The sequence below is a fragment of the Bufo bufo genome, chromosome 9, assembly GCF_905171765.1.
Source record: "Bufo bufo chromosome 9, aBufBuf1.1, whole genome shotgun sequence".
In the NCBI taxonomy this organism is placed as follows: domain Eukaryota; kingdom Metazoa; phylum Chordata; class Amphibia; order Anura; family Bufonidae; genus Bufo; species Bufo bufo.
In genome coordinates, this window is record NC_053397.1 from 168,038,290 (window position 1) to 168,158,280 (window position 119,991).

Below are 119,991 nucleotides of genomic sequence, written 5' to 3' on the forward strand. Positions count from 1 at the left end.
CCCTAAGGTATTCACTGATGGGCATAGTGAGTTCATAGAACTTTTTATTTTTTGTCACAAGTTAGCGGAAAATGATGATTTTTTTTTTTTCTTACAAAGTCTCATATTCCACTAAATTGTGACAAAAAATAAAAAGTTCTATGAACTCACTATGCCCATCAGCGAATACCTTGGGGTGTCTTCTTTCCAAAATGGGGTCACTTGTGGGGTAGTTATACTGCCCTGGCATTCTAGGGGCCCAAATGTGTGGTAAGGAGTTTGAAATCAAATTCTGTAATAAATTGTAATAAAAGTGTCACACATGTGGTATCTTCGTATTCAGGAGAAGTTGGGGAATGTGTTTTGGGGTGTCATTTTACATATACCCATGCTGGGTGAGATAAATATCTTGGTCAAATGCCAACTTTGTATAAAAAAAATGGGAAAAGTTGTCTTTTGCCAAGATATTTCTCTCACCCAGCATGGGTATATGTAAAATGACACCCCAAATCACATTCCCCAACTTCTCCTGAATACGGAGATACCACATGTGTGACACTTTTTTGCAGCCTAGGTGGGCAAAGGGGCCCATATTCCAAAGAGCACCTTTCGGATTTCACTGGTCATTTTTTACAGGATTTGATTTCAAACTCCTTACCACACATTTGGGCCCCTAGAATGCCAGGGCAGTATAACTACCCCACAAGTGACCCCATTTTGGAAAGAAGACACCCCAAAGTATTCGCTGATGGGCATAGTGAGTTCATGGAAGTTTTTATTTTTTGTCACAAGTTAGTGGAATATGAGACTTTGTAAGAAAAAAAAAAAAAAATCATCATTTTCCACTAACTTGTGACAAAAAATAAAAAATTCTAGGAACTCGCCATGCCCCTAACGGAATACCTTGGGGTGTCTTCTTTCCAAAATGGGGTCACTTGTGGGGTAGTTATACTGCCCTGGCATTCTAGGGGCCCAAATGTGTGGTAAGTAGGTAAATGACCTGTGAAATCCGAAAGGTGCTCTTTGGAATGTGGGCCCCTTTGCCCACCTAGGCTGCAAAAAAGTGTCTCACATGTGGTATCTCCGTATTCAGGAGAAGTTGGGGAATGTGTTTTGGGGTGTCATTTTACATATACCCATGCTGGGTGAGAGAAATATCTTGGCAAAAGACAACTTTTCCCATTTTTTTATACAAAGTTGGCATTTGACCAAGATATTTATCTCACCCAGCATGGGTATATGTAAAATGACACCCCAAAACACATTCCCCAACTTCTCCTGAATACGGAGATACCACATGTGTGACACTTTTTTGCAGCCTAGGTGGGCAAAGGGGCCCAAATTCCTTTTAGGAGGGCATTTTTAGACATTTGGATACCAGACTTCTTCTCACGCTTTGGGGCCCCTAAAATGCCAGGGCAGTATAAATACCCCACATGTGACCCCATTTTGGAAATAAGACACCCCAAGGTATTCAATGAGGGGCATGGCGAGTTCATAGAAACAAAAAAATTTTGGCACAAGTTAGCGGAAATTGATTTTTTGGATTTTTTTCTCACAAAGTCTCCCTTTCCGCTAACTTGGGACAAAAATTTAAATCTTTCATGGACTCAATAAGCCCCTCAGCAAATACCTTGGGGTGTCTTCTTTCCAAAATGGGGTCATTTGTGGGGTGTTTGTACTGCCCTGGAATTTGAGGGTCTCCGCAATCATTACATGTATGCCCAGCATTAGGAGTTTCTGCTATTCTCCTTATATTGAGCATACGGGTAATGAGATTTTTTTTTTCCGTTCAGCCTCTGGGCTGAAAGAAAAAAATGAACGGCACAGATTTCTTCATTCGCATCGATCAATGTGGATGAAAAAATCTCTGCCAAAAAAAGAAAAAGGAGGGGAAAGGCGTCTGCCAGGACATAGGAGCTCCGCCCAACATCCATACCCACTTAGCTCGTATGCCCTGGCAAACCAGATTTATCCATTCACATCATTCGATGTGAATGAATAAATCCTTGCCGGGATTTTTTTTTTTATATAAACAAAGTGTTTGCCAAAGTATATGAACACCGCCACCTCCTCAGCTCATATGCCTCGGCAAACGTATCTTTTACTGCAGAGGAGAAATCTCGACTTGCAGCGCCGCATACACCGACTTGCGTGTAATCTGACAGCAGCGCAATGCTTCTGTCAGAATGCACATCAGTGGTGCAGCTAGTCGATCGGTTGGTCCACCTGGAAGGTAAAAAAAACAAAAAAGAAAAAACCAGGCCGCAACGCAACAAATTTATTAACTGTTGAACAGAACATAGAAACTTTTTTTTTACTTTTTTAACTGAACGTTAACTTTTTTACTTACCGGTAATTTTTTTTTTGTTTATTTTTTTTTACCTTTATAGAATAAACCTCTCCTTCCCCATGGGACAATGTGCAAAGCGCAAATCGCCCAAAGATGTGGCGAAGTACGTTATGCACTTTATCCCAGGTGAAAGGAGAGGTTTGCAGCAGCTGTGAGTAAAAGGGCCCTAATAGCCCTGTGTGCCTGTTCTGTGAGATGCAATCCCTATGCTAAGTGTACCTGTGTGTGGTACTACCGGAAACACTCACCAAAGCATAGGGCAGGGTGGTCAGGACAGTCAGGACAGAAATAGCGGGTGTCACGCCTTATTCCACTCCTGCTACAGACACGACATTTTTTTCGGGGTGGCGGTTGGGTTGAGGTACCAGCAACGACACTGGGGAAATGTCGCTCGTGTAGACGGCTAACTACACTGGTGGATGGGGCCACGGAACCTCCTGGATACAGGAGGTTCTCGATGATCTCTTCCTGGAATTTGAGGAAGGATCCTGTTCTCCCAGCCTTACTGTAGAGAACAAAACTATTATATGCAGCCAATTGATTTAAATATACAGACACCTTCTTATACCAGCGTCTGGTGCGTCGGGAAACTAAATAGGGAGCCAACATCTGGTCATTGAAGTCCACCCCTCCCATGAGCGCATTATAGTCGTGGACTGAGAGGGGCTTTTCAATGACACGGGTTGCCCTTTCAATTTGGATTGTCGTGTCTGCGTGAATGGAGGAGAGCATGTAAACGTCACGCTTGTCTCTCCATTTCACCGCGAGCAGTTCTTCATTACACAAGGCAGCCCTCTCCCCCCTTGCAAGACGGGTGGTAACGAGCCGTTGGGGGAAGCCCACGCGACTAGTTCGCGCGGTGCCACAGGCGCAAATCCGTTCTAGAAACAAATGCCTAAAGAGGGCCACACTTGTGTAAAAATTGTCCACATAAAGATGGTACCCCTTGCCGAATAAGGGTGACACCAAGTCCCAGACTGTCTTCCCACTGCTCCCCAGGTAGTCAGGGCAACCGACCGGCTCCAGGGTCTGATCTTTTCCCTCATAGATTCGAAATTTGTGGGTATAGCCTGTGGCCCTTTCACAGAGCTTATACAATTTGACCCCATACCGGGCACGCTTGCTTGGGATGTATTGTTTGAAGCCAAGGCGCCCGGTAAAATGTATTAGAGACTCGTCTACGCAGATGTTTTGCTCGGGGGTATACAAATCTGCAAATTTCTGGTTGAAATGGTCTATGAGGGGCCGAATTTTGTGGAGCCGGTCAAAAGCTGGGTGGCCTCTGGGACGGGAGGTGGTGTTGTCGCTAAAGTGCAGGATGGTCTCAAATCGTGTCCTGGACATAGCAGCAGAGAACATGGGCATGTGATGAATTGGGTTCGTGGACCAATATGACCGCAATTCATGCTTTTTAGTTAGACCCATGTTGAGGAGAAGGCCCAGAAAAATTTTAAGTTCGGAAACTTGGATTGGTTTCCACTGGAAAGACTGGGCATAAGAGCTTCCCGGGTTGGCGGATATAAATTGTGTGGCATACCGATTTGTTTCTGCCACGACTAAGTCCAAGAGCTCCGCAGTCAAGAACAGCTCAAAAAATCCCAGGGCCGAACCGATATGAGCCGTCTCAACCCGAACTCCAGACTGGGCGGTGAAAGGGGGAACTAATGGTGCGGCTGAAGTTGGTGACTGCCAATCAGGGTTTGCCAGCACCTCAGGGATTCTAGGGGCTCTACGGGCCTGTCTGCGCGGTGGCTGCGACGGGGTAACTACTGCACGTGCCACCGTTCCAGCTTCAACTGCCCTTCTGGTGCTCGCCACGTCACCATGTTGTACGGCAGTGCTGGTACTAGGTCCAGGAAGGGCTGTGCTGCTGGTGTATGCCTCACCACGTGATCCGGCAGCGACAGCCCCACTCTGCTGCTCTTGAAACGGATCCTACACAACCTGTGGTCTAGCGACACGGGGCCGGGTACGCCTGGTGCTATCAGGGACCTCCACCTCCTCGTCCGAACTTTGGGTCAGAGAGCCACTGCTTTCTACAGGTTCATATTCTGACCCGCTAGATTCGTCAGATGAGGGTTCCCATTCCTCATCCGACTGGGTCAGAATCCTGTAGGCCTCTTCAGAAGAATACCCCCTGTTTGCCATTTGGACTACTAAATTTAGGGGTATTCCCTGAGACTACCCAAGAAAAAAAGCAAACCTGTCTTACAAAGGGGAGGCTAGCGAAGTACCGGAGGCCGCTGCGGTTGATAAAAAATATCAAAACTGATTTTTTTATCGCCGCAGTGCGTGTAAAGTGATTGTGCAGTGATCAAAAAACAATTTTTTTTTTGTCACTGCGGCGGGGCGGGTGTGGGTGAACGCACGTGTGGGCGACCGATCAGGCAAACACTGCGTTTTGGGTGGAGGGCGAACTAAAGTGACACTAATACTATTATAGATCTGACCGTGATCAGTTTTGATCACTTACAGATACTATAAAAGTACAAATGCTGATTAGCGATACGCTAATCAGCGACTGCGGTGGGCTGGGCGCTAACTGACACTAAACTACCTAACCAAGGGGCCTAAACTATCCTAAAACCTAACAGCCAATACTAGTGAAAAAAAAAAGTGACAGTTTACACTGATCACTTTTTGTCTTTCACTAAGTGATTGACAGGGGGCGATCAAGGGGTTAATTTGGATGATGGGGGTGATGGAGGGTGATCTGGGGCTAAGGGTAGTGTTTGGTGGGTACTCACAGTGAAGTCTGCTCCTCTGCTGGATCCAACCGACGAAAAGGACCAGCAGAGGAGCAGAGAAGCCATATAACAGATCATATTTACTAATATGATCTGTTATCTGGCTTCTGATTTGATTTTTTGAAAATCGCCAGCCTGCCAGCCAATGATCGTGGCTGGCAGGCTGGTGACGAAATACTTCTTTAACTTTTGCCGGCCCGCGTCTCGCGAGAGGACGCACCGGCGCGTCCACCCAGAACAACAGGACCGCCGCAAAGACCCAATCCTGCGTACGGCGGTCCTGAGGAGGTTAAAGGTAACCTGTCATGTGGATATTTGATTATAATCTAACTAATTATATACGATCATTAACTACTAAAAAGTGCCTTAGATGTATTCACTTACTGGTGTGACAGATGGTTACCTCAAAATATACACACAAAGATGCCACATGCCGCATGCTAATGAGGTGATTGGAGTCTGGCGTGATGTCATTGAGTCCAGCGTATATTTAATTCAGAGCTATAGCCACTCCCCTGCACACCTGCTGCTGGTTCATATGGAAAATAACTGTCACTCAGCAGCAGGTGGGCGGGGAGAGTCAGGAGCTCATGAATATTCAGGACTCATCATTATCAGCTGGAGCTTTTCAATACAAGATGTTGGCAGATTGACTTGGTCAATTAAAGAAAGTGACCCAGCATTTTGCTAAGAGAATCAGTCACTTATTTATGTTGCCCTTAGTTAGGACACCATAAAACTGGTGACAGGTTCCCTTTAAATGTTTAGGGAAAACCTGAAGATTTTTGTAACTTATGTGATCTATCTCGGCTCACCTTATTGTAGACATACAACACTATGTTTCCCATAATGCTTTTGGTGTTTTGTAATGTTATTTTGCCATTACGTAATATAGGTTTTCATGTAATTTATCTATACAGTACTGTGGACAGTCTGGATGACCCCGAGGATTCTGACTTGGGAGGGGAGGAAACCCCAGCAGTCTTTTCACCAGCCTCATCTCCTGCACCAACACTGGCTGAGGAACAACTCCAACAGCAAAGAGAATCTGCTGCCATTTCCGAAGGGAGCCCACAAGCAACACACCAGCCTCAGGCCAGACAAAGAAGGAGGAATGTCCGTCAGTCTTCCTCTGGGCAAGATACTCCGGAAATGATAGATTCCCGAGAAATTGAGTTCCTTGCCCAGAGGAGGAGTGACGAACAAGAGGAATCTGTTTTGAGGGGTCTGGGGCCATTACTCCGCCGGGTCCCTATGGAGAGGCATGATATGTGTGTAGCCTCATTAGTTGTTGTGATTGATATGCATGCCTCCCACTACCAGGGAGACATACACTCACACTGATCTACGGCATAAATTAATGAGGCAAGCCTATCATCAGCCCACCATGTACCCGCCTCCTCAACAGCCACCCCAAGGGCCACCTTTCCACGGCCAAAAACCCTGTAGGTTCCCAGAACCCAACCCACCCCTTGGCCAGCAGAGTAATCAGGGCAGTTATGGTACATGGGCACCACATCCTGCCCAGGTTCGGCCGGGATACGCCACATGGGCCCCAGATCCTGCCCAGGTGCGCCCTGCATCCTTATATGGGCTAGATCCTGCCCAGGTCCGCCCTGCATCCTCATATGGGCTAGAACTTGCCCGGGTGCGCCCTGCATCCTCATATGGGCCAGATCCTGCCCAGGTGCGCCCCCTGCATCCTCATATGGCCCAGATCCTGCCCAAGTGCGCCCTGCATGATCATCTGGCCCTGATCTTGGCCAGGTCCGCCCAGATTCTTCATATGGCCAAGGCTCCTTTACAAGAGACCTTTTTGACTTATAATTTTTGAAAATGTTATTATTTATTTAATGTTATTTTTATTTATTTTGTCTAGACAGGGACTGTCTTTGTATTTTGTTTGGGGGGCAAGGGTTTCAGTAAATACTTGATTGTAAACATCACTTGGCTTCAGTAATTTATTGTGAGACAAATTACATTAAACAGGTAAACACATTTCAACATAACATAGACACACACAATACTCCTAGTACTATCACTTTAATGATCCACATACTTGCTTAATTATCAATCTTTAAATGAGGAATTAGAAGGTTTTTGGGACCATATATCAACTAGATTATTGATTTGTAAAACAGTCTACTTTAAAAAGCATATTTATTATTTATATTCAACGTCTATATTTTTATGGCCCAAAACCTCAGCCTGCAAGCCCACGTCAAGGGTCCTCATTCTCTTGCGAGTCCCTACACTCAACTACAACATAAATTCCATAATCTACCTGAAAAATAAAAAACAACTAACGAGAACAGAAGAAATCAAACACTGCCACAAATAGCGTCCATCTGCCATGGCAAGGACCCCTCCGGGCTGAAAAAGTATTCTGCATAGAGTTCCCGAACTGCAATGCCTGCAGTCCTAGGTCGTCTATGCAGGGTCCTATCCAAACCCCAAACTGCTGACTTAGGAAATTCTTCCATGTCAACAAAGGAGGAAGCCTTGTGAGTTCTGGTGAAGTTGTCTAGAACAACACAAGCTTGAATCACCAGGGTACCATTCTCCGGATCTATTTGTATGGATCACAAAAACACCCTCCACTTGCTAAAGAGTATTCCGAAAGCGCACTCAACATACCGACGGGCACGAGTCAACCGGTAGTTGAAAATACGCCTCCTGACATCCAAACCACGCTTTTGGAAGGGACGCATAACATGGTGAGTCAATGCAAACCCTTCATCCGCCACAATCACAAATCGAGCCGGGGGACCTGCATATCCGGGCAGTCTTTGGGACTCGGGCAGGGCAAGCTGGTTGGCACGAAGCCGCTCACCCATTCTAGAAGCACTAAAGACGCGAGCATCTGCAGTGCTTCCATAGGCCCCGATATCAACCATTATAAACCGGTAGTTACTGTCAGCAACAGCCATAAGCACTACTGAAAAATATTGCTTATAATTGAAGAATCGGGTCCCTGAGTGAGGAGGCTTCTTCACACGAATGTGCTTGCCATCCATTGCCCCGATGCAGTTTTGAAACTGCGCAGCAAGATTGAAGCCCTCAGCGATTCGAACCCAATCGTCCGCCTTAGGCTGTGGCATCACCGTATCTCAGAGTTGATGCCAGATGACATGGCAAGTGGGACGCACAATCCGAGAAATCGTTGAGGTTCCCAAAAGAAACTCAAAATGCAAATGAGTTCCCAGTTGCCAGAAATCTGTAGACAAAAACAAAAAGGTGACATCATTAATTTGGCAAAAATGAGTCACATCATGAACATGGTTCATATAATGGTTGTTAGTAGACATGTTACACATTCTATGTACATTTTCTATACTATCACTTTAGCCACAAAATTGGTTAACATCAGCAAAAATACTTTCAACAATGGGGGTGTGGGCCCAACTCCTACAAGCTATGTTATGCCTACTGTGGTCATGCGATTTCCATGCTGAATGTATGGGAAACGTAGAATGATGTGACCACTCAGCAGGATGATGACGGTGGCATACACCAAACTTAAAAGCTAGAAATATAGGACTACCGTTCATCTTTGCATGTTATTTGTCTGGGAATAAGAAATAAAGGAAATAGACAATGGCAGAAATAAATAAGGGACAAAGACTGGTAACTTGATCTAACATTAAAGGGCTTCTGTCACCCCACAAAAGTAATTTTTTTTTTTTGGGATAGTTACATTCCTTATAGCGCGATATAGGAGAATATAATCTTATCACTTACTTTCATGCTGCCGTTTCTTTAGAAAACGAAGTTTTATAATATGTAAATCCGGTCTCTACCATCACCGAAAGAGAAGACGTCATCGGCGCAGGCGCACTGAGGGAGTTCTGAGGAGACGAGCCTCCTCATCTCAGAGCGCCTGCGCCGAATGAACAGAGGCGCGCGATTTTTAAAATACTGACAGGGCCGGCCGGAGGAGGAGATCACGGCTGGCCCTGTCAATCAACACGGCGAGGGGGCGGTTTTCTGCTGCGGCTACCAGCAAGTAGACGCCCTACTTGCTGGTAAAGACCGGATTTACATATTATAAAACTTCGTTTTCTAAAGAAACGGCCGCATGAAAGTAAGTGATAAGATTATATTCTCCTATATCGCGCTATAAGGAATGTAACTATCCAAAAAAAAAATATGACTTTTGTGGGGTGACAGAAGCCCTTTAACACATGTCTAATACCAGCCAGTTTAATAACCATGTTACTCACGAGAGAAGCAGTACACATTACTGTTAAACAATAAATCACTACATATTGCTTACTTCAATGTGACAATGAGCCTTTCCTCAGGAGTAATGCTGCGCCTCATATTGGTGTCCATGAAGGTAAGGACAGTACGTAGAGACGACAGCAAGCAATCAAAGGTAGACACTAACATCCCTCAGAACGCAAAGAACTCTGGATGCTGGCGAAGATCTGCGTAGAGGGTATGGAAGTGTCCTTTCCTGTACCATTGGGAAACAATGTGATGGACCCAAAATCTCCTTCTACTCGGTTAATCATCCAAAAGAATAGAACGCTGTCCCCATCGCAGATAAATAAGCCAGTGCAGTACGACCTCATCCTCTGAGTCATCTGCCATGGTGAAACTAAGAAGCACAACGTTAGAATCAAAGATCAGCAAAGCCAAGGAATGAAACGAAACTCTGTACCCTGGAAACACTGCAGAAAATGGCCACCAAACACTCAGATGACCAGCATACAGTACAGACCAAAAGTTTGGACACACCTTCTCATTCAAAGAGTTTTCTTTATTTTCATGACTATGAAAATTGTAGATTCACACTGAAGGCATCAAAACTATGAATTAACACATGTGGAATTATATACATAACAAACAAGTGTGAAACAACTGAAAATATGTCATATTCTAGGTTCTTCAAAGTAGCCACCTTTTGCTTTGATTACTGCTTTGCACACTCTTGGCATTCTCTTGATGAGCTTCAAGAGGTAGTCCCCTGAAATGGTTTTCACTTCACAGGTGTGCCCTGTCAAATTTAATAAGTGGGATTTCTTGCCTTATAAATGGGGTTGGGACCATCAGTTGTGTTGAGGAGAAGTCAGGTGGATATACAGCTGATAGTCCTACTGAATAGACTGTTAGAATTTGTATTATGGCAAGAAAAAGCAGCTAAGTAAAGAAAAATTGGGAAAACTTTGAAAGTAAGGGCTATTTGACCATGAAGGAGAGTGATGGGGTGCTGCGCCAGATGACCTGGCCTCCACAGTCACCGGACCTGAACCCAATCGAGATGGTTTGGGGTGAGCTGGACCGCAGAGTGAAGGCAAAAGGGCCAACAAGTGCTAAGCATCTCTGGGAACTCCTTCAAGACTGTTGGAAGACCATTTCAGGGGACTACCTCTTGAAGCTCATCAAGAGAATGCCAAGAGTGTGCAAAGCAGTAATCAAAGCAAAAGGTGGCTACTTTGAAGAACCTAGAATATGACATATTTTCAGTTGTTTCACACTTGTTTGTTATGTATAAAATTCCACATGTGTTCATTCATAGTTTTGATGCCTTCATAGTCATGAAAATAAAGAAAACTCTTTGAATGAGAAGGTTTGTCCAAACTTTTGGTCTATACTGTATATACCTGTATCCTGGGTGTGGATAGTAAAATCACACAATTTCCTGCTTCTGTTTTTATAGCGGTCCGCGAAAAAAATGGCAGTCACATGGAAACTAAAAAACTGGACAACGGATATGCAATTTGCGAACCGCCAAAAAACAGAAGACACACGGAAACACAACGGAAAATAAAAACGGAACAACGGATCCGCAATTTGCGGACTGCAAAACACATACGGTCGTGTGCATGAGGCCTTATCCTGTAGTTTCCAAAATGGAGTAATTTTTTTGGAGTTTCTATTCTAGGGGTGCACCTCTAGGGGTCTTCAAATGTGACATGGCAGCTTAAAATTATCCCAGTGAAATCTGCCTTCCAAAAACCATATGGCGTTCCTTCCCTTCTCCGCCCCCTGCCATGTGCCCGTACAGCAGTTTACAACTACATATGGGGTGTCTCTGTAAACAACAGAATCAGGGCAATAAATAGAGTTTTGTTTGGCTGTTAACCCTTGCTTTGTTAGTGGGAAAAAATTTATTAAAATGGAAAATCTACCAAAAAAGTGAAATTCTGAAATTTCATCTCTATTTTCCATTAATACTTGTGGAACACCTAAAGGGTGAACAAAGTTTTTGTAAAATCAGTTTTGAATACCTTGAGGGGTGTAGTTTCCAAAATTGGGGTAATTTTTGGGTGGTTTCTATTATGTAAGCCTCACAAAGTGACTTCAGACCTGAACTGGTCCTTAAAAAGTGGGTTTTGGAGATTTTCAGAAAAATTTTAAGATTTGCGTTTAAACTTCTAAGCCTTGTAACTTCCCCAAAAAATAAAATGGCATTCACAAAATGATCCAAACATGAAGTAGACATATGGGGAATTTAAAGTAGTAACTATTTTTGGAGTTATTACTATCCATTATAAAAGTACAGAAATTGAAATTTGGTAAATTTTGTATTTTTTTTTTATAAATAAAAATGAACGTTTTTTGACTCCATTTTACCACTGTCATGAAGTACAATATGTGACGAAAAAACTATCTCAGAATGGCCTGGATAAGTCAAAGCGTTTTAAAGTTATTACCACATAAAGTGACACTGGTCAGATTTGCTAAAAATGGCCTGGGCAGAAAGGTGAAAAATGGCTTGGTCCTGAAAGGGTTAATCTTTGTTGTTTTCATTTTTCAATTGGCAGTTGTGAGTTTAGAAATGATACGGACCTCCTGTTTATTTTCTCCAGTGATGGCTGCTCTTTATGTAAGTAGATCCATGTGTATGAGTGTGTATGGAATAGAAAGTAAAACAAATTGCAGCAACCTATCCACTAGGTGGAGCTTATTCCATATGACGTGTGGCTGTCCTGCATTACCTATAGGGAAGCTAGAAAGGAGCTAGCCCCAGGTAAAAGACATCTATCCTCCCACACCACTTTGTCCCCTTGTAACTAAAAGTTATGAGTGAGCATTCACTGCTTTGAGTTATTCCATCATCCCATATGAAGAATGCTGCTGCTAGGAGAATAAACTAGAAAATATGGAGCCAGAGAGAGTAATCCAGAAGATCTAATGGCAATATGAACAAGTCATTGGAAAGGTCCAAACCGAACACAAGCACCGCGCACTCCGTGGTTGGTTCCGTGCCTCCGTTCTGCACCGCACCTTCTGGATTGCTTACCCCATGATGCGGTGCACAAACGGCCGGGGCCTGTATATTGTGGACCCGCTGCTTACGGGCAGGGCCTGGGAACAGCCGTCTGCATGAGCCCTAAGGCTCCATTCACACGTCCGCAAAATGGGTCCGCATCCTTTCCGCAATTTTGCGGAATGGGTGCGGACCCATTCATTCTCTGTGGGGACGGAATGGATGCTGACAGCACACAGTGTGCTGTCTGCAGCCGCAATTGCGGAGCGCGGCCCCGATTTTGGGTCCGCAGCTCCGCAAAAAGATAGAGCATGTCCTATTCTTGTCCGCAGCTTGCGGACAAGAATAGGCATTTCTATGGGGGTGACGGGCTGGTGTGTTGCGGACCCGCAATTTGCGGGTCCGCAACACACCACGGACGTGTGAATGTAGCCTTAGGCTACATTCACAGTGAAAAAAACTGTCCGTTTTTCATGGCCATTTTGCATCCATGTGTACATCCATTTTCTGGATGCTTTTCCTTTTTTAATGGACAAAAGCCTATGAAATGTATCAGTTTTTAATGGATGCAAAATGCATCCATTAAAAACTGATACATTTCATAGGATTTTTTTTTTACGTTGCAACCCCTGCAGAGCTCTTAGTATACATAATGCCCCCTGGACATCAAATGGCCCCCAGTATATATAAGGACCCTCTTAGTGTCACCCAGTATATATAAGGCCCTTCTTAGTGTACCCCAGTATTTTTTATTTTAGTACTCTTCTTAGAGTACTACCACTCACTGCCCAGTATAGTGCCAAGGAAAAAAAAATCACTTAAAGGGGTTTTCTCATCTCAGACAATGGGGGCATATTGCTAGGATATGCCCCCATTGTCTTATAGGTGCGGGTCCCACCACTGGGACCTGCACCTATATCGAGAAAAGAGCCCCGAAAGCAAAGGAGAGCTCACTGCGCATGCGCAGCCGCCCTCCATTCATTTCTATAGGGCCGCCGAAAAGAGCCGAGCGCTGGCTCGGCTATTGCCGTCTGCCCCATAAAAATGAATGGAAGCATGGGCCGCGCATGCGCGGCACGTTCCCATTAAATTCTATGGGAGAGGCGGGGATTAGCGGTTGGTGGTGGACGAACACCGGGAAATCTGGGGTCCTCCAGCCACAGCGCTCCCCGCTCCGTTCTTGATATTGGTGCTGGTCCCAGAGGTGGGACCCGCACCTATTAGACAATGGGGACATATCCTAGCGATATGCCCCCATTGTCTAAGATGGGAATACCCCTTTAAACCTATGGGGACACTCACTCCTCGCTGGATGCTGAAGAACCTGCATGATCATGTGACGTCATCATGCTGGGAGCGCAGGTCCTGCTGAATCCAGTAAGGAGAAAGTGCCCCAGGCTTTCAAGTTGATGATGGCCATGTCAACATCTAGTTTGATGTTGAGTCATGTGACCACTGCACCCAATGACTAGCCTCTACGGTTATGTGTCAGTGCATCGGGTGACATGATGCATGGGTCAAACGTCACTGCTGCGGCCAGTCATTGGCTGCAGCAGTCAATTGATCGGCATCAAAACGGATGATGACGTGGGAACACCCAGGTCCAGCAGGTCCAGCAGAGCCAGCAGGGAAGCAATGAAGCTAACAACCCATCAGCGGGGATCAGGTAAGTATGATTACCACTGTGGGTCTATAGATAAGGTCCCCAGGGGTGAATAATCACTTTTAAGATGCTGCAACATGCACCAAAATTTGGGAGCCAAACATTAGTTGGTGTAAAGTTACAGTGTCCAGCCATGATCCAGATTTATCGTACAATGTGAGTCACGCCTTTAGACAGGGGCGTAACTACCATAGCGGCAGACCAGGCGACTGCTATGGGGCCCAGGGCAAGAGGGGGCCCAGTCTTAGTTGGGATTAGCTCCTCTTCTACTTGGGGTGGCAACTTGGTCAGGACTCTACCCTCTAAAGGAACAACTTTTAGCAATTGAGGCAGTGAAAAAATGGCCCAGGGGTCATTGAAAAGGGTTTAGATGGAAACGCTTCTGTCCTGTGTGGGGGGCTGGTTTGACCCTTGTTATGGGGCCCTTACTTCTCTATGTACACCACTGCCTTTAGTCTAAGACCGCATTCACATGTCCATGGTGGCACCGCAAACTGGGGTTCACAAAACATATGCATGGGCCCTGTGAACTCCACCTGATTGACATAAATCAGGACGCAGATGCCCATAAATTAGGTGCATCTCTGCCCTGCTGGCGTAGATACCAGCTATAAATCCTGCCACTTTCTGGCAAAAGCTATAGTAAATCTGGTGGCCAGCGGAAGCCCTGCCCCTTATCTCACTACTTCCATCCATGTACCTACCCTGTCTATCCGTCCATGCACCTACCCTGTCTATCCGTCCATGCACCTACCCTGTCTATCCGTCCATGCACCTACCAGTCTATCCGTCCATGCTCCTACCCTGTCTATCCGTTCATGCTCCTACCCTGTCTATCCGTCCATGCACCTACCAGTCTATCCGTTCATGCACCTACCAGTCTATCCGTCCATGCTCCTACCCTGTCTATCCGTTCATGCACCTACCCTGTCTATCCGTTCATGCACCTACCTGTCTATCTTCTTTTTCCATCTCTATCTAATCTCTGACCTAATCCATGTTTGTCTGTTACAGGTTGTATGGACGGACTAGAAGCCGCGCAGGCGCAGATCGCCATCGGCCGGGTGTTGGTGCACATGCGCAGTGGTGACGCAGCTGAATGGAGCTGTAGAGAGCTCAGCTCCGTGACTGAGACCTCAGGTAAGAAGCGGCGACCGATGGACAGCAAGAGACAGCGGCTCTACTAATGACCTAGGATGAGACAGATGGCGCAGCGCCTGCAGCAGGACGACAGGTGATCCGGGCATTATCCTGTGTGCGAGACTGAACCGATACCGTGATCCAGCCCTGACATGGAGGGGGCAGTTGAGGATGATGAGGGTGGTAGTCTATAGAGCAGAGCCTGTTATATCGGTGTAGTTGTCATCAGCTGCCATTTTACTGAGTCGGGAACTTGCAGTGCGGTCAGATATAAGGAGAATGGGAGGAATGTCCTAATGATTGTCTTCTCATCATCTGGGCATCACACTGGTGGCATCTGCCCTGTGCCCATGTATGTAAAGTGTCCTGTACTGATGATAGTGTGTGTGTATATATATATATCTATATGTATGTATCTAAATGTGTATATATATATCTCTATATACATACTGCCCCGCTCTGTATGTGTGTGTGTGTGTATATATATATAATCCCCGGGATCCTGCAGAGTCCTCAGGATTCACATGGGAAGCAGAAGGAACCCTGATTCCATGGAGGAGGAGGCTTGGTGGCAGTGGAAGGGTTAATGGGGACCACGGTGTGACGGAGCATCTGGCTGACGTGCGCCTGTGACTCACAGCTTAATCACATTGTCCCTGGTCTCCTTGCTGTTACAGTGGCCATCTGCTGCAGAGTCCGCGTCACCCGCTGGGTGTCATTGATCTGTATATTGCTGGCTCTGGAGTAGAGGAAACTGTCCGGGTAAGGCCTCATGCACACGACCGTGATGTGTTTTGCGGTCCGCAAAACACGGATGGCGTCCGTGCGCGTTCTGCAATTTGCACGGCACGGACAGCCTTCAATATAAATGCCTATTCTTGTCTGCAAAGCGCGGACAAGAATAGGACATGTTAGCGGGGCCACAGAACGGAGCAACGGGTGCGGACAGCACACGGAGTGCTGTCCGCATCTTTTGCGGCCCCGTTTAAGTAAATGGGTCCGCATCCGAGCTGCCAAAACGGCGGCTCGGATGTGGACCAAAACAACAGCACAACAGCCATATGCATTCGGCCTAACTGAGGAGCTCCGTGAAAACAGGTCACAAGCAAAGCTTGAAAAAGTGTAAACTGCTACTTGCCCAATCGTTCCAATTCCTTAGTTACCAGGTGGGTCAGTGTGTGTCGGCGCCTCCGGTCAGTCCACAGTGTAGTGTCGGTGCCGCCTCCGGTCAGTCCACAGTGTAGTGTCGGTGCCGCCTCCGGTCAGTCCACAGTGTAGTGTCGGTGCCGCCTCCGATCAGTCCACAGTGTAGTGTCGGTGCCGCCTCCGATCAGTCCACAGTGTAGTGTCGGTGCCGCCTCCGGTCAGTCCACAGTGTAGTGTCGGTGCCGCCTCCGGTCAGTCCACAGTGTAGTGTCGGTGCCGCCTCCGGTCAGTCCACAGTGTAGTGTCGGTGCCGCCTCCGGTCAGTCCACAGTGTAGTGTCGGTGCCGCCTCCGGTCAGTCCACAGTGTAGTGTCGGTGCCGCCTCCGGTCAGTCCACAGTGTAGTGTCGGTGCCGCCTCCGGTCAGTCCACAGTGTAGTGTCGGTGCCGCCTCCGGTCAGTCCACAGTGTAGTGTCGGTGCCGCCTCCGGTCAGTCCACAGTGTAGTGTCGGTGCCGCCTCCGGTCAGTCCACAGTGTAGTGTCGGTGCCGCCTCCGGTCAGTCCACAGTGTAGTGTCGGTGCCGCCTCCGGTCAGTCCACAGTGTAGTGTCGGTGCCGCCTCCGGTCAGTCCACAGTGTAGTGTCGGTGCCGCCTCCGGTCAGTCCACAGTGTAGTGTCGGTGCCGCCTCCGGTCAGTCCACAGTGTAGTGTCGGTGCCGCCTCCGGTCAGTCCACAGTGTAGTGTCGGTGCCGCCTCCGGTCAGTCCACAGTGTAGTGTCGGTGCCGCCTCCGGTCAGTCCACAGTGTAGTGTCGGTGCCGCCTCCGGTCAGACTGCAAAACACTGCGCGGTCGCGTGAATGCACCCTAATTCTTTTATTTATAAAAAAAATTTCCACACGTGAAAAACACATCAAAAAATGATGCCGCAGTTTTGGCGGCTCGGATGCAGACCCATTCACTTCAATGAGGCCGACAGCAGACAGCACTCTGCACTCTGCACTCTCAGCACTCTGCACTCTCAGCACTAGAATATTAATGCTAGTGTGAAAGTAGCCTTACAAAACCATCAGTTTTAGGGCTCATGCACACAAACATATTTTTTGTCCGCATTTGATTCGCATTTTTGCGGGTTGGATGGGGACCCATTCACTTCAATCGGGCCACAAAAGATAAGAACAGCACTCCGTGTGTCCATTCCATTGTATCCGCAAAAATATAGAACATGTCCTAGTCTTGTCCGCAGTACAGATAAGGATAGGATTGTTCTATAATGAGTCGGACGTTCTGTTTGGCAAAATGTGGAATGCACACTTACCGGAATACCCCTTTAAGGCCTCATGCACACGACCGTTGTGTGCACCCGTGGCCGTTGTGCCATTTTCCGTTTTTTTTCGCGGACCCATTGACTTTCAATGGGTCCGTGGAAAAATCGGAAAATGCACCGTTTTGCAGCCGCATCCGTGATCCGTGTTTCCTGGCCGTGAAAAAAATATGACCTGTCCTATTTTTTTCACGGCCAACGGTTCACGGACCCATTCAAGTCAATGGGTCCGTGAAAGAACACGGATGCACACAAGATTGGCATCCGTGATCGTAGGTTAGTTTTTATACAGACGGATCCGAAGATCCGTCTGCATAAAAGCTTTTTCAAAGCTGAGTTTTCATTTTGTGAAAACTCAGAACCGACAGTATATTCTAACACAGAAGCGTTCCCATGGTGATGGGGACGCTTCTAGTTAGAATACACTACAAACTGTGTACAAGACTGCCCCCTGAAGGGGTTAATTGTGCTGATCACGGCCCCCTGTAAGAGATCAGGGCTGCCAGGCAGCAGGGGGCAGACCCTCCCCCCCCTCCCCAGTTTGAATATCATTGGTGGCCAGTGCGGCCCCCCCCCCTCTATTGTAATAATAGGTTGGTGGCCAGTGCGGCCCCCCCTCCCTCTATTGTAATAATTCGTTGGTGGCACAGTGTGCGCCCTCCCTCCCTCTATTGTAATAATTCGTTGGTGGCACAGTGTGCGCCCCCACCCCCTCCCTCCCTCTATTGTAATAATTCGTTGGTGGCACAGTGTGCGCCCTCCCCCCCTCTATTGTAATAATTCGTTGGTGGCACAGTGTGCGCCCCCCATCGGGCCCCCCCTCCCTCTATAGCATTAACAACATTGGTGGCCAGTGTGCGGCCTCCCATCCCCCCCCCCCCATCATTGGTGGCAGCGGAGTTTCGATCGGAGTCCCAGTTTAATCGCTGGGGCTCCGATCGGTAACCATGGCAACCAGGACGCTACTACAGTCCTGGTTGCCATGGTTACTTAGCAATAGTACAATAGTAGAAGATTCATACTTACCGGCTGCTGCGATGTTCGTGTCCGGCCGGGAGCTCCACCTACTGTTAAGTGACAGGTCTGTGCGGCGCATTGCTAAATGAACTGTCACTTACCAGTAGGAGGAGCTCCCGGCCGGACACAGACATCGCAGCTCCCAGGTAAGTATGAATCTTTTACTATTGTACTATTGCTAGTAACCCGCTGCCACCAATGATCGGGGGGGGGGGGGGGGTAGATGGGAGGCCGCACACTGGCCACCAATGTTGTTAATGCTATAGAGGGAGGGGGGGGCCAATGGGGGGCGCACACTGTGCCACCAACGAATTATTACAATAGAGGGAGGAAGGGGGGGGGGCACACTGTGCCACCAACGAATTATTACAATAGAGGGAGGAAGGGGGGGGGGGGGGGGCCGCACTGGCCACCAATGATATTCAAACTGGAAAGGGGGGGGGGGGGTCTGCCCCCTGCTGCCTGGCAGCCCTGATCTCTTACAGGGGGATATGATAGTACAATTAACCCCTTCAGGTGCGGCACCTGAGGGGTTAATTGTGCTGATCACGGCCCCCTGTAAGAGATCGGATGCTGCTAGGCAGCAGGGGGCAGTCATGTACACAGTTTGTAGTATATTCTAACTAGAAGCGTCCCCATCACCATGGGAACGCCTCTATGTTAGAATATACTGTCGGAAATGAGGTTTCACGATCTAACTCATATCCGACAGTATATTCTAACATAGAGGCGTTCCCATGGTGATGGGGACGCTTCAAGTTAAAATATACCATCGGATTGGAGAAAACTCCGATCCGATGGTATAAAAGGGACTCCAGACTTTACATTGAAAGTCAATGGGGACGGATCCGTTTGAAATGGCACCATATTGTGTCAACGTCAAACGGATCCGTCCCCATTGACTTGCATTGTAATTCAGGACGGATCCGTTTGGCTCCGCACGGCCAGGCGGACACCAAAACGACTTTTTTTTCATGTCCGTGGATCCTCCAAAAATCAAGGAAGACCCACGGATGAAAAAACGGTCACGGATCACGGGAAAACGGAACCCCGTTTTGCGGACCGCAAAAAAATACGGTCGTGTGCATGAGACCTAAGGCTGTGGCTACACTGCGACTTTTTGTAGCGCGATTGATTTTAACTATTGAACTACAGCTGCAGTCCAAATGAATGCAATCTTGTAGATTGCAGCTGTCATCCAATAGTTAAAATCAAAAAGTCCCAGTTTAGCCCAGACCTAGGGCTCTTGAGCCTGGAGACCTGCAGGGTGAAGGCCAGTATGTCAGTATATCTGTGGGCCGACTGACGTCTCCAGCAGATCTGCCCGGGGCTGGTCTCTGCTCCCGTCTGGCAGGTGTCCTATAAGGGACTCACTATTTAATTTCCTTTCTCTGTTTACCTTTGAAGTCATAAAAAAAATCCCAAAGTATTTTCCAGCACCTGTCACGCTGTCTCCTATGGAGAGGTGTAACCAGCACTAGTATGATTACCGAGTGGGTGACAAGTGGTGGTGCCCTAAATATATCCCAGGGCTCATGTTCCAGTCTGCCTCTGCAGATATGACGCTCGGAGTGCACGCCATATACAGATGGGTTGGGGAGGGGGGTGTCGGGGGCCGTGCCAGCACTGGCAAATTTACTATATTTTCGCCTAGCTGGCATCGTTTTTTAGACAGGCGCACAGACTGCCATGTATACAGTGCAGGGGGGGACAACTAAGACCAGCGTAAAAAGCCATCTTAGTGAATGCCCCCCCAATGTTCCCATAGGTCTTGCTGGGGGCAAGTTATACCTACAGGGGGCGCTTTGGCATACTTTTGTCTGGTTTGTGTTTTGTTTTCATCACCTCAATAATCCATATATCCTTTACTCCTCCTATCCTCTTTTTGCATAACATCCCCCCCAATTTTTTTTTTTTAGAGTAAGAAAATTAATAATGAAATAAAAAAACTAAATTTGAGCAATGGGAGGAGTTTGCTGGGGTTTGTAGATAATGTAAAGGGATGGCGCTGCCCACAGTGGGTTTCGCAGGTACGCACTGAAGATAGTGACGTCACATGAATACTGGGCAGGCATAAGGCTTATACACGTGACCCTTTTTTTTTCTGTGTCCGTTCTGTTTTTTTGTGGCCTGTATGCGGAAGCATGCACTTCAGTGGTGCTGGGAAAAAAAAACCGAAATGACTCGGTGTCTGTAAGTCTTCATGGCCGTTCAGCAAAAAAATAGAACATATCCTGTTATTGTCCACATTACGGACAAGCATAGGACTGTTAGATTAGGGGCCGGACGTTCGGTTACACAAAATGCGGAATGCACACGGCCGGTATCTGTGTTTTGCAGATCGGCAATTTGTGGACCACGAAACATCCAGCGGTCGTGTGCATGAGCCCTAACTGCAATAGAGGGGAGGAGTGTTTGCAGAGTATCCCGGGGGGCCCGGGCTCTTGCAAAGTTCATTTACCTATGGCTTAAACTTCATTTGGGAAACATCGCAGCCACAGAAATGGAGAAATAAGGTACCGTGTATTATCTGTGTGTGTGAACACAATGTGGTAGAGCAGTTTGCCAGGACTGAAGTTGCTAACAGACTCCCTTTAAGGCCTCATGCACACGACCGTTGTGTGCATCCGCGGCCGTTGTTCCGTTTTTTTTTCGTGGACCCATTGACTTTCAATAGGTCCGTGGAAAAATCGGAAAATGCACCGTTTGGCTTCCGCGTCCGTGATCCGTTTTTCCAGTCCGTGAAAAAAATAGGACCTGTCCTATTTTTTTCACGGACAACGGTTCACGGACCCATTCAAGTCAATGGGTCCGTGAAAAATCACGGATGCACACAAGATAGTCATCCGCGTCCGTGATCCGTGTCCGTTTTTCCTATCATTTTCAATGCAAACTTGACTTAGTTATTTTTTTCACTTTTCATGTCCGTGGATACTCCAAAAATCAAGGAAGACCCACGGATGAAAAAACGGACACGGATCATGGAACAACAGAAACCGTTTTTGTGGACCGCAAAAAAAAAACGTCCGTGTGCATGAGGCCTAAAGGGAAGGAGTTTGCTGGAGTGTGTAGATAACTTTAGGGTTCAGCCCCTGTCCATGCGCCTTATCAGGACATGTGGCTGTCATTGTGAGAGCCCTTCTGGAGCTGGACTGGCGACTGATCGCAGCACTGGTTGTCAGAAGAGACAGCGATCTGCAGATTGTTGGGGACCTGATGACTGACAGGAAGCACACCACCCAGCCATTCAATTCTACACCATTACATGACCACTTAAAGGGATTGTCCATGATCTTTTTTTATTTTATTTTTTAAAGCAGGGAATTTTATTTTATTTTTATTTGTTTATTTATTTTGGGGGGGGGGGCAAGAAACAAAAACGAATAAATACTTTGTAAATCCCCCACCGCTTGCTCCATTATTCTGTGACCTGCAGTGATGACATGCTGAACATATGCCAGTGACTGCTGCAGCCAATCGGTGGTCTTGTGCCGTACTTCACTGAGGCCAATGGTTGTCTGCAGTGGTCACATGCGCATTGTACAGCACGTCATCGCTAGAGGGAAGCAGGCACAGACCTCCAGCGAGTATTTATATAGTTTTTTATATGTATACTTTGTTTCCTCGACAACCCCTTTAACCACAGCCCATTCAAAAGAAAATGAAAGGATGTAAGGAACCACCCGCCAGGCTGTCCATCCCCTTTAATTAAAACCTGGATAATGGTGTAATTACAGCGCGGACTGGAGTGAATCCGGTCACACGCAAACAGGCTTGTGCAGAGCGAGGGGGAGGGTGGAGATCAGGAGAGTAAATATCAGGAGCGCTGGAGCAGGATGTGCAGCTCGGGGAATTCTTTCCTGTGTTAATGCACCGAGCTCCAAGAAGGAAGGGGAGGGCAGCAAGAAGCATCTATGGTAGACGAGGAGCCTCCGTGCGCAGTGCCACCCCTGTACTGCGGGTACAACTCCCAGCTGTTCCTTCCCACGCACCTCTGTGTGCATTGTAACCCTAGCTGATAACTATTTGCTGTAGGGACATTAGATGAGGTCTGGCAGTGTACAGCACTGCGCACCAGCCCGCCAGAGCCGCACCTGTATACACGCTGCAGGTGTAGTGACACGTCAGTGAGTGGCCGCTCTGGTGCCACTCGTTTACTGGTTATTGGTATGTTACTGGTTGCCTACAGCTCGTCTCTCCAGCTTTACTGGTCTAGTGAGTCCCTCTCCATACAGGAATTATGTGAAGCAATCCCGATGGCGACAGGTTTATAAGGGTGGAGGTAGGTGTGGGTCCTTCTGCTTGATCCCCAGGGAGACTGTAAGTAATTGTGCGCCTGGTGTTTATATAGGACGCTCCTTTACCGTGTAACCTGCTTCAGTTTCCACTTTTTTCAGGTTCTGTTGAGCTTTACAAGTTTCTTCATCAGGTCACAACTCGCTAACCCTGAATATCTTCTCGCTGTCAGAGTCCCTGCACACAAAAATAACTAACTGCCTGCATTTATTTTATTTAATTATTTTTTTGCATTTTTTGCAAACAGTGGAGGAGATTTATTAACCTCCCTACACTAGAAGACTGGTGTAAAAAGTTGTCTGTGGGCTTGCAACTTTTAAGGCTACTTTCACACGTGCGTTAGGTGCGGATCCATCTGGTATCTGCACAGACGGATCCGCACCTATAATGCAAACGCTTGTATCCGTTCAGAACGGATCCGTTTGCATTATTCTTTAAAAAAAAACTCTAAGTCAAAACGGATCCGTCCTGACTTGCATTGAAAGTCAATGGGGGACGGATCCATTTTCAATTGCACCATATTGTGTCAGTGAAAACGGATCCGTCCTCATTGACCTACATTGTAAGTCAGGACGGATCCGTTTGGCTCCGCATCGCCAAGCGGACACCCGAACGCTGCAAGCAGTGTTTTGGTGTCCGCGTCCAGAGCGGAACAGAGGCTGAATGGAGCCAAACTGATGCATACTGAGCGGATCCTTATCCATTCAGAATGCATTGGGGCTGAACTGATCCGTTTTGAACCGTTTGCGAGATCCCTGAAACGGATCTCACAAACGGAATTCAAAACGCCAGTGTGAAAGTAGCCTTAAACGTCATTTTCACAAATTTTGCACGTTTATGATACAATACCATCTTTTCAACTTTCAGAAAAGGGGCGCGTTTTGGGCGGGGTCACTGGCAGATTATTTTTATTTTTTTATCATTTACGCCTATTGACTGGCATAAATGAGGACTAAAATAAACTGGCGTAGATTTTATCCTAGGCGCACAGAGGGACATGTCTCAAAGCTGGTGTAAAGGAACTGGCTTAGGCTACTTTCACACTGGCGTTTTGTTTTCAGTTTGTGAGATCCGTTTAGGGCTCTCACAAGCGGTCAAAAACGGATCACTTTTGCCTTAATGCATTCTGAATGGAAAAGAATCTGCTCAGAATGCATCAGTTTGCCTCCGTTCCGCTTTGGAGGCGGACACCAAAACGCTGCTGACGAAACAGAGTTTAACGGATCCATTCTGACACACAATGTAAGTCAATGGGGACGGATCCGTTTTCACTGACACAATCTGTGACAATAGAAAACGGATTCGTCCTCCATTGACTTTCAATGGTGTTCAAGATGGATCTTGGCTATGTTAAAGATAATACAAATGGATCCGTTCTGAACGGATGCAGACAGTTGTATTATCTGACCGGATCCGTCTGTGCAGATCCATGGCGGATCCTCACCAAACGCGAGTGTGAAAGTAGCCTTAGTTGCCCATAGCAACCAATCATTCTACCTTTCATTTTCCAAAGGATCTCTGGAAGATGGGATCTGATTGGTTGCTGTGGGTAACTAAGCCAGTTCCCCCCCTCGGACTGAAGGAGGATGCACTTTAGATGCACAACTCATCATAAATTAAAGGGTTTGTCCATTCTTGCCATTTCCAAGTGGCCGTACCCGGTGGCCAGGCTTACAGAAAAAGCCGAGTGAGCAGTCGCCCTGCTGCTTGCGTTACTCCTGTTGTAGTGAATGTAGCATAACCGTCCTGGCTGCACTGTGTGCCTATCCCCCATTCACTACAATGGGAGTTATTGAAGCAGCAGAGCGCCTGCCCGCTCCGCTGTTTCCGTAACCCTGCCCAGCGTACTTGAAATGAAAGCTGAGCTGTGATTGGTTGCTGTGGGCAGCAAGGCTTTTTCTGTTCGTTTTGATAAATGCGCCCCTATGTTTGAACCCATTTTTAAGCCCTATTGACAAATATGCATGTAAGGTCGTCACCCGTCAGTCTGGATTTGTGGTTGTCACGTGTGCGTGTGGCCCAAGTTGGACGGCCATATACCATGCCAGTTTACCGTCTGAATGAGCAGTGTGTGGGGGGGTTACCCTGTAAGCAAATGTAGACAAATCCGGGGACACGCTCCCCAACCACTGGGCTGACAACCTATCAGCTGGTCTCCTTGGCAACCAACCATAGCGTAGCTTTCATTTTTTTTGAACTGCAGTTGAAGTATATAAGCCTCACTGTGATTGGCTGCTGTGGGCTGCAGGGTCAGTTCTCCTGTTAGACAATGGTTATAAATGAGGTGAATTTAATTATTTGAGCAGATTTATGAAAATTGCCTATGTTGTCCATAGCAGCCAATCGCAGCGCAGCTTTCATGTTTCAGGAGCTATAGAAGAATTGAAAGCTGTGCTGTGATTGGATGCTATGGGCAACAAAGGCTGTTTTTCTCTTAGGCCTAGTTCACACGAACGTTTTTTTTGTGTTCCGTATACAGTCCGTATACGGAACCATTCATTTCAATGGTTCCGCAAAAAAAAACGGAATGTGTTCCGTTGGCATTCCGTTTCCGTATTTCCGTTTTTCCGTTCCGTTGAAAGATGGAACATGTCCTATATTTGGCCGCAAATCACGTTCCGTGGCTCCATTAAAGTCAATGGGTCCGCAAAAAAAACGGAACACATACGGAAATGCATCCGTATGTCTTCCGTATCCGTTCCGTTTTTTCTGAACCATCTATTGAAAATGTTATGCCCAGCCCAATTTTTTCTATGTAATTACTGTATACTGTATATGCCATACGGAAAAACGGAACGGAAAAACGGAAAGGAAACGGAAACACAACGGAACTCAAAAACGGAACAACGGATCCGTGAAAAACGGACCGCAAAAAACTATAAAAGCCATACGTTCGTGTGAACTAGGCCTTAGACTGTTTCCTTCATGTCCCCACACACTTACGTGTATAGGAAATTTGCAGTTTGCACTCTTTTTTGCTCTTTTTATGTCTGTGCCTGATCCCTCTCCACTTAAGGGATAATACACCCCCTTTATGGAGATCTTGCAGACGATAGGTACATTTTAAAGGCTCATGCACACAAATGTTTGTGCCCCATGCCCGTGCACTGCATCCGTGAGCACCGTCCGTGTGCACGCCGTTTGGGGATACGGACAGTCCGCACTGCAAAAAAATAGGACATTTTTGCGGTACGGAGGCACGGACCGAAATCCCACGTGGTGCTTCCATGGGCTTCCGATCTGTGCCTCTGCTCCATATCTTGCGGATTGCGGACCCAACGGGATACGTGATTCACATGGCCGGTGCCCGTATATTGTGGACCCGCTGTTTTTTGGGCTGTAGTACAGGCGCAAGGCACACACGGTCGTGTGAATGAGCCCTAAAGGGAATGTTTCAACAGAAAATGACCTATTGTTTAAATCGAGTTTTTATGTTAAACATATTTTTAAAGAATTTTTGGTGATTAGTTTTAATTTTCCACGTCGCTATCTGTATAAAAAAAAACAACTAAATAAAATCCTGCAGTTTTCACACTGACCACTAAGCTTAAAAATTGGCGCTATTTCTTGGACTGTTCAGATCACTTTTCAGCAGTCACTTCATTATCATTACAGATGGGATTCAAATAATAGATAACACCTCTGTATAGAAACACAGGATCGGCTATCACAAATAAGTGATATCACAACTTATCTTCTCCCTCCTGACCTCTGCGCAGGGCAGAGCAGGCTGAGGAAACTCTCCCCTCCTGACCATTCTGTCTGTGGCCCAAGTGGCTGCTGTTAAGCATCTTTCTAAATGCGAACAACAGCTCAGGCAAGATGGCCGCCCTCATCATCATGTTTAGGCTACTTTCACACTGGCATTTTGGTGTCCGTCTGACGAAACTGAGCCAAACACAATAGAAAACTGATCCGTCCTTCAGTTCTGAACGGATGCAGACGTTTGTATTATCTGAACGGATCCGTCTGTGCAGATTCATGACGGATCCGCACCAAACGCGAGTGAAAGTAGCCTTTAGAAAATAGAATTAAAAAATCTACATTCACAAAATAAAATCTTATTAGGAAAAAGGATATGTGTCACTATCTGGTTTTAACTGGCAGAAAAAAAAGTTTAGGTGACATGTTCCCTTTAAGATTAGTATTTCTGAGTTGTCTGGTGGTAATACCGCCTAAGTAAATCGGAAAGCCTTGATATAGTTGAGCTCACAATGGAAGGCCCTGGCTGATCTCCATGAAGATAGCGATGTCAGTAGATGCCAGCCCGTCCTCTACGACGTCCTTAGTACACGGCGGCCGGTGGATTTTTTAGGCATTGGGAGATAAGTGAGGAATGATTATCTCCTGCGTTATATCTCCCACACCTCCCTCTCTGTACATGTACTGATAGGTTTCCAGGGAGATGGCAGGCCGGCAAGAAAAACCAGTCTGACCCCTTCCCAGATGCCATATTGTCTTTTATAGCTGAAGAATTCTTAACTCTTTAACTTTCAGACAACAGGAATGTTCGGTATTGAAGGCCGACGTGCGGCTGTCTGTTCTCTGCTTTCTATTCCTACAGAATCGTGCATATAAGTAACATAGTACATAAGGCCGAAAAAAGACATTTGTCCATCCAGTTCGGCCCGTTATCCTGCAAGTTGATCCAGATGAAGACAAAAAAAAACCTGAGAGGTAGAAACCAATTTTCCCCACTTTAGGCCCCTTTCACACGGGCGAGTATTCCGCGCGGGTGCAATGCGTGATGTGAACGCATTGCACCCGCACTGAATCCGGACCCATTTATTTCTATGGGGCTGTGCACACGAGCGGTGATTTTCACGCATCACTTGTGCATGCTCTATATTGTGCGTTTTCCACGCAACGCAGGCCCCATAGAAGTGAATGGGGCTGCGTGAAAATTGCAAGCAAGTGCAGATGCGGTGTGATTTTCACGCACGGTTGCTAGGAGACGATCGGGATGGAGACCCGATCATTATTATTTTCCCTTATAACATGGTTATAAGGGAAAATAATAGCATTCTGAATACAGAAGGCATAGTACAATAGCGCTGGAGGGGTTAAAAAAAATTTCAATAATAATTTAACTCGCCTTAATCCACTTGATCGCGCAGCCGGCATCTCTTCTGTCTTCTTCTTTGCTGTGTGCAGGAAAAGGACCTGTGGTGACGTCACTCTGGTCATCACATGGTCAGTCACCATAGTAAAAGATCATGTGACTGACCATGTGATGACCGGAGTGACGTCACCACAGGTCCTTTTTCTGCACACAGCAAAGAAGACAGAAGAGATGCCGGCTGCGCGATCAAGTGGATTAAGGTGAGTTAAATTTTTGCATTTTTTTTTTATCCCCTCCAGCGCTATTGTACTATGCCTTCTGTATTCAGAATGCTATTATTTTCCCATATAACCATATTATAAGGGAAAATAATACAATCTACAGAACACCGATCCCAAGCCCGAACTTCTGTGAAGAAGTTCAGGTTTGGGTACCAAACATACGTGATTTTTCTCACGCGAGTGCAAAACGCATTACAATGTTTTGCACTCGCGCGGAAAAATCTTGCATGTTCCCGCAACGCACCCGCACATTTTCCAGCAACGCCCGTGTGAAAGAGGCCTAAGGGGAATAAAAAATTCCTTCCCGACTCCAATCAGGCAATCAGAATAACTCCCTGGATCAACGACCCCTCTCTAGTAGCTATAGCCTGTAATATTATTACACTCCAGAAATACGTCCAGGCCCCTCTTGAATTCCTTTATTGTACTCACCATCACCACCTCCTCAGGCAGAGAGTTCCATAGTCTCACTGCTCTTACCGTAAAGAATCCTTTTCTATGTTTGTGTACAAACCTTTTTTCCTCCAGATGCAGAGGATGTCCCATCGTCACAGTCACAGTCCTGGGGATAAATAGCTGATGGGATAGATCTCTGTACTGAACCCTGATATATTTATACATATTAATTAGATCTCCCCTCAGTCGTCTTTTTTCTAAAGTGAATAACCCTAATTTTGATAATCTTTCAGGGTCTGTAGTCCCCCCATTGCAGTTATTACTTTAGTTGCCCTCCTCTGGACCCTCTCCAGCTCTGCTATGTCTGCCTTGTTTACAGGAGCCCAGAACTGTACACAGTACTCCATGTGTGGTCTGACTAGCGATTTGTAAAGTGCTAGGACTATGTTCTTAACACGGGCATCTATGCCCCTTTTGATGCAACCCATTATCTTATTGGCCTTGGCAGCAGCTGCCTGACACTGGTTTTGCAGCTTAGTTTGCTGTTTATTAAAATTCTAGGTCCTTTTCCATGTCAGTGTTACCGAGTGTTTTACTATTTAGTATGTACGGGTGACTTGCATTATTCCTTCCCATGTGCATAACCTTACATTTGTCAGTGTTAAACCTCATCTGCCACTTATCTGCCCAAGCCTCCAATCTATCCAGATCGCTCTGTAGTAGTATACTGTCCTCTTCAGTGTTAATTACTTTACACAGTTTAGTGTCATCTGCGAAAATTGATATTTTACTATGCAAGCCTTCTACAAGATCATTAATAAATATATTGAAGAGAATAGGGCCCAATACTGACCCCTGAGGTACCCCACTAGTGACAGTGACCCAATCTGAGTGTGTACCGTTAATAACCACCCTCTGTTTTCTATCATTGAGCCAGTTACTTACCCACATACAGACGTTTTCTCCCAGTCCGAGCATTCTCATTTTATATACTAACCTTTTATGTGGTACAGTGTCAAATGCTTTGGAGAAGTCCAGACATACGACATCCATTGATTCGCGGCTGTCAAGTCTAGAACAGGCGTGCTCAACCTGTGGCCCTCCAGCTGTTGCAAAACTACAACTCCCAGCATGCCTGAACAGCCTACAACTATCAGCCTACACCAGGGCATTGTGGGAGTTGTAGTTTTACAACAGCTGGAGGGCTGCAGGTTAAGCATGCCTGTCTAGAACTTCCCTCCTCATAGAAACTGATTAAATTAGTTTGGCATGACCGATCCCTCACGAAGCCATGCTGATATGGCGTTAATTGCTTATTTCCGTTGAGATGCTCTAAGATAGCATCTCTTAGAAAACCTTCAAACAGTTTATTCACAACAGATGTTAAACTTACCGGCCTATAGTTTCCAGGCTGTTTTTAGGCCCTTTTTGAATATTGGCACCACATTTGCCATGCGCCAATCCTGTGGGACATTCCCTGTCAGTATAGAGTCCGCAAATATCAGAAATAAGGGTCTGGCTATGACATTACTCAATTCCCTTAGGATACGGGGGTGTATGCCATCTGGTCCTGGCAATTTGTCTATTTTAATCTTTTTAAGTCGCTGATGTACTTCTTCCTGGGTCAGACAGGACACTTTTAATGGGGAATTTATTTTTACATTCTGCATGTCATCTGACAGTTTATTTTCCTCAGTGAATACACTGGAGAAAAAAATATTTAACAGTTTTGCTTTCTCCTCGTCGTTCTCTGCGACTCCCCCCTCATTACTCTTTAAAGGACTGACACCTTCATTAAAGGGCCAGGGACTTACCATAAATGTGAGGTGGAGCTGAGGTGGGCTCCTCTAGGACGGGGGCTTTGCTGTTGACTCTGCCTTGTGTTCATTAATTTGTAGGTGTTTTTTTTTTTTTGGGGTATATTGACACCTGAGGAGGTTGTGACTTTTAGGCTACGTCTACACGACGACATTTGTAGCGCAACATTTTGTTGGACTAATGTCGCGCGACAATTTTTATAATGGCAGGCTATGGTGTCACTGCAACATGCAACATGCTGCGACTGCGACGCAACAGTCTCAGAAAAATCCATCTCGAATGGATTTTCTGCAACTGTTGCGTCGCAGCATGTTGCAGTGCGACACCATAGACTGCCATTATAAAAATAGTCGCGCGACATTAGTGCAACAAAATGTCGCGCGACAAATGTCGTCGTGTAGACGTAGCCTTACTCTTCTTTTTAGCCTCCCTCCTTTCCCCCTTCACAGATGCCTTGAAAACCACTTTTTGTGTAAAATCTGAGAAAAAAAAAAATAATAATTCAATATAGTAAGTTGATAAAACATTTCTTAAAGGGGTCGTGTCACTTCAGCAAATGGCATTTATCATGTAGACAACGTTAATACAAGGCACTCACTAATGTATAGTGATTGTCCATATTGCTTCCTTCGCTGGCTGGATTCATTTTTCCATCACATTATACACTGCTCATTTCCAGGGGTTACAACCACCCTACAATCCAGCAGCGATGCTCATGCTTGCGCACTATAGGAAAAAGTGCCAGCCTCTCTGGTGTGCATAGACACGCATGCGCAGCAGCTCCTGTCCCAGCCACCTTGTATCTGCACTGCAGCAGTGGTTATAACACCTGGAAATGAGCCGTGTTATAATGTGATGGAAGCATAAATCAAGCCAGCAAAAGAGGCAATATGGATATATATATAATACATTAGTATGTGCCTTATATTAACTTTCTCTACATGATATATGCCATTTGCTGAAGCAAGAGAACCCCTTAAATTTTTGTTTGTTGTGTGAAATGACTCATATTTGACTAGGGGTACAGTGACAATGATTTATCTCTTTTATTTTTTTAAGCATCTGACCCTGCTGCCAACTATTTTGATTTACCGGTAGCTGGAACACCCCTTTAAGTATTACTACAGTCTGTAATATACAAAGCGATTGCCGCCCTAAACCATAGTTGATTCAGACATACTGGTGGTAGTTTTGTAAGGATAGGGGACACCTAACTAGCCGTCCCTTTTAGTATTAGGCGCAGTGAGTGAAGGACGCGCTGCTGCTGCCAGCTTCATTCCTTCGGCACAGGCGTAGTGAGGAAGCCGGCAGCAGGAGCGCGTCCTTCACTCACTGCGCCTGCGCCGAATACTAAAAGGGATGGCGCAGGCGCAGGATTTACAGGGCACTGAGGAGAACTCGAAAGTCAATCAACTGGACCTTGGCGTGCCAAAGGGTGCGTAGACCGAGCCTCTAGGTGCTGAAGCAACGCCCTCATAGCACCTAGAGGCTCATTGGCATATTTTAAAAGTCTTTATTTTAAGAGAACGGCGGCAGGCAGGGAGTTCTAAAGCCCACTGTTATGTACTGCTGACATCAGCTACATAACGTTATTTCTCAGGACAGAAACCCTTTAAGGGAGCAGTGGAAAGGGACAGCGGACATTAATGAAAGCTGTTATTATAAGGTAATTACAGATCCTTTTGGCAATCATTGACAGACTAACTCCGGTTACATGCCTAGCTCTAATAAACTAGCAAATGGGAAAAAAATATGACGGTTATCCTTTAAGGGTACATCCACCCAGGATGTGAAAAGCAGAGTAAAAATCTGCCATGGAGTCTGTGGCTAATCTGCATCAGATTTCGCCCTATGTATTGCATACAATATACAGCCCTGCTGGTCCACTGGTTGTGTCCTCTGGTTCTCAGACCTCGCAGTTTAACTCTTTGTGGGTAGTGTATCCACTATCTTGTGAGGTCCCATCCCCAGACGTCAGCACTGTAATATTCAGGACAGTTGTATGTATTATGTATGAACTGTTTGTACAGTGACTCAGGCTGAATCATCACAAGGCTTGTATGCACTAGGCTAGCCCTTAGGGCGCATGGAAGGAGAACATAACCACAACCCTCCGGCTTGGCAGGAACACGGACCTGTAAAAACCTTCACTTACCATGCTTTTGTTTTCTACAGAGAACATATTCTGCCAGAATCCCACTTCCTATGAACTACCGATGCCACATCCGCACCTTGTGATCACGAGCAGTTCCTTTCCTATGCCCAGCACGGTATTCTGAGGACTACATCTTTTGTACATTTCCTGAGGCAACAGTACACACTGTGCCCGCAGAGTTTACTCTGGAACCATGTCAGGTAAGGGAGACTCGGGTATAAGATCTGTTCTAATGAAGAACACAGATTGTTTTTGTGTGCAGTAGATACCGATTGATACCTACCCCGTAAACATGTAGATAGTGGTTTGAGATAGCTTAAGTAGATGTTGTGGACCATCTGAAGTGTACAGGGCCTACCAACTCTCCCCTGACTGATGATGTCAGGGGAGTTAAGGATCAGACATATTGGGTTTCAACCGCCTGTCCTTCTGTCCCCCCTTTCCTTTCTGAAAACACATGCATGCTCAGCTGAGTAGAGCATGCATGTGTATGGGAGATCAGGAGTGATAGCTATCTGAAAGGGTTCTCTGGGATTTTTGTAATGATGGCCTAACCTCAGAATAGACCATCAGTAGCAGATTGGGATCGGTCCGACACCCTATACCCTGCCGATCAGCTGGTTGGGAGTAGCTCCAGAGCTATAGAGTTCCATCCACCATGTAGTGGCCAGAGCTGGTTAGTGCAGCATTGCTTTCATTCACTACTCAACAGACGGAGCTGTGTAGTTCTGGCATCAGAGCTACTCCCGACCATCTGACTGACAGCGGCACAGGGTGTGTGATCCTGCCAATTATCAGATATTGATGGCCTGTATTAAGTGTAGTCAATCAATGTAAAAATCCAGGAGAACCCCTTTAAGTGTTTGGCCAGCCTTCTCTCTGGAGAACATTAGGATTGGGCAGAAATATTCAATTTGCCTGACCCTTTGAGATGGCATCAGGTAAGAATCATAAGCTCTCCATACACATTAGATTGTCGGTCAGTCCTGACAAAAACGGCAGGTTCGGCTGACAATACACTGATGCGTATGGGGGCCTTTGGCCTGAACAGAGCAAGATGATTGACATAAGGCAGATCCATGTGATTAGTATTATGTTCAACCCCATTCAGGAGGCTGCTGTTGTGGGCATAGAATAAATGTGAGCAGATTGGGAATTGGTGCCTAGCAGGAATTGTACAAATGTCATGGTTGAACCTTACTTCACGATAATGGCGCAATGTAATATCTGACTACAGGACATGAGATGTAGTCTGGAGTTGTAAAACTGGTATTAGTAATAAAATATCTATTTTCTGCTAATGTTCTCCTTACATTCAAACCAATTTGTAGGGAGTTACACCCCGTCTCCAGGAGGTCCTTTCTCAGCCCTCACGCCAAGCATGTGGCCACAAGACATACTTGCCAGATATACTCAAGTAAGTACAAAGTATAAAGTAAAACTCCACTTATTAGAAAGTTCCAAAATCTGCATAAAAAGCGGAGTTACAGGATACATGATGTTTTATTCCCTGTTCATACATAAACCCCCCAAATTTTTTTTTTAATTCCTGCTATTAGAGAGCAGAGTAATGTTTCTGAACCCCCCGCATGGTAATTCTGTTGGAAAAATGCCAAGAGTGAAACCTGCAATAAAATGTTCATGTCATACAAATTCAAATTTGCAGCAAAATCCACCATAGAAAATCTCTGCTGTATGTGAACTCCCCATTAGAAAAGTCTGAATATTAAGATATGAAACATTGTCTGGTCCAAAAGCAATCATCAGAATTCTTAAAGGGCTTCTGTCACCCCACAAAAGTCATTTTTTTTTTTTTTTGGATAGTTACATTCCTTATAGCGCGATATAGGAGAATATAATCTTGTCACTTACTTTCATGCGGCTGTTTCTTTAGAAAACGAAGTTTTATAATATGTAAATCCGGTCTCTACCAGGAAGTAGGGCGTCTACTTGCTGGTAGCCGCAGCAGAAAACCGCCCCCTCGCCGTGTTGATTGACAGGGCCAGCCGTGATCTCCTCCTCCGGCCGGCCCTGTCAGTATTTCAAAAATCGCGCGCCTCTGTTCATTCGGCGCAGGCGCTCTGAGATGAGGAGGCTCGTCTCCTCAGAACTCCCTCAGTGCGCCTGCGCCGATGACGTCTTCTCTTTCGGTGATGTCATCGGCGCAGGCGCACTGAGGGAGTTCTGAGGAGACGAGCCTCCTCATCTCAGAGCGCCTGCGTCGAATGAACAGAGGCGCGCGATTTTTGAAATACTGACAGGGCCGGCCGGAGGAGGAGATCACGGCTGGCCCTGTCAATCAACACGGCGAGGGGGCGGTTTTCTGCTGCGGCTACCAGCAAGTAGACGCCCTACTTGCTGGTAGAGACCGGATTTACATATTATAAAACTTTGTTTTCTAAAGAAACGGCCGCATGAAAGTAAGTGACAAGATTATATTCTCCTATATCGCGCTATAAGGAATGTAACTATCCCAAAAAAAAAAAGACTTTTGTGGGGTGACAGAAGCCCTTTAACCTTTTTTGGAGAGCAGCTAAATACCAATTTTTTTAAACTGCAAGACACACTTTTTTTTTAGCAATCTTACTAAAAAGTCCCTGCATCTTACAGTTCAAAGTCAGGGTACCCAGCAGCTACCAAGGGCTCTATCTCAGGCTGTATAGCATTGGGTTCTAAACGCTCTATTTCCAGCTATACCACAGGTAGCATGGAGATTGTGGTTTTGTTTTCTCACCCATATTCATTGGGGGACACAGAGACCGTGGGTATAGCTATGTCCTCTAGGAGGCGTTGACACTGGTAAAAGCTGTTAGCTCCTCCCCTGGCAGATATACCCCCTCCATCCTGGGGAGAGACCTTCAGTTTTTTCTAGTGTCAATAGAAGGCAAGACCTCCCTGCTCTGCAGGGATCTCCTGAAGATGTTTTATTTTAGTTTATTTTTTTCTCTTCTTTTAGGTGGGAAACAGTGGTCGCCTCGCCTCACTGTTCTCCCGGGGGGATCACGCCAGCGTTGGTTCGCCACGCTGCCTCCTCTCCCCACAAGAAGACAAGGTGGACCAGGGCAGCCTCGCTCCCTGCATCCCGCCAGCCAAGGGGTCACCCGTCCAAGTCACTCTTCCAGCTTGCTGCCACTACAGTGCCATTAGCTGAAGGGGTGAACCTGCTGGAGAGGAGGAAGGGTGAAGATGGCGGCTGGACAGATAAGTAGATGCCTCTTTCGGCCCGCACTTTTCTCTGCCTGGCCCGCGCTGAATCGGCCCGGCCCGCGGGGTGGAAGCCCCCCGTCCAGCCGTCCGGGCGCATTCGCACTGCTCCGGTCCCTCTATTCTCCTGAGGCTGTGCGCAGGAAGGGGCGCTCCTTTAGATCGCTGCTTAGCGGCCAGCTGGGCCGCAGTCTTCGTCCCTGGATGTGCGGGGGGGGCGGCACTCTGGCGCAAATTCTTTCCGCCCTGTTTCCCCCTCCCCCAGACACCTGCTGAGCTCCGCCCTCCGGTCCTCTAGAAAGTACAGACCCCCCTTCCTGGCCAGCTTCCTTTTTAGACCAGCACCTGATTACTGGGGTTCTACCTCTCATACAGTGTGCCATAATGTGGAGGAATTTAACCCCTTCCTGCCTCTTGTCATGGAGGCCGGCTTCCTAGTTTAAAAAAATAAAAAATGTGCGTTGATACGGGTTCCACTCCACAGCCCTCATCACCGCAGGACCACCCTGTCTGTGTGGTCCCAGCCTGGACCGGGTCCTATCTCGGATAAGGAGGACTTCGCATAGGTCCCAATCCGCCCTCCGGGGCCGTTTGGTTGATAATTCTCGACCTTCGCAAATCCCGTGGAGGACAGTTGAAGCATTCCCAATCCACCCTCCTGTTCGTATGGTTGATAATTCTCCACCTGCGCAATCCAGTGAAGGACCTCTGCAGGATTCCAATCCGTCCTCCGGGGCCGTTTAGTTGATAATTCTCCACCTGCGCCATACAGTGGAGAACCTCTGGACTTCCTAGTCCACCCTCCTGGGTCGTTGGTTGATAATTCTCCACCTGCGCAATTCAATAGAGGACCTCTGACATTCCCAGTCCACCCTCCTGGGTCGTTGGTTGATAATTCTCCACCTGCGCAATTCCATTAAGGACCTCTGACATTCCCAATCCACCCTCCCGGGTCGTTTGGTTGATAATTCTCTATCTGCACAATCCAGTGGGGGACCGCTGGAACCTCCCAATCCACCCTCCGGGGTCATTTGGTTGATAATTCTCCACCTGCGCAATCAAGTGGGGGACCGCTGGCAGTACTCAATCCACCCTCCTGGGTCGTTTGATTGATATTTCTCCACCTGCACAATCCAGTGGGGTCCGCTGGAACCTCCCATCCACCCTCCGCGGTTGTTTGATTGATAATGCACCGCCTTCGCAATCCGGTGGAGAGACCTCTGGAAGTTCCATTCCACCCTCGGGTAGTTTGGTTGATAAGTCCCCACCTGCGCAGTCCACAACTGCCAGGGGCGAGATTCTGAAGGGTACCCCTACGCGCAAGCGAACCGCAGCAGGACATCTTCTCCTCGAATATCTCCGCACCGCCACCCTTCCTCTCTTGGTCACGCTCAGACACACCCTCCCTCACTGACTTGGGAGGGTCCGTCCAGAGAGGGGGAGGGAGAGAATCTCTGATTCAGACCCTGACATGAATCCGAAGTAATCTCCTCGAGATTGCGTCTAGGTGGGCAGCAGTTCTTGTCGTATGCATTACCCCCTTCCCTAGGCGGAGTAACTGCACTACTTCGGGATACAGTAACTGCCTTTCACATTGTCCCCTGCCATAGGTGGACTAAGTACGATAACATGGGGTTCGGGACCTGTCATATGCATATCCATCAGTGGCGCAATGATATTATCACTGGTTACATTGTGTGCTGTATGCATTACCCCCTTACTTAGGTGCAATATTTGCACTCCACGGGGTACAGGACTCGCCATATCCACTAGTTCTCGCCGTGGGCATTCGCCCCCCTTCATAGGTGGGGTATTCTCCCTACCACTGACCAGTACTTGCCGTATGCTCACCTTTCTTAGGTAGCTAATTGCACTACCATTGAATACGGTTCCGACTGTCGCACTATGCTTCCATAGGCGGAGTGTTGCACATCAGTGTTTTCTTTCGCATTACCCCCTTCCACAAGTGATCCACTAGCGGGGAATAACTAAACATCTTCAGATGCTGCAATTCTGCGGCACCACGGCTCTAGGTGCCTTCGCTTATTTCCAAGGGGGCGTGGCAACAGTCGGTACTTGCAGATGCCTGACACTCTTACTCTAGTGCTATATGGGTGCCACCAGTGGACACGGTGGCTATTCCTCATGGTACCCTTCCTTTCCTTTGGTTCTGGTTTTGCGCATGATTATAACATCCTCTGTCTTCTCAGGGGGTTTCCTAGCATCACTTACGTGTGCCAGAGACCCCCATCTCCATGGGCCTCCGTTGTTCCAGTCGGTCCTGATATTGTCCGCATCAATACGTAATGCGTATTCCATTGCACATATATGGTGAGTACGTTCCAGCGAGTCGAGTGTTTCACTGACTCCGTATTCTCTATCCACCACTTCCCCTTCTCTGGGAAAGTGGTTATGCTGGCACTCTGGTTTAGCTCCTACAGCTTGTTCTCCTCCACAGGTGCAGCTTTTCGCTAATGCTCGAGTTCGTGGTCGCTCCAGTGTGACATCCTCCTCAGGTAGGGGTCCTACCCTGGAGCTAGCTTGGCAGTTGCGCCTGTTCAGCACCCTTCCAAGTAGAGTTTTTAAGGTTAGCTCTACTTAACTGGGGCAGTATGGTACGTGGCTGCTGCAGATAGTCTCGGGCCTCCCCCTCAGTTTAGCGCTGACGGGGCAAGCGCTGGCTACCACTGTGGGAGCGGTATTGCATTTCCACTACATGCTTGGGTTCTTACTGCACAGCTCTTTTAGCACTGGATTCGGTGGCCTCTACGGGTGACCCTCTCCTCTGCTGTGTGACTCACCTTGCCTGGCTTCCTTCTCAGGCGGAGTTTTTTTGCACAGCCACTTAATCCTTAGCTACTTTTGTATAGCGCCGGTCTCAGACGGGGAATGGGCTTAGACCTAGCCTATTCTTCTCCTGTCATGGTTCATAGCCACCCCGCATGCCTTGGTAGTTCCTACATTGCTACCTTCCCTCATCAACATTTTCACGAGGTATTTGTTTGGTGGCCTTCCATTCCAGGCACGATCTGGGCCCGACTGGTGGGCTGTGGTGCCCCTCTTCCATTGGTCCGGGTGTGCTAACGGTATCTACACGAAAGCTTCCCACCTTCTCTCCAGAGCCAGAGTTCCGGAAGCAGGCGACGTGGACGCCCTGGTTCTCCTTGGTGGGAGTCCCCCCCCCCCTATGTGTTTCTTCCCCTCCTTCCCAGGGTTCTACGGAAGATCAGGATGGAGGACATTCAGACAAATCCTAGTCGCTCCGAATTGACCCCGACGCGCGTGGTACGCCGACCTCCTTCTCCTTGCTGGAGACGTCCTTTGGTCACTGCCACTCAGACGACCTTCTTTCACGGGGTCTGGTCTTACATCAGCATTCAATGACGGCGTGGCTATTGAGACCGCCATTCTGACGTGGAGAGGGTTTTCGGCGGATGTCTTCCTCACTATGATTCAGGCCAGGAAGCCTGCATCGCCCCAGGATCTATTATGGGACCTGGAGGTCCTTCCTGGGCTTCTGTGAAAGCCGGGACATCCCCTCACTCCGTGTTTTTTCTCTCCCCACGGTCCTATCCTTTCTACATTCAAGATTAGACCTTGGTTTAGCCCTTAGTTCCTGATGGGTCAGGTGTTGGCGCTTCTGTCCTGGGGCAGCTTTCCAGCGTCCTCTGGTTCCCCTGGTGCCCATGGAAACCTTCCTTCAGGGAGTGGCACATACGGTTCCTCTGTACCATCCTTACAGTCTTGGGATCTGAATATAGTTCTCTCAGACTTCCAGTCTTCTCCCTTTGAGCTATTGCGGGAGATCTCACTCAGACTTATGTCCTGGAAGGTGCTTTCTTGCAGAGAACCCTTCCTGGGCCTTCACAAGGATAAGTTGGTTCTCCGGCCCATTCTTCTTTTCTCCCGAAGGTGGTCTCTGACTTCCACATCAATGAATAAATTGTCCTTCCTTCACTGTCCCTCTCCTAGGGAAGGGTGTTAGGTCAGGGCTCTGATCATTATCGGCAGCCTCCAGTGCCTTCCGGCGTACGGAACCCCTTTTTTGTTATCCGGAGGGTCCTCGCAAGGGATTGGCGGCCTCCAAGGTGGCAATTGCACAATAGATTCAGTCTGCAAGTGCTGAACCATACCGCGCCCGAGGCGGGGTTCCGCCCTTAGGTGTCACGGCTCGCTCCACTGGAGCGGTGGGTGCTTCTTGGGCTCGGAGGAATCGCACTTCAGCTGCACAGTTGTGTAACGCGGCTACTGGTCCTCCTTACACACATTCACAAAATCTTACCAGGTGCATACTTATGCATCGGCAGACGCTGCCTTGGGCTGCATGGTCTTGCAGGCGGCAGTTTCTTAGATGCCAGCAGGGACGCTTGCTTCCATGGGTCTGTGGTTTTTCCCTCCCCGTGGACTGCTTTTGGACGTCCCACGGTTCATGTGTCCCCAATGAATATGGGCGAGAAAAGGAGATTTTTGTATAACTTAGCAGTAAAATCTCTTTCTCGCTCTTCATTGGGGGACACAGCACCCACCAGTAGTGGTGTTCGACCACAGTCGTGGCAGTTGCTGGTTTGAACCCCGTTGGGTCTTTTGGCATGGTTGGTGTTCCATGTTTTTTCTTAGTTGGCTTGCTTCTCCTACTGCTTGTACGCAAACTGAAGCTCTCTCTCCAGGCTGGAGGGGGTATACCTGCCAGGGGAGGAGCTAACGGCTTTTACTAGTGTCAACGCCTCCTAGAGGACATGGCTATACCCACGGTCTCTGTGTCCCCCAATGAAGAGCGAGAAAGAGATTTTACTGGTAAGTTATACAAAAATCTCCTTTTACAGCCTGAGCTAGACCAAGTTGAATTAGCCCACCCCACCTCAGCCGGCTCTCTTGTCTCCCATTATAGAGGAGGAACGGTGCACTTGACAGGCTGCTGGGAGAAGAGGAGAGGCATAGATCCTCCACTCCTTGTGTGACTGTACATGACCATAGGGGGGTGGATTACATGGACTTCTGTATATGTCATCCAGGCCCCTAAATCAATCTGACTGCATAATTGGTGTTTGATTGTCACATAAAGGAGGTTATTTTTTTTTCAGAAAAGATTGGAAAAGATGAACACTTGTTCATCTAACCACCCTACTGCACCCTAGGTAGGTTGCATATCTGTGACCACCTACCGTATAGACAGTCTTCTTAGGTAGCTGAATAGGGCACCCCTAGTTATTCATATATTGGACCTTTTTATCCTATGGACATGCAATAACTTTATCCTATGGACATGCAAAGTGCTCAATCTTTCTTAGGCTACTTTCACACTAGCGTTTTTCTTTTCCGGCGCTGAGTTCCGTCCTAGGGGCTCAAATCCGGAAAAGAACTGTTTTATCCTAATGCATTCTGAATGGAGAGTAATCCGTTCAGGATGCATCAGGATGTCTTCAGTTCAGTCTTTTTGACTGATCAGGCTTTTCAGAAAACCGTAGCATGTTGTATTTTACCTCCGGCCAAAAACCCTCAACACTTTGACTGAATGCCGGATCTGGCCTTTTTCCCATTGAGTTGCATTAACGCCGGATCCGGCGCAGTGTGTTCTGTCAAACCGGATCCGGCTTTTGCATGTTAAACCCGAAAAATGTGAAAAAAAGTTAAAGTCCATAAATGGCGGATCCGTTTTTTCCAATGCATTTTTTCATTGTGATCAAAATCCTGATCAGGATTCAAATGTAATCCGTTTTCACACGTTTTTCCGGATCCGGCGGGCAGTTCCGGTGTCGGAATTGAACGCCGGATTCAAACAACGCTAGTGTGAAAGTAGCCTTAAACTGGAGATGATAGGACCTGGACTATAAAATATTCTGGATTACTGGACAGCTGTAGAAAATATTGGTAGCTTACTTCTGTATATAGAGAGCCACAAAGAAGACAGCATCAAAGTAAAATACTAATACAAAACAGTACAGCATGTCTCTATCAGTTTTAAATAGAAGTTCACAACTGGTCCTTTTGCGTCTGGCCTTGTGAAATTCACGATTGCCATAGAGGGATGCGAATTTGCAGTTATTCTTCCATTTTCAGTGTTGTTTGTACAAGCATGTAACCATATGGCAGTGATTTCGGTGAATGTTTTATGTATTCTTTTTCAGAAGGAGCAGACTGTAGATCAGCCAGAGTTTCGTTACGATGAGTTTGGATTCCGAGTAGATAAAGAAGGTGAGAACATCCATGGCTATACAGCCATGCCCTAAAACTTTGTATGCAGAATGAGAATAAGACTTTCTATGTATCCCCTGTCAGGTCATTTATGGGGTATTAAACCAATAACGCCGAAGGGGAATGAACGGCGCATGTATTCCGTGGGCCTCACAATGTACTGTACATGCACCACCGCCACAAATATATTTCATTACTGCACATCTGTGGCAGCCAGATTTCAGTGCTGAGGTCAGCGATGGCGCAGAATGTTCAGCCAAAACCAAGGGGATGGCATTTGGCCGAGTATGCTGACAAGTCTGAGCACTTGCTAGGCTCGTGAGCAACCTGATTACATAATGGAATAAAGTTCTTTCTCTTGGAACTGAAAAGTGTATTTTTTAAGCCTCTTACCCTCTTTAATACCAATAAATGACCAGACCTCTATGAGTTACACATTATCCACTTCATGTGTTGCAGATGGCGCAGAACCAAATTCAAGTAAGTTGTTGGGAATTCCACTTACAGAAGATCCCCAGCAGAGGTTAAAGTGGCAGGCCCATCTAGAATTCACCCACAACCATGACGTAGGAGACCTAACGTGGGACAAGATTGATGTGACTCTCCCCCATTCTGACAAGTTACGAACCCTTGTGCTAGCTGGAATCCCCCACAGCATGAGACCACAGGTAATCAATACTGAAGGCATCAGACTGGCACTGAGGTTTTATAGAGACATTTCAAAAGTTTTGATTGGTGGGGTCTGAGTGCTGAGTCCCCCACCGATTTCTAGAGCAAGGATAGCGAAGTGTGTGCATTGTCTCTGACAAATCAAAACTTTTACCAAAACTCAGTGACCCTTTAATCTCTTTTAAACAATGAATGTTACCTGACAGCCCCCCCCAAACAGAGCATGGCTCTATATATAGTGCCTGTCAGAGAGTGCCCCCTTACTTAGGTGTCTACCAAAATGCCACCATCTGCAGAAGACAGCGGCTGACCTACCGAGATTTCTTCAGTCGCAGCGTATCAGTATAAGGCAACTTTTAGACTAGTGTTCAGAGAGGATCCGTCTGGTGTCTGCACAGACGGATCCGCTCCTATAATGCAGACGTTTGGATCCGTTCAGAACGGATCCGTCTGCTTTATAGTTTAGAAAAAATCCTAAGTCTGAAAGTTGTTCAGACGGATCCGTCCAGACTTTACATTGAAAGTCAATGGGGGACGGATCCGTTTGAAAATTGAGCCATATTGTGTCAACTTCAAACGGATCCGTCCCCATTGACTTACATTGTAAGTCTGGACGGATCCGCTTGCCTCCGCACGGCCAGGCAGACACCCGAACGCTGCAAGCTGCGTTCGGGTGTCCGTCTGCTGAGCGGAGCGGAGGCTGAACGCTGCCAGACTGATGCATTCTGAGCGGATCCGCATCCACTCAGAATGCATTGGTAGCTGGACTGATGCGTTCGGGGCCGCTTGTGAGACCCTTCAAACGGAGCTCACAAGCGGAGCCCCGACGCTAGTGTGAAAGTAGCCTAAGTCTACATTCTCACGACTGTATGTGTTTTCCGGTCTGCAAATTGCAGATCTGCAAAACGCGGATACCGGCCGTGTGCGTTCCGCAGTTTGCCCTATGAGAGAAATGCCTTTTCTTGTCCGCAATTGTGGACAAGAATAGGACATGCTCTATCTTTTCTGCGAGGCTGCGGAATGGAACTACGGATGCGGACAGAACACAGTGTGCTGTCCGCATCTTTTGCGGCCACATTGAAATGAATGGGTCCGCACCCGTTCCGCAAAAGTGAAGAATGGATGCGGACCCAAAAATATGGTCGTCTGAATGCACCCTTACTGAGAGTTGGCCGTACTTCCATCCATTAAATTACCTGCACCCCAATAAATGTCTGTCCTCTCAATTCACAATTCAGTTATTTCCAGTGGTCATATAACGCAGTGCAGGCATTGACGTTGTTCTGTTGTTGCCCAGCTCTGGATGCGGCTGTCAGGTGCCTTACAGAAGAAGAGGAATTCAGAAATGACATACCGAGATATTGTACGGAACAGCTCCAACGATGATACATTAGCTGCTAAACAGGTATGGGGGACAGTCAGTGCATTGTTCACATAGCTTACACTTCTCATTGGAATGGATTACTTTACTTAGAGCTTGTTGACCTTGTCACAGTTAGAATTTTTTCTTTGTCTGTCCTACAATGGCCTAATGTTACCTGATGTTAATTTTTGCCACCTAGTTGTTGGTCTTGGCATATTATACTATATGGATTCACTACTTAGTTCACCCCTGCTACCTCTTGGCTGGGGTCACTCATGACAAAAAAATCAGTTGTGTTTTTGCTTCATTTCCACATCTCCATTGAGAAGGGTGAAATCCGCTGCATAAATTGACATGCTGCGGATTTCAGCTCTGTTTTTGTTTTTTACGCAGCATGTGGATGAGAATTCTGAAATTCCCATCCACTTTGCTGCAACTGCAAATCCACACCTAAGAATACCTGCACACGATGCAGATTTCCACAAGAAATCTGCACCAAAAACGCACAGAAATCTGCACTATTTATTAAGTTTTGGGTACTGATTTGATGTGGGGGTTTTTCGCAGATCTCGCCCTTTCATTGATAATGGTGAAATCCGTACAAAAGAATAGAAACAATAATTGACATACTGCAGATTTCAAAATCCGCACAACAGGTCAATTTCTGCACCTAAGAAAAAAAAAAGCAAGGAGTACATTTGTTAAATCTCATACACAGCATATTCCACAAGCACTACATACAGATCTTGGTACGGAAACGCCAAGAAGACCGCACGAAAATCCACGTAAACTGAACTGCTGTGTGCAAATGCCCTTAAAGTGTTGAAACCCACAGTGAAAATCTGCATCGGTTGGAAAAGAATTGACAAGCTGCATATCCTGCACTGCAGATTAACTGTATATGCGCATGGCAGTGTCTGCAGACTTTCCGCACAGGTTTCGCTGCGTTTCTGCCCTAAATCTTAAAGTATTACTTGCAGATTTTGACACGGATTTGCATCAGATCTTTGCCTTTTGTTCTTGTGTTGGTTTTTTGCTGTCTGTGTGTCATCTGTGTTTCACGGACACTGTGATCTTTTCAAAGCATCTCTTCCTAATGATCCGTGGATAGCATCCGTGGTTTTCACGGACCCATAGACTATAATGGGCGTGATGGATCAGTGAACACGGACAAAGTAGAGCATGCTTCAGTGGTAAAACATATGAAATGGGTATGTGTACTGTCCGTGGAGAACACGTCAATGGAACACTCGCGTGTGAATGAGGCTTCAAACTGCAGATGTTTCACAGAAAAAAGAGCTCCTATTACGCACCATGTGCATATACACTCGAATCATTTCTGACTCGTGTGAACTTAGCCCAATACTGTTGTAGTCTTTCCCCGAGCAGTGTTCATGTATGTCCTCGGTGTGATGCCAGAACCTGTGTCCTCGGAGAAGTGCAGTCGTACTACCTGCCCACAGACTCATTCTGTACTATTATTTCAGCCAAATACAACATTTCCGTCATATGCACACGGTGCTATTACATGCAAAAAGTCTGCAGCATAATACAGTACCAGCTAAGTAGATGAGAACGAGTAGGTGCCACTATTATACAAATGTATGGTCGGGCATTCTGACTTCAACTTGTTTGACCCATCTGGTCCATACATACTAATACATGTTCCTGCCCTCTTTCCAGATCGAAAAGGATTTGCTTCGCACTGTGCCCAGCAATGCGTGTTTCTCCAATCTGCAAAGTGTGGGTGTGCCTCGTCTCAGAAGAGTGCTGCGCGGCCTGGCATGGTTGTACCCGGATATTGGGTATTGCCAAGGCACAGGCATGGTGAGTTTTACATCACAGGGTTATGCCTATAGTATTCCTCGGGTAGTTAAGGTTTGCTTGCTGACTGCCTCCATGTTTTCAGGTGGCTGCATGCTTACTTCTCTTTCTGGAGGAAGAAGATGCTTTCTGGATGATGAGTGCCATTGTAGAAGACTTGGTGCCAGCTTCTTATTTCAGCACCACCTTGATTGGTGTTCAAACAGATCAGCGGGTACTAAGACACCTCATAGTTCAATACCTCCCACGACTGGACAAGCTGCTACAGGAACATGATATTGGTGAGAATCATTATGTAAGATTATGCAACGTCTGTGGCAGAGATTCGGGCAGGGTTCTGGAATAGAAAAAAAAGGCCAATTCCGGAATTTATACTGGAATCCTGGCAGACCTCATTGTAGTCAACAACGGTGTCTGGCGTATGCCAGGTCCGACTATTGCATTTTTCTGTTCCTAAGCTAGAAGAGAAAAACTGAATTTTGACGCAGCTGTACAGCCTAAGCTATAACGGAGAGAGTTATTTTTTGTGCATTATTCTGATTTTAAAACAGAGCAGGATTGACTGCGTCGGAAGAGGGTATCTGCCTCTGCCACCAGATGTAAGGCAGCTATCCTATAAGCCAGTGTTAACACCTTTTAGACAGGCCATTAGATATGACTTGGATAATAATTAAGCCAGCATCTCATCTGCAGACAGCTGTTTTGGGTTGATTGCCCCTCATCAGGAAATCACATAGGATAGCTACCTGACATCTGGTAGCATAAGAGGCAGAGCTTGTTAAGAGCTCATTTACATCTCCTCTTCCCAGAATTCCAGAGGAGCGTTGCCTATAAGACTCCTCACACCATTTAAGCGCTCTCCATAAGGAGATAAAGTATTCCCTGCACACTGCCTCTCTAAGGCCTCTTTCACACGGGCGCCATGTTTTTGGCCCGGATAAGATGCGGGTGCGTCGCGGGAAAATGCGCAATTTTTCCCGCGCGAGTGCAAAACATTGTAATGTGTTTTGCACGCGCGTGAGAAAAATCTGCATGTTTGGTACCCAAACCCGAAGTTCGGGTTAGGTGTTGTGTAGATTGTATTATTTTCCCTTATAACATGGTTATAAGGGAAAATAGCATTCTTGATACAGAATGCATAGTACAATAGGGCTGGAGGGGTTAAAAAATAAATAAATAATTTAACTCACCTTAATCCACTTGTTCGCGCAGCCCGGCTTCTCTTCTGTCTTCATCTTTGCTGTGCACAGGAAAAGGACCTTGATAACGTCACTGCGCTCATCACATGATCCATCACATGATCTTTTACCATGGTGATGGATCATGTGACGGACCATATGATGAGCGTAGTGACGTCACCACAGGTCCTTTTCCTGTGCAAAGCAAATATGAAGACAGAAGAGAAGCCGGGCTGCGCGAACAAGTGGATAAAGGTGAGTTAAATTATTATTTATTATTTTTTTAACCCCTCCAGCCCTATTGTACTATGCATTCTGTATTAAGAATGCTATTATTTTCCCTTATAACCATGTTATAAGGGAAAATAATGATCGGGTCTCCATCCCGATCGTCTCCTAGCAACCGTGCGTGAAAATCGCACCGCATCCGCACTTGCTTGCAGATGCTTGCGATTTTCACGCAGCCCCATTCACTTCTATGGGGCCTGCGTTGCGTGGAAAACGCACAAAGAGGAGCATGCTGAGATTTTCACGCAACGCACAAGTGATGCGTGAAAATCACCGCTCATGTGCACAGCCCCATAGAAATGAATGGGTCCAGATTCACCTCACACATTGCACCTGCGCGGAAATCTCGCCCGCGTGAAAGGGGCGTAACTGTATTACACATTCAACTTCTCTAGTAACTTTTTTCTGGTGCTTGACTGTTTTAGGTGCCTTTTTATGAATGCATACATCATACACATTGTCCTGTTGCTTTATTCTGATTGCTCTTGTGCATGAATAACCTCTTCCATTGTCTTTTTCCCCTTGGCTGTCTGCAGAGCTGTCTCTCATCACTTTGCACTGGTTCCTCACGGCATTTGCCAGTGTAGTGCACATCAAACTGCTGTTGCGGATCTGGGATGTATTTTTCTACCAAGGTTCCCTTGTCCTCTTCCAGGCCACCCTAGGCATGCTAAAACTTAAGGTAAAGTCAGATTGTGAATCATATTCTGGTAACCATTCAACATCTGTAACTTCTGTCCATTTGCAGTCTAGTGGGAAGGTAGGTAAAGGTGGCTGAACTGTGTTGGTGGTAAAGCATGTGCAGGTAGACGGGAATTGAATGCGGTTTATGTTGTGGTAATGGTTGTGTGATAGAAGTGGAGCCAAATAAAGCAGCATTCAGATATACCGTATTAGTAAGATATACCGTATTAGTAAGATATACCGTACAGTGTAAGTAAATAGGGCAGAATTGTTATAATCTGTTTTTCCTACCTACAGGAGGAAGAGCTTATCCAGTCTGAAAACTCTGCCGCTATCTTTAACACTCTGTCAGATATTCCTACCCATATTGAGGATGCAGATGTCCTACTGCGGGAAGCTATGATGATTGCAGGAACCCTCACGGAAGTTATGATTGAGGCTCAGCGACGCAAACATCTGGCCTACCTCATCGCAGACCAGGGCCAACTGCTTAATTCGACGGCTGCCGTCACTAGCCTTTCTAAGGTGAAGAGCATGCATAGAGGTGTATCCCAAGAAAGAGAACCAGTGCCACCTATTGAAAGTGGTTCTCCATGAGTCCAAATCAAAGCCTTGGGATTTGACAAGGGAATATAGCCAAGCTAGATATCTATCCGTCGACAGGTGTTTCGGGGTGCTTGCTCCTCATCAGTACAGAGTAGGATTCTGACTAGCTCCGTGCGATACCTTGAATGTGGCTTAGGCAGGGTGCTGAATCTCCTTAAACAGACCAGTCCTGTATGGAGACTTACTGGAAGTGCTTCATGGAGCATTGCCAATAAGTCTCCATAAGATAGAGTACTTCCAGTAAATTTCCTTTAAGGAGATTCAGCACCCTGCCTAAGCTAAGATGCCAGGCATGTGATGTTGTGGGTATTGTGTGGTTTGCTGAAGTTGCTGTATAAACTGTAGGTGATGGTTTTGTGAAATGGAAATTTCCAGAAGGAAATACTCTACAAATGCTTTGGCTTCCTGAGCAAATGCACTGTTTGGTGGAAGAAAAGAGGGCATTTTGGACTCTGCCCCTCTGTCTACATAAAGCCACAATTTGAGGCAAAGCCCATATTAAAGGGTTGTGCCACAAGGGACATTTATCTCCTATCCCCAGCATCGGTGATAAATGTCTGATCGTTCAAGGCTCAACTGAATACTAGAACAGGGTTCCCAAGTCACACTTTCTTCCCCACTGCATGACCATAGTGAGGAGGACGCTGAATGGTGGTCACACATGTGCTCTGCCACTCACTTCAGGGACTATAGGCTCATAGACTTTACGTGGAGTGTCAGCACGACCGCGTGACCACCACTCCTTTTAAACTCCTCCTCACTGTGGTTGTGCAATAATGAAGGAAGGGAAACACCGCATGGATGTCTATTGTGGCACAACCCCCTTGAAATAGTAGTTTGACTGGACAAAACCTGTCCATGAACCCTGGGTACTATTTAAAACCAATAACAGGTGAACCTAGTCTGGAGGTTCCAATTGAGGATCCAACCGGACGTGATTCAAAAAAGAAGGAACACTGTAAAGGCGCCACTCCCATAGATGTGGAGAAATTAGATGTGGTGGTTAGTACCCCCTTAAGCCGGAGGATAATATATGGTGATGAAAGATGTAGAATACTCTCCCTTTGGAGAGTATTCTACATCTTTCATCACCATATATTATCCTCCGGCTTAAGGGGGTACTAACCACCACATCTAATTTCTCCACATCTATGGGAGTGGCGCCTTTACAGTGTTCCTTCTTTTTTGAATCACGTCCGGTTGGATCCTCAATTGGAACCTCCAGACTAGGTTCACCTGTTATTGGTATTTGTCAAATGGGAATGAAATCCTTTTTCATATCCCTATAACACTTGTGCTGCCTTCCCCGAATAGTTATTCAACAGGCACGTAGTTTGTGGTGCTTTTTTATCTCATCCTATAGGATATTCTATACTTCTTTTGTCTACATCTACATCTCCTCCATCCCTCTGGCGCCTTTTCCCCAGGACCTCCAGTCCTGGTGGGACCACTCAACCTCTTTTTTCTTTTCTCTTTGCATACTATTTAAAACGACATTTTCCCAGCACCTGGACATATGGCTGGGAAGACTTGCTCTTGTAAAGGGAGTTGTCCTGCTGGGTTGCCCCTTTAAAAGGCGTTGGCCACTTTCTAGCTACTGTTGACCAATGCCATCTTACTAAGACGTGGATGTCATGCTTGGGCATTTACTTGTAGTATATGTGAATTGCTTACGGCATGCAGTATGGCATTTTGATAACATCTTGTGATTTTTAACCACAGCTTTAGTTTTTTTACTGACTGGTTACCACTAGTTTGTAGCTTTATTTATATCCTTGTAAGAAAATCCCCAATGAACAGTTCCTTGTAATGTATTATTTGTTGTCCCCTCAAAGATTCCACCCTGCATGTTCCTAGCTGCCTAAGGGTTGTCTGAAACCACGTATAACCAGTGATAACCTGATGTCATTTGTGTTGAGGTGGGGCCGAGATTTACCGTAGTTGTTCTGCTGATTACATGTGGAGTACTATTGTCTACCTGGGCCATATATGACAGGGGGCCAAATGTGAAAATAAGCGCTCAGACAATAATCACTTCTTTCTGTTTGTCTTCAGATTATGAGACGGCAGAGTCAGCGCCGAAAGTCTGGAATTACCACGCTTTTATTTGGTACGTACTTGTTTACATGTGATTGAGTAGACAGATGCATCTTTTCTTACCTTTCTTGTTGGCTTAAGATATTCTGCGATGAGCGGCGAGTATCCAGTTATTTGGGAAAACTTCTTCTTTTTTTTTTTTCAAAGCTGGTCATTTCACGCCACTCATCTCTAGATATCTGTTTTCACGCTCTCTGAGTACTACACATTAACAATAAACATAGAAAATACACAAAAATAGAAAAAAAAACATATCCCAGCACTCCCTCTCTTTTTGATCATATTTTGTCTCATATTTCAGTTCAAACTGAACAGTATATAAAGAAACCTCTATATGTCCCAGGAGCTCAGCCATACCCTCCTACGACTTTGTGCTCACTGTCCTATGTCTGTCCTCCTCTCTCTGCCTTGTCTGCAGTCAGATGAGAAAGACAAAACGTACAACCGCATGGCACAGTCATGTCACTGACCACTAATTAACCTAATGAAGACTGCACTGTTCAGGGGGTCTGTATTGTTAATGGCAGCACCACCTTCAATACCGAATGGTCATTAACAATACGGTGTGGTCTTCATTCTTTTAATTAGAGCCCACTGCTGCCCTTTCGGCTACGCGATACTCGAACGCAGCATTGCCGTGACATGATGGAGCCATCTGGTCATACTCTTAAGTCCCATCCTATGACCTTTTTGGCATTGACAGTCTCTATAACTTCTGATTTGATATGTGTCGAACGTATGCCCACTTTTCTTTTTTCAGTGGAAATCATCATTATTTTTTTTTTCCAGTGACCAATGCCATTCCTGCTCATGTGCTGTGGCTTACATTGCAGCTCCACCCCATACAAGCCATGAATCAGGCAGAACTGCAATACCAGCCACAGCCTTGAGACTAGAGTGGCGCTGTCTCTGGACAATAAAATTAGGCTTTATTTTCAGTCTCATTTAACCCCTTCAAATCTGCACTGTCTTCAAATCTACATCTGTCTTCTAGTCTAAATCTACACTAATGGATTCCACTGTGCAGACTGTATACTGCTATGATCCACCACTCATAAAAAAAAAAGTATGATCACCCAATGTAAAAGTACGTCTTATTCTTTTTCACAGGTGATGATGACTTTGAGGCCCTAAAAGCCAAGAATATCAAGCAGACAGCGCTGGTGGCAGATCTGAGAGAGGCCATCCTGCAAGTCGCCCGTCATTTTCAGTGCTCTGACCCTAAAAACTGCAACCTAGTGAGTCGCGTTTTATGCCTTCCTGCTAATGAAATTCATACAATCGTCCATAATTCACCTCTCATTACTATCAAGTCAATCTAAACCAGTGTCCAAAATTTTGGGCTTTAGTAGCTTAAAGGAAATGTTCATATTTCGACCTCATTTAAAGTGTATGCTCTGATTAAATCTGTGACACTAGCGTTATGGAGTCCGTTATGGCTTTCCGTTATAACAGGGTTATAACGGAATCCATAAGACGGAAGGACGGATCCGTTTTGCTGCCCATAGACTTGTATTATGACGGACTGCAAAACGGACTCCTTTAAAAGGCATTCCGTTTGCTCTCTGCCCTAATAGAAGTCTATGGGAATCAAAACGGATCCGTCTGGTTCCCATTATGCAAGACGGAAAACAAAGTCCTGTCGCCAGACGGATCCATTATGTTTTCCTATAGACTTCTATTAGGACGGATCAAAACGGAATGCCTTTTAAAGGCTTCCATTTTGCATTCCATCCAATGGATTCCGTTATGTTCCGTTATAACGCTAGTGTGAACCCACACTAAGCCGCATAGACTCTGTTAGTTGCTGTTGGAAACAAGCTAGTAATTAGACATACCCCGAACTTCTTAAAGGGGATGTCCAAGAGTAGAAAAACACCGCTGCTTTCTTCAAAACATATTTAATATGTTCACAAAAAAAACACCACAGAAACAATTTTTTTTCCATACCTCGTGTTTTTTATGGGAATTTTTTAATGGTGCATTATGCAATATCAGTGTTTGAATGGTGTCGTCCCCCCCCCCCCCCCCATAGAGGAGATAAAAAAAAAATCTGGTAAGAACACCAAAAACCTGCTGCGTTTTGAAGGGGAAAAAAAACAACAAAAAAAAAAAACACGCCACTGATTAGAAAGAAAACCACTTAATGTGTTACCGTCATTTCAGGACCTGACACCTGACTACAGTATGGAGAGCCACCAGAGAGACCATGAGAATTACGTGTCATGTTCCCGAAGCAGGCACCGTAGAGCAAAGGCTCTTCTAGACTTTGAGCGTCATGATGATGATGAGCTTGGCTTCCGCAAGAATGACATCATCACGGTATAACCCTGGGCTAGATGAGGGATCACATGTATAGCGTTATATAACTTTCAGGATAAAGTCATTATTCGCATTGTTGTTGTTTTTTTTTTTCCATTTTAGATTATTTCTCAGAAGGATGAACACTGTTGGGTAGGAGAATTAAATGGACTCCGCGGTAAGCATACACCTTAGAATACCTTTCTGATAAGTAATTTTTGTCATCTTATTACAGTTTCTCTGTTTTTAACTTGCTATATCGCATGTCGTACTGTAAAGAGCTCTTGGAGAATGAATTTTCTGCCATAGATTTCTATTTGGACGCATGGACTGCCGGAGGACGCACCTTGTTTATGCACGCATCTCCGGCAGCGGAGGGGAGCTCATGGACCGCCATAAAACACCAGTCTATGATAAATTCCCCCCTATGTGTATATTGTGCTTATATTACCATATAGAAGCTGGTATGTCTCTGCTCAGGATATGGGGAGGATAAACCTGCTGGTCAGACTTGCAAAATGTAATTCAATTGTGTTTTTTAATTTTTTTAATTTACATATTGCCTTTTATACCTTGTTTTATGATTATCATTATTACTGTATTTTTTTTTTTTTTATATATATTTTATTATTTTTCATGTTTTTTTTTAAATTATTAAATAAATTCTTTTAGGCTGGTTTCCCGCAAAGTTTGTGGAAATTCTTGATGAAAGGAGTAAAGAGGTAAGTGCCCTGCATGCAATAAACAGTTTTTAAAATATAACATCTGCTTGGGCTCCAAATGCAAGCAAAGATGAATGTATGTGTAAAAGAGATGGCCAACCTGCGGCTCTCCAGCCGTTGTAAAACTACGATTCCCACCACCCCCTGCTGTAGGCTGATAGCTGTAGGCAGTCTGGGCATGCTGGGAGTTGTACTTTTGCCACAGCTGGAGAGTCGCAGGTTGGCCATCCCTGGTTGAGATCATTTTCTATGCCGGCATAGAAAATGGTAAATAAGGTGGGCCTGCCGACCCTTCCCCGTCCCCTTTTTTAGACCTGGCTTGAGCGGGGAGAAGTGTCAGAAGGACCTTTGCTCCACAACCTGCGCCAGAAGTACGCCTAATTTAAATGACCCCCATAATACTAGGCACTACACCTGTGAGATACACGTGTTAACATTCTATATGCTTGTCCATCCCAACCTCTTTTCTCTGTGGAAGAACTTCCTTTGTAGGGCTGGACTGTAGCATAAGCAAACGAGTCACTTATATTTAGGAACTATAGAGGGTTAATATTTAAAGGGGTCTTCTCAGGAAGACAACTACTGTCCATATTCCCCATTAAGGAATATGGACATAATAGAAGGCGCTCCTCCGCTCGGGATCTCCCTATGTAAACTGGAAGGCAGTAGGGATCGACCGATAGATCTCTATCAGGGTGAATAGGATCTCACACTGTCCCTGCTGCTCTGTGCTTTGTGCACACAGCAGCATGGAGCTTACCATGGCAGCCAGGGCTTCAATATCGTTCTGGTTGCCATGGTAACTGATCGGAGCCCCAGGCTTACACTGCTGGGGCTTCGATCGGAGGAGGAGGGGACCCTGTGGCCACTGCCACCAATGATTAAAAATGGGGGGGCTTGGGTGGGGGGGTGCACTGCGCCACCAATGTTTTTAATACGGGGGTGGCGGTGGGGGGCGCACTGCGCCACCAATGATTAATACTGGGGGGCTTGGGGGGGGCACACTGCGCCACCAATGAACATAAATCTCTCATTTATTCATATACAGGAGGCAGGAGCTGGCTGCAGAATCACATAGCCGGCTCCCGACCTCTATGAGCGGTAGCTGCGATCCGCGGCACCTGAGGGGTTAACTACTGCTCATAGAGGTCGGGAGCCGGCTATGTGATTCTGCAGCCAGCTCCCGCCTCCTGTTCAATTTGAATGAATGAGTAAGTTAACATCATTGGTGGCGCAGCGGCCAAAGCCCCTCCCCTCCTCTTCCATCTGCCTCTTCATTGGCAGCAGCGGCAGCAGCAGCACAGGGGGAGGGAGACACTGCTTCCTTCTCCCCTGTGCTGCTGAGGGAACACGGAGAGCGCTGAGAGCAGCGCGATCTGTGTTCCCCATACGCTATCGGAATATCGGCAAAATAGATGCCGATACCGATAACTGTCAAAATCCTGAATATCGGCCGATAATATCGGTAAAACCCTAGAAGGGAGAGTCGTTCTTTTGGTGCTACTCCCATTCTTGCGGACCGATCCATCCTTGTATTGCATAGACTGCCATTCAGTGCTTGGCTGCCTGCTTCTTCGCCAAGCAAAATCAGCTGTTTGCCAGGGTCTCTGTGAACTGAGCCGAGCCAGTCGGCATTTTTGTGATGCTTTCATTGAAGTGACAGATGCTGAAATATCTGTAATGGTAAATAATAATTAGTTACTGTAGTTAAAAGGATTGTGAGAAAGTTAATACAAGGCCCTTACTAATGTATTGTGATTGTCCATATTGCTTCCTTTGCTGGCTGGATTCATTTTTCCATCACATTATACACTGCTCATTTCCAGAGGTTACGACCACCCTGCAGTCCAGCAGCGATGGCCGTGCTTGCACACTGTAGGAAAAGCGTTGGCCTCTCTGGTGGCCGGGACCATAAGAGCGCGCATAGGCATGCATGTGCAGAAGTTCTCGTCCTGGCCACCTCTTATCTGCGCTGCAGCGGTGGTTATAGCCCCTGGAAACGAGAAGTGCATAATAATGAAAAATGAATCGAGCCAACAAAGGAGGCAATATTGACAATCACAATACATTAGTAAGTGCCTTGTATTCACTTTGTCTACATGATAAATGCCACTTTCTGAAGTGACCAAACCCTTTAAGTTAGGTGAAGTCCTATATTGCTCATTGATATCCATCTACAGTAAGACTACTGTCCTAGTAGAAGAATGGCACGGAGTCACTTATTTTTGATGTATGTGAAGAAATGCTTTGAAGTCCTAGAACACAACTGAGGCTTTCATTGTTTTTTTGTTCCACAGTATTCAGTTGCTGGGGATGACTCTGTCACAGAGGGGGTTACAGACTTGGTTCGAGGAACCTTATGTCCAAGTATTAAGGCAATATTTGAGCATGGACTGAAGAAACCATCTCTGTTAGGAGGTCCCTGTCATCCTTGGCTCTTCATTGAGGAGGTAAGAGGTCCACACAGAAGCAGTAGAGTACATCAGTCAGATATTGGTAACAAGAAGCCCTTGCAGCTTGGCTGCACTTCACTGCGTTTTTTTTTCTTGTGTTTGTCACAATGTTACATGAATGTGGACAGTGTTGTCAGTAGCCCATCAGGACACCGGCAGTCATCAGGTTGTCAGCTGCCAGGAAATGTATGGGTTTTAGGGGAGCACTTACTGTTTCCGATGTGTAATCCCTATTTCTCGCCCAATTTCCTTGGGGGACACAGAAGACCTTGGGTATAGCTCATCTCCATAGGAGGCGTGACACTAAGTGAAGACTGTTAAGCCCCTCCTCCACAGCTATACCCTCAGCCTGGAGAGAGAGACTGCCAGTTTTTGCTTAGTGTCCAAGGAGGCAAGACACTCCCTGCTCTGCAGGGCTGTTTTCTCCTTGTTTAAATTTTAGATTTCTCGTGCTTTTTTCCATTGGGGGACACAGACCATGGGGTATAGCTTGAGGTATTAGTAGGAGGAACACTATGCAAATGAAAGAGCTCTTCCTCCTCGGGCTATACCCCCCGACTCCACCAGGAGGAACTCAGTCTTTGCTTAGTGTCTGGTGAAGGAGGTTGACACGATCACTATCTCTACTCCTTTTTGTTATTTTCTTTCTAGATGGGGACACAGGTCGGCATGGCGCCTTCCTGGTCCCCCGTGGAGTGCCCGCCACCGTCTTTGGGACGTTGCTTGGCTGCCTCCATTTCCCCCCAAGAAGATAAGTGGAACCGGGCTCGACCTGTTAGCTCCGGCATCCCACCAGCTCCTGGGTCACCTGCTGCTGCCCTCCTCCCAGAGCACTGCACTCCTGGAGTCAGACGTCTGAAGAGGTGAGCCCTGCTGGTCCTGAACGGAGGGAGAAGACTGCAGGAGCAGATAAGTATAACTGCAATCGCTCTGCTTCCCCTCCCCTCCCTGTCTTATGTCTATGGGCCGCCTGGGTGATCTGAGGATGTTCTCTGTCCGGGGGTTCTGGGGCATGGAGGCACTATACTGGCTTATCTCCCTGCTGGGACTCTCTGCTCCCCCTTTATGAGGCATGACTTTTTCCCTGGCGGCGCCAGCTAACCTTGGACAGAACAAGGATTTTGGGCTGCAACTGCAGGCAGGCGTGCGTTCCTTGTTAACCCCCCGCTTTGCTGTGTTCGGCACTGGGGGACATGTTTTCAGGAAGCACAGGGAGTGGAGCGCGCGATTTTTTCGCGCTTCTATGATGCGGCCGTGGGGGGGGAGCCTGACGCGACCGGGGGCGGAGCCTGACGTGTCCGGGGGCGGAGCCTAGCGCTTCGCTTTGGCATCTTCCTCCGTCTGCTACAAAGGTTCCCACGCTCCTATCCGCTCCCCTGCTTCTCTCTGAACATGGATTAAGGGTGTTAGCCTAAATGGGCTGTGTCATTTTACCATTTCTTTTTTCATGTGCAGCACCATACTGGTCCACAAGGGTAGGTGTGGTATGGCATTTTAACCCTATTCAATCTGCTTCTCTCTGAACAGCTGTCTAGCTGTGTATGTGTGTGTATAAATGCCTTGCTTCTGATGTGAACGATCTCTAGTTCGATTCCCAGAAGACACTTTTAAGGTTTCTTTTCTCTAACTGCAACTGTAGATTCTTGCATAGTTGTTATCATGCCTAAGCCAAGTCACCTTCTCAGGCTCCAATGGGGTCCTGTTAGACCACTGGTGTTTGTGCCTCCTGCCCTGGCCCTGGACAGGATCTCCTTCCTGCCCAACCCAGCTCCTAAGGCAAGCTGGTATCTCAGTGATAACGCTGTTGCCCTAGTCCAGGCTTTCTGAGTTCAAACCACTTTCAGCCTTTAAAAAAAAAAAAAAAAGAGTGGGAAAAATGCTTATTTCTGTCCCAGCAGAGCTGGCGGTACCCGCCTGGGCATCTGCCAGGTCCTGCGCGGCCGCTGATTTGGCCTGAGTCGCCAAGGCAGCCATGTCCTTTTTGGACCGTATGGCAGTTGCCAATCCAGTGGCCCCTACCACTCCGTCTCCCCGCAGTGGTTCCCGCTGAGGTCGCCTGACTAATAGGAGGCAGCGTGAGCGGTAGCGTCCATCTTGGATGACTCCGTTTTCCCCCCTCGTCTAGAGGTGTGTTCAGACAACTCTCCCCCTCTAAGGAGCGCAGGTCTGAAGGGGGATTGTCCGGCTAGGACGAGGTCATGGAGCGGGTCCCTCCGCCTAAGCTCCCCACGTTTGGCGGACTTAGTAGCGGCTGTCCGTGACACCTGTAATCTCCAAGGGGATTCTCCTCTACGCGGGAGTTCCTATCCATGAGGAATTTCCGCGGTCATACCCAGAACCTGGGACAGGATCCTCCTTTTACGACTGAGCAGTGTGGAGGGCTGGTCTTCTCCCCTAGGGTGGATCCCCCAGTGTCCAGGATCACTGCCTTCCCTGTCCTTACCGGCTCCTCTCTGCAGGACGTTCTGGACAGGCGCCTAGATTCTCTCTCAAGAGCCATTTATCTCTGGCGGGCACGTTAGGTCAGTGTTCTCCTTCTTCAGAGGGTGGCACATCCAAGTGTGGTTGCAGCGCCACCACCTGAACCTGGCGGAACATGATGCGTCTACTGACACACCGGATTTGGTTCTCCAGGTGTCTCAGTCTTCCAAATTCCTTTGCGAGGCTTCCATGGGCATTGATTCCCTCTTTACCCGCATTGCAGCCCTCTCGGTCATTCTGCACAGAGAGGTTGGGTTAATAGTGTGGGACGCTGACGCTTCTCCAAGTGTCCCCTTACTAACCTCCCCTTTGAGGGTTCCAGGTTTTTTAGGGCTCAGCTGGACGAGTTCTTCCCTACCGCTATCTGGGGGCGAGAACTCTTACATTCCACACCTACGTCCTAACGTCCTTTTCGAACCGGGTCCTCCGGTTCCAGTACCAGTCCTTTCGCTGCCCCGCCGCTGGGGGGGCTACAGGACTCCCGCAGGAACCTCCCTCCTTCAAGCCCCAGCCGTCATGGTGTCCAAGGACGCAGTCGGCCTCCCTGCTACTTCCACAGGTTTGGAGGGCTCATGTTCAGGAACGCCTGGGCTCTAAGAATTGTAACGTCGGGTTACAAGATAGTTTACATCCAGCGTTTCGGGGGATCCGTTCCGCGCCTCGGATCTCTGGATGGCAGTTTCTTCCCTTCTGGACCAGGGGTATTATTACCCTGGTTTCTCCAGAGGAACAGGGCACGGGGTTCTTTTCAGACCTGTTCATCGTTCCAAGGAAGGAGGGGTCGGTGCGTCCGACCCTGGATCCGAAGCTGCTCAAATTTTTTCCTCCGGATAAGGAGGTTTCAATTGGTATCCCTCCGCTCCGTTATTGTTTCTCTTCTTCAGGGTAATTCCTCGCGTCCGTAGACTTCCAGGACGCCTGTCCGCATGGCCCGATCACAGAATCTCACAACGATTCCTGCGCTTGCCATGGGTGGCCGACTCTATGTATTTTTTTTTTTTTTTTTCGCCCTCCCTTTCGGGTTAGCGACTGCCCCTAGGGTCTGTACCATGATCCTAGCGCCTTTGATGGCTCTTCCTCGCACCAAGGACATTTCTTGGCGTCCGGATCACTGTTCAAATTAAACAGCTCGGATGGTTGATCGACTTCCACGATCCTTCTCCTCCCGTCCCTGAAGCTCTCCTTCTGGGGATATTTTTGGATGCCTTGACCAAGAGATTTTTTCTTTCAGACAACTAGGTCTTCTGGATCCAGATGGCGGTGTCGCACCTTCTGCGCTCCCTGTGTCTCTCCTTTCGGGGGTACCTGCGGGTCCTCGGTCTTGTGGTGGCCTCTTCCGAGGCCGTACCATATGTCCAGTTTTTTTCTCACACTCTGTCGCCGCGACAGGGCAGGAGATCTTTCCCTCTGGGACGAGCCCTCTCGTGGTCTGTATGCTTACATCTGCAGGTGGCGCGTTCTGTTTTTTTCTACAGAACCTGACGGCGGGAAGATCGTTACTCCCGTTCTTTTCCTGGACCACTGATGCCTGCCTCTGGCTAGGGCGGCGTTCTCCGGTCCCACTCGATTCTGGGGGTTTGGTCGGCGACGGAATAGTTTTCCCTATCAACATCCTTGAGCTGAGAGCGAATTACTTCAGCCATCAAGGTGGGACCACAGCCGGACAGTGATGCGGGAAGTAAAAAAAAATAAATAAATAAATAAAGAAATAAAAAATAAAATAAATAAATAAAATATTCTGCTGTGGGCAGAGTCGCACGTTCCGGTGTGGCCAGCAGTATTCCTTCAGGGAATAGGCATCTGGGCTGCGGACTTTCTAAGTCGAAACAAGGTGGAGCCAGGCGAGGGTCTCTGCATCCGGGTGTCTGCGATGACGTGCGTGGCAGGTGGTGCCGTCCGGATGTGGATCTGATGTCGTCATAGGTTCAACAACAAGCTCCCAGGTCTCCGGCTCGCGCCCGAGGTCCGAAGGCGTATGGGGTGGACGCGCTGGTGTCTCCGTGGCAAGTCTTCAGCCTCCTCTATGTCTTCCTTCCGCTTCTCTTCTGTCGAGGGGTCTACGCAAGATTGCGGTGGATGGGATTCGACCGTCCTCATCACCCCAGATTGACTTAACCGCGCATGGTTCTCGGACGTGGCTCGGATGCTGGCGGATGCCCCATGGCTTCTTCCCGACAGGGAGGTTCTACTGTCTCGGGGTCCTCTCTTCCTCCGGAATCTACGGTCTCTTCGTTTAACGGCGTGGCTGTTGAAACCGCCATCCTGAAGAAGAGGGGATTCTCGGATTCGGTGGTTAGAATCATGATCAGGGGAAGCCGGCTTCCTTCCGGATTACTATCGTACCTAGTAGGCCTTCATGACTTTTTGTGAGAACTCGGGGTTCCCTCCCCTCGCTTTTCCATCCCGATGGTGCTGTCTTTTCTTCAGTCCGGACTTGAGATGGGACTGTCGCTGAGTTCCCTGAAGGGTCAGGTTTCGGCGCTGCCGTCCTTTTTCAAGGGTCCCTTGCTCTTATTGGTCCTGTGAAGTTCTTTCTTCAGAGGGTGGCACATTCGGTTTCCGTATGTTCCCCTTTTGTCTCCTTGAGATCTCAATTTGGTCCTGCGCGCTCTGCAGACGGCCCCTTTCGAACCTCTGAGAGAGGTCTCCCTGACCTTTCTCACCTGGAGAGTGGTCTTCCTTGTGGCCACATCTCCCATCAGACGGGTGTCGGAGCTGGCCGCTCTTTCCCGCCAGGAGCCCCTTTCTAGTTTTTCTCCAGGATACGCTTGTGTTCCGTCCGGTTCCCTCCTTTTTGCCCGAGGTGGTCTCTTCTTTCCACCTTTAGCAAGGATCTTGTCCTGCCCTCCTTTTGCCCTTCTCCGGCAAACTCCAGGGAACGCGCTCTACACTCCCTGGCTGTCGTCCGGGCCTTGGAAGTGTATCTCACGGCTACCACTTACGTCCGCAGTTCTGATTCCTCCTTGTGGTTTCTGAGGGACCTCGTAGGGGTCTGGCGGCCTCCAAGGTCACTGTGGCGCGATGGATCCGCTCTGCTGTTGTCGCGCTCGTGTTAGGGTTCCCCCGGCACGAAATGCTGCTCACGACACTAGGGTGGTGAAGGCTTCCTGGGCAAGGCGCAATCGTGCCTCTGCGTCTAAGCTGCGTAAGGCGGCCACCTGGTCGTCCTTACGTTACTTTACGAAGTTTTATCAGCTGCATCCCTGATGCTGTCTTTGACCGCAGGGTTTTACAGGCTGTGGTTCCTGTTTGACCGTTGGACGTTCCTCCTGGCGGTGCTGAGATTTTTTCCCACCCCATGGACTGCTTTAGGACGTCCCATGGTCTGTGTCCCCCAATGGAAAAAAGCACGAGAAAAGGAGATTTTTGTGAAACTCACCTGTAAAATCTTTTTCTCGTCTTTTCCATTGGGGGACACAGCTCCCACCCATTCTGTCTGTTGCAGGAGGGGTCTTCAATTCAGTTTTTGCTTATGGTTGGACCTTATGGCTTGGTCCGATGGTTTCCATAATTTTTTCTTGCTCCTTCTCCTACTGCTTGTGCAACGCCTGAGTTCCTCCTGGTGGAGTCGGGGGGTATAGCCCGAGGAGGAGGAGCTCTTTCATTTGCATAGTGTCCCTCCTACTAATACCTCAAGCTATACCCCATGGTCTGTGTCCCCCAATGGAAAAGACGAGAAAAAGATTTTACAGGTGAGTTTCACAAAAATCTCCTTTTTTACTTTTTTCTTTTCTTTTTGTTCCAGATCATCAGGGACAACAGAGACGCACTAGACCTCTCTGTTCTCCCGGGGTTGAGCTGCGCCAGTGCCGGTCACCCGCACTGCTGCCTCCCCCACAGAAGACAAGGTGGATCAGGGCAGCCCAGCTCCCCTACATCCCGCCAGCGCACGCACGCCAAGTCCCTCTTCCAGCGTCCTGCCACTACGGTGCCAGTAGCTGAAGGGGCGACCCTGCTGGAATGGACTTCTCCAGCCCTATGTCCCCCACCCCCCCCCCCCACCCTGGTCTCCTGCGTGCCTGACCCCCATACTGGGCCTCTGGACCCTTCCCCTGCTGGACCTAGGCTGGCCCCTGGGGTGCCGCAGAGCGACAATCTGCTCCCTGCCTCCCCCCCCTTTCCTGGCCCCCATAGGACATGTAGCTAGCACAGCTAGCTGCAGAAGCTGCTCCTCTAAACCGCACGGGCACCCGGTCTCTGGGTCCCCCCATCTCCTTACCGGAGGCTTGCTCAAGGCCTGAGGCTGTGGAGCAAGGCCTCGCCTCCGGCCAGCATCAATATTCCGGTGCGGCCGGGCGCCGCAAAAATTTTAGCCCAGGCTCCGCGGCCTGCTAGGCCGCCATTCCGGGCCCTGGCTCTTCCGGCCGGCGGGGTGGGCTCCCGCGGCCGGCGAGCCGCCATTCCGGGCCCCTGACTCTTCCGGCCAGCGGGGTGGGCTCCCGCGGCCGGCGAGCCGCCATTCCGGGCCCCTGACTCTTCCGGCCGGCGGGGTGGGCTCCCGCGGCCGGCATTGGGCTTGACTAGGCCCCAGCAGGCCCCGTCCGACCGTCGGTGCCGGTCGGCGGGGCTCCGCAAATTTTGTCCCAGGCTTCGCGGCCTGCTGGGCCGCAATTCTGACCGGCCCGCGGGGTGGGCACCCGCGGCCGGTTTGAAGCGCATTCCGCCTCAGGTCCCGGCGGTACATAACGGGCCGGGCGCCGCAAATTTAGACCCCGGCTTCTGGTGGAGGGGGCGGGAACTTATCCAGGCGCGAATTCTTCCCGCCTGGGGGTTCCTCCGCCCCCAGGGAATCGCAGCGCCGCCCTCCAGGCCGTATCCCTGTTAACCCTTTGGGTACAGGCCGGCTCCCAATGGGCCTGTATGGTTGGCCCCCTTTTTCCTGTCTCTCAGACAATCTGTGCCCCTATATGGTGGCTCCCCTTTAGCCTCAGAGAGGCTGTGTTTAAAATATATAAATGCTAGGGCATTTCCCCTTTTAGGCGGTTTTCTTGCTCTCTTCCAGGATACGGCGCTGGCCAAGTGCATGCGGCCCTTCCATAGGCAGCATTCATCATCTCTCCAGTTATGGTGCCTGCCATGTGCACCCCCCCTCCTAGGCGGGATACTGCACTCTCCCTGGCTGCCGGCTGGCCATGTGCATGACTCCCTTCTTAGGCGGAATACTGCACCTTCACCGGATACGGTGCTGGCCATGTGCACGACCCCCTTCCATAGGCGGAACGCTGCACTCTCTCTGGATTTGCTGCCGACCATGTGCGTGACCCCCTTCCATGGGCGGAACGCAGCACTCACTGGATTCGCTGCCGGCCATGTGCATGACCCCCTTCTCTAGGCGGAACGCTGCACTCTTACTGGATCTGTTGCCGATCATGTGCGTGACCCCCTTTTTAGACGGAATACTGCACTCTCACCGGATACGGTACTGGCTATGTGCACGACCCCCTTCCATAGGCGGAATGCTGCACTCTCACTGATGTGCTATGATGTACTTATGTACTATGTTATGTACTATGTTACTATGCTGCACTCTCACTGGTTTCTCTGCCGGCCATAGGCGGTATGCTGCACTCTCATTGGATTCGCTGCCAGCCTTGGATATGCCTCCTTCCCTCAGGCAGCATACATACATCCCTCTGTCTGTGGTTGTTTTCTTGCAGGTACGTTGCTGGCCATGTGCATGTACCCCATACATGGCAGGGTGCTTGCACTCTCGCTGGATCCGCTGTCGGCCATATGCATGACCCCTCTTCCGTGGGCGGTGTATGCACTCTCGCTGGATTCGCTGCCAGCCAGGGGCATGCCTTCCTTCCTCAGGCGACATACACACATTCTCACTGACTGTGTTTGTCTCTCGCCGGTACGCTGCTGGCCATGTGTATGACTCCCATACATGGCGGGGTGCTCGCACTCTCCCTGGATTCTGGGCGGCATGCTACACTCTCACCGGATACATTGCTGGCCATGAGAATGGCCCTCTAACATGGGTGGAACGCTTGCACTTCCATTGGATACGGTGCTGGCCTTGTGCGTGACCACCCCTCATTCCATGGGCAGAATTTGGCACGCTCATGAGATTCACGGCTGTCCTTGTATGGCTGTGCTGGACTTGTACATGTCCCCCTTCATTGGCAGAGTAGTTGCACTGTCGCTGAGTTCAGTGTTGGGTGTATTATTGCACACTCACTTAATGCTAGGATAACCCTGTGCATGTTCCCCTTTCACTAGGTGGACCTCCTGCGTTCCTGCTGGATTATAGGGTATGTCCTGCTTCTCTGAAGTAGGTACGGCCTTAGGCATTACTCCCTTTTGAGACGGGCCTTTGCACTCTTGCCGACTGCAGTTTGCCAGGTACAATTTCCCCCCTTTCGGGGCGGACTGATTGCGTTCCATCGGATGCTATACTAGGCTTGTGCATAACTCCCTTTCAGGTTGCACTTTGCAATTCCGTACATGCTGTGGCGAGCCCCCTTTTTCGCTGAGTAACCTTTTTGCAGTGAGCGGACGTTCTTGTGCGTTGTTTGGGCCGTGTATGCCTTCTCCTCCTGTAGGTGGGTTGGCCTTCTCACTGCTTACGGGGCTGCTTGTACGTATGCCTCACCTGCTTCCTGCGGCATACTTTTGTTTTCTTGGGATTCGATGCTTGCCGCAAGCCTTGCACTCGTCTCTAAGGAGTTCATTCTGTCCACCTGACCCGGACAGGCTCTATTGCTCTCTGCTGCACCGAGCTGGGTGGTACTCATTAATTTAGTTGGCCTTTCATCCCAGGGAGTGTTCATGGGTCCTAGATGCGTGCCCATTCGTCCTTCCGCGGCATTGCTTCCCTGCGCTAGTGGTCACATGGTCGAGAGTGCTGTTGTCTGCAGCGCCCCTCGAATTCTTCGTTGGCTCTGGCAGGACTGCGGTTCCCTTGCCTGCTGCAATTTCCTCCTCTTCGGATGCAGTGTGGTATGAGTCCTTCCTCTTGGCGCCTCTACGCTTCAGTCTGATCTGCTACCAGGTTCGGGCAGCTCTTCTCGGGAAGGTCACCCAACTTCTCTTGGGTGCTCGATTACCCAGGTCCGGAGGACCTCCGCCTTGGGTTCTTCAGGGTATTCGCCTTCTGCGATGCGGTGAACCGGGCGTCGCACAGTGTAGCGGGGTTCTGCTTTTGAGCTGTCCTATGGCTTCCCTGTTGCCCACTCCTCCTCCTTTCGGTTGGAGGGTGTTATGCCGGCCTCTGTCTCGACTACCTTATCTCGCCGGCTCTGTTTGGCCTCCGCTTGGTACAGATCACTCCGATGTGGCTTCTGCCCCGCCAGACTTCAGAGGCTGTTCTTTCACTGTCCTCCCCTTTGGGGAGAGCATGGTTGTTCATGTGGATGGTTCCGGTGTTCCTTTTGGCCTCGTACTGTCTCCCTTGTTCACACTGGCTGTATTAGCTGTGTGCCTATTTACCGAGTCTACCGCGTTCTGTCCTCCCGCTGAGTGCAGATTGCGTGGTCCATTCTAAGACAATGGTCCTGCTGTAGACTTACCTTCTCGGTAACTTGGGGGGACTACCTTTCGGTCCAGATTGTCCTTTGATCTCCCACACTGGGACTGTACAACGTGGCTACATCAGCATGGACTTTAGCCTGTCTTGTCCTGGCATCTGGCGGATCCTTTGGTTCCTTTCCGTCTGTCCTTCTGCTCCCCCACTCGGGTGGATACGGGACAACGTTGCTCGAGGGCCGACGGGACCAGTTTTTGTCGACCCTTCTGCCCGTGTTACTGGTCTGCGCCTGATCACATTGGGTTTTCGCCCGCTTGCCAGGCGACTCCAGCGGGTTCGCTACTGTCCGCTCCTGGCTGTGTTTCGTCCAGGATCTGTCGTAATACTTAGGGTTTTTTGTCTGGGGTTCTGTGGGAAGCTGTGCATTCCCCACTCTGAATTTCTCTCCCCATGGTTCTGTCTTTTTTTCCAGTCCGGCCTGGACCTGGGACTGGGACTCCTTTACTTGAGGTGTCAAGTGTCGGCGCTGTTCTTCCTCTTCCAGCGTTCCCCGGCCCCCTGGGCCTGTCAAGACCTTCTTCCTCGGAGTGGCTCTTTGGTTCCTCTGTACTGTCCTTCGGTACCGCCCTGGGGACTACATACTGAGCTCTCGGCGCTCCAATCTTGTCCTTGGAGCCGTTACAGAAGTTCTCTCTACCCCTTCTGTCCTGTACGGTTGTGTTTCCGTATCAGTCGTGTCTCTGATGGGTGCCTGAATGGCCCCTTTTTGTTCCGAGCCTTCTGTCTTTTCCCAGGACAGGGCTGTTCTACATCCCGTTTCTTCCTTCCTTCTGAAGGTGGTGTTTGCCTTTCGCTTCAACACATCACCGATTTGGACGTTGTTTGGGCCTTGCCGTTTTTACTTGGAGATCTCCGACTCTTGTCGACGTTCGGCCTCTTGGGTTTCCAGAAGGTCCGTGCATAGGGTTGACGGACTCCAGGGTGTTTTTCCTCCGCTTTATCAGATTGGCTATTCGGGTGCTTCACCTTGGAGCTGTGGTCCCTCCCCTTTTGGACTGCTTTTGAACGTCCCAAGGTCTTCTGTGTCCCCCAAGGAAACTGGGTGAGAAAACGAGATTTTTGTATAACTTACCAGTAAAATCTCTTTCTCGCTCTTTCCTTGGGGGACACAGCACCCACCCATTCATTGTTTTCTCTGCACGGTTTCCGAGTTTTTGTTACCCGTTGGGTAGTTGGCTTGTTGGTTCCTTGTTGGACTTTGCCTTTTCTCACTACTTGGACACGCAACTGGCAGTCTCTCTCTCCAGGCTGAGGGTATAGCTGTGGAGGAGGGGCTTAACAGTTTTCACTTAGTGTCACGCCTCCTATGGAGATGAGCTATACCCAAGGTCTTCTGTGTCCCCCAAGGAAAGAGCGAGAAAGAGATTTTACTTGTAAGTTATACAAAAATCTCGTTATTTTAAAAGGTGTTCCTTTTTTAGAATTTCCAACTTAAAAGCAGATTTTCAGGTCTTTCCAGTTCTGGTGATTTTATTAAGAGGTGTACATATGTAACTTTTGGCTTACATGCCTTATTTAAACTTGAACTATTTTCAGGAGGTGTGGTACATATAACTTTCTGCGTGGGTTACACTTAACTACTAATATCAACTTTTATGCAACTTTTATGAAAAATTCCACTTTAACGCAAAATTGCATGAGGGTGCCTGTATGTATAAAGTGCGGAGTGGCATTCTGACAACGTGGCAGGTGTATACTTTCGGAAAATATAAAGGTATGGGGGGTTAGTATAAGTGAGTGTTTTGTGCTAAGTTTTGATTGTAAATGTAAACTGTTCTGAGGTGCAAAATGTCCAAAAGACCCGGACAGCTAAATTAAGGTTTATTCCTTAAAATTTAAAGCCACAAGCTGCACTAAGAAAATTGCATTTTGAATATATTTCCTCCAGCTGGCATCTATTTTGCTGAAAGAGATGCCATATCTCTGTGATGGCTAACCTCCGGCTCTCCAACTGCGGTAAAGCTACAACTCCCAAGATGTACGCTTGCTTGACTGTTCTCAGGACGCCATCGAGATGAATGGAGCACGCTGGGAGTCGTAGGTTCACCACAGCTGGAGAGCCAGAGGTTAGCCTCACTGCCATATCTCTTTGGACTATTTAAATTTGAGATGTGCTTTAATAGTGTGGTCAGTGCCAGATGTTCTTAATAATGTCTTATATACACTGCCTGTCCCCCAAAAAAAGTCGCCACCAAAAAAAAAGGTCACACACTCTAATATTTCGTTGGACCGCCTTTAGCTTTGATTACGGCACGCATTCGCTGTGGCATTGTTTCGATAAGCTTCTGCAATGTCACAAGATTTATTTCCATCCAGTGTTGCATACATTTTTCACCAAGATCTTGCATTGATGATGGTAGAGTCTGACTGCTGTGCAAAGCCTTCTCCAGCCCATCCCAAAGATTCTCAATGGGGTTAAGGTCTGGACACTGTGGTGGCCGATCCATGTGTGAAAATGATGTCTCATGCTCCCTGAACCACTCTTTCACAATTTGAGTCCGATGAATCCTGGCATTGACATCTTGAAATATGCCCATGCCATCAGGGAAGAAATAATCCATTGATGGAATAACCTGGTCATTCAGTATGTTCAGGTAGCCAGCTGAGCTCATTCTTGGAGCACATACTGTTGCTGAACCTAGAACTGACCAACTGCAGCAACCCCAGATCATAGCACTGCCCCCACAGGCTTGTACAGTAGGCACTAGGCACGATGGGTGCATCACTTCATCTGCATCTCTTCTTACCCAGATGCGCCCATCACTCTGGAACAGGGTAAATCTGGACTCATCAGACCACATGACCTTCTTCCATTGCTCCAGACTCCCTAGCAAATTAAAGCTTTTCTTCTGGTTTGCCTCACTGATTAGTGGTTTTCTTACGGCTACACAGCTGTTCAGTCCCAATCCCTTGAGTTCCCTTCGCATTGTGCGTGTGGTGTGGAAATGCTCTTACTTTCACTATTAAACATAGCCCTGAGTTCTACTGTTGTTTTTCTTCGATTTGATTTCACCAAACGTTTAAGTGATCGTGGATGACGACCATTCAGGATTTTTTTCCCGCCACATTTCTTCCTCGAATACGATGGGTCCCCACTATCCTTCCAGTTTTTAATAATGCGTTGGACAGTTCTTAACCCAATTTAAGTAGTTTCTGCAATCTCCTTGGATGTTTTCTCTGCTTGATACATGCCAATGATTTGACCCTTCTCAAACAGACTAACATCTTTTCCACTACCACGAGATGTGTCTTTCGACATGGTTGTTTAAGAAATGAGAAGCAACTCATTGCACCAGTTGGGGTTAAATAACTTGTTGCCAGCTGAAAGATAAATCGCCCTTGCAGTAATTATCCAATAGGAGGCTCATAACTATTTGCTTAGTTAAATCCAGGTGGAGACATTTTTTTTTTGGACCGGCAGTGTATATATGGTCTGCACGTTTTATGTCACATACACTAAAACCTCTTTTAAAAAAAAAAAGAAAAAAAAGTTGAATATGAAAATTAGGATTATAATTTATGTGTTAATTCTTTCCTGAAGGCTGCCAGTCGGGAAGTGGAGAGAGACTTCGATTCAGTATATTCACGCCTTGTTCTCTGCAAGACCTACAGGTAATTTGCTGAGAACAGCTGCTCTTCAGGCTACGGTCAGATTCCCTTTATTCAACATTTAGGGTATGGGGTTACCCAGGGTCGGTTTTAGACAAAGTGTGGCCCTGGGCAAAGTTTTAAGTGGGGCCCCAAAAGAAATATTGCACAGACAACACATTCACACATAGCCTGCCTGCACTGATTGCGGATTACACATGGTTTTTTCCACGCAGATTCTCGTGCAGAGTACAGTACCAGCAAGGTGTATAAGATTATCTTTAGGATAGGTCATCAATATCAGATCTGCTGGCGTCCTTCTCCCGGGACACCTGCCGATCAACTGTTGGGAGGCCAGTGATGTCACTGTATATCAGTCACATGGCCTAGTTTCAGTTCAGTCCCATTCAAGTGAAAGGAGATGAGCTGCAATACCAAGCATCGCTGCTGTCTAATGTACGGCGCTGTGCTTGGTAAACTATAAAGAGACCGCAGTGCTCGCTGGAGCTCTTGTGAGCGCCGTCACCTCTTCAAACAGCTGATCAGCAGGGGTCACTGATACTGATGACCTATTCTGAGGATAGACCATCCATATCAAATTCCCAGGTAAACCTTTTAAATGAAAAAAAACAAGAAGCAGGTTGGAAAGACAAACGAATATAGCCTTTAAAGTGTAACTCTCCTTTAATAACACTTTCTATATGTCATAGTGACCACATGCCTCTTACATCCAGGGACATCTCCTGTCATGTAGACCTTCTCTTTCCTCTTCTCCTCCGTTAGACCGCCATGACAAATTCTTTCAGCCACATCTCTTCTCTACAGAGTTTGTAACACAGACATGTTAGATTTCTAAATTTTTCCATCAACCTCCCCATCCTGGTGTCCCCACAGTGTCATCCTGCTGCCACTCCCAATACTGTGCCCGTTGTGCCCCCCAATGCCCCAGGTTCTACACTGCTGAAAAAATAGTGACCCTAATAGACATAATTGGGGTCATTTATCAAACTGATGTAAAGTAGAACTGGATTTCCAAAAGAGCTGTCAAATATGAAAGGTGAAATTTGATTGGTTGCTATGGGCAACTAAGCCAGTTCTACTTTACACCAGTTTGATAAATTACCCCAAATGTCCCTATACTGTCCACAGCAGCTATAATATCCCCTAGAGTGCCCCAGTAATAATAATACCACCCTATATTGTCCCCAAAAATAATAGAATTGCCCCTACAGTGCCTCCCCAATAGCAAGGCCCCCCCTCACGCTGCCCCTATATAGTAATCCCCCCATAATAATTTTCCCCACATAGTAATTTCCCCCACACTTCCCCCCCCCCATAGTAATTTGCCCCTCCACACAGTAATTTCCCCCACATAATAATTTGCCCCACACAGTAATTACCACCATAATGTCCCCACACAGTAGTTTGCCCCCCACCATAATATTTTTCGCCCACATAGTAATTTTCCCCCATACTGCAATTTCCCCCCCAATGTATTGTCTCTTCACATGTCCTCCTGTGTGTGTGTCCCATGTCCCCCAAAGCTGGCACATAAAATAAAAAAATAAAATAAAACCTAAAAGCTAAATACTCACCTATGTCCAGGCGCGCACACTTCACTGTGCTGCGTCCCGACACAGGCGTGCCCGATGACGTCATTACGCATGCCTGCGCTGGGATTTCACTACCGCATAGGCCTCAGGCCTATTGCAGTGATTGGCGGCGAGGCAGGGAACTATGCACTCCTGTGCCCTGCCGCAGTATGTTGGCGTTGGGGCCCCCCAGCTGTGCTGGGACCAGGGCTGCCGACCCAAACATCATCCGCCACTGACTGGAAGGGGGCCCCTTTGGTGACGGCGCCCAGGGAAATTGCCCAGTTTGCCCCCCCCCTTCTAACGCCATCCCTGGGGTTACCCCATTGTTACGTAATAGTGCGTTTCCATCCAAAATTAGTGACATGCCATTTGCTTTTGTGGTGTTTTTTTATTTTTATTTTTATTTTTGGTTTTGTTTTGTTTTTGTCGTGCAGATGGAAATCTCTGTGGAAATTTTCAGATGCATGTAAGCGGGTTTGTAGAAACCCCATTCACACGCATAATGGATTTCATGTAGCCTTAGGCACAGAATCTGCACTGAAATCAGTTTGTAATCTAAAATACCCTTTGATCATCCGAAAAGTGATTATCTAGCTCAGAACCAGAATTTAAAGGCTATTGACACCATTGCGGAATTTTTTTATGATTGTATTGTACACATTTCAGGCTAAAAGTAACTTTTTTATTTGGTCTTTATTAAAAATGTTTCGCTGTCTTTGACATACAATGGTTAAAAACAATCAGTCTGTTTTCAGACTGTCGCTCCTGAGTTCGTCAGCTGAGGGCGCATGGGTCTCTCTGACCTCCTGACCCTCATAAACACTCCTTATAGTGAACTGATAAGAATATGGCTTAAGTGAGTCTTTATAAGGCCAGGAGATCACAGATAAGGCTCCACAGCTGAACTTTTTTAATAAAGACAAACTGAAAAAAAAAAAGATTTATAGCCTGAAATAAATAAAATGCAATCAGAAAAAAATGCCCCAAAGGTGCCCATAACCTTTAAAATGAAATATCTCCAGACTAAAAGTGGAAGGCTAAGCAAAGAGTTTTAAATAAAAGAGAAACCAAGTGATAAAAGCAGGTTTTCTCTTCATGTTTTCCTTTGATACAGAAAGTTTTTATACTGTTACAAGCAAGACGTATGCGCTGACCATTTTATAATGCGTCTATAAGGTCCTATTGATGCTGTATTAAAGGAAATGTACTTACCGTATACAGAAGCGGCAGGATGTGGCATACTGTACATACTGGGCTGCTGACCGCTTCCATACAGACGTGTGTATATTGTTTGTATTACAGGTTAGATGAGGACGGCAAGGTGTTAACTCCAGAGGAACTATTGTACAGGGTAAGCGTATTTTATTCCGCTTGATCTCACTAGTTCTTTACGTAATATAGAACGTTTTAGAGATATAAAGGCTCAGTGGTTAGCACTCGTGCCTTGCAGCTCTGGGGTCCTAGGTTAAAATCTGACAGAAGACCACATCTGCATGGATTTTGTATGTTCCCTGTGTTTGCATGCGTTTCCTCCCACACTCAAGATATACTGATAGGGAACTTAGTTTGTGAGCCCCATTGGAGACAGCTTGGTGCTAAATCTGTAAAGTGCTGCGGAATATGTCAGCGCTGTATGAGTGCGGAATAATAAAAAAAAACTCAAATTATTGGAAGTCTCTAATAAATTTTCTATACAGTCACCACAACCCTTTTTTTTTTTTTACATGACATCCAAATGTATGACATGAGTTTGAATAAACTGGGGTTGGGTTGTTTTCAGTATTTTTACTCGTTCTAAGCTTTTCTTGACAAAAGTGTTTAGGCAAAAGTGACTTCAAATATTCCCCTCATGATATAATCCCAACCTCCATTTTTTGGAAATGTATTTTACCTTTTTTTTAAAAAAAAATGGTAGCATGTGAAATAAAAATGTTCCTTTTTTTTTTTTTTTTTTTTTTTTTTTTTCCCCAAGGGTGTACAGTCTGTGAACGTAAGCCATGATGCTGCTCATGCACAGATGGATGTCAAGCTCCGTTCACTTATATGTATTGGTCTAAAGTAAGTCATATAAGCAAAGATGCTTTTGTTTTAAAGGGAACCTGTCACCAGTTTTATGGTGTCCTAACTAAGGGCAACATAAATAAGTGACTGATTCTTTTAGCAAAATGCTGGGTCACTTTCTTTAATTGACCCAGTCAATCTGCCAACATCTTGTATTGAAAAGCTCCAGCTGATAATGATGAGTCCTGAATATTCATGAGCTCCTGACTCTCCCCGCCCACCTGCTGCTGAATGACAGTTTTTTTTCCATATGAATCAGCAGCAGGTGGGCAGGAGAGTGGCTATAGCTCTGAATTAAATATACGCTGGACTCAATGACATCACGCTGGACTCAAATCAGCTCATTAGCATGCAGCATCTTTGTGTGTGTATTATGAGGTAACCATCTGTCACACCAGTAAGTGAATACATCTAAGGTACTTTTTAGTAGTTAATGATTGTATATAATTAGTTAGATTATATTCAAATATCCACATGACAGGTTACCTTTAAGTCTTAACCCCTTAAGGACTAACCTATTTTGAGCCTCAAAATAAAAGAGCTGTAATTTCTTCTTCCTTATTTGTTTTTTGTGAAAGGTTGTTTTAATTGGTACCATTTTCATGTACATATTTATTGGATAACCTTTTATGATTTTTATTGGGTTGGTAATGGAATAAAACTGTAATATGGCATTGTTTGGTTTTTTTTCTCCCTTTTTTTGTGGTACAATGTGTTTATCTTTAGGCTGAATTACCTGCAATATCAAAGTTTTTTGTGTTAGTAGTTTTGGTGGATAAAACAATGTTTTACTGAAAAATCATGTTTGCGTCGCCACATTTCAAAGACAGATATACTTTATATTTCAGAGAGTGCTGAGGGGTTGATATTAGCATTTCCATTTGAGTGTTGGGTTAATAGGACAATTTTTATAGTATTCATAATGTCATAATGATTATCTTTGTTTAATTACAGTGAACAGGTCATCCACTTGTGGCTGGAAGTACTTTGCTCCAGTTTACAGACAGTGGAGAAATGGTACCAGCCGTGGTCTTTCCTGAGGAGCCCAGGTTGGGTACAGATAAAGTGTGAATTAAGGTGAGCACATAGCGTTTACACTAAACATATATAGTTTAAAGGGGCGATTTGACAATCTATTTTTGTAAAAAGGCTCCTCGACTACAGACTTATTTATTGGACCCAGTGATCAGCTGTGATCTATAGGAAAACCCATAATAAGCTTCTACATATACTTCACTGGTTCCCTGTCATATCTCCAGTTCGTATCTGCATGATGATGTATTGTATTGTCTATTGGATCAGAATAGCAAGCCAGCCTCTGCCTGGTCAAGTAACGATCATCATGCAGGCATGTAAAGTGAAATTTTAAAGGTCAACATATGATTTTAACATCTTGTTCAATATTTTAGTCCCTGGAATACTACTTTAGAATTCCCTAATGGAGTGTCGAAAAATTACTTTAGACAGAATACAGTATACGATAAATTAACATTTGCATTACTATGCTGTGCTGACACGAGTTAAAAAATTAATGGCTCCCTTTTGAATCCTATTTTAGATTTTTTTTTATATCAAAATATATATAAAATGTTGGCTGGCTTGTTCCAAATCCCATGTACCCATGCTCCAGTCCCATATAGCTTCTTATGATACCTAGGAGGAACTTACTGCTTTATACAGCTTCCACTGAATTACACAATGATTGATAGCATTCTCTGTGTGAGTGTGTATATACAGAGATAGCGGTCAGTGTGACGCGTCGCGATCTCGGCAATACGAAGAAATCGCGATTGCATCATGTTCTAAAATCACAGAATCGCCAGAGCCCTCTCCTGCACACAAAGAGTTAAAACTTTCCGTTACAGCTCACAGAGCAGAGGTTAATTATCAAACCGTGGCCAAAGACTCCTACTGACCCCCTGTCAGGTTAAACATCCATCAATCTGATATCATCATGACAAAACCTCATAAACAGGCCTTCTCTCTAATCTGAGCGGCCCCAACACAGCATGAGTTTTCACACTCCTTAAGCCTGGTCAGACCTTCAAAAGAGAAGGACAGATCCTTATCACACAGCTGATTGGTAAAAGAAGAAAGATGACCTTAACGTCACCTCCAATCCATAGACTTCATATTTATCCCATATTTCCTTCATATTTCATGGGTTAGGAAAATATGAAATGAACAATCTCTTCAGAAAATGTTTTGGTTCTTCTAACACACCTTCCAGGAAATCCGCAAGTCAATTGGAAATTCCTGCTCTTAGATATAACGGTTCTCAGGCACGCTGTATTATCTTCCAGTCATATTTGGTATCAGATGATGCGTTAAATTGTCCTGATTATAAATAATAACTTTATTTCTTAATTTGACCTACGGGTACGGAGAAACTGGCAAAGCCAAGATTCTGCCAGATTTTCTCCCTCTCAGGGTAAGAACTGCCCCTCTTCCAATTACACAAGGCTGGGCTTGTACGTGTCATAGCCACTCCCAGCTACAGAGTGGGTAAAACACAGTGACCCACTCAGGTCCTGGTCCTTCACCCACCATCTGAAAACTATTAACATCACAACCGCCCGCTGGACACGGGCACACCGCCATCTTGGATTATTCCTTGCAAAGACTTTATCTTTTACTGGACCCTACCACGGTAATTCTGAACTTACAGACATTCTACTCCTTTCCATCTCTTACCTATTTCCATCCAACCAATCTGTTCGACTGGCAGGTATATTTATCTGTCAGTTTTAATGTATGTTTTTGTGTATAGTTTTTAAAATAAAACTAACGATTTAAGGCTACTTTCACACTTGCGGCAGAGAGATCCGGCAAGCAGTTCCGTCGCCGGAACTGCCTGCCGGATCAGGCAAAATGTATGCTAACTGATGGCATTAGTAAGACTGATCAGGATCCTGATCAGTCTTAAAAATGCCTGATCAGTCGAAAAAATGCATTGAAATGCCGGATCCGTCTTTCCGGTGTCATCCAGCAAAAACGGATCCGGCATTTATTTTTTCACCTTTTTTTCAGTCTGCGCATACCGGAAGGACGGATCCGGCATTCCGGTATTCTGAATGCCGGATCCGGCACTAATACATTCCTATGGGAAAAAATGCCTGATCCGTCATTCAGGCAAGTCTTCAGTTTTTTTAGCCGGAGATAAAACCGTAGCATGCTACGGTTTTCTCTTTTGCCTGATCAGTCAAAACGACTGAACTGAAGACATCCTGATGAAAATTGAACGGATTACTCTCCATTCAGAATGCATGGGGACATACCTGATCAGTTCTTTTCCGGTATAGAGCCCCTGTGAGGGAACTCTATGCCGGAAAAGAAAAACGCAAGTGTGAAAGTAGCCTAATAATTCCAGTTTTGCCCTTGTTACCGGATTATCTGGTCTATGCTAAGAACTTTGTCCTCAGAAGAAACATACTACCGCATTTCTCTTATTTTTATACATTGTTAATTGGTTAGCTAGGTTGCAAATAACAGTTTCGTCTTTTTAGGATTAGCTAACCGAGGTCTCTTCGCCCCGATTCAATACGAAGAATGGTGGCAGCAAATTAATTTGTTAAATTTTATTTTACTGATTGTACATACTATTGCGATTGTATCATGTATGGGCACACCAACCAATCTTAAACGTCTACTGTGCTCACAGTGGATTCGCCTCCAGAAGTCTCTAGTGGACGAGACCTGTATGGCAACTGTGGCATAGTATGACTGGATTGGCGGGTAGTTGTCACAGTCAGTCACTGATAGCTGTACATGGGGGAGGTGTTATAAGTGATTGATAGCATTCTCTGTGTGAGTGTGTATACAGATATAGCTGTCAGTCACTGATGGCTGTACTGTCACGGTCCCTTCTGTGACAGCTGTCAGGAGATTAAGGAGACTGGCGGAGCGTGGAGGAATCTAACAGCCTCTTTCGTTACTCTTTATTCAATGTTTGTTTGTGACTTCATCCCCTGTTTCAGGTGTAGCTTAGTACTCATTACTGTACCCTATTTAGTGTTGCCCCCACTCTTCTGACTGTGCGGTAGATAGCTTCATTTGGGTTTGGCAGAGCTGGTGTGAGGTCGTCTTTGGTGTTCCTATTCTTCAATCACTACAGAAGTTAAGTGTCGCCTTTGTTTGTGTTTTGTTTTCCCTTCTATGCTTTTTGTTACTAGGCCTCGGGGAGACACCTGTTCCTTCATCAGGGAAGGAACGGGTTGCCTCAGCCCTGGCAATATTCTTAGGGCTCTCTAGGGTCTCCAGGGTCCGAGGTTACACGGTATGGGAATTTCTACCTTCAAGGGGTGCTCATATAGTTAGGAGTCAGGGCCAGGAGTAAGGTTACTAAGAGGTGACCTTTTCCTTTCCCTAGTGTTGAGGCCTAGTGGCTTTCCCTTTCCCTCCTGGTTGTTAGTTTGGTGTTTCCTCCTGTACCTGCATCCGTGACCTGGGGGAGTGTGTGTGTATACATAGATAGCGGTCAGTTACTGATAGTTGTACAAGGGGGAGATGTTATCAGTGATATCATTCTGTGTAAGTGTGTATACAGAGATAGCTGTCAGTCACTGATGGCTGTATACAGGGAGGTGCTATCAGTGATTGATGGCATTCTCTGTGTAAATGTGTATACAGAGATAGCTACCAGTCACTGATAAGACGGCCCAGTGTACAACTGAGCTCAGAAAGAGCAAATGCCTAAATGTATAAATTACAAGTTTGGTTGATTCTTTTATTTCCTAATATTCTGCTTGGCTTCTCCTGTTCTATAACATACTGCCTGCAGGCTGCACCGCATTTCGTGGTGACAGGTTATCTTTAAAGGGGTTGTCCGGGTCCAGAGCTGAACCCGGACATACCCATAATTTCACCCAGGCAGCCTCTCTGATGTTAGCATCGGAGCATGTCATGCTCCGATGCTCTCTCTTGCCCTGCGCAGGATCACGCAGGGCAAGGGCTCTTTTATTTACTATAACACACTGCCGGGCGGAGGCTTCCATCCAGCAGTGTGTTCGGTAACGTCACCGGCTCTGATGGGTGGCCTTTAGCGCTGCCCTAGCCGTTTTTTTTACAGGCTAGGACAGAGCTAAAGCCCGTCCATCAGTGCAGGTGACGTCACCGGGCTCACTGCTGGGCGGAAGTCTCCGCCTGGCAGCCCTAAGGAGAGCCCGGTTCATTACCGGAACTCCACAAAATGCCTTTGTCCTGCGTGATTCAGCACAGGGCAAAGGAGAGAGAGCATCGGAGCATGAACTGCTCCGATGCTCTTGTCAGGGGGATGCCTAGGTGAAAATGGGGATATGTCCGGATTCAGCTCCGAACCTAGACAACCCCTTTAAGGAAAGGAAAGCAGGGATTTTTTACAATGGCTACGGTGAGGTTTCCTGCAGCAATTAGTTATTTTCTAGTATGGGCAGAATCTTTGTTCTCCATTTGCTGTTTTTCCTTTTACAGCCAGAGGAACATCTATGACCTAGATGGCAGTAGTTGCCATGAGCCATTTGTCACTGCTGTAGTCCCAGTATTTGCTTTTGATGCTATTTTGACAGATATGACACAGTTACTCAGCAGAACATTCTGATGATATATCTGAAATGGTTTTATGTTTCTACTATCCAGGGTTCTGTCAAAGTTTGCCTTCAGTTTGTCACCAGATTGGGAATTGCCTGTGAAAAGAGAGGTAAGTCAGTATGACTTGAAGAGGTGCTTCTACAGGAGCATGCTCAAGCACTTCTTGATTCAGGGACCCCCATTCTCATGATTGGTGGGAATCCCAGTGGTCAGAACACCGGCCAATAAATAATTATTCGATTTCCACTTTCTTTGGACAGCCCATTCAAGCGAAGCACCATTTTTTTGAAGGATGATACCCAAGACAACCCTGATAAAATCCACTCCTACTGTACTCACCATAGTTTCAGCCACTGTTTTCACAATGAAAGGACCTTCCAAGAGTGTTAGTCACACACTGAGTCCCCATTCATATTCTCCTCACAGTGCCCTAATAGCAATGCAATGCTACAGTGCACCTTAAATCTTCCATGCCAAGGTGTCCATGAACCATGCCAGGATCAAAAGAACATGCCTTTTTTGTCCCAAAAACATTGCCATACCTGTTTACAGGTTGAATGTAGTATTGCAGCCGAGCCATTTACTGGAAAATGGACATGTGTGGCGCTGAGCCATGTTTCTCTAATTCTGCGCAACCACTTTAAATCTATTGTTCTCCCCTAAATAGTACCAGTTACAGTGCCCCTATCTGAACTGTACCATGGAGCTCCCATCAGTGCCAGCCACTGCAATCACTTACCTATTCCCACACTGCCTACAGCCCCTGGCATGCAGGCCATTACATGTGAACAGCCAGAGGGCTTTTCTAGTCATACATGGATCTCTAAGATCAGTACTGGAAAGCTAGAATGTGGTTTCCATCGCTTATGCTGCAGTAGTGTGATGTGCCCTTAGGCAGGGGCGCATCTGCCTCTTGTCTTGGTCCTACTGAAGAAAAAAATAATAATGTTATTTGCAGAAGGTTTTTTTTAAGGAAAAAGTATGGTTTGCATGCTATGTCTGGCATGTGTGTGTATCTATAAAATGTCATTTCAGTAAAATGGATCATTCAATTTCACCTCCATATTTGCAATCTTACAGGACAAGGAGAAGAGGCCATTGAAGGAAGGGGTACAAGACATGTTGGTTAAACATCACCTCTTCAGCTGGGATATTGACGGCTGATGGTGTTCTTCTTCTCGTGCTGAATAAATGTCTGACCCTATGGAGTCTTACAGAACTTCACTCCAGCAATGCACTTTTCTGTTACTACTCTACTGCCAAGAACTCTCTCCAAAAATCTCTTCATTATATAATAAATCTGTGGATGTGACCTCTAGCTGAAATCTACCATTAAGGCAATGGAGAAACTTGCCCACAGCCAGAAAACAGGGACGAGATTCTGACACATTTCAGATCTACCCTGCACTGGACCAGTCCCATCATCTCATCCCTTGACAAGTCAGATTGTATCCAGTTTAATGAAGCGGGCGGTCCAAGCTCCTGAAAATCTATAGCTGTGTATATATAAAGTACAGAGAAATATATAAGTGTATATTTTGAAGCAGATATGTTGATTTTTCTTTTTGTCAGCACATTTCCTACCTCCTTTCATTTTCCTTCCACTACTGAACCACGACACTTTTCAGAAAAATTAAGTTTAAAGGGGTCATTATAGGGGTTGAATAACCCCTTTAAGAGTAACATGAGACAATGGCTCTCAATGAAATGTATTGCTGTATACCAAGACGTCGAAGGCAACTTTTTACCTTCCATGACTTTGGATAGTGTATTAAAGGACCAGTTGGCTGTGACTAGACTTCCCTTTGTAGATTAATAGGACAAAGCTTTGAATGTTGCAGTATTTTGTCGTTCTATTTTTTTACATGTTTTAAATAAGTTTGAAATACGAGCAGATCCAAATTCTGAACTATAAAATTTCCAATTTTGTGCAAGGAGAGCTCTCTACAATGTCTGTTACCTGAAAGCCAGGCTGTGTTTCAATAGTATCATATCACTTATACCTCTAGTGCTGTGATATTCTTGAAATGTATATGTTTGAATGTTCATTTGCAAGCACAATACCATATAGAGATTGGCTTTATGTGCCTTCATGTTGAGTACACGTGGAAACCCTACTCTTATAAAGTAGAACTAAATATCGGGAATGCACTGGGTCTCATTAATGAAAATGAATGCAGGGAAGAAAGTGTTGACCTTATCATAGTGTCCCAGAATGAAGAGGAAAGAAAATCAAGGGATAATTGCGTATATGAAAATGAAGCATGTATGTCACGTTTCTCATTCTTATGTTTGACTTTACCTACACTTCCAAAATCTCACCTGGTTTATAACATACAGTGCCTAAATAAAAATGCCATACAGTGTCTATATACTTTGACTTTTTTCCATCCAAGCATCGTTCCCATTTGAATTCCAATACTATCTACCTATAGTGCCATACTGTACCAAAAATGTATAGTGCCCAGATCAACACTCCAGGTTAGAGATGAGCAATCCAGGCAAGATTCAGTTTGTTTTAAGTTCGACAAATTTCTTTATCACTAGGCAGACCAAAAAATTGCTCTCTCTCTCGAATTTTTAAAGAGTAGTTAGGCAAATGTCTTATGAGACATTCTGGTTCTCATCCTTCTGGAAAGAGAGCTAGCTTGCATGTTTCAGTGAGACAGGTGTAAGCTTTGTGGGATGTTGTAATTCTCATGTCTCACTTTCCAGTTGAATGTTACTATGGAGGTCTCTCCTTTAGTTCATCTGAAGTTGATCCAAAATGATGAAATAAAATTGCTAAAGATGTTGTCTATTTCTGCTGTAATTTGATGTATTCTCAGGTGCATATGAAGGAACTGCCAAATTAAAGTGAGACACCAGGTGCTATAATTATAGGTAGACAGTAAGGAGAACACAGCATCCAATGAGCACTGCATTATTTTCACACAGCTGATTAGCAGACATGTCTTCCTGCCTTTTAAACATAATTATGTAGCAAAGCTAAGGGAAATAGCTAGGCCAGCCTCACATCTGCAACTAGCTCTTTGATGACAAAAGCCCATTATCAAAGTAAGGGCTCATGCACACGATTGTTTTTCGTTAATGGCATGGGGAAACACAGCACCATAGGCATACACCCAGCTACCACTAGGAGGCGACACTAGATATAAAAAAGGTTCGCTCTGCCCAGGTGGGCTATACCCTCTCCACAGCTACTAGGCTAATCAGTTTGTCTAGTGTCCGTAGGAGGCAGACATGACCTACTCTGTTTTTTGCAGGTCTTGCTGCTTTATTATTTTTATTTATGTTTTTATTTCTCGTTCATTCCATTGGGGGACACAGACCATGGGGTATAGCTTAGAGATATTACTAGGAGGGACACTATGCAAAAAAGGAAGCTCCTCCTCCTCGGGCTATACCTCCAGGAGAACTTCAGTCTTTGCTTAGTGTCCGTTCAAGGAGGTTGACATTTATTCTTCTCCTGTTTGTTATTTTTCTGGTTTCAGATGGGGACGCGGGTCAGCATTGCGCTTTCCTGGCCCCTGTGGAGGGTCTGCCAAGGTCTTCTGACTGTTCCTGGCTACCTCCCATTCCCCCACAGAAGAAAAGTGGATCCAGGCTCGACATGTTAGCTCTGGCATCCCACCAGCTGCTGGGACACCTGCTGCCTACCCTCCACCAGAGCACTGCTCTCCTTGGTTGGAGTCAGAAGTCTGAAGAGGTGAATCCCTGCTGGTCCGGACATCGAGGGAGCATGCTGAGCAGATAAGTATTGCCTGCTTCAATCTCCCTCCCCCCCCCCCCCCCCTTCCCCTTCATGTCGTCTGTCTGGTGCTCTGAGACCTAAGGTGAGCTAGAGAAGGACCTGCTGGGGCATCTTTTCCCGTTGGGAGGGGGCCTTCTGGGGAGGGCTGGTGATTCCACTAGATCCGGTGACAGGTTGCGTTTTTCCCTACCTGCCTGCAGCTCAGACTATGGCCGCATCGGCGGCAACCTCGGCGCTAGAAGGGCTGTATTTTATTTTACTATGGCCGCTGCGCTCTCTGCAGCTCCCGCTGGACCGCTCCTCCCTATATTAACCCCTGCTGCGCCGTATCGGGCGAAGGGGTGTATTTTAAAATGCGCGCGCGCTTATTTCGCGCCGCAATGACGCGTCCAAGGGGGCGGTGCCTCGGCGTCCCGCTCTGTCTCTCCCTGCGCCGGAGACTCTGCTGGATTGCGGCCGTGCAGCTCCTCAGTTCTCGGTGCCGGAGACTTCTACTGTTGCCTGGGTGGTAGGAATTGCAGCAACCTGGTAGGAAATCTTTTACAATTTGGAATCATCATGCCTAAACCTGGGGCCCCTAAGTCTTCCAAGGCTTCCTCTCAGGCTCCACTGGGGTCATGTAAGGTGTGCCTTATGCCTTTTTCTGTCTCGGGTTCCTGTGACTCGTGCCCTGCTCCTGGACAGGATCAGCCTCCTTCTCTTGCTCAGCCCGGTCCTCCCTCTGCCCCTGCGGAACCAGCGGTACCCGCCTGGGCTTCCGCCATGTCTAATGCGGCAGCTGATCTGGCCTTAGTTGCCAAGGCAGCCATGTCCTTCATGGAGCGCATGGCAGCTACTACTCCAGTGGCATCCACCACTCCATCTCCTCTCAGTGACTCTCACAGAGGGCGTCTGACTTCTAAGAGGCAGCGTGAGCGGCAGCATTCCTCCTCGGATGACTCCGCTTCTCCCCCCCGCCTTGAGGCATGCCTGGTTGACTCTCCCCCTCTCAGGGAGCGCAAATCCGAAGGGGAATTGTCCGGTTCGGACGAAGTCACGGAGCGGGAACCCCTGCCTAAGCTTTCCACCATGGTGACCGAATTGGTGGCAGCTGTCCGTGACACTTTTAATATACAAGGGGATTCTCCTCCCTCCACTAGTCGGGAGTTCTCCCTTTTTCCACCCAAAAAGCTGGAGTCCGCTGTATTCCCTGTTCATGAGGAGTTCACTGCGGTCATATCAAAAGCTTGGGATCGACCTAATCAAAAATTTTCGGCCACCAAGCGCATGGATACGCTTTACCCTTTTCCGGCTGACACAGTGGAAAAGTGGACTTCTTCCCCTAAGGTAGATCCTCCGGTGGCTAGGTTAGCCAAGAACACGGCTCTTCCCGTCCTAGACGGTTCCTCTCTGCAGGATGCGGTGGACAGACGTCTGGATTCACTTTCCAAGTCCATCTTCTCCCTGGCGGGCGCTTCCCTGCGACCGGCCTTTGCGTCGGCTTGGGTCGCCAGAGCCCTTACAACGTGGTTGCAGCGCCACCACCAGGATCTGTCAGAGCAGGACGCCTCTGCAGAGACTCTGGATTTTATCATCCAGATGTCTCAAGCTTCTAAATATCTCTGTGAGGCTTCAATGGACATCGGGTCCCTCTTTGCCCGTATTTCGGCCCTCTCGGTCATTCAGCGCAGGGAGGTCTGGTTGAAGGTGTGGGATGCTGATGCCTCATCCAAGCGTTCCCTCGCTAACCTTCCCTTTGAAGGGTCCAGGCTCGTTGGAGCTCAACTAGATGAATTCATTTCTGCCGCAACAGGGGACAAGAGCACTTATCTACCTCAGCCCAGGACCAAGCGTCCCTTTCGGTCTCGGCCTTCAGGTTTCCGGGGCCAGTCCTTTCGTCGCTTCTCCACTGCCAGGACGTCGTCGTCCTCGTCAGCAGGGGGATCCCAGGACTCACGCAAGAAGCCTTTCTTCAAGCCCCAGCCCTCTTGGCGGCCTCGGGCGCAGGCAGCCCGTCCTCCTGTTCCCAAGCAACCCTCCGCATGAAGGGGTGCCCCCACCCCTCGTGGTGGGGGGCCGTCTGCTCTCTTTCCAACAGGTTTGGAGGGCTTACGTTCAGGACGCCTGGGCTCTGGAAGTTGTGACGTCCGGTTACAAGTTGGAGTTCGCGTCCAGTCCGCCGGAAAGTTTTTTCCCTTCTCGCGTTCCGGGGGATCCAGCCAGGGCCTCGTACCTCTTTTTTGCGGTCTCCTCTCTTCTGGACCGTGGTGTCATTTCCCCCGGAAGAGCAAGGGACAGGTTTCTACTCAAACCTGTTCGTTGTTCCAAAGAAGGAGGGGTCGGTACGTCCGATCCTGGATCTGAAACTTCTCAACAAGTTTCTACGGGTGCGGAGGCTTCGAATGGAGTCCCTTCGCTCCGTTATTGCTTCTCTGCTTCCGGGAGAATTTCTCGCGTCGGTGGACATTCAAGATGCCTACTTACACGTCCCTATTGCAGAGTCCCACCATCGCTTTCTGCGCTTTGCCATAGGGGGGCGGCATTACCAGTTCGTCGCCCTACCTTTTGGGTTGGCGACCGCCCCTCGAGTTTTTACAAAGATTCTGGCGCCTCTCATGGCGCTTCTTTACACCAGGGGCATCTCTTTGTTACCCTACCTAGACGACATCTTGATAAAAGCTCCGTCTCTTCCACAGGCTGAGCACAGCGTCCGAATCACGGTTCAATCCCTGGAACGGTTCGGGTGGCTGATCAATCTCCCCAAGTCCTCTCTGCACCCCTCCCAGAGACTCTCGTTCCTAGGGATGATCTTGGACACCTCGATCTCTCGGGTGTTTCTTCCGGAATCCAAGTCTTCCCAAATTAGACTGGCAGTGGTGCTCCTTCTACGCTCTCCACGTCCCACCATACGGGAGTGCATGAGGGTTCTGGGCCTTATGGTCTCCTTTTTCGAGGCGATTCCATACGCCCAATTTCACACTCGTCCGCTACAACAGATGATCCTTGCCCTCTGGAACAAGACCTCTCGGGGTCTAGACACTCCTGTTCGCCTGTCCCGGCAAGTTCGGGCGTCTCTCCCTTGGTGGCAGTCTTCCCTGAACCTACCTTCAGGAAAGTCCTTCCATCCGTTCTCCTGGACGATAGTCACCACCGATGCCAGCCTCATCGGTTGGGGAGGTGTTCTCCGGAACCTCACAGTTCAGGGTGTCTGGACGACGGAGGAATCCCGTCTACCGATAAATGTTTTGGAATTAAGGGCGATTTTCCACTCCCTCTCCCACTGGACTCCTCTCCTTGCAACTCGCCCGGTGCGTGTTCAGTCGGACAATGCCACGGCTGTGGCTTATGTCAATCATCAGGGCGGGACCCGCAGTCGGGCAGTAATGCGGGAAGTAGCGAGGATCCTCTTATGGGCGGAGTCTCATGTTCCAGTATTGTCGGCAGTGTACATCCCTGGAGTCGACAACTGGACGGCGGATTTTCTGAGTCGCACCAAGGTGGATCCGGGAGACTGGTCTCTCCATCCGGAGGTGTTCGAGGACATCTGCCACCGATGGGGCCGTCCGGACGTAGATTTGATGGCTTCCCGGCTCAATCACAAGGTGCCGGTGTATCTAGCTCGCGCTCGAGACCCGCGGGCGGGCGGGGTGGACGCGCTGGTATCCCCATGGCAGCGGTTGAGCCGCCTCTACGTCTTCCCTCCGCTTCCTCTGTTGCCGAAGGTGCTGCGCAAGATCGAGGCGGAGGGGATACCAACCATTCTCATCGCCCCGGATTGGCCTCGCCGCGCCTGGTTCTCCAGCGTCGCTCGTATGTTGGCGGACGTTCCGTGGCCTCTTCCCGACAGAGAAGATCTCCTGTCTCAGGGGCCGCTCTTCCACCAGAATTCACGGCAGCTGCGTTTAACGGCGTGGCTGTTGAGACCTCCATCCTGAGGAAGAGAGGCTTCTCTGATGCGGTGGTGAGAACCATGGTCAGGGCTCGGAAGCCGGCTTCTTCACGAATCTATTATCGCACCTGGAAGGCCTACCTGTTTTTTTGTGAGAAATCGGGCTACCCGCCCCTACGTTTCTCTGTCCCAGTGGTGCTGTCCTTTCTCCAGTCCGGCCTCGACATGGGTCTGTCGCTCAGTTCTTTGAAGGGTCAGGTTTCTGCCTTGGCTATTTTTTTTCAGAGGTCCATTGCCTTTTTGGGACCTGTGAAAACATTCCTGCAGGGGGTGGCGCATTCGGTTCCTCCGTATGTGCCTCCCTTGCCCCCCTGGGATCTCAACTTGGTTCTGCGCGCCCTTCAGGCGGCGCCTTTTGAGCCTCTGAGGGAGGTTTCCCTGGTTTTACTCACCTGGAAGGTAGTTTTTCTGGTGGCCATAACCTCCATCAGGCGGGTTTCGGAGCTGGCCGCACTTTCCTGCCGGGAACCTTTTCTGGTCTTTCACCAGGATAAGGTGGTGCTCCGGCCGGTGCCTTCTTTTCTGCCCAAGGTGGTTTCTCCTTTCCACCTTAACGAGGATCTTGTCCTGCCCTCTTTTTGTCCTTCTCCGGCGAACCCCAAGGAACGCGCTCTCCACTCCCTGGACGTCGTCAGGGCTCTGAAGGTGTACCTGGGGGCTACCGCCTCCTTCCGGCGTTCAGACTCTCTCTTTGTGATTCCTGAAGGGTCTCGTAAGGGCCTGGCGGCTTCCAAGGTCACCGTGGCGCGGTGGATCCGTTCCGCTATTGCTGCGGCCTATCGCGCTCGTGGCCAGGTTCCGCCGTCGCGGATTACCGCTCACTCCACAAGGGCAGTGGGAGCTTCCTGGGCTAGACGCAATCGCGCATCCGTTTCCCAGTTGTGTAAGGCGGCCACTTGGTCGTCCTTACATACTTTCACAAAGTTTTATCAGTTACACTCGCTGGCCTCGGCTGATGCTGTTCTTGGGCGCAGGGTATTGCAGGCTGTGGTTCCTGTTTGACTGCTGGACGTTTACTCCTGGCGGTGTTGGATTTGTTCTTTTTTCCCACCCCATGGACTGCTTTGGGACGTCCCATGGTCTGTGTCCCCCAATGGAATGAACGAGAAAATGAGATTTTTGTGAAACTCACCTGTAAAATCTTTTTCTCGTCTTTTCCATTGGGGGACACAGCTCCCGCCCCTTTTTTGGTTTACGCCCTATGGTGTGCGGTGTGATGGTTTCCATTGTGTTTTATTTCCGTTCTCCTTCTCCTACTGCTTTTGCAACGACTGAAGTTCTCCTGGAGGTGCCTGGGGGTATAGCCCGAGGAGGAGGAGGAGCTTCCTTTTTTGCATAGTGTCCCTCCTAGTAATATCTCTAAGCTATACCCCATGGTCTGTGTCCCCCAATGGAAAAGACGAGAAAAAGATTTTACAGGTGAGTTTCACAAAAATCTCATTTTATTCTATTCTTTTCTTCTGCAGGCCTCTGCCTGCTGCAGGATGAGTCTTCATTGTGGATATCCACTTTAGCAGCACCCCCTGCGGGCATGTACTCTGGTTCCTCGCCGGTTACCCAGTCCCCCATTACGGCATCCGCAGTGGCATGCCAGCAATCCCATGTAAGTGCGAGTTTGCCGAAGGGGTGACCCTGCGGCGCCTGAAGAAGCCGGATGATGAGTATTCTCCCCCTGGTGTCCCTGCCCTTCCCCATTGGAGCCCCCTGGGTTAGGCCCCTTCCCCCCCCTCTTTTCCCATCTATCCTGGGGGTTCTTGTATTCCATGTTCCCCTGTATCTTCCCCCCACCCCATCCATCTCAGTGGGGGGTCGTTTCCTTCTGAGCTCCCCGCCCCTTGCCTGGCCACCAACACCTCTTCCTGGCCTCTCCTTCTAATTTAGTTCTCGGCTTTTGCCGGGAACTAGACTGCAGTTTCTCATAGCCTGGCCCCATTTCTCCCCTCCCCGTGAGTCGTTTTCCCCCAGGAGGCTACCTACCTGGTTTTCCTTCCTCTGGAGGGCCCCGGTTTTCCTGCGCCCCTTACCTGCCGACAGTGACTATTCTCCGGCCACAGCAAAACTTGAGGCCCCGGATTTTCTCCCGACTAGGCCGCATCTTCTCCCCGTCCTTCCCCCACTCCGCCCTGGTTCCCTGGCTTTTTTTTCTCTGCTCCTGAAGCTTTTGGGAGGGGTCTCCTTGCCCCCCCCCCCCCCCATCTCCTTCTGTGTAGACTCTGCCTGGTGGGTGGAGATTGGCTTTTCCTCCGCTTCTGGGTTCTCCATCGTTCCTGTACCCGTAAAAATCATGGGCCTCTCTCTCCCACAAGTCTGCTCCTTGTGTAGCTGCTGCAGCACCTCTTCGGGGACCCAGCACCTGGGGTCCGGTAGGACAGCCTCTGGCTGGGTTGATTTTTTCGTTGTCAGGCTCCCCCTTTGCTTCCGTGTCCTCCTCCAAGGAAGACCCCACACCAAGCTACCCCTCAGGGTCGCCACGCACTTACATGCTCCCACTGCACTAAAAGTTGCCATGCAGTCAGCCTGACCCTATTCGTGTGCATTGCCTTGCACCCAGATTCCCCCCCCCCCCCCCCAGGTAGTCCTGCCCCTTCCTGCGTTGGTCCTTCCTGAATGGACCTCTTCCCTTACCCAGGCCATAGGGAACCTTAACCTTGCTCGACTGTCCCGATCTATGGTGGAGTCTTTGAACAGTTTGCCTGTCCAAATTACAGCAGCCTCTGCCCCTCCCAGGGACACTCACCTTCCGGCAACAGGTCCCGCAAGTGACCTTGGGTTGTTTCAACTAGGTACCGCTCCTCCTCTGTGTCCTCGGGTCGCTGCCCAGGACAGGTCTGTGGCTGCCAATGACTCCTCTCCTATTGCACCGTCCACTGCCTCGGGGGACACCTCTTTTTTTTTTTTTTTTTTTTTAAATCAAATCGTTTTTATTAATCCAATAAATGCATCATATTTCAAAACATTACATTGTCTTTTTATTTTTCTTTCAATATGTGAAATCAGTGTACAACAATATCCAATGGTAACATCACACAATATCATCATATAGCTGTACATAGCTTGTATACATGTAGGATCAAACATTAAGACAAAAGGTGCATATGTCCTGACAGCCTCCAACAACCTCCCACCCCCCCCCCCCATACCCCCCCCCCCCTCTTCTCCCCCCCTCCTCTCCCCATAAACAAGTCGTGAACCCATTAAGAACCTAAATAACCACATGAGTATGAGATAACCACTCCATAATTTCTCAAATTTCTGAGGGCAACCTCTCTTCACATACACCCCTTTTTCCAGCATCAGCATGTCATGCACCTTCCGCGCAAACACGTCCAGTGTGGGCGGACTTCCCTGAATCCACCTCAGAGCCACCAATTTCCTGGCCACGTACAACAGCCTCCCCACTGCTATCTTAACCAGTTCAGTCCCTCCAATCTCAGACACACACCTTGGGATCTTTTTGAATTCTCAACGCCATTTTACCGGGGGACACCTCTGACTCAGATTCCGAATCTGAGCAGAGCACGGTCCTATCTGTGGCCATGCACAACCTTATCAAGGTAAGGCCTAGAGCAGTGATGGCTAACCTCCGACACTCCAGCTGTGGTGAAACTACAACTCCCAGCATGCTCCATTCATTTCTATGGAGTTCTGTAAACAAACAACTAAGCAAGTGTGCATCTTGGAAGTTGTAGTTTTACCACAGCTGGAGTGCCGGAGGTTAGCTATCACAAGCCCTCAAGGGTCCCTCTCAGCCTTTAGATCCTGGTTTCCTACAGAACAGGACTAGCACTGTAGGAATCGCCTCAGGATCAACAGGGGCTATATTCAACGCACATTCCTGGTCCTAGAGTGTTTCAGGCAATCTTATTACTTCTTTATCAAGCAAAGTACCTGTGCCATCTCCAGTTACTGTAGCCAAGACCCATCCGGGTTCTAGCACCACACAGCCATATTGCTCCCTCATCAGGTAGTGTTCGTACCATCTCCAAGCCCTGTGCCCTGTTCGTGCAAACTGTGGCCTATACAGCTCTTGCAATGCTCTTTTCTGGTTTTACTGTGTGCTGGGCAATCAGGTTGCCCCCTCTTCAAATGAGTGATAGTACCATCCCCAAATGAGGTATTCATCGCTCCTTCCTGGTTCTAGTATGCATCTGGAAACCCATTACTGCCCCCCTCCGGCAGTGTACTTTTACCATCTCTGGGTGCTGTATCTGACAAACCATGTACCTGGTAACCATTTGTCCCCTCTTTCTAGGGTGGAGTAGTTGTGCGATTGTTAGATCCGGTATGGCAGGCCTGTTCAGTTTCAGTCCTACTAGACCGCAGGCATCTCTGCATTGTAATTAAACCATTTCGGGGTACTGTATCTGTTAGACCCCCGCAGTTCTGCCTTATTCCTTTGCATTATGAGAATTCTCTATGGTAGTTCTGGCTGCAATGTCTGACAGCCTGTGCAGTACGTCCTGCACCAAGCCCACTCATTAGCCCCCTCATTTAGTGGTGTATTCAGGTATACAGTTAGGTCCATATTTTGTTTTTATTACCTGTTTACTAAAACATATTCAAGTTATAGTTATATAATGGACATGAACATAAAGTCCAGACTTTTAGTTTTCATTTGAGGGTATCCACACTAAAATTGGATGAAGGGTTTAGGAGTTTCAGCTTCTTTACATGTGGCAACCTGTTTTTAAAGAGACCAAAAGTAATTCGACAATTGACTCCAAGGCTGTTTCATGGGCAGGTGTGGGCAGTTCCTTCATTATTTCATTCTCAATTAAGCACATAAAAGGCCTGGAGTTGATTTGAGGTGTGGTGCTTGCATTTTGAAGATTTTTTTTAAGTAAACATGCGGTCAAAGGAGCTCTCCATGCAGGTGAAACAAGCCATCCTTCATCTGCGAACCAACCAAGTGAACAACACTCTCCAGGATATAGTCATATCAATAGCCAAATCTACCATAAAGAGAAGACTGCATGAAAGTAAATACAGAGGGTTCACTGCACGGTGCAAGCCACTCATAAGCCTCAAGAATAAGAAGGCTAGATTGGACTTTGCTAAAAAAAAAAAATCTTAAAAACCAGCACACTTCTGGAAGAACATTCTTTAGACAGATGAACCAAGATCAACCTCTACCAGAATGATGGAAAGAAAAAAGTATGGTGAAGGCATGGTATAGCTCATGATCCAAAGCATACCACATCATCTGTAAAGCACGGCGGAGGCAGTGTGATGGCTTGGGCATGCATGGCTGGGTCCCTAGTGTTTATTGATGATGTGACACAGGTCAGAAGCAGCTGGGTGAATTCTGGGGTTTTCAGAGACATTCTTTGTGCTTAAATGCAGCCAAACTGATTGTAGTGGAAGGAGGCTTACTCTCTTCCCTTGGTGACTTGTTATTCCTTCTCTCAGTGCGTGCAGCCACCAGTGCCTCCTTGGTTCCTCTTTACCCTGACATCTGCTCCTGGGCCTTCACATGGTATTTACCATGGCAGGGCATGTCTTTCTTGCCAGGTCCTCTTGCTGGTTGGGTTCCTTTACTTCTAGGCTTTTCTTTTCTTGCTTCTGGAATTTTTTCTCAGACACTTGTCCTTCGGATCCTGGCAGTCTCCCACAATTTTCTTTCTTGGGACTTTTCCTGGTTCTGGAGCCTCTCACCCCATTTACTTAGTTTTCCTTTCTACCATTTCATGCTATAGTCTTTACTGGTTCTGTTGGGTGACATGGTTCTCCTGCACCTGTGTGCCCAACCGTTGGCATGAGTGTTCTCTTCCCACCCTCAGGGACTGCTTTGAGACGTTCCATGGTGCTGTGTCCCCAATGCCATTAACGAGAAAATTGGACTTTTGTATTTACCATAAAATCCCTTCGTCCTTCAATGCATTGGGGGACACAGATCCCACCCTCTGTTTTAATTCCGCTTTCTGTCACCAGGCTGCTGTTCTCATTTCCTTCCCCGGTCCAGCACATTTTGGTTCTTTGCTTTTGTTTCTCTCGCCTACTACTATTGGTCCAAACTGATTAGCCTAGTGGCTGTGGAGAGGGTATAGCCCACATGGGCTAAGCCGACCTTTTTTCATATCTAGTGTCGCCTCCTAGTTGTAGCTGGGCATATACCCATGGTGCTGTGTCCCACTTTGCGGACCTCAAAACATCCAACCGTCGTGTGCATAAGCCCTAAAGCAGATAAGAACAGCTATTCTAGTTGCAAGGCCTTAGAGGTACCTCTGGGTGGGTACTATTTCTATTATGGAGACTAATTGATATACATGCTGACTATTGTGGGCTAGACAATGCTCCTCTTGATTTCTGGGGAAAATATATGCAAATTATTATGTCTAACATCTCCTGGCATCAGATAGTTTTAGGAAAGCTAATTTTAATATCTTTACCAGAAACCCATCACTGACTCTACAAAACTGTGCACATTTACTTGGTAAACTAGGGTCTCTCCATAATGTGAAAGAGTACTCCTTAGAAAATGCATATATATTGTTGAGAAACACACATTTGTGTACTTGCATCTCTCTCTCTATCTCTCTCTCTCAGTCTCTCTATCTCTCTCACACACACACACACACACACACACTGCAGATATGAGATGATGGCTGAAAGATGTGAAAGAGAACATCTACATCAGAGGAGACATCACTGAAAAGTCGTTATGGTGGTTTGGTCCGAATAAAGAAGATGAGGAAAGAGAACGTCGACATCCAAAATAGGTATGTAGTTGTAAATTCTCCTGTATGTTTGGTAGTGTTGAAAGGCCAGGTAGCATGCTGAGAGTATAGCAGGCTCTGTACTGAAAAGTGGAGGACAGAGAGAGAACATGGCAGCTAGCACTGGTCACCACAGAGGGGCAGCTTCTGGGTAGGTATTTTATCCTGCCTGGACAGATTATTGTGCTGCACTGTGGTATTTGGTTCTGCTAGGGTAGTATATTGTTCTTCACTGTAGTATTTATTTATTCTTTTTGTGGGGGAGGGGAGTTTATTGTGATGCCCTGTGGTATGTAGTTCTGCTGGGCCAGTATATTGTGCTGTACTGTAGTATTTGGTTCTGCTAGGACAGTACATTGTGCGCTGTACTATGGTATTTGATTCTGCTGGAACAGTATATTGTGCTGCTCTGTGGCATATGGTTCTGCTGGGTATCTATTTTATGCTGCACGGTTGTATTGCCGCCCCCGCTTACTTGTGTTGACCTCACCTTCTATGAATTTGGACCTGCCTACAAAAATAGAGCCACTTTTCGTTTTTTCCAGGGCCACTTCAAAATCCCAGTTGGGAACAATTATTTGTAGTTGTATAAGTGTTACTGAAGAACTCTGAAGACTTTAAAGGAGTTGGTTATCCCTGGCTACCATTTTTTCCGATCCTCATTAGTGTGGCTGGACCTGTTTTGATAATCAACTTACTTGATCCCTCTTGCTGGGTTCTGGTTTCATCACTCCCCTTAGGCACTGCTAATCTTGGGTCCCCCTCTCTCAACATACGGTTTGAAGCTGGTCATGTGGCTGCAGTAGTGATGTCACCCATGCGTAATATCACTGGGTCATGTCAATGCTGTGGCCAGTCATTGAGTGCAGCAGCCATGTGACATGGGGAGACATGAGACCTGCACCACCTGAGGGGAACGATGGAGCTGCAAGTCCGACCACCCTGAGAGGGGCTACAGAAGAGGCCACCAGGGGTGGAAAAAACCCTTTATACACAGCACTGTTATAGCATGTCACCTTTGCCATAAGGCAGTTTGTGAAATTTCTGATCTGCTACATCTGTCCCAGTCACCTGTAAGTTCTAATATTGTAAAGTGAAAGGATCTAGAAGTCCCAACAGCTCATAGCTCATAAAAATAACTTGCCACAAAGCTGCAAACTGTCTCAGGAAGTGACATCAGCACAAGAACTGTGTCAGGAGCTTCAATGGTTTGAAAGGTTCAACAGGTGATCACAAGGTTAAGATCACCATATACATTTACCTAAAGAATTATTAGGAACACCTGTTCTATTTCTCATTAATGCAATTATCTAGTCAACCAATCACATGGCAGTTGCTTCAATGCATTTAGGGGTGTGGTCCTGGTCAAGACAATCTCCTGAACTCCAAACTGAATGTCAGAATGGGAAAGAAAGGTGATTTAAGCAATTTTGAGCGTGGCATGGTTGTTGGTGCCAGACGGGCCGGTCTGAGTATTTCACAATCTGCTCAGTTACTGGGATTTTCACGCACAACCATTTCTAGGGTTTACAAAGAATGGTGTGAAAAGGGAAAAACATCCAGTATGCGGCAGCTCTGTGGGCAAAAATGCCTTGTGGATGCTAGAGGTCAGAGGAGAATGGGCCGACTGATTCAAGCTGATAGAAGAGCAACGTTGACTGAAATAACCACTCGTTACAACCGAGGTATGCAGCAAAGCATTTGTGAAGCCACAACACGCACAACCTTGAGGCGGATGGGCTACAACAGCAGAAGACCCTACCAGGTACCACTCATCTCCACTACAAATAGGAAAAAGAGGCTACAATTTGCAGGAGCTCACCAAAATTGGACTGTTGAAGACTGGAAAAATGTTGCCTGGTCTGAGTCTCGATTTCTGTTGAGACATTCAAATGGTAGAGTCCGAATTTGGCGTAAACAGAATGAGAACATGTATCCATCCTCTGATGGCTACTTCCAGCAGGATAATGCACCATGTCACAAAGCTCGAATCATTTCAAATTGGTTTCTTGAACATGACAATGAGTTCACTGTACTAAAATGGCCCACACAGTCACCAGATCTCAACCCAATAGAGCATCTTTGGGATGTGGTGAAACGGGACCTTCGTGCCCTGGATGTGCATCCCTCAAATCTCCATTAACTGCAAGATGCTATTCTATCAATATGAGCCAACATTTCTAAAGAATGCTATCAGCACCTTGTTGAATCAATGCCACGTAGAATTAAGGCAGTTCTGAAGGCAAAAGGGGGTCCAACACCGTATTAGTATGGTGTTCCTAATAATTCTTTAGGTGAGCGTACAATGCCAAGTGTTGGCTGAAGTGTTCTTAGCCACGCTGCCGCTGGAATCTCCAGATGTGGAAACATGTTGCTGAATCTAGGTTTGATAGATGCCAGAAAAAAATCCACCTACTGGAAAGCAAAGTGATTGTTGTAAAATTTTAAGGAGAAGGCATAAAGGTAAGGGGCAACACCTGTAAAAAAAACATGAGCATACAAGCAGATATATTAAAGCAGATTAGGATAGCACCTACCAAAATTGGTCGCAAGTAAGGACAATCAGTGACTGGCAACAAGGGCCATAGGCACCCAACAATTTAACTGATGCACATGGGAAGCCTAAGTTCACCCATATGGTCTAGTCCCATGCACAATCTTACAGCATATGGGTCTGCATAGCCACTGACTGGTCAGAGTGCCCAAGCATCTGCAATGAGCACATAAGCATCAGATCAGATCTATACAACAGAATAATGAAGGTGGCCTACTCCAATATATCATGTTTTCTTTCATACTACGTGAGCAATCAGGTGTGTTCAAGACTTACTTTGACGTGCATCACCTATATAAAGGGAACCTGACACCATGTTCTGATGTATAAAACCGAATGTACCTTAATGCTTGATTACCCTGATAGTTCCCAGCGATCGATCCATAATCTTCTCAGGACTAACCTGTCCTATTTTATCGCCCTATAAAACTTTCCCGCCATTAAGCTCATTTGCATAAATAATTCCTTGTCCAGCAAGATAATACACCCTGCCACACTAAAAAAAATTACATAATAGTTGAACATGACAGAGTGTGAAAAAGTGTTGACTTAAGTCTAGATCTTAGCCATTTCTGTCTGAGATCTTTTATTTTAGATGGAAAAAAAAAAGTACTAAGTACTTTTTCCATCTAAAATAACAGATCTTAAGTGGAAATTGCTAAAGCGGATGCAAAATGAGTATAACTGAGTGTAACGGATGCCCAAAATAAAGGATCCGTTTTTTTGTTTTTTTTTCTGTTCTGACGGATCAGAAGAATGGAAAACAAAACAGTGATGTGAATGCGGCCTAACTTGTCACAAAGTTAGAAGCACAGTACGGTGTAGGTGAATGGTCTATGGGAATACGAAACAATTATTATAAGCATGCATAATAATGCATTCAATATACTTGATAGAAACTACTTTACTAAACTACTAAACATAATATTTTATTCAGTTAAGATCAGGGTGGATTTGATTTAAATCACTAGTCAGTAAGGCTTGATTTAAATCATAGTTTTCTACATAAAGACTAATTCTTGCTGGTATAATTTCTAATATGCAAGTAGATAAAATAACAACTTTTCATATTAGTTTGATTAGGTTGATTCTGCATTCATAGGTTTGTAGAAGTTAGGATTAAGGTCTTTTTCTCAACTCTGTTCATGTTATAACATTTTTGCTGTGAAGAAGAGGCATGTGATCTCTGCTGAGTCAAATTCAGAACTGCAAAAGTAAACCAAGCATCTGTGATAATATCTTGTAGGCAGAGAAACTGCCCAATAATCTTACAAAACCCTCTGGAAGAGCATGACATTGTGAATGGATTAATGGAATTTAATTACCAAAAAAATGACACATATAGAAACATAGAATGTGTCGGCAGATAAGAACCATTTGGCCCATCTAGTCTGCCCAATATACTGAGTACTATGAATAGCCCTTGGCCCTATCTTATATGAAGGATGGCCTTATGCCTATTCCATGCATGCTTAAACTCCTTCACTGTATTTGCAGCTACCACTTCTGCAGGAAGGCTATTCCATGCATCCACTACTCTCTCAGTAAAGTAATACTTCCTGATATTACTTTTAAACCTTTGCCCCTCTAATTTAAAACTGTGTCCTCTTGTAGCAGTTTTTCTTCTTTTAAATATTCTCTCCTCTTTTACCTTGTTGATTCCCTTTATGTATTTAAAAGTTTCTATCATATCCCCTCTGTCTCGTCTTTCTTCCAAGCTATACATGTTAAGGTCCTTTAATCTTTCCTGGTAAGTTTTATCCTGCAATCCATGTACTAGTTTAGTAGCTCTTCTCTGAACTCTCTTCAAAGTATCAATATCCTTCTGGAGATATGGTCTCCAGTACTGAGCACAATACTCCAAATGAGGTCTCACTAGTGGTCTGTAGAGCGGCATGAGCACCTCCCTCTTTCTACTGGTAATGCCTCTCCCTATACACCCAAGCATTCTGCTAGCATTTCCTGCTGCTCTATGACATTGTCTGCCTACCTTTAAGTCTTCTGAAATAATGACCCCTAAATCCCTTTCCTCAGATACTGAGGTTAGGACTGTGTCACTGATTTTATATTCTGCTCTTGGGTTTTTACGCCCCAGGTGCATTATCTTGCACTTATCAACATTAAATTTTAGTTGCCAGATTTTTGACCATTCCTCTAGTTTTCCTAAATCCTTTTCCATTTGGCGTATCCCTCCAGAAACATCAACCCTGTTACAAATCTTTGTGTCATCAGCAAAAAGACATACCTTACCATCGAGGCCTTCTGCAATTTCGCTGATAAAGATATTAAACAATATGGTTCCCAGAACAGATCCCTGAGGTACCCCACTGGTAACAAGACCTTGGTCTGAATATACTCCATTGACTACAACCCTCTGTTGTCTGTCCCTCAGCCACTGCCTAATCCATTCAACAATATGGGAGTCCACGTACAGCCTTATTCTACATAATTAAAAAACTAATCTTTATTTCATGATGGAATAACCTTTTGGATGGTAATATATTTTCCTCAAAAAGCATTTTATATAGAGATGGGACGGGGGATTCGTCGAATCCACGAATCCCTCGAATCTTGCTGGATTCGTGGGATTCGTGGACTCGAATCCAGACGTAATTTGCCTGAAACGAATCCGACGAATCTGGTGGGAGGGACTGGGAGGCGGAGCTGGGGGCCGGTGCGTTCACTGTGCTCCGGCCCCTCCGCTCCAGTAGTTATATAATGTGTAATTGTGATTAATAATCATGCTGCCCCCTCTGTGTGTAGTATTACATTCAATAAATCTTACTTACAGCCGGCTACTGCTATCGGAACAGGCCGGCCGGGCAGACGAGCGGCAGCGTCACTGACTGACGTCACCTGCTTGCGCCGCTTCATTCATAAAGCAGGCGGCTCAGGCAGGTGACGTCAGTCAGTGACGCTGCCGCTCGTCTTCCCGGCCGGCCTGTTACGATAGCAGTAGCCGGCTGTAAGTAAGATTTATTGAATGTAATACTACACACAGAGGGGGCAGCATGATTATTCATCACAATTACACATTATATAACTACTGGAGCGGCAATGGGGGGGGGTCTGTGGATGGCACTGTTATAGGGTGGGGGGGTCTGTGGATGACACTGTTAAGGGGTGGGTGGTGGGTCTGTGGATGGCACTGTTATAGGGTGGGGGGGTCTGTGGATGGCACTGTTATAGGATGGGGGGGTCTGTGGATGGCACTGTTATGGGGTGGGGGGGGTCTGTGGATGGCACTGTTATGGGTTGGGGGGGTCTGTGGATGGCACTGTTATGGGGTGTGGATGGCACTGTTATGGGGTGTGGATGGCACTGTTATAGGATGGGGGGGTCTGTGGATGGCACTGTTATGGGGTGGGGGGGTCTGTGGATGGCACTGTTATGGGGTGTGGATGGCACTGTTATGGGGTGTGGATGGCACTGTTATAGGATAGGGGGGGTCTGTGGATGGCACTGTTATGGGGTGGGGGGGGTCTGTGGATGGCACTGTTATGGGGTGGGGGGGTCTGTGGATGGCACTGTTATGGGGTGGGGGGGTCTGTGGATGGCACTGTTATGGGGTGGGGGGGTCTGTGGATGGCACTGTTATGGGGTGTGGATGGCACTGTTATGGGGTGTGGATGGCACTGTTATAGGATGGGGGGTCTGTGGATGGCACTGTTATGGGGTGGGGGGGTCTGTGGATGGCACTGTTATAGGATGGGGGGGTCTGTGGATGGCACTGTTATGGGGTGGGGGGTCTGTGGATGGCACTGTTATGAGGTGGGGGGGTCTGTGGATGGCACTGTTATGGGGTGGGGGGGTCTGTGGATGGCACTTTTATGGGGTGGGGGGGTCTGTGGATGGCACTGTTATGGGGTGGGGGGGTCTGTGGATGGCACTGTTATGGGGTGGGGTGGGGTGGGGGGGGGGGGTCTGTGGATGGCACTGTTATGGGGTGGGGGGGGGTCTGTGGATGGCACTGTTATGGGGTGGGGGGGGTCTGTGGATGGCACTGTTATGGGGTGGGGGGGTCTGTGGATGGCACCGTTATGGGGTGGGGGGGTCTGTGAATGCCAGGGGGAGAGGTGAGAGGCACTATGATACTACTGGCACATTGGGGGGAGGCACTATGATACGGGCACATTATGGGGGGAGATGGCACTATGATACGGGCACATTATGGGGGGAGATGGCACTATGATACGGGCACATTATGTGGGGAGGTGGCACTATGATACGGGCACATTATGGGGGGAGATGGCACTATGATACGGGCACATTATGGGGGGAGATGGCACTATGATACGGGCACATTATGGGGGGAGGTGGCACTATAATACGGGCACATTGGGGGGGAGATGGCACTATGATACCGGCACATGGGGGGAGGAGAGAGGCACTCCGCACTTGATACTGGCACATGATTAGGGGGGCATCTATGGGGACACTTACTGGCACATTATTGGGTGGCACTGTGGGGGCATCTACTGAGGCCACAAAGAAGGGGTATTTTATATGGGGGGCTCTGTGTGGTACTAGTATTATCAGGGGTAGTTTCTGCAGTATAGTATTGGGGAGCACAGCGGAACAGTATTAGGGGTGTTAGGATGATTTGTCCACAAGATGGGAGGATGATGGAAAAGTAGTAAACTAAGATTTATTTATTTTTGTCAAGCTGCAGAGACGAAAAATGGCTGAAAACTGGTGTCTGGTCTGAAGGTCTGAAAGGAGAAGATGAGGAAAGAGAACATCTACAAGAGACGTCACTGGATGTAAGAGGTATGAGGCTGTATTACCCTGTATGTTTTGTAGTGATAGGAGCAGGGGTCATCGCGGTCATATAGGGTGCGACTGTGACTGGGAGGTGGAGGTTCAGACAAACTGACGCGGTCTGACTTTGTTTCTTACACCGTACGTTCACACAATTATGTACAGGATTCGTAGGATTCGAGATTCGAAAGATTCGATATATTCGAGAACTGGATATCCCTTAAGAAAGTCCTCTAATAGGGCTTGATATACCATGGAGATTGCTCCCTTTACTGATCCAGCAGCAACCACTATATTTAATGTCTGATTTGATATAAACGTCACCGGGGCTATCTTAGATTGAGCTTCTAAAGCATGTCTAAGTTGCAGATATCGATAGAACTGTGAAGAGGGCAGCTCAAATTCAGAGCACAATTGTTGGTATTGTTTTAAAATTCCATTAGAATAGATATGGCCTAAATTCTCCTTCAATAGCTGCCAGCGGGGGAGACCTATTTGAAGCCCATCTCATCAACCAACCACTCTTCCCTCCCATGTCATCTAATACCCCCCACCCTTTGAAGTGTTGCAGTCGGGCCGATAAGAAGTATAGCATAGGATTGGGTAAAGCCAGGCCACCGGCTTCCTTATTCCTTTGTAGGATTTCGTACCTTATTCTTCCTCTATTATTTTTCCATATAAAAAAACGGAACAGTTGTTGTATTTTATGGAAATAATGCACTGGGATCCATATGGGGGAATTGTGTAGAATATAAAGCAACTGAGGCATGAATATCATTTTTAACAAATTGCCTCTACCTATCATAGAGAGAGGCAATTTATGCCAGACAGCAATCTTACCTCTAAATTTCCCTAACAGAGGTAATAGGTTATTAGGAATGTAATCTGCAGGGTTTATCGATACAGTTACTCCAAGATATTTAAAAGAACGCACCACCTTGAGTTCAGAGAAAGTAGCATGAGTGGTATGCACTTGAGAAGATATTGGGAGAATTACTGACTTATCCCAGTTTATGAGAAGTCCAGACTGGTCACCAAACTGCGATATTATAGAGATTATAGAATCTATAGAATCCACTAGATTACCTACATAGATCAGCATATCATCTGCGTATAGGGATACGCGTCCTCACTAGAACCCCTCACTAGCCCTCTCATCAGTGGAGTAGATCGCAAAAGGCATGCCAATGGTTCAATTGCTATTCAAATAGTAAGGGAGACAACTGACAGCCTTGTCTCGTCCCCCTTTCCTGTGCAACTGTGGGCGATAGTTGACCATTCACTCTAATTCTAGCTCTGGGCTCACAATATTTTAAATTTTTGACCCATTTTAAAAAACCTGTTCCAAAGCCCATCCTAGTCATGACCGCCCACAAATATTCACACTCAACACTGTCAAAAGCTTTGGCAGCATCAAGTGAGACTACCGCAGCTCTACTATCCTGACCTTCCCTCCCCTCCAATTGGAGGTTTAAGAACAGGCGCCTGAGATTCAACGCCGTGGATTTTCCAGGCATGAACCCAGACTGATCATCATGAATAATAGTTTGAATGACCCTACATAATCGACTAGCCAAAACTTTGGCCAGAATTTTCACATCTACAGTCAGAAGTGAGATGGGCCTATATGAGTCCACTAGTGAAGTGTCTTTGCCTGGCTTAGGTATCACCACAACTATTGCTTCTCTCATGGAACAAGGCAATCTACCTTCGCGGTATGCATCTTTAAAGACCGTTAAAAGATGTGGAAGTAGTACCTCCCATGCTTTTTATAGAATTCCCCAGGAAGACCATCTCCATCAGGTGCTTTTTCATTGGGCATGGAATTCAACACCATCTCCAATTCCTCCAGGGTTATGTCCTCCTCAAGAAGTGAGCTATTCCCCATAGATAAGGCAGGGATATTAATTCTCTCAAGGTAACCAGCTCTATCGGAGTCAGTAGTGACCAGTCTGGACCTATACACCTCCCTAAAGTGAGCGTAAAATTCTCCCAGGATATTCTCGTCTCCTGTTACTAGTTGTCCACCAGTTCCTCTGAGCGAGGCTATGCAGGAAGGACCATTTTGTGCTTTAGTCACTGTAGCTAACAGGTGTCCTGCACTTTCCCCTTCAGCAAAATATCTCTGAGTCATAAATAGACGTTTATCGTCCGCTCTAGTCTGTATGTGTTCCCTCAAAAGCTTCTGGGCTTCCTTCCACTGTGCTTCATTAGGCAATGTGGGTTGTTCTATATACCTGGCTTCTAATTGCGTAACTCTATCTGACAGCTCCCTGTCCAGAAGACGACTCTTAGATTTCCTAACACTAATGCGCTTAATGTACAACCCTCTGACATACGCCTTCAAGGTATCCCACACCACAGCCCCCGATGTCGAGCCTATATTAATAGACAAAAAATCAGTAATAGCTTTAGAAAGATCAGTTCCTGTATCCACTATTGATAACCAAAATGGGTTTAAACGCCAGATGGGTCTAGGAGCACATATGTGTCTCCCCACTTCCAAGGTAATCAATAGTGGGGAATGGTCAGATAAACTACGGGGCAAATATGAGATCTCCTTTGTTAGGGCTACCAATGATGAGGATTCAATTGCTAGATCTATTCTGGATAAGGAGCTGTGCGATGCTGAGTAACATAAATACTGACGCCGATCAGGGTATATGGTCCTCCATATGTCACATAGATCCACCTCCAACATCAATCTCGCCAGAGAGGTAGGAGCGGCAGTATATGTTCCCGACCCATTATGGAATTTATCCAAGAGGCCATTAAGATAGATATTGAAGTCACCTACAATTAATATAGGGACTAGCGGGAATTTAGATGTAAAGGTAATAATCAGCTTCATAATTTCAGCTGAATATGGAGGGGGAACATACACCGCCACTAAAATAATCCTAAACTGAAAGATATGACAGTCTATGCATATAAATCTTCCATCATCATCAATATATGATTCCTGGGCACTAAACGGAATAGCTCTATGCACTAAAATGCTAACACCTCTGGCATGTGTGGAGTATGTAGAGTGAAATTCACACCCCACTTATGCTTTTATGTGCTAAATGTGTCTTATCAGCAGTCAAGTGGGTCTCAGATAAACATACAATAGCTGGCTGTACATCTCTCATAGCATGGAAAATAGCTGATCGTTTAGATGCCAATGACATTTCTCTCACATTCCATGCAAGAATATTAACGGAAGACATCATGGTAACTCATAAGCAGATACAGAATTCGGTGCCGACAACCCCATAGGAATCTCCCACTGGTAATAATACTGAAGATAGAACCTGCCCTTACACCCCCCCCTCCCAACTGTCCCCAAACTACCCTTAACATTCTGCTATTCATGAACCCAATAAACAGGGGTACACCGTAGACATTTAAAGTGAACCTAACCGTCATGGGTTAACAATAAAGGCACAGGTGATAAAGCAAGTGCCTAAATAGTATATGCGCTACAACCTGGATGCGCAGATGTGTTGGCTCACCCAACCTCCCTCCCAACCACATATTAACCCATACAGTATGAAACAGAACCAATGAAAAGCAAGCATATAAAACCTCCCTTCTCAGGAAAACATAAAATAATCCCACAAAACTATATCTGGCACTGCGGTGTGTCAATGTAATGACCGACGTCACACACAGGGAGGAAAACAGGGAAAGCCCTGCCCAAGGGAGAGGGAAAGGTGGTGACCCCTAACTCACCTTGCGGCTGGCACCTGACTGCCCTGACGTCCCTAGACGGGTTCCTCACCCGTGCGGCGATCACGTGCCTAAACCCTGGCTTTCCCTAATATGAGCCCTAGATAGTGAACAGGCCGGTGGGATCGCTAGTCCGCACCACTATCACTAAGAGGGAAACACCAGGGAGAGGACAGACAAAACAGACAAACACATACACCCAGGTGGGCGACCACAATAGACCAAAAAGGTCCAACATGGATCCGGAGGGTAGCGTTCTGGACCAACTACTAGCGAACGCAGCAACACAGCTCCAGAAGGTCAGAAGAGATGTCCAGGCAGGAAGCTCTATCTCTGGCAACCAGAGAAGTGTGAGAGAGGAATATAAGGAGGTCTGGGAGTGCTGGACAAGGAACAGCTGAGGAGAAGGAGCTACGGATCCCTGAGTGAGCCAAAAGGGTTTGCAAAGCAAACCCAGAAAGCTACCATAAGGAAAACAGCCCTATCTTAAATAGAGCGTGCAGCCAACCGCTGCGACTTCCTGACCCCGGGTATAACGGAGTCAGGCGTGGTTCTCGATACCCTCGTGACAGTACCCCCCTCTCTACGAGGGGCCTCCGGACACTCAGGACCAGGTCTCTCAGGATGAGAGGCATGAAAAACCCGAACTAACCTGTCGGCGTTTACCTCAGACGCAGGAACCCACATTCTTTCCTCGGGACCGTAACCTCTCCAATGCACCAGATATTGAAGAGAGCGGCGGACCCGACGAGAATTAACAATTTTGGATATCTGAAATTCTAGATTACCATCCACGACAACTGGAGGGGGTGGCAGCGGTGATGGTTCTAGAGGTGGAACATATTTTTTGAGTAACGACTTATGAAAAACATTATGAATTTTAAAAGTCTGAGGTAACTCCAGGCGAAAAGCCACGGGGTTGATGATGGCTACAATTTTGTAAGGGCCAATAAACCTAGGACCTAGTTTCCAAGAGGGAACCTTCAATTTAATATTCCTAGTAGACAACCACACATAGTCATTCACTCCTAGGTCCGGACCTGGCGACCGTCTCTTATCAGCCATGCATTTGTATTTACCTCCCATATTTTTCAAGTTAGCTTGCACCTTCTGCCATACCGATGAAAGAGATGACGAAAACCGTTCCTCTTCGGGAACCCCAGAAGACCCCCCCTCTTTGAAAGTACAGAATTGGGGATGAAAACCATATGCACCAAGAAATGGTGACTTGCCAGTGGATTCCTGACGACGATTATTTATGGCAAACTCAGCTAACGGTAAATATGATGACCACACCTCTTGGTTTTCAGACACAAAACATCTTAGATATGTCTCAAGGTTTTGGTTGGTACGCTCAGTCTGTCCATTCGACTGAGGATGGAAAGCTGAGGAAAAGGACAAGTGTACCCCCAAACGGGAACAAAAAGCTTTCCAAAATTTAGAAATAAACTGGGTACCCCGATCTGAAACAACATCGGAGGGGACCCCGTGAAGCTTCACGATTTCACTGACGAATACCTGAGCAAGAGTCTTAACATTAGGTAGTGCGGGTAACGCAATGAAGTGTACCATTTTGCTAAACCTGTCCACTACTACCAAAATAACTGTTTTACCCGCAGACAAAGGTAAGTCAGTGATAAAATCCATTGACAGATGTGTCCACGGTCTATTGGGAATGACGAGTGGTAATAGAGACCCTGCAGGACGTGTATGTGAAACTTTTGCGCGCGCACAGGTAGAACAAGAAGACACAAAATCCAATACATCCTGACGCAACCTTGGCCACCAAAAACGACGAGACAATAGCTCCAAGTGTAGTGTACGGGGACTGTAATACCCGTCACTACAAAAGTGTCACTTGGTGTGCTGTCGTCCCTCCTTAATCATGGGAAGTTGGTATATGTCAGTTTTATAAAATGTCATGTAATGTAATGTTATGTATTTCCCTGTTACTATGACACTTGCATGTACAGGCCTGCTAGGGGTGTTACTCCAGCTTCTTAGTCATTAGAGGGAGCTAGAGAGCCCTAGTTTATATAAGGCCCAGACAGGGAAGCAAAAGTCAGTCTAGTGGAGAGCTCAGAAGTTTCTAGAGCCTAAGGAAGCTGAGAGGGACAGAGGCAAAGTGCAGAGAAGTAAGAGGTACTCAAAATAACAGAGGAGGTACTTTCTAAAGCTACAACCAAGGATATAAAGCCAGAACTGGGTTATTGGGCCTTGGTGAAGATTTGCTATATTCCAGGATCAGTCAGAGATCTAGTGCCAGCTCCTGTACTGCAAGTCCTGTGTTTAACACTCTGTAATCACCTTGCTCATTCTGTATTGCCTGCATCAACCGTATTGCAAAATCGACTGTATGCCAAGGAACTGCGATTCCATTATTGTCTCTATGAAACCTACTAAAGTTGGAGTTCTGTTTTAACCTCACGGTGTTCCTCATTTATTTCTGCTATCCGCAAACGGCGTGCCACCGTTTACTTGGCACTGGCGTCACGAACAATTTCTACCATCACCTGCCTATGCAGAGAGTCAGCCGTCTCAGGTTAGTGTTTATTGCACTACTACATCCAGGAACATTATTACACACAACTTGAGTACGCTGCACCTCTCTTTTGGCGTCACGAACAGGATACGCACGCTTTCTAGTGCAAGAAGCGTGAACTTTGTGCCTTATACAGTTGCCCTGTGACCAAAGTGACAAACTGCCTGTTTATTGAAAGTGGACTTTGTGGACTGAAAATCATACCCAAAGTGTTCCTAAAACTTCTAAAAAGCGCTGTGCAGTGTTGCACTACCCAGAGGAAGAAAATCGCCGCATTGGAGTGTGGTTTTGTGGACTTTTTACAATCCTGCTTGCTGTCAGTGAATGGACAGCGTTTTGCTAAAGATGGCCACCGGCTGCCTGGAGTAAAATTTCCCGCGCCGCTGAGGACCTTCGTGGGCGGATCCCTGCAAAGACACAGAGAGTCCCGCCCTCTTCATCATCGCACCGCCGCGGCCCTGTTTCTTCTACGTCATCGGGTGCTCAGGACGTCCGGAACCTCGCGAGACTTGGCCTGCGCAAGACCAGCGATACCGGTAAGCACTTGTAACCGGAGGGAAGGGGAGTGTACCGGCCCCTTTAGTCGCCAGCGGCCACCTCTCAATAGACTACCATGTCAGAGCCAGGAGTGCCTGAGCAGCCGGCCCCGGGAGAGCTTGCGGCCCCTAATCATCCTACAGCCCCCAGCATGATGCCCTTTACCATGCCTTACTATTTCGGGGCCCCATGGTTCCCTCGCTACAGGGGAGAGACCCATACCCTAAGGGACTTTAAAGAAAAGTTGCTGGCACTATTCCGATTGTACCCTATAAATGCCGACCAGCAAATGGAAATCCTGCTGGCACAACTGGAGGGAGCTGCCCGTAGAGAAGTGTTATCCTGGCCGGCTACTGAGCGGAGTACTCTAGAACAGATATTCACCCGCCTCAGAGCCACTTTTGAAACTAGGACTGCCTCAGAGATAAAGATGCACTTCTTTGGCAAGAAACAGAAGTCCGGTGAGTCCCTCCGTGACTATGCCCTATCACTTCAGGAGGCTTTAGGGGCTGTAGTTCAGATAGATCCCAAAGAGGCCGATAACCGGGACCAGACCCTAAGGGAACAATTTATAACCGGGGTGTCTAGTGAGCAAATAAGGACCCAATTAAAGATGCTGTCCGCCCAGCACCCTAACAGTACCTTTCTGGACTTTAAAGAACTGGCTATAAAAATTCTGGGGTCAGCAGTATCTCCAGAGTTGAACACCCCACCTGAGTCGTCAGCCTGCATACCGAAACCGCTTGTCCCTAACCAAGCTCAGGTCGGTCAAGCTGTTCAAGCTTCAGCTACTGAGACTATCGCCATGCTGACAGAGCAAGTAAATCACCTCACTAAAAGTCTAGAGAGAGTGTGCAGAAAAATAGAGGAATGGGAAAAACCCATAATGCTAGAAGAAGAGTTCCTGTCACCTCCTAGGCCGTTCCCACCTCCTTACCAAGAGACTCACCCCAGGGATCCTGGGAGGCGTAATAGAGATCGCAAGCGGCCCGTATGTACATACTGCAAAAAGCTGGGACACACAGAATCCACGTGCTGGCAGTTAAACGGGCAACCCCTGAGGCTGAGGACCACCCCTCGGGAGGTAGAACACTAGGTCCAGAGGATCCAAATTGGATGCCACGGTATGTAGAATCCCATCCTAAAATCAATATAGAGATCAACGGGGTCCCCTTTGAAGCCCTATTAGATACTGGGTCTCAGGTCACTACTATTCAGCTGCCTGCATTTGAAAAGTTCTAGGACACCAACCAGTTGACCCAACCGCCTGAATCCTGGGTGGAAATTATCGCCAGCAATGGCAAACCAGTAAAGGTTCATGGATACTGGGAACCCACCCTGCAGGTGGGAGAAGTAACCCTGCCTCAACAGGGAGTGATCGTAGTACAGGCCGGTGACAGAGGAGGACATCCTGCCATTCTAGGCACCAATGTCTTCAAAAACTGTTATTCAGAAATACTTGCTGTATTACATCAGACTTTGCCCACAGCTTCCTCTGCATCCAGGAGGGTGATTCAAAAGACTATTACTGTGTTAAATGCCCAGCAGAGGTTTGCTAATGGGAGAGGAGAAATTTGTACTGCCAGGATTAGTGATATTAAGCCTGTGACTTTGCCTCCTAATTCTCAAACTCTTTTATGGTGTCGTGCTGTCCTGGGAGTCCAAGGCCGAGACTATCCAGCCCTGGTGGAACCAATCCAGATGGAGGATTACCCTTTTGTGAGAGCTGCCAAGTCCCTGGTGAATGTCTCCCAAGGTAAAGTACCTGTCCGTCTGATTAACCTGAGTGATCATCCTGTGGCGCTTAATAAGCATTGCCGTGTTGCCCAGCTTTCTCAGGTATCCTTCCAAGACATCATTCGTCTTCCAGTAACAGAAAAGCCGCCAGCCGCAGTCAGCGGATGCTCGCCGGTGACCCAGCCACAAGTGCCCTGGTGGGAAGAGCTCCATGTCGGGGACGAGACTACCCCCCAACAACAACAAGAAGGGATCCTACAGCTGGTCAAAGAGTACCACCAGGCCTTCAGTAAGCATGCCACTGATTATGGAGAGGTGAGTGCCATACAACACACCATACCTACCCGCTCTCATCCTCCTATCAAGGAGAGATACAGACCTTTACCGCCTACTTCATATCAGACTGTAAAGGAAATGATCCAAGAGATGAAGGACTCTAATGTAATCCGGGACAGCCGTAGTCCGTGGGCTGCACCCCTGGTCCTTGTAAAGAAGAAGGACGGTGGTATCCGTTTCTGTGTGGATTATAGGAAAATTAATCAAATAACCCACAAAGATGCATACCCACTGCCCCGCATTGAGGAGTCAGTAACTGCTCTGGGCTCCTCTGCCTATTTCTCCACATTGGACTTGACCAGTGGCTACTGGCAAGTACCCATGGCCCCTGCAGATAGGGAAAAGACTGCTTTCACCACTCCCATGGGCCTGTTCGAATTCAACTGTATGCCGTTCGGGCTATGTAATGCTCCAGGAACTTTCCAGAGACTAATGGAACGGTGTTTGGGTCACAAAAACTTCGAAACAGTGCTGCTGTATCTAGATGACGTCATTGTGTACTCAAAAACATATGAAGACCATCTGAAACATTTGGCAGAAGTATTTGAAATCCTTATCAAATATGGCTTGAAGGTAAAGCCATCCAAGTGTCACCTGCTCAAACCTGCAGTAAGATACCTGGGGCATGTGGTAAGTGGAGAGGGCGTGCAACCTGACCCTGATAAATTAGCAGCTGTCCGTAATTGGCCGGTTCCTACTACCGTCAAAGAGGTGAGGAGTTTCCTTGGTTTTGCCGGCTACTATAGACGTTTTATCCCCCATTTTGCTCAAATAGCTGATCCTATCCAGGAACTCTTGAGGGGGCAACCCAAGAAAAGTCCTAGAACTCCTGTGCCCATTGAGTGGAATGAGGAAAGAGAGATAGCGTTCCAATTGCTAAAAAAGAAACTGACCGAGCCTCCAGTGTTAGGTTATCCAGATTATAGCAAGCCCTTCCATCTCTATACTGATGCTAGCAAGCGAGGCCTGGGAGCTGTGTTAGCCCAGATCCAAGAGGGAAAAGAGAGAGTGATAGCATATGCAAGCCGCTCCCTGAAAGGAGCTGAGAAAAATGACCAGAATTATAGTTCCTTCAAACTAGAGTTCCTGGCATTAGTGTGGGCGGTGACAGAAAAATTCAAGGATTATCTAGCCGCCACCCCGTTCATTGCATTCACTGACAATAACCCTCTGGCACATCTAAATACAGCTAAATTGGGGGCCTTGGAGCAGAGATGGGCCTCTCGCCTTGCCAACTATAATTTCTCTGTAAAGTATCGTGCTGGACGTACTAATGATAATGCTGATGCTTTATCCAGGCTTCCCACAGAGACAGCTCCTGATGATGTGCGAGATGCTTGGGAAGATGTAGAGATGCCGGCTTTCTATAACAAATTTGCTCAACAGGATCAGGCTCGAGCTACCAATAACAGAGCTGCAGTTCCTTCACCCTCCAGTAGGCCTGATCCTAAAGAAGAAAGGTGGGTGAAACTACAGTCTGAAAGTAGAGTGCTAGGTGAGTTGTTGGACTTCATTACTAGTGGCAGAGCCCCTGAGAGGATTCGGCGTAAGAGTGCAGATCCTGAGCTCATCAAACTGTGGAGACAGCGCCATCAACTCTTCATACAAAAGGGCCTATTGCTACGGAGAAGCCTAGACCCAGTGTCCAACGAGAGAGTGCACCAGATTCTCATACCCCGACGAGATGCAGGTATGGTGTTGGAGATGTACCACAATCAATCCGGTCACTTTGGGGTCCAAAAGACTGAGGCTACTATCCGCCAGCGGTTTTACTGGGTGGGCATGAGAGAAGACATGGAGAAGTGGTGTCGAGAGTGTGTAGCCTGTGCCTTAAAACGGAGTGAGCACCATGATCAGAGGGCACCACTGAGACCCATTGTAAGTACCCGTCCTCTTGAACTTGTCGCCATCGACCATGTGAAACTGGAGCCTAGTCGCTCAGGGTATGCTGATGCCATGACTGTTATTGACCATTTCACTAAGTTTGTTGTAGCAGTGCCTGTGAGAGACCAGACAGCCAAGACTACAGCCGAAATGTTCTGGAAGCACTTCCTCCTGCCCTATGGATGTCCAGAAAAGATCCTCACCGATCAAGGACCTGCTTTTGAGTCCCATCTGTTCCATGAACTGTGCTGCTTACACAACTGTAAGAAGATCCGGACAACGGCCTACCATCCTCAAGGTAACGGATTATGTGAAAAAATGAATCAGACCTTGATAGAGATGCTGAGGGCCGTGCCTCCTGAGAGCAGAGGAGATTGGCCCAGTCTGTTGCCACAGCTCATGTTCACATACAATCATACCATACATTGTTCCACCGGGTATACTCCTTTTTACTTGATGTTTGGGTGCCAAGGGACATTGCCTGCTGATCATTCATTGGACATACACGTACCTGATTGCATTAACCCATTACCTAACACCGACTGGGTTGCTGAACATCAAAGGCGATTGAATACAGCCAACGCCATTGTTCAGGAACGTATGGACTATGCAAGGGACCGACAGCAGAGAGACTATGATCAAGCAGCCCATGCAGAACCCTTGACAATAGGGGCCGTGGTATGGTTAAAGAATAACCGCCGTACCAGTAAATTGGACAGTAAGTGGGAGCGAAGTCCCTATGTTGTCACTGCAGTCCCAAATGTTGGAACTCACACTTATGAGATCACCCGGGAAGACAAGGGATCCCAAATTGTACACCGAAACCGGTTGAAGCTCTGCCTGACACCAGAACCTAGTGCCGAGAGTTCTGGATCTGAATATCCTGTGTCAGAGTCAGCAATACAGCCCGAGGATCCTATGCAGGCTGTTCGTAATCTGAGGTATGACGCTGATCCCATGCATTGGCTTCTGACACCTTGGTTGAACTTGCTGGTGCCTGCTCCGGCCCCTACTGTAGCTTCACCTCCGGAAGAGCTGGTTCAAGATGCCCCGGATCCAGTTCCCCCTCTAGTGGATCTAATTGTTCCAGTTGTTCCAGTTGTTCCTGACCAAGATCTCCCTGATGGAGACCCTCCTGTTGCTCCTCTCTCTTCTACCTCGTTGCTAAGGGAAGAGGAGACCCCTGTTTTGAGAAGGTCTACCCGGATGACCAGGGGACGCCCGCCAGTCCGTTTAGGAGACTTTGATTATTCTGGTGGTGTCTCCTCCCAAACAGTTGCCACTGGCAATACCTTACTTGACATTTGTGCGCAAGAATGGACTCCTCCACGTGAGCCCTTGCCTGTGATACACCCACAGGAAACTCCTGGGTAGTTCCGTTTTTATACTGTTTTATCTATTGTGCTGTTCTATTGTGGACTTATTCATTGTCATGGACTATCCTGGTTATAATGTTACGCTGTGCCAGGTCAGCGCCCCAGTTCCATTCACTATCCTGAGAGAAGAGAACGACGCCCCTTGTCACTACCCTTCACCTTTGCCAATTGGACCTGATGTGAATGTAAATGCAGATGAATTACATGTATGTATGCCTGCATGTCTCTATTTTCTGTTTCAGGTAGAGATTCCAGTTGGGCGAGCCCTGATGGAGTACGAGGTCGTACTCAGCTTAAAGCAGTGGGGTATGTAGTGTACGGGGACTGTAATACCCGTCACTACAAAAGTGTCACTTGGTGTGCTGTCGTCCCTCCTTAATCATGGGAAGTTGGTATATGTCAGTTTTATAAAATGTCATGTAATGTAATGTTATGTATTTCCCTGTTACTATGACACTTGCATGTACAGGCCTGCTAGGGGTGTTATTCCAGCTTCTTAGTCATTAGAGGGAGCTAGAGAGCCCTAGTTTATATAAGGCCCAGACAGGGAAGCAAAAGTCAGTCTAGTGGAGAGCTCAGAAGTTTCTAGAGCCTAAGGAAGCTGAGAGGGACAGAGGCAAAGTGCAGAGAAGTAAGAGGTACTCAAAATAACAGAGGAGGTACTTTCTAAAGCTACAACCAAGGATATAAAGCCAGAACTGGGTTATTGGGCCTTGGTGAAGATTTGCTATATTCCAGGATCAGTCAGAGATCTAGTGCCAGCTCCTGTACTGCAAGTCCTGTGTTTAACACTCTGTAATCACCTTGCTCATTCTGTATTGCCTGCATCAACCGTATTGCAAAATCGACTGTATGCCAAGGAACTGCGATTCCATTATTGTCTCTATGAAACCTACTAAAGTTGGAGTTCTGTTTTAACCTCACGGTGTTCCTCATTTATTCCTGCTATCCGCAAACGGCGTGCCACCGTTTACTTGGCACTGGCGTCACGAACAATTTCTACCATCACCTGCCTATGCAGAGAGTCAGCCGTCTCAGGTTAGTGTTTATTGCACTACTACATCCAGGAACATTATTACACACAACTTGAGTACGCTGCACAAGGTTGCTTTACTACCCGGGTGCTCAGCAAGTGCCGAATTATGATGTTCCTTTAATAATTCGAAACGTAAGTTCAACGGTACAATTTTTTTTCTGAGGGGCAAGAGACCGGGGCGTCCCCCTGGGCCTCTAACACCTTCCCCTCCAAAACAGAGTGTACCGCAGAAACAACCACTCCTCTTTGAAGAATGGGTACCGGATCACTCACATTACCCCCTCCAGGGAAACAACGAGATAGTGCATCAGCCTTGGTGTTCTTTGCCCCAGGACGATAGGTAATCACAAAGTTAAACCTGGTAAAAAATAGCGACCACCTAGCCTGTCTAGGGGTGAGACGCTTAGCTGATTCGAGGTACAGAAGATTTTTGTGGTCCGTAATCACAGTGACGGGGTGGACTGCCCCCTCTAAGAAGTGACGCCACTCCTCAAACGCAAGTTTAATAGCTAATAGTTCCCTATTGCCAATATCGTAGTTCTTTTCTGCTGCAGATAGTTTTTTTGAAAAGAAAGCACAAGGACGCCATTTGCCAGGAGACGGACCCTGAGACAGCACCGCCCCCACTCCCACCTCTGACGCATCGACTTCAACAATAAAAGGCTGAGAGACATCAGGTTGGACTAGTACAGGTGCTGAGGTAAACCTCTCTTTTAGAGAGGAAAAAGCAACTTTAGCGGCGTCAGACCATTTAGAAAAATCAGTCCCCTTCCTAGTCATGTCAGTAAGCGGTTTTACAATAAGTGAATAATTTTTAATGAATTTCCTATAGAAATTTGCGAAGCCCAAGAACCGTTGTAGTGCTTTGAGGTTCTCAGGAAGATCCCAATCTAAAATTGCCTGGACCTTCCTAGGATCCATACGGAAACCTGAAGCAGATAAAAAATAACCCAGGAATTGTATCTCCTGAACGGCGAAGACACATTTTTCAATTTTAGCATATAATTCATTCGTCCGTAGGACCTGCAGTACTTGTCTGACATGCACCTCATGTGTTTTCAGATCTGACGAATAAATTAAAATATCATCTAGGTATATTACCACAAACCTGCCGATTAGATGACTAAAAATGTCATTAACGAAATGTTGAAAGACGGCAGGAGCATTGGTCAGACCGAAAGGCATAACTAGATTTTCATAATGCCCCTCAGGGGTGTTAAACGCTGTCTTCCACTCATCCCCCTCCTTAATACGAATCAGATTGTAGGCCCCCCTAAGATCAAGTTTGGAGAACCACCTAGCACCCGCAATCTGGTTAAACAGGTCAGGAATGAGAGGAAGAGGGTATGGGTCTCGGATGGTTATCTGATTTAATTCGCGAAAATCTAAGCAAGGACGCAGGCCCCCATCTTTCTTTTTAACGAAGAAAAACCCTGCAGCCACGGGTGAAGAAGAGGGTCTGATGTGTCCCTTAGCCAAGCTCTCGGAGATATAATCTTTCATGGCTTGTCTCTCTGGACCCGAAAGATTATATAACCTGGTCTTGGGTAATTTTGCGCCGGGAATAAGGTTAACCGGGCAATCATAAGGACGATGAGGTGGTAACTTCTGACAACCCTTTTCAGAAAAAACATCCTCAAAATCCGAAATAAATGTAGGTAGGGTAGTTATGGAGGCGACTAAGCAATTGCTATTTAAGCAATTTTCTCTGCACTGCTCACTCCACTCCAATATCTCCCTGGCCTGCCAATCCACCACTGGATTGTGCGCTACCAACCAGGGAAGACCCAGCACTACCGGAGTGGGAAGCCCCTCCAGAACATAACATGAAAGCATCTCGTTATGGTGGTCCCCTACCCGAAGGTGTAAATTATGAACAATGTGGGTGAGGTTTCTCTGAGACAGAGGAGCAGAATCAATAGCGAATATGGGAATGGGTCTCTGTAAAGTACAGAGAGACAAACCCAAAGTGCGGGCAAAATGGGCATCTATCAAATTTACCCCTGCTCCACTGTCTAGAAAGAAAGAAATAGTCTCCGTCTTATCACCAAAAATAATAACTGCTTGCGATGTACGTATGGAGGAAACGTATACCCCCCGGCTGACATCCTCCACACAGCCTGGGGTTAGTAGTTTTTCCGACGGTCTTTTGTTTCTGAGGAAAGAAGGACAGACATTAATGAAATGACCCCTCTCCCCACAAAAAAAACAAACCCCACGCCTACGGCGAGCCTCAGGAGGACGGACCTGACGAGTAGTTCCTCCTAGCTGCATAGGCTCGTCTAAGTCCGTACAGACTAACTGCTGCTTGGGAGGGGTTACCAATCGCTCCGGTTTTTTCAACCTGTCCCTAAGGCGTCTCTCTATACGGATAGAAAGGGACATAACCGCATCAAGGGAAAAGGGGGTCTCATATAATGCAAGCGCATCCTTAACCCTTTCGGACAACCCAGAGCAGAACTGACTCCTGAGAGCCGGGTCGTTCCATTGGGTATCCGCAGCCCACCTACGGAATTCAGAGCAATACTCCTCTACCGGCCGCTCTCCTTGTAAGAGTCTCCGTAATCTTGATTCAGCCAGTGCGACTCGGTCAGGGTCGTCATATATGAGACCCAAGGCCCCGAAAAACTCATCCACTGACCGAAGAGCCTGGGAATCAGTAGGTAAAGAGAACGCCCAGGACAGCGGATCCCCCTGCAGCAGGGAAATAACAACCCCCACCCGCTGATCTTCATTACCAGAGGAGTAAGAGCGCAGTTTAAAATATAACTTACAGGCCTCACGGAATGTCAAAAACTTGTCCCTTCCCCCAGAAAATCTGTCAGGGAGAGGGACCTTGTGTTCCGCAACAACCTGGTTACCAGTAGCAACCGCTGGGCTTGCAGTCAGTTGAAATCGCTGCTGTTGCTGGAGGACCGACGCCTTCAATCCTACCACCTCCAAAGACAGGCCATTAAATTGTTTGGACAGAGCAGCAATTTGATCCATACTGGATTCTAAGTAGGTAAAAATTATTATTATTTTTTTTACCTTCACAAAATAAGGGCCAGAGATAATGTAATGACCGACGTCACACACAGGGAGGAAAACAGGGAAAGCCCTGCCCAAGGGAGAGGGAAAGGTGGTGACCCCTAACTCACCTTGCGGCTGGCACCTGACTGCCCTGACGTCCCTAGACGGGTTACTCACCCGTGCGGCAATCACGTGCCTAAACCCTGGCTTTCCCTAATATGAGCCCTAGATAGTGAACAGGCTGATGGGATCGCTAGTCCGCACCACTATCACTAAGAGGGAAACACCAGGGAGAGGACAGACAAAACAGACAAACACATACACCCAGGTGGGCGACCACAATAGACCAAAAAGGTCCAACAGGGATCCGGAGGGTAGCGTTCTGGACCAACTACCAGCGAACGCAGCAACACAGCTCCAGAAGGTCAGAAGAGATGTCCAGGCAGGAAGCTCTATCTCTGGCAACCAGAGAAGTGTGAGAGAGGAATATAAGGAGGTCTGGGAGTGCTGGACAAGGAACAGCTGAGGAGAAGGAGCTACGGATCCCTGAGTGAGCCAAAAGGGTTTGCAAAGCAAACCCAGAAAGCTACCATAAGGAAAACAGCCCTATCTTAAATAGAGCGTGCAGCCAACCGCTGCGACTTCCTGACCCCGGGTATAACGGAGTCAGGCGTGGTTCTCGATACCCTCGTGACAGTCAATTAAAAGACACTAGTAAAACAAGAACAGTTCCAGCAAAGATATCACCGTCTCAGGTATTGTTGCCACGCCGATCATTTTCATGAGTGTCCAGCCAGTGACATGCCTCAGACGGATCTTCAAACATGTGCGTGGGTCCATTCGCCACCACCCGAAGCTTTGCCGGATACAACATGGAGTAAGGCCACTGCAATGATCTCAATCTTTTCTTTACTTCTAAATATTTCGCTCTCCTCTTCTGTATTTCGGCAGAAAAGTCCGGGAACATAAGAATTCGGCTATCGCCAATTTGAATGTCAGGGTTATCCCTGGCTGCTTTAAGTATGACGTCCTGGTCCCTGTAGTGTAAGACCTTAATCAGGAGGGGTCTCGGAGGCGCCCCCGGAGGCGGCGGGCGAAATGGCACCCGATGTGCCCGTTCTATTGCAAAGAGTGGGGATAACTTTTCTTTCCCAATAGTGTCCACCAGCCACTTTTCCATAAATGAGACAGGATCTGATCCTGATCTTAGACGGTTTTCCAAGTCATCAGATTTTGATATAAGTAGGGATACGTTATGTATAACACGCTGTAAGTCCATTTTAACAGGCGGTAGCTGATCCTCCAAGTCGCTAACGCGACCCTCCAACTCCCCCACTCTTTCTTTAAACTGTCGCATATCTTGTCTTATCAATAAAACTTCCTCCTTAAGGCCTCCCATATTGGCATTTAGAGACGTGAGGGCTGTACTGCATTGCGCCACCTTATACACGTCTGCAATAGTGGGTTCGGAAATGGGTGCCGTTTCTGGCGGCAACTCTGGACCCACCTTCAGCCTTGCTACAGATGCATATGAGGCCGCTTCCAGGGGCTCCGCTCCCCCAGCCTCACCGGACATCCCAGCATCAGGCTCCGAATCATTCGCTGCAGCTGCTGGGGTGCGGGCAAACTTCCCCAGCTTCGCCGCCATATCAGAAAGTTTAGTAGTTTGCACGGCGCCATTTTGTTTGGTCGGCGTGTCCGTGCCACCGTCTTTTCTCTCCTTCTCCCTTTGCTTTTGACGCGTCATATCGTGACCAGAGTAACCTCTATCGTCCAGGGAGGCTTCTGATCAATGTCGGTCCCCTCTGAGGTCAGGTAGGAAGCGGGTAAGCAATTAAGTGCAGGGTACTGTCCAGGAGCTCAGCGCCATGCGTCTCTCTACATCGGCGGTTAGGCCACGCCCCGTGTGCTGTATATTTAAAGGGAACCTGTCATCAACTTTATGCTGACCTCACTGAGGCAGCATAAAATAGTGACAAAAATGCTAATTTCAGTGGTGTGTCACACATGAGCTAAAAGTAAGTGGTTGCTGAGAACCAGCATCATAATCATTGCAGCCCAGGCCTTGAAAAGAGTCAAATCTACTTGAAAAGAGCCACGGTTATACATAATCTCCTGCACTCTCACCCATCTGCTGATGATTGGCAGTTCTCTCCTAGAGAGAAAGGGAGAAAACTAGGTAGAAGCCTGTCAGTCATCAGCAGGTGGGCAGGAGAGCAGGAGTTCATGAATAACCAGGACTCTGCTCAGGTGTCCAGGACTCTTTTTCAGGCCCAGTCTGCAATGATTGTGATGTTGGTTCTCGGCAACCACTTACTTTTAACTTATAAATGACAGATCGCTGAAATCACTACTTTATTCTGCAGTTAGTATGGGCAGCATAAAGTTGATGTCAGGTTCCCTTTAAAGAGGTTGGCCACTTTCTGGTTATTGCTTGGTGGTATTTTCTATATTTTATAAGGTATGCTCCCTTGTTTACAAAGTCTTTTGTGCTGTCCACAGGTGTCCATAAAATGGCTGCTGATGGAGGGTCACGTGACCAGCCAGATCATCTCCATGTGATGTCTTCTCTGTTCAAACAGACAGCATCTGCACTAAACTTCCAACAGAACAAGTGCAGATGGTAGGTGCAGTATATTTGAATGGAGGAGGTGATTTTGCCTGGTCACATGACCTTCCATCAGCAGCCATCTTATGGACAAGACCTGTGTGTGGACAGCACAAAAGACATTGTAAACAAGGGAGCATACCTTATGAAATATAGAACATGGTGCAGAATTTCAACAATGGCTATATTATTAAGAGCCATATAATCATCTCACAAACACCTTTGTCAACCATAACCAGAAGGTGGCCAATCCCTTTAACCTCTAGAAAGTGTGAATAGGAAATAGGATCTGTATCCTGTACACTATACTAATAGATGCGTAGAGAACTAGGTATGCATGACCTGGACGGGTCACACACATGCTGACAGAGAAATCTTATCTTCCTTCCTTCCTTCCCTCCCAGGAAATACAATAGAATTTGTCAGGGAGTTGATGAGAGACTTTCATGCTCCTATACTGCAAAAGATAACGAGCAATTGGACTGATAAAGTTGCAG

At 47.2% G+C, this 119,991-nt stretch overlaps 1 protein-coding gene across 6 annotated transcripts; it reads left to right on the top strand.

Annotated features, from left to right (window-relative positions):
* The first annotated feature begins 14,974 nt into the window (after positions 1 to 14,974).
* Positions 14,975 to 81,695, top strand: SGSM3 (small G protein signaling modulator 3). 6 transcript variants are annotated; one of them, XM_040407336.1, is made up of 22 exons: positions 14,975 to 15,101; positions 32,618 to 32,797; positions 33,929 to 34,014; positions 41,927 to 41,993; positions 42,453 to 42,661; positions 43,960 to 44,067; positions 45,709 to 45,852; positions 45,935 to 46,130; positions 47,852 to 47,997; positions 48,297 to 48,524; positions 50,661 to 50,715; positions 51,813 to 51,940; positions 52,869 to 53,024; positions 53,127 to 53,181; positions 53,676 to 53,725; positions 56,023 to 56,175; positions 69,732 to 69,802; positions 72,676 to 72,724; positions 73,346 to 73,431; positions 74,389 to 74,511; positions 79,048 to 79,108; positions 80,080 to 81,695. In XM_040407336.1, the coding sequence occupies exons 2-22, from the start codon at positions 32,791 to 32,793 to the stop codon at positions 80,161 to 80,163; spliced, it is 2,262 nt and encodes a 753-aa protein (XP_040263270.1). In that variant the 5' UTR covers positions 14,975 to 15,101; positions 32,618 to 32,790; the 3' UTR covers positions 80,164 to 81,695. The 6 variants fall into 6 exon arrangements, with proteins under 6 accessions (XP_040263270.1, XP_040263274.1, XP_040263271.1 ...); XM_040407340.1 differs by lacking the exon at positions 14,975 to 15,101 and adding an exon at positions 15,110 to 15,195; XM_040407337.1 differs by lacking the exon at positions 14,975 to 15,101 and adding an exon at positions 22,447 to 22,550.
* Positions 81,696 to 119,991: the final 38,296 nt, after the last annotated feature.

Bases quoted from the DNA above. Each gene is read 5' to 3' on its own strand.
- SGSM3 (XM_040407336.1), top strand. The intron at 44,068-45,708 runs GTATGGGGGACA...CCCTCTTTCCAG, and splicing joins ATACATTAGCTGCTAAACAG to ATCGAAAAGGATTTGCTTCG. The intron at 72,725-73,345 runs GTAAGCGTATTT...TTTTTCCCCAAG, and splicing joins CAGAGGAACTATTGTACAGG to GGTGTACAGTCTGTGAACGT.